The 129999-nt window shown below is 40.2% G+C and overlaps 2 protein-coding genes and 1 non-coding gene across 10 annotated transcripts in view; 2 read left to right on the forward strand and 1 right to left on the reverse strand.

The window, feature by feature from the left end:
* The window catches only part of esf1 (ESF1, nucleolar pre-rRNA processing protein, homolog (S. cerevisiae)), a 69579-nt gene extending 68716 nt beyond the window's left edge, over positions 1 to 863 (forward strand). For 4 of the 5 annotated variants that reach the window (XM_059648325.1, XM_059648324.1, XM_059648326.1 and 1 more), the window contains exon 14: positions 286 to 862. In XM_059648325.1, coding sequence (XP_059504308.1) covers positions 286 to 588 — 303 coding nt within the window. In that variant the 3' untranslated portion in view covers positions 589 to 862. Of the gene's footprint in view, positions 1 to 285 lie in introns of all 5 variants that reach the window. The other variant, XM_048536972.2, reaches the window with a different exon arrangement.
* Positions 864 to 12809: 11946 nt separating this feature from the next.
* Positions 12810 to 114194, forward strand: tasp1 (taspase, threonine aspartase, 1). 4 transcript variants are annotated; one of them, XM_048536686.2, is made up of 14 exons: positions 12810 to 13121; positions 21546 to 21613; positions 21826 to 21894; positions 27781 to 27901; positions 30211 to 30267; positions 36515 to 36599; positions 51385 to 51464; positions 53947 to 54053; positions 75218 to 75337; positions 76832 to 76910; positions 79561 to 79671; positions 94692 to 94802; positions 98855 to 98928; positions 112836 to 114194. In XM_048536686.2, the coding sequence occupies exons 1-14, from the start codon at positions 12986 to 12988 to the stop codon at positions 112926 to 112928; spliced, it is 1311 nt and encodes a 436-aa protein (XP_048392643.1). In that variant the 5' UTR covers positions 12810 to 12985; the 3' UTR covers positions 112929 to 114194. The 4 variants fall into 4 exon arrangements, 3 of the variants coding, with proteins under 3 accessions (XP_048392643.1, XP_048392644.1, XP_048392646.1); XR_007248151.2 differs by lacking the exon at positions 112836 to 114194 and having other exon boundaries at positions 76832 to 76897; XM_048536687.2 differs by lacking the exon at positions 30211 to 30267.
* A 6825-nt stretch (positions 114195 to 121019) lies between these two features.
* On the reverse strand, positions 121020 to 121123 carry LOC125455243 (U6 spliceosomal RNA). The gene has a single exon (XR_007248190.1). It is a non-coding gene; the product is annotated as a U6 spliceosomal RNA (small nuclear RNA).
* Between the last annotated feature and the right edge of the window lie 8876 nt (positions 121124 to 129999).

A 129999-nucleotide genomic window follows, 5' to 3' on the forward strand; every position in this document is an offset into this window, starting at 1 on the left:
TAAAAGCTCAAAAGGACATGAACAACTTTTTCCACAGAGCCAGCACAGACACAATGAACTGTGATTCTGTAAAAGAAAAATGAAAAGAGGGAAATATGCTTTACATTAAATGCCTTCTCATTTTGGAGACAATTGAAGTTCTGAATATCACAGTTCTGTTACTATGGAAATTACTGGCAAGATTCAGACATGGCCTAAATTTTAAATCATTGAACATGCTGTAAAACTGGACAGCTACAATAAAGACGCAAGATATTATATTTGAGATTTTTTGTTTTGTTACAGGTGGATGTTGCTGACCCAAGGTTTAAAGCCATATATACTTCGCACCTCTTCAACCTAGACCCTTCAGATCCCAGTTTTAAGAAGACTAATGCCACACAGCTGATCCTGGAAGAAAAGTCAAGGCGAAGGCAAGAGCAGCAGAAGCAAGTAGCATTGATCAGAAGGAAGGAAAGTGATGTGATTGGAGAAGTCACAACAACAGTCATCAAGAAGCCCATAGATCCTACACTTTCTTTGCTTGTAAAATCAGTAAAAGCAAAAACTGAACAGTTTCAAGCTCGAAAGAAACAAAAAACTGTGTAAAAGAATCTGTATACAAAAAAAACTGATCTTTGCAAATATACTTATGGATTTTGATCAATAACAATGTACATAAAAATCACTGAAAATAAGTTTACTAGATTGTTAACATCGTTTTAAATACTTGTCTCGAGTTCAGTGTACCTACAGGAATAACGTCATTGATGTCAACGAAAATTAAGCTTTTTTTATTCACCAGTAGTTGTGTTGAATAAATTCTTCTGACTACAGCTGAAATTCAAAGCTTTAAAGAGTTGTGTATACCAGCTTCCTTTTATTATTCATGCTCGCACGTGCTTTGGTTGGTGCTTTCTATAAGGAAAAGCTTCCATGTGAAAGCTAATCGGAAAGAGAAATTGAAGTTCAAACATCAGAAGTTAAACTCACCAAAACTTTTAACTTTACAGTTGGTAAAATAGGAACATAAGTTTTCTTCTGCCTTATCTTTTCATTTGTTATGTTCAGATTTGCAAAACTAATCTGGAAAGTTTAAACTTTTCATTGTCCAAAATTTAATTCAGAAACCATGGAAGCTTAAATTTAAAGAACCAAATTTTTGAACAACAAATATAATATTTTATTGAAATCTTAATCTGTTTTTGGATATATTTAAAGGAACTGCATTCTTTCATTACATGATGTGCTAATGACACAGGGATAACAGGCCAAACTAAATCAGACTTGCTAACACTGGATTTGTAACACTGTAATTAAAGCATTCGATAGCCCTCAAAATTGCTCACTTATTTCTGAGCACACTTTTCACTAACTGATCTTGCACACCAAGTTTGTAACTTGAATCGAAATTAACAATTTATCATCAAGAATGTAACTTTAGTAGAATACAGATGAACTACAAGGCAATCTAACGAATATCTATGATCTAAGCCTCATTTTTGAATACAAATCCCCACTCTTCTGCACAGTTAGACACAATTATGGGATAAATTAGAAAGAAAATATAACAATTACTGAAAACTGTTTCAACAATGAGTACTGGGTCTTTATGGAATTCTTTCAATGATTGGTTGTATTATGGTCACATAAGATTGTATCTTGCTTGAATACAAAAGTCACCAGTTAATGCAAACAGGTTCTAGCAGGCTCGATGGAATATTCACTTTTTTAAAAATTGGGATTCCTTTCTAAGAACATTCAACAATTCCTTAACTGAATATAAAAACTAGGAGTAAAATTTAAATATAGCATCTAGTCTAATAGCTTCCAAGCACATAGCTTTCTGCCCAAAAACCCAGTTAAAATCAGTTCAATCTATGGTTTCTCTTTTTCAACATTCTGACGGCAAGCCAGCAGCAGCCTTCCCGTGATGAACCAATCAGCTGCCAGTCCTTGAGCATAATACATCATGGTGCCAAACATCTACAGTATTTTTAGAGCAATAATTAACCTGCAACATCCTTCCATTAGCAAGCATCAATTTGTTTGCTGTCTCCTGTCCAAAAGAAGCTGCTGCTCAAAGTTCATTTCTCAACTTCAGCTCTCAGTTTCAACCCAAAAGTGAAAAAAGTGAGAGACGATCTTAATGACTTATACAAAATGCAGCAGACCCATCCTTATCCCATACCAAGGTTGGGATATAGTGCTCTGCAATGAGTGTGGGTAGGCAACTTTAAGGGTGAATAACTTCCTGTTGCATCAGTGGGAAATCTCACCAGATCAAGCACTGAATAGGTACTTAAAAATACTGACTGGCAAGCCTCCCATTCAAAGGAGGAGCTTTGCCAATGAAATTTCATCCTGCCTGAGGCTGTAGCTTTTGAGATTGTTACTGGAGGCCTTGGCTGTAAAGGATTAAAAAGGCAAACGGGGAATTATCTTTAAAAAAAAAGGAGAGGATTTCAGGGGTTTGGAAACAAAGATAGGGACTGGCTTTAAGCTGCCAGCACACTGCTCCACTTCCCTACAGCTGACTACCTGAGATTTGGGTACAGCCTGACTATTTGCCAACTTGATAGGCAGGCCACCCTGGAAACCAACCACTTTTCTCACCTGCCAAGAAGACAGATAATAGGAATAGTGGAGAGTTGAGACTCTTAAGTGGTTGTTACTTGATCAAATGGGCCTTAATTGGTGGGGGTTGAAAAGGATGTCTATGGACCTTGTCATCCAGAACGTATTTGCTGTAGTGGCAAGGGGATTGGTGTCTCTCTGGAGCCAAATGCCCAATCATTTCCTTTCTCACCACCTTCAGGGAAGTCAAAATCATGTCCATAATTCCAATCACTCATCAATGTACAGTGGTTAGTTGTGCACCGGATTTGAAAATTAAATATTTTAAATCCCTCCTTCTGCCAACCATAAACTGTAACCTCCTCCAAATATGCACACCCATACTTATTTATTCAATTCTCTGATTCTTACCCTTCAGGATTGTCTCTCAATTTTCCTCAGGCAAATCCTTCAACTGCCTTATTCCTCCTGTTTATAACTCACATTGTAAATTCCTTCAACTCTTAACATGCTCGTTATGAATAGCCATCTCATAATCATCTTTCTGTCCAAACTTTCAATCATCCTTTCTTGTCTCTCCCGCTGTGGCTCCTTGTCAATTTCGCACTCTAATTTTCAGTTGAGAACGTGCTCAGAGTGTTTGGCTTTTCCATAGACAATGGTTTTAAAAGAAAGTTGGATGTCTTTCCAGATTTTTAAGTTTGGGAATCAGTTCAGTTACAAAACATCTGGTAAATGTATTTCATAATTTGTGGTCCTCTGCGTACCATTTATAATGAAAAAAAAACAGAATATCTGGTGAGATGCTTCCAGGAAAGTTCCCTTCAAAGCATTTTTTTGTCAACCTACTGCATGCTTTTCCCTAACATGTACATTGCCATATCATTGCTTCAGCTGCTGTGGTCAACATTGGTTTTATTTCTCATTGCTCCTGGACAAGTCGCCTTTGAAAGATGATTGTCTACGAAGAGTTTAGTTTTTCTCCCCCTAACCTTTTTCCTGATGTCACCAATGACTTGACAAGCTTTCTTAAGCCGACAAAGGACTGGATTTTCCCTTTGATTTGTGGTTGCGAGACAAAATAAAATGATTCAGTGATGGCTACTGTTTGAAAACAACTGCTTAAAAATAGGGTTTGAATTGCAATATGAAAACCCGTTTCTTTACTAACAGCTGATGGTAGGCTATATCACCACAAACAAATGGGGATCATGTGAACACAGCTAATCCCCTCTCTTCATTCCTATTTTCATCCTGAACCCATCCCACAATGTTCCACTAATACTTGCCAAGATTTTGCAGTTCAGAGTGAAGAATCAATGTTTGCCATTCTTCTCACTGACAGTTGCTGGCAATGTTTTAACATGCCTTAGAGTACAGACTTGTTTTCCGCTGGGTCTAAGCCAGTGCAGTGCCCTCTATTCTGAGAATGAAGATTCTTTGCAGACACAGAATTCAAAGCTGGACATAAAGCAGGAGGTATAGAAACATAGAAGACAGGAGCAGCAGTAGGCCATTTGACCTTTCAAGCCAGTTCTGCTATTTAAGATAATCATGGATCATCGAGATCGATACCCTAATCACACCCTCCTTGTATACCCCTTCATCCCTTTAAAAGAAGAGTTATACCTAACTCCTTGAAAACATAATGTTTTGACCTCAACCACTTTCAGTGGCAGTGAATTCCATAGGTTAACCACACCAACTGAACAAACTTCTCCTCATCTCAGTCCAAAATGGTTTACTCTTTTCCTTCAACTATGACTTCTATTTCTGGGCTCTCCCACCACAGAGAATATTCTTCTTGCATCAGACCTGACCAGTCCTGTTAGAATTTTATAATTTTCTATGAGATAACCCCTCAATCTGAACTCCTGTGAATAGAATCCTAACCAACTCAACCTTTCCTTATACATCAGGCCTGCCATCCCAAGACAAACTTGGTAAACTTTTGCTGTACTCCCTCTAAAACAAGAACATCCTTCCCCAGACAAAGAGACCAAAACTGCATACAATATTCCAGGTGTAGCCTCACCAAAGCCCTCTATAATTGCAGCAAGTTCCTATACTTGAATCCTCTTGCTTTGAAGGCCGACATAGTTAGCTTTCTTTACTGCTTGCTGCACTTATGAGCTTACTTGCAGCAAATCAGATTGAAATCAAGTACAGAAAATGAAGAAAATATAGAATTAAAAACATTAATAACAGAGATGAATAAAGTAAAACAAACTTTTCTAAAATTTCTACTCCCTAATATTTTAAAGGAATGGTGTATCACACTTCTAAAATTAAATTTCTGTCCCAGTGATTTTGTTGATCTATAGTCCTGTTAAAAATTCACTGTTTTCAGAATGTATCAGCCCCAATACTGATGTCTTCAGTGAAGTTTGGATGGGTCAATATCTCAACTTCATACCACTACATTGATTTCAGTGCCAAGTGTCACACGAATGACTCCTACAGTACACATTTATGGAGTAGTGAAATACTCATGGCAATAATTCTGGATTTCCACCTTAAAAGAAAATGTGTGGAAACCAGAAGTTGCTGTTCAATTTACTCCATCACAACTGTGAATGCTTTTATTTGTTTCTAAATATGTACTTCATTATATTTGTATTCTAGAACAGCTCAAATTAGACACTGCACAAAGTGCAATGCTGTAGAACTTGCAGAGAAACATGCCATTCTTAAGTACCTCAATAAAACTGCAATTACATATGATATTTACAATATGTATTTCATGTCAAAGAAAACCTCAGGGGTTTTTACACAATTTCCAGCTGCTTGGTATACAATGGCAGGTGGGCCTTATCTCGTCGCCTTCATTTAATCAGTTTACAAAATGTGGGTTATTAATGAAGTGAAGTAACACTGAGTCAGACTGTTTCAGGAAGCTATGTCAAGAACCACACCTCAACATTGAATTATTTTGCCTATGTATCAATTTTAAATATTTACGAGCTTACCAAACCTTTTAAATGACCTCTGCACTCAATACATTCCCAATCAGAATCCTTCCAACCTTATATTTTGAAGTGATAATATTATAATTCCTGTACAGAACAATAACCTTTAAAAAGGGATCCTCACAAGGTCCATTGGAAGAAAAGGTCTTGTCAAGGTGTCACTTAAAATATTTATTGTAGTCAGTCCAAAAAACCCACCATAATTCAATATTAATTAATAGGTCAAAGACATTTCAAACAAACGGGAAAGTTTCACTTTATATAGTCTGTCATGTCTTAACTGGGAAGAGTGTGATGACTATCATACTCCACTGTCCCATAAGCTGTCACAAAATGTATGAAAATGTATAAAATTTAAATGACACTGCCAAAATTCAATTTGCCTGACTGTGCTACCAAGGACAATGCAAAACACAGCATGTTTGATCATTAACAATAAAAAGTAATTCTATTTATTAAAACAAGAATGTGAAAAAAAGATTTCTAATTTAAGTAACTTAAACTGTGCCCCATCATTCACAAAACACAAACACACTCTAACACAATTAAGACAGACAAAACCCAAGATGATACAATGTGATAATAAAATGTGAGGCTGGATGAACACAGCAGGCCAAGCAGCATCTCAGGAGCACAAAAGCTGACGTTTCGGGCCTAGACCCTTCATCAGAGAGGGGGATGGGGAGAGGGAACTGGAATAAATAGGGAGAGAGGGGGAGGCGGACCGAAGATGGAGAGTAAAGAAGATAGGTGGAGAGAGTATAGGTGGGGAGGTAGGGAGGGGATATGTCAGTCCAGGGAAGACGGACAGGTCAAGGAGGTGGGATGAGGTTAGTAGGTAGATGGGGGTGCGGCTTGGGGTGGGAGGAAGGGATGGGTGAGAGGAAGAACCGGTTAGGGAGGCAGAGACAGGTTGGACTGGTTTTGGGATGCAGTGGGTGGGGGGGAAGAGCTGGGCTGGTTGTGTGGTGCAGTGGGGGGAGGGGACGAACTGGGCTGGTTTAGGGATGCAGTAGGGGAAGGGGAGATTTTGAAACTGGTGAAGTCCACATTGACAACATTAGGCTGCAGGGTTCCCAGGCGGAATATGAGTTGCTGTTCCTGCAACCTTCGGGTGGCATCATTGCGGCAGTGCAGGAGGCCCATGATGGACATGTCATCTAGAGAATGGGAGGGGGAGTGGAAATGGTTTGCGACTGGGAGGTGCAGTTGTTTGTTGCGAACTGAGCAGAGGTGTTCTGCAAAGCGGTCTCCAAGCCTCCGCTTGGTTTCCCAAATGTAGAGGAAGCCGCACCGGGTACAATGGATGCAGTATACCACATTGGCAGATGTGCAGGTGAAACTCTGCTTAATGTGGAATGTCATCTTGGGGCCTGGGATAGGGGTGAGGGAGGAGGTGTGGGGGCAAGTGTAGCATTTCCTGCGGTTGCAGGGGAAGGTGCCGGGTGTGGTGGGGTTGGAGGGCAGTGTGGAGCGAACAAGGGAGTCACGGAGAGAGTGGTCCCTCCGGAAAGCAGACAGGGGTGGGGATGGAAAAATGTCTTGGGTGGTGGGGTCGGATTGTAAATGGCGAAAGTGTCGGAGGATGATGCCTTGTATCCGAAGGTTGGTAGGGTGGTGTGTGAGAACGAGGGGGATCCTCTTAGGGCGGTTGTGGCGGGGGCAGGGTGTGGGAGATATGTTGCGGGAAATACGGGAGACGTGGTCAAGGGCGTTCTCAATCACTGTGGGGGGAAAGTTGCGGTCCTCAAAGAACTTGGACATCTGGGATGTGCGGGAGTGGAATGTCTTATCGTGGGAGCAGATGCGGCGGAGGCGGAGGAATTGGGAATAGGGGATGGAATTTTTGCAAGAGGGTGGGTGCGAGGAGGTGTATTCTAGGTAGCTGTGGGAGTCGGTGGGCTTGAAATGGACATCAGTTACAAGCTGGTTGCCTGAGATGGAGACTGAGAGGTCCAGGAAGGTGAGGGATGTGCTGGAGATGGCCCAGGTGAACTGAAGGTTGGGGTGGAAGGTGTTGCTGAAGTGGATGAACTGTTCGAGCTCGTCTGGGGAGCAAGAGGCGGCGCCGATACAGTCATCAATGTACCGGAGGAAGAGGTGGGGTTTGGGGCCTGTGTAGGTGCGGAAGAGGGACTGTTCCACGTAATTCCATCCCCTATTCCCAATTCCTCTGCCTCCGCCGCATCTGCTCCCACGATAAGACATTCCACTCCCGCACATCCCAGATGTCCAAGTTCTTTAAGGACCGCAACTTACCCCCACTGTGATCGAGAACGCCCTTGACCGCGTCTCCCGTATTTCCCGCAACACATCCCTCACACCCCGCCCCCGCCACAACCGCCCTAAGAGGATCCCCCTCGTTCTCACACACCACCCTACCAACCTCCGGATACAACGCATCATCCTCCGACACTTTCGCCATTTACAATCCGACCCCACCACCCAAGACATTTTTCCATCCCCACCCCTGTCTGCTTTCCGGAGGGACCACTCTCTCCGTGACTCCCTTGTTCGCTCCACACTGCCCTCCAACCCCACCACACCCGGCACCTTCCCCTGCAACCGCAGGAAATGCTACACTTGCCCCCACACCTCCTCCCTCACCCCTATCCCAGGCCCCAAGATGACATTCCACATTAAGCAGAGGTTCACCTGCACATCTGCCAATGTGGTATACTGCATCCACTGTACCCGGTGCGGCTTCCTCTACATTGGGGAAACCAAGCGGAGGCTTGGAGACCGCTTTGCAGAACACCTCCGCTCAGTTCGCAACAAAAAACTGCACCTCCCAGTCGCAAACCATTTCCACTCCCTCTCCCATTCTTTAGATGACATGTCCATCATGGGCCTCCTGCACTGCCACAATGATGCCACCTGAAGGTTGCAGGAACAGCAACTCATATTCCGCCTGGGAACCCTGCAGCCTAATGGTATCAATGTGGACTTCACCAGTTTCAAAATCTCCCCTTCCCCTACTGCATCCCTAAACCAGCCCAGTTCGTCCCCTCCCCCCACTGCACCACACAACCAGCCCAGCTCTTCCCCCCCCACCCACTGCATCCCAAAACCAGTCCAACCTGTCTCTGCCTCCCTAACCGGTTCTTCCTCTCACCCATCCCTTCCTCCCACCCCAAGCCGCACCCCCATCTACCTACTAACCTCATCCCACCTCCTTGTCCTGTCCGTCTTCCCTGGACTGACCTATCTCCTCCCTACCTCCCCACCTATACTCTCTCCACTTATCTTCTTTACTCTCCATCTTCGGTCCGCCTCCCCCTCTCTCCCTATTTATTCCAGTTCCCTCTCCCCATCCCCCTCTCTGATGAAGGGTCTAGGCCCGAAACGTCAGCTTTTGTGCTCCTGAGATGCTGCTTGGCCTGCTGTGTTCATCCAGCCTCACATTTTATTATCTTGGAATTCTCCAGCATCTGCAGTTCCCATTATCTATGATACAATGTGAGGCTGGATGAACACAGCAGGCCAAGCAGCATCTCAGGAGCACAAAAGCTGACGTTTCGGGCCTAGACCCTTCATCAGAGAGGGGGATGGGGTGAGGGAACTGGAATAAATAGGGAGAGAGGGGGAGGCGGACCGACGATGTAGAGAAAAGAGGATAGGTGGAGAGGGTATAGGTGGGGAGGTAGGGAGGGGATAGGTCAGTCCAGGGAAGACAGACAGGTCAAGGACGTGGGATGAGGTTAGTAGGTAGATGGGGGTGCGGCTTGGGGTGGGAGGAAGGGATGGGTGAGAGGAAGAACAAGTTAGGGAGGCAGAGACAGGTTGGACTGGTTTTGGGATGCAGTGGGTGGAGGGGAAGAGCTGGGCTGGGTGTGTGGTGCAGTCGGGGGAGGGGACGAACTGGGCTGGTTTAGGGATGCGGTGGGGGAAGGGGAGATTTTGAAACTGGTGAAGTCCACATTGATACCATTGGGCTGCAGGGTTCCCAGGTGGAATATGAGTTGCTGTTCCTTCGGGTGGCATCATTGTGGCACTGCAGGAGGCCCATGATGGACATGTCATCTAAAGAATGGGAGGGGGAGTGGAAATGGTTTGCGACTGGGAGGTGCAGTTGTTTGTTGCGAACTGAGCGGAGGTGTTCTGCAAAGCGGTCCCCAAGCCTCCACTTGGTTTCCCCAATGTAGAGGAAGCCACACCGGGTACAGTGGATGCAGTATACCACATTGGCAGATGTGCAGGTGAACCTCTGCTTAATGTGGAATGTCATCTTGGGGCCTGGGATAGGGGTGAGGGCAAGTGTAGCATTTCCTGCGGTTGCAGGGGAAGGTGCCGGGTGTGGTGGGGTTGGAGGGCAGTGTGGAGCGAACAAGGGAGTCACGGAGAGAGTGGTCTCTCTGGAAAGCAGACAGGGGTGGGGATGGAAAAATGTCTTGGGTGGTGGGGTCGGATTGTAGATGGCGGAAGTGTCGGAGCATGATGCATTGTATCCGGAGGTTGGTGGGATGGACAAACCCAGACAAAACCCTTATGGTTTAATGCATGTACTGTGGGTGGAAAAAGAATATAGACAGGCTAAACAAAATTCCAAAGATCAAATGTCCAGACCACAAGGTGGAGAGTTCTTTTCCTCTCACTGTCCTTTTATTTTTAGCAGTAATGAATCACTGTTGTTTGTATGGCAATGGTCATCCTTCAAATCAATGGCTGACCAGATGAATTGTTATCTTTTTGTACAAAAACTTTTAAGCTTTCTGGAGTTTTCTGTTTTTATACCCACATGAGAAAGGGAGATATGCAGTCTGTATACTCTGGATTGTTCTCCCTCTTTGTTGCACTTGGCATTTGCAACTTTTTAAAAACTGCAGCTCAACCAGAGAGCTGTTACCAGGTAGAAATTTATTAACGAGAAAGTGCAATTCATTTGCAAATATCCCTCATTTTGTTCCCAAAAATCAACACTGTATAGCATGGCTAAACAAGATGCAACAGATTGTTCAAGTGGCAAGCAACTTTTCTAACACTCCATTTCAAAGTGTGTGACTTCCATTTCAGTTTATTGTTCAAAAATAAAGTACGTGATCTTTTGCAAGTCAGTGAAACAAAGATATGCCTCATGTTGTTAGAAGCATTCACATAGCTTTCTCACAAATATGGGATCACATGTAGGTGAGGTGCTGGAAGACTGGAGGTTGGTTAACGGTGTGCCACTATTTAATAATGGCGATGGCATTGTGGTATTATCGCTCAACTGTTAATCCAGAGACGCAGATAACATTCTGGGGACCCAGGTTTGAATCCCACCATGGCAGATGGTGGAATTTGAATTCAATAAATGTCTGGAATTAAGAATCTAATGATGACCGTGAATCCTTTAGGGAAGGAGACTGCCATCTTTACCTGGTCTTGCCTATATGTGACTCCACATCCACAGCAATGTGGTTGAATCTTAACTGCCTTCTGCGCAATAAAGCATGGGCAATAAATGCTGCCTAGCCAATGAGCCCCTCATCCCGTGAATGAATAAAGAAAAAGCATAATGGTGGTAAGGACAAGCCAGGGAACTATAGACAGTGAGCCTCACATCAGTGATAACAAAGTGTGGAGCTGGATGAACACAGCAGGCCAAGCAGCATCTCAGGAACACAAAAGCTGACGTTTCGGGCCTAGACCCTTCATCAGAGAGCATCAGTGTTGGGCAAGTTGATGGAGGAAATCCTGAGGAACAGGATTTGCATGTATTTGGAAAGGCAGGACTGAATAGGGGTAGACAACATGGCTTTGTGCATGGGATATCATATCTCACTAACTTGACTGAGTTTTTTTGAAGAACTAATGAAGAGGATTGATTAGGGAAGAGCAGTGGACATGATCTACATGGACTTCAGTAAGGCGTTAAACATGGTAGACTGGTTAGCAAGGTTAGATCACATGGCTTATAGGGAGAACGAGCTATTTGGCTACAGAACTGGCTAAAAAGTAAAAGACAAAGGATAGTGGTAGAGGGTTGCTTTTCAGACTAAAGGCCTGTGACCAGCAGTGTGCCTCAAGAATTGATGCTGGATCCACTGCTTTTTGTCATTTATATAAATGATTCCAATCTGAACATAGGAAATATGCTTAGTAAGTTTGCAGATGGCAGTAAAATTGGAGGTGTAGTGGACACCAAAGAAGATAACCTCATAGTACAACAGGATCTTGATCAGATAGGCCAATGGGCCAAGGAGTGGCAGATGGAGTTTAATTTATGTAAATGCAAAGTGCATTTTGGAAAGGCAAATCAGGACAGGACTTATATGCTTAATGGTAATGTTCTGGAAGGCGGGGGTGGTGTCGCTGAACAAAATGATCTTGGAATGGAGGTTCATAGCTCATTGAAAGTTTAGTAACTTGTAAACAGGATAGTGAAGAAAGTGTTTAGTATGCTTGCCTTTATTGGTCAGTGCATTGAGTACCAGAGTTGGGAGGTCATGTTGCAGCTGTACCGACCATTGGTTTGGCCATTTTTGGAGTACTGTGCGCAATTCTGGTCTCCCTCCTATCGGAAGGATGTTGTGAATCTAGAAAGGGTTCAGAAAAGGTTTACACGGATGTTGCTAGGGTTAGAGTTTGAGTATAGGGAGAGGCTGAACAGGCTGGGACTTTTTTCCCTGAAGTGTCAGAGACAGAAGTGTTACCTTACATATGTTCATAAAATAATGAGGAAAATGGATGGGGTGAATAAGCAAAGTCTTTTCCCTGTGGTGGGGGAGGAAAAACTAGAGGGCATAGAGTGAAGGTGAGAGGGGGCAAGATATAAAAGGGGCCCAAGGGGCAACTTTTTCCCCTTAGACAGTGGTGTATATATGGAGTGAGCTGACAGAGGAAGTGGTGGAGGTTGGTATACAACTTTTAAAAAGTATCTGTGTATCTGAATAGTAAGGGTTTAGAGGGATATGGGCCAAATACGACTAGATTTACTTAGGATTACTGGTCGACATGGGCGAGTTGGGACGTAGGGTCTGTTTCCAAGCCATCTCTATAACAATGTAATCTATCTTTATAGCTCAGCTTTAATTTTGTAGGGTTGCTTATTTCTTGTCCAACCATGCCAGGCCATCATTAACGGTACAGATACCCACACCCTTACATCGCCAGGTCCAGCTTGAACTCTACTCCTATCTCACCTGTCCATATTGTGCGGCCAGCAGGCGGGAACAGGTGGACGCGGAAGTGAGTGGGAAGGGGAGGGGGCGGGGAGGCACTACTTACGGCCGTTGGTCGCGCGCGATGGGCGGGCTGAGTGGAACGTGCGGTCGTTAATCGCCACCCGCCGGGTAACGGCGAAGGTTGAGATTGCAAAGTGCGCGTGCGCCGATCCACACTTACGGTCCAATTGGGGCCTGCGAAGCGGCGGCCTCCGTCTGAACGGGGAGGGGATCCGTGCTGCTCTGTCTCTCCCTCTCTACCCTACACACTGATCCGATGGAAGGGGGCAATCGCCATGGCGCCCGGCTGTGACCATGGAGGCTGCAGGGAGTCTGGGACCCGGGGAGCCACAGCCTCCCGGCACTGCTGAAGGAGCGGCGCCGATGAACAGGAGCGGGGGGGAAACGGGCTCCGAGGCGAAGAGTGTGGGATTTGTGCTTGTGCATGCAGGTGAGCAGTGGCCCTCCTTCCCGTCGCAAACGACTGGGCATCCTCATGTCCAACCTCGAACGGTATGGATGACCTCTGTGGGCTAGGAATTATCAAGTAAACGTTGCAGTAAGACACGCCTCCAATTGCGGCCAATCTGCGGTGTTTAACGATCGCAAAAGATCGATTTCTGATGCCGGACATTGTTGACAAGAGTTTTCTATTTGTTTGTAAATATGAGTCGACCTTGCGTGGCGTTGCTCCTGGATAAAGGCGGGCAGCCTGAATGAAGTCTTCCCAACACTAACAATGATCCTCTGCCGTTCACTTTCTCTTTAGTTTGTCCTTGAGTTTTCTTCTGCACTCTCAGTTGTCCTAACTCCACTGCCTTTAAATTTTCCTATCTTATCCTTATTGACCCGTCTAAGTCTTTCTTTAACATTTCTTTCTCAGTCTGTTTGTCTGCTGTTAATTATCAATAGTGGTATATTTTGGACATTTCTGAAGTTTTGAGGTTTATTTTTGGCAGCAGTCCTTTTCAAAATATTGAATCTTTTCACAATAATTTAAGTGTGTTCAGTCACATCCCTGATGACATCATAAGGTTTAAGTTGAACTTCACATCACATTCAAGGATTGCAAAAAGATGACATAATATGTACTTTGAAAAAATTATTGCCACTTGCTAAGGATGTGGAATGCAGTGTTAGTCCAGGAACCTCATTTGTAAGAATGCCTGAATGTTTACACTATCATTAAATTGGCACTAGATAGTGAACCAGAAATTAGTGGATTAATATTACAACTCTTGCCATTAGGAGGAAGAATGTTTTCTATTCTATTTCAGTTCATTTTTAAAAATATTTTGTGTAATTAATTACTGGACAAAGTATGTTGTCGGCTTTGGAGTGAGGAATGGAAATATTTCTCAAATCAGACCTTATTTTATAAATCAGGCTAGGGTATAAAAATACTTATTTTGGGATATATTTATTTGTGTTGAGTTTAAAAAAAATCATGAATGGTTTTGGCATAGAGTATATCTCAGTGGCTTCAACTTGGTCTGTTTCTAAAGGAAGAGTGACCCAGATAATAAAAGAAAAAGGTGATTTGCAACGTATTTTTTAATGACCATTTGACTATTACAACCAATCCAGTATGCTTAAAGCAGTCACTTGTAATGCAAGTGAGTCTGCTTTCCTTGAACTAGGAACTGAGGATGGGATTATTTTTGGTGTGTGACGTTAAATAGAACAGAATAAATAACAATGTATAGATGAACTCTCTGGGATTGCAAAGTACATGGCCCATGTAGCAACAGATCATTTTGTGGAGTGTCCTTCAATGACTGGTGTGCTCCGGTCTCTCGACTAAACAGGGGTATTTGTCATGTGTGCGCAAAAAATCTAATGATTAGTACCTGTGTGGTAAATGTGTTCTCTCGACGTTGACTTTGTTTGTCATTTGTTTAGATTGGACAAAATTGCCTACAAAATCTTTGCTTTCCAGCAGGACCTAGAGCTAACCTTGAAGCATTTTGTTCACTATCAAGAACCCTTACTTTCAAGTGCACGGTCTTAGTTGCTGCCCCTCTGGCTACTTTGAAGCCCTTAATTGTTACTTGATCAGCTCTGAACTTAATTCCTCTCATGTTGTTTTTGCTAGCTTGATTGCCTATCCTCTTTGCTGAGTGCACATTTAGAAATTGCTTCTCTGTGTAGTCTTATTGACCTCTCAACTTTCCTCCTAAGCTCTTTGCTGCCTGCATTGACAATCTGCCTGCCAACAACATTAAAAGCTTTGTGGCTGCCTTGAAATTTTCACTCCAGCATAGTTGCATCCTTGCACCATGTTTGGCTCAGCTGCAGAGGGGAGGGGTAAAAAGTGTGCCAGGGCAATAGTTATAGGGGACTGAATTGTAAGGGGAATAGACAGATGCTTCTGTAGCCACAAACAAGACTCCAGGATGGTATAACAAGGTGTAGAACTGGACGAACACAGCAGGCCAAGCAGCATCAGAGGAGCAGGAAGGCTGACGTTTCAGGCCTAGACCCTTCTTCAGATCTCGGCCTGAAACGTCAGCCTTCCTGCTCCTCTGCTGCTTGGCCTTCTGTGTTCATCCAGCTCTACACCTTGTTATCTCAGATTCTCTAGCCTCTGCAGTTCCTACTATCTCCAGGATGGTATTTTGCCTTCGTGTTCGTAGGATCAAGGATGTCTCGTAGTGGGTACGGGACATTCTGGAGGTGGAGGTTGAATGGCTAGTGGTCGTGGTACGCGTCAGTACAAGCGACATAGGTAAGAAAAAGATGAGGTCCTAAAAGCAGAATACAGGGAGCTAGGAAGAAAGTTTAAAAAATTGGACCACAAAGGTAGTGATCTACCAGTGCCATGTGCTAGTCTGAATAGAAATGACATGATATATCGGCTGAATACATGGCTGAAGAGATGGTGCTGGGGGAGTGTTTCACATTCCTGGGGCATTGGGATCAGTGCTGGGGGAGGTGGGACCTGTAAAAATTGAACAGGTTACACCTGGGCAGGACTGGGATTGATGCCCTAGGTGGAAGCGTTAGCTAGAGCGGTTGAGGATGGTTGAAACTAATATGCCACGGGAGTGGGAAGCTATGTAAGGAGTTAGAGAAGGATGGAGCATGGACAGAAACAAAAGGTAGAAAAGAGAATAAGAAAAGTGATAGGCAGAGAAACCATGGACAAAATTCAAACACAGTATTGAGGAAAATAAGAGCGAGACAAACTGTTTTAAAAAGATAGGCTTCAAGGCTTCGTGCCTTAATGTGCGGAGCGTTTGCAGTAAAGTGGATGAACTAATTGCGCAGAATAGATGTAACTGGGTACAATATACTTGGGATTATGGAAACGTGACTGCACGGTGACCATGGATGGGAACTGAATGTCCCATGGTATACAGTATTTAGGAAGGACAGGCAGAAAGGAAAAGGTGATGGAATGGCATCGCTGATTAAAGAGGGAATTAAGACAATGGTGAGATAAGATATTGGCTTTGACAATGTGGAGCCTGTATGGGTAGAGTTGAGAAATACCAAGGAGCAAAGTACATTATTGGGTGCCATATGTAGACCCCCACCCCCCCAACTGCAGTGGTGATGTTGGGAGTGGGATTAACTAGGAAATTAGAGATGCGTGTGATCTTGGGTAATATTAATCTGCACATAGATTTGGTAAATCAAATTAACCACAGTACGGTGAAGGGGGAATTCCTGAAGTGTATACAGGATGGCTTTCTTGACCAACGTGTGGAGGAACCAACTAAAGAGCAAGCTATCTTAGTCTGGGTACTGTGTAATGAGAAGTGAATCATTGCCAGTGTTTTTAATGCAAAAACCACTTGGCGATCAGCCACCACAACATGATGATTGAACTTTTTATCAAGGGAGAGTTGAGGTAGTTGATTTGGAGATCAGGATATCGAATCTTAATAAAGGAAACTATGAAGATGTGAGGTGTGAGTTGGTCTTAATTGGGGAGAGTTACTTTAAAGGTATGACAGTGGATAGGCAATAGCAAACATTCAAGGAACGTGTAGGGGAACTGCAGCAACTGTTTGTTCCTGTCTGGCACTAAAGCAAAATGGGTAAGAGGGCCAATCTGTGGTGAACAAAGGAAATTAGAGATTGGATCCAATCCACTGAAGAAACATAAAGATTGGCCAAGAAAAACAATACTTCAGAGGATTGGAGATAATGAAATGTGAGGCTGGATGAACACAGCAGGCCCAGCAGCATCTCAGGAGCACAAAAGCTGACGTTTCGGGCCTAGACCCTTCATCAGAGAGGGGGATGGGGTGAGCGTTCTGGAATAAATAGGGAGAGAGGGGGAGGCGGACCGAAGATGGAGAGAAAAGAAGATAGGTGGAGAGGAGAGTATAGGTGGGGAGGTAGGGAGGGGATAGGTCAGTCCAGGGAAGACGGACAGATCAAGGAGGTGGGATGAGGTTAGTAGGTAGGAGATGGGGGTGCGGCTTGGGGTGGGAGGAAGGGATGGGTGAGAGGAAGAACAGATTAGGGAGGCAGAGACAGGTTGGACTGGTTTTGGGATGCAGTGGGTGGAGGGGAAGAGCTGGGCTGGTTGTGTGGTGCAGTGGGGGAAGGGGAGATTTTGAAGCTGGTGAAGTCCACATTGATACCATTGGGCTGCAGGGTTCCCAAGCGGAATATGAGTTGCTGTTCCTGCAACCTTCAGGTGGCATCATTGTGGCACTGCAGGAGGCACCAGCCCAGCTCTTCCCCTCCACCCACGGCATCCCAAAACCAGTCCAACCTGTCTCTGCCTCCCTAACCTGTTCTTCCTCCCACCCCAAGCCGCAACTCCATCTCCTACCTACTAACCTCATCCCACCTCCTTGACCTGTCCGTCTTCCCTGGACTGACCTATCCCCTCCCTACCTCCCCACCTATACTCTCCTCTCCACCTATCTTCTTTTCTCTCCATCTTCGGTGCGCCTCCCACCTCTCTCCCTATTTATTTCAGAACCCTCACCCCATCCCCCTCTCTGATGAAGGGTCTAGGCCCGAAACGTCAGCTTTTGTGCTCCTGAGATGCTGCTTGGCCTGCTGTGTTCATCCAGCCTCACATTTCATTATCTTGGATTCTCCAGCATCTGCAGTTCCCATTATCACTTCTGAGGATTGGGATCAGTTTAGAATTCAGCAAAGAAGGACCAAAGGATTCATTAACAAGGGGAAAATACAGCGTGAAAGTAAGCTTGTAGAACATAAAGACTGTCACTGAGTGTCCATAGGTATGTGAAGAGAAAGAGATTGTTGAAGGCAAGTATAGGTCCCCTACAGACAGAATATGGGGCAAAGAAATGGCTGTGCAACTGAATGTATACTTTGATTCTGTCTTCACAAAAGAGGACACAAATCAGATCTCAGAAAGGTTGGAGAATGCAGGATTTAGTGAGAAGGAAGAATTGAGGGAGATCAATATCAGTAGAAAAATGGTGCTGGGAAAAATGATGGGATTGAAGATGGATAAATCCCCAGGGCTTGATAATCTACATCCCAGAGTACTTAAGGAGGTGGCTGTAGAAATAGCAAATGCATTGATGGTCTTCCAAGACCATTTGCCAAGATTCTATAAACTCTGGAATGGTCCCTGAAAATTGGAGGATAGATCATGCCACTCCAATATTCAAAAAGGCAGGTGGAAAGAAAACGGAATTATAGACCATTAACCATAACATCGGTAGTGGGGGAAAAGTCTCAAATCCATTATCAAGGACTTCATAGCAGAGCATTTAGAAAGCAGTGGATTCTATGAAGCTGTCACTAGTGGATTAGACAAGGGGGAGCCAGTCAATGTGGTATATTTGGACTTCTAGAAAGCATTTGACAAGTCCCACATAGGAGATTATTGCACAAGATTAAAGCGCGTGGGATTGGGGGAAATGTATTGAGATGGATAGAAAACTGGCTGGCAGAAAGGAAACAAAGAGTAGGAATTAGTGGGTCCTTCAAATTGGCGGGCAGTAACTAGTGATCGGTGATGGAACCGCATCTAATCACAATATATAATAATGATTTGAATGAGGGAACAAAGTATAATGACTCCAGGTTTGCAGATGATACCAAGTTGGGTGGGAGCGTGAACTGTGACAAGGAAGCAGAGTTCCTTCAGCATGATCTCGACAGGTTGGGTGAGTGGGCGCATCAATGGCAGATGCAGTATAATATGCATAAATGGGAGATTATTCACTTTGGAAGCAAAAACAAGAAGGCAGATTACTACCTGAATGACTGACTGAAAATTGGGAGGGGGAAGTGTGTAGTGGGACCTGGGTGTCCTTGTGCACCAGTCACTGAAGGTAAACATGCAGGAGTAGCAGGTGGTAAAGATGGCAAATAGCATGTTGCCTTCATTGCGAGGGGTTTTAAGTACAGGAGCAGGGATATGTTGCAGTTATAAAGGGCTTTGGTGAGGCCACACCCAGAATATTGTGTGCAGTTTTGGTCTCCTTTACTGAAGAAGTCCTTTTCTTGCTCTGGCACTGCAGTGAAGTTTATCAGGCTGATTCTGGGGATGGCGGGACTGATGTATGAGGAGAGATTGAGTAGGCTAGGATTGTTTTTGCTGGAGTTCAGATGAATCTGGGTGGGATCTGATAGAGACATAAAATTCTAACAGGACTGGACGGGATAGATGCAGGGAGGACATTCCTGAAGGTGCGTGTGCCCAGGACCAGGACACACTCACTCTGAGGATTCGAGGTAGACTATTTAGGATGGAGATGAGGAGACATATCTTCACCCAAAAAGTAGTGAGCCTGTGGAATTCGTTACCGCAGCGAGTAGTTGATGCCATGACATTGAACATATTCAAGAGGCAGCTAGATATAGCACTAAGGGTGAATGGGATCGAAAGTTATGGGCAGAAAGTGGGATTAGGCAGTTGGTTTGGACGATCAGCCATGATTGTGATGAATGGTGGAGCAGACTCGAAGGATTGAATGGCCTGCTCCTGCTGTTATCTTCCATGTTTCTGTGCCAGTTATCTCTTAAAAATTGCCTAACTATTGTCTCAAATAAATACAAGATTAATTGACTGCACCTTATCATTATTTGCGAATGTTTCCATATTTAAGGGACTGTACAAGTGCAGGTATTGGGGTGACATAATGGCATCCTGGTTAACACAGTTGCCTCTCGGTGACAGTGACTGTCTGTGGAGTTTGCACATTCTCTCCATGCCTGCGTAGATTTCCACTGGGTGCTGTGGCTTCCTCTGTCAGTCCAAAATAAAATATAAAATATCCAACAATAAAGTGCCTCTAAATAGGCTTTTAAAATCTGATAGGGGTGGTAGTGATACAAGGCAGGGGGTGAAATGAGATGATGCAGTTGGCTACATTACTAGTGTGTGCATCAAATTTAATGTTAACAGCATTGGATCTGATCTCTATTTCAGCTGAGGTAGTTCTGATATTTGTGTTCTGTCCCTACCTGCAGTAAAAATCATGGCACTTTGCAGCGGTTCAATGAACGATCATCAAGGACATGCCTTCAGGCACCATTCAAAAAGACGTCAAATACATCACATCTACTGAAAACAAGCTAGGTTAATCTTCAGTTGGCTCATGTTGCATTAGCAACAAATCCAGTTAAAAATGTTCTGGAATAACTGTATAAGCGGCTTGAGATTTATTTGATTTTGTTTGTGCCCTGTTATCATTCGTAACAACCTCTCCAACTTCATGTAATTCATTCTGATCTAGTAATAAGTATCCCAGAAGTTACACACAAAGATGGGTTACAGCTTACAATATTAAATTAGAATATCAGATCATTGGTTTATTCAAACCTGTAATATGCATCACTACGTCATTTGTATCCTTTCCCTGAATGTGGCACTGTATGAATGGGTATAAAATATTAAATAGCATATCCCAATATATGTACAAAAACCGAAATATCCGAAATAACAGCAGATGCTGTAAATCGGGCATAAAAACAGAAGTTGTTGGATTTAATAATTTTAAGTTTAATAATTTTTCACAAGTTTGAATAAGTGTGAAGTTGTGTGCTACCATTTGTTTCAATGCAGCCTGCTAGTTCATGGCTGCTAGACCACCTCCAGTTTGAGATTTGACCTAATAATGTTAGCTAGAGCATGTGCTGTTGCATTTAAACTTATATGATGTGTTTGGTGGGGTGGATGAAGGAAATCTATATGTTTTTATTGATGTTTGAGTAATTTGGTCAAAAAGCTAGAGACCAAACTTTACCAAACATAGCTGCAAGCCTACACTTGAAAATGCATTTGATATTTTAGAAATAATCTTAATTCCATTTTAATGTTATTAATCATTACCATGCTAAATTTTCATACGAAAGCTTTCAAAAGTTCACAGCCTACTAATCATGATTGCCTCAAGCAGCCCTCTATCTTAGGGTCCTTTTGTGCCACGAGACGTCACTGCTGTACTTGTGCGCTAATAGTAAGTTCTTTCAAACAAAATCATTCTGAAACCTTTCTCTGTACTTTGTACAAGTGAACCAGTAGTGTGAGGGGAGAAGGCAGCATCACACCCTATCCAACTTCTGATCTCCCCTTTTAATGCATATATACTTCACTTCCAGTTATTGTCTTTTATTGTAGGAATTCCAGGTGCTTTTAAGATCTTTGTAGCACTGTAGTGTCATGCTGCTTCTTACCTTCGTTCCAATCGGCTAATGAAGCACAAACTGCTTCCTGAGCTTGGAATTATTTGATTTTCAGCAAGCAGTACGCCCCACTCACTGGACATTTGGGAAGCTTGCTAAATTTTTGTCTTCAAAGAGCTGCCCAACAATCTATGGATGGATCTACAAAGGGGCTTATGTGATTAGCGAAAACTGCATTATTCAGTTGTGATAATTTTATTATATTATCAATTAATTATTTCACATTTGATTGTTTTAGGGGCAGGCTATCATTCTGAGTCGAAAGCCAAGGAGTATAAACAAGTGTGTAAGAAAGCCTGCCAAAAGGTAGGATATATCTACTATTGGTTGTCTCATGCTGCAATCTTAACATGTTGAGTGTTTGGCTTGGCATTGTGTATGTGTATAAGTCATTTGAAACATTTTCAAATAAGTCATGATATTTAGAAACTAATTTGTTTCCAAAATAATTTTTTTTTGTCAGTTTGAGTTAATTGTGTGATTAAGGCATTTTGACCAGAAGCCTACTTGTCTTTCAGGCAATAGAGAAGCTTCAAGCTGGAGTTCTAGCTGTTGATGTAGTTACAGCAGCTCTTATTGAGCTTGAGGTAAGGATCTGAGCAGCAAAGTGTTTCAGAACATTCTTGAGTAGGAGTCCAGAATTCTTTTTTGCATCCGGAATAAGGTGGGTGATCTTGCAGCATGGGTTAGTACCTGGGACTTCGATGTTGTGGCCATTTCAGAGACTTGGATAGAGCAGGGACAGGAATGGTTGTTGCAGGTTCCAGGATTTAGATGATTCAGTAAGAACAGAGAAGATGGTAAAAGGGGGGGAGGTGTGGCATTGTTGGACAAGGACAGTATTACAGTTGCAGAAAGGATGTTTGGGGACTTGTCAACTGAGGTAGTATAGGCTGAGGTTAGAAACAGGAAAGGAGAGGTCACCCTGTTGGGAGTTTTCTATAGGCCTCCGAATAGTTCCAGAGATATAGAAGAAAGGATAGCAAAGTGATGAAGGGTCTAGGCCCAAAACGTCAGCTTTTGTGCTCCTGAGATGCTGCTGGGCCTGCTGTGTTCATCCAGCCTCACATTTTATTATCTTAAAAGGATAGCAAAGATGATTCTCGATAGGAGTGAGAGAGACAGGGTAGTTGTCATGGGGGACTTCAACTTTCCAAATATTGACTGGGAACACTATAGTTCAAGTACTATAGATGGGTCAGCTTTTGTCCAGTGTGTGCAGGAGGGCTACCTGACACAGTATGTAGATAGGCCACCAAGGGGCGAAGCCGCATTAGATTTGGTACTGGGTCATGACCCTGGCCAGGTGTTAGATTTGGAAGTAGGTGAGCACTTTGGTGATAGCGATCACAATACTGTTATGTTTACTTTAGTGATGGAAAGGGATAGGTGTATACCACTGGGCAAGAGTTATAGCTGGGGGAAAGGCAATTACGATGAGATTAGGCAAGATTTAGGGAGCATAGGATGGGGAAGGAAACTGCAGGGGATGGGCACATTAGAAATGTGGAGCTTATTCAAGGAAAAGCTCCTGTGTGTCCTAGATAGGTATGTACCTGTCAGGCATGGAGGAAGCTGTAGAGCACGGGAGCCATGGTTTACGAAGGAGGTGGAATCTCTGGTCAAGAGGAAGAAGAAGACTTCTATTAGGATGAGATGTGAAGGCTCAGTTAGGGCACTTGAGGGCTATGAGGTAGCCAGGAAAGACCTGAAGAGAGAGCTCAGGAGAGCCAGGAGGAGACATGAGAAGTTGTTGGCGGATAGGATCAGGGTAAACCCTAAGGCTTTCTATAGGTATTTAAGGAATAAAAGAATGACAAAAGTAAGATTAGGCCCAATCAAGGATAGTAGTGGTAAGTTGTGTGTGGAGTCAGATGAGATAGGGGAAGCGCTAAATGAATATTTTTCAACAGTATTCACTCTCAAACGACCATGTTGTCGAGGAGAATACTGAGATACAGGCTACTAAACTAGGTGGGATTGAGGTTCACAAGGAAGAGGTATTAGAAATCCTACAGAGGGTGAAGATAGATAATTCCCCTGGGCCGGATGGGATTTATCCTCGGATCCTCTGGGAAGTCAGGGAGGAGATTTCTGAGCCTTTTGGCATTGATCTTTAACTCATCATTGTCTACAGGAATAGTGGCAGATGACTGGAGGATAGCAAATGTGGTTCCCCTATTCAAGAAAGAGAGTAGAGACAACCCTGGTAATTATAGACCAGTGAGCCTTACCTCAGTTGTTGGTAAAGTGTTGGAAAAGGTTATAAGGGATAGGATTTATAATCATCTAGAAAAGAATAAATTGATTAGGGATAGTCAGCACGGTTTTGTGAAGGGAAGGTCGTGCCTCACAAACCTTATTGAGTACTTTGAGAAGGTGACCAAACAGGTAGATGAGAGTAAACCGGTTGATGATGTGTATATGGATTTCAGCAAGGCGTTCGATAAGGTTCCCCACAGTAGGCTATTATACAAAATGCGGAGGAATGGAATTGTGGGAGATATAGCAGTTTGGATCGGAAATTGGCTTTCTGAAAGAAGACAGAGGGTGGTAGTTGATGGGAAATGTTCATCCTGGAGACCAGTTACTAGTGGTGTACCCAAGGGTCGGTGTTGGGTCCACTGCTGTTTGTCATTTTTATAAATGACCTGGATGAGGGCGTAGAAGGATGGGTTAGTAAATTTGCAGACGACACTAAGGTCGGTGGAGTTGTGAATAGTGACGAAGGATGCTGTAGGTTGCAGAGAGACATAGATAAGCTGCAGAGCTGGGCTGAGAGGTGGCAAATGGAGTTTAATGCAGACAAGTGTGAGGTGATGCACTTTGGTAGGAGTAACCGGAAGGCAAAGTACTGGGCTAATGGTAAGATTCTTAGCAGTGTAGATGTGCAGAGAGATCTCGGTGTCCATGTACACAGATCGTTGAAAGATGCCACCCAGGTTGACAGGGCTGTTAAGCAGGCATACAGTGTTTTAGCTTTTATTAATAGAAGGATCGAGTTCCGGAACCAAGAGGTTATGGTGAAGCTGTACAAAACTCTGGTGCGGCCGCACTTGGAGTATTGCGTACAGTTCTGGTCACTGCGTTATAAGAAGGATGTGGAAGCTTTGGAAAGGATGCAGAGGAGATTTACTAGGATGTTGCCTGGTATGGAGGGAAGGCCTTACGAGGAAAGGCTGAGGGACTTGAGGTTGTTTTCATTAGAGAGAAGAAGGTTGAGAGGTGACTTAATTGAAACATATAAAATAATCAGAGGGTTAGATAGGGTGATAGGGTGAGCCTTTTTCCTAGGATGGTGACGGCGAGCACGAGGGGGCATAGCTTCAAATTGAGGGGTGAAAGGTATAGGACACATGTCAGAGGTAGTTTCTTTACTCAGTGTAGTAAGGGAATGGAATGCTTTGCCTGCAACCGTAGTAGATTCGCCAACTTTAGGTACATTTAAGTCGTCATTGGACAAGCGTATGGACGTGCATGGAATAGTGTAGGTTAGATGGGCTTGAGATCGGTATGACAGGTCGGCACAACATCGAGGGCCGAAGGGCCTGTTCTGCGCTGTAATGTTCTATGTTCTGTGTTCTGTGTTGTTCCTCTGTAGATAGAAATGCTAGGAGACAAGGTAGACTGGTCATGACCCTTTATGATTACTTTCATTTTAACTTATGGAACATTTGCTATATTTTTGCCCCTTTCTAAAAATTATGATGCTGTTTTTCAGGCTTTGCAGTCACGATTACCTAATCTAGGCAGTCAACAATTTAAGTAATTTTCTGATAATTAAGTTTTAAGATGTGGATATTTTGTGTTTTTAATTAGATAAAGAAAGTTATACAATTGTGACAATTGGGAATAGTTAACTGATACCAGAGGACAGAGGTTGCCAGTGCAGAATCTTGCAGTCCCGTTAAAGTTATGGAGGAAACATCCTCCTCTTTTGTCGAGGTGTGAGGGAACTCTTGCTGCAGCCTCCTCCTCTTCTTGGGTCATTCTTCGATCTGTTTCGTGAATTTTGCTGCCTGGGGTTTGCCTAATGAGAGCTGGTGTCAGCAGGGTCTGTTTGATTTAAAAAAAACTCGCAAGAAGAAGATTCCCTTCACCCACTCTGCCTCTAGCTTTACACTGTCCTTGGACCCTGTATGGATCCTACAGTGCAAATTTGTCCAAGATTAAGCACAGAATCTGGCTCCTGTCTTTGTAGGCCCCAGCACTGAATTGGCCAAGTGCCTGCAGGCTTCTCCCAGTGCCACATATCCCGAGTACTCCTCTCTCAGCTTGGCTCTCGATATCATATTCCTAGGGGCAGGCTTTGTCAATCATTTGTCTGAACCTTTGGCCACCTGCTGTAGGACAGCCACTCATGATGTCAGATGAGCATTATTTCCTTTTCCACCTTTATCTGAGGGTTATTTACCGTTCTTTCTAAGAACAGATACTACTAATTTAAACAAATAATTCACTGGCGGGTGTGCATTTGGTGCCAGATGAATTGTTCATGCTAGTTCAATGGGCATTGTGACCCCTGTGTTTTCATAATTTTTCCCTTTGTTTTCATACGCTAGAACTTTGGTAAGTTAAGTACTGCTGTAGCAGCTGTTAGGTGAAAACTCATGCTATACAGTAAATAGTGTGAAAATTCAGATTTTGAGGATCCCCATCATTCAACAGTGCTATTTGCTGAGATAACTAATCTAGAATGCTTGTATTCCATCAGGTTTAAATTAAAATGAAAAAGACTGAGAATACCATTAGTACATTTGCATTAGGAAATGTTCAGGTGATGTTCTTTTAATTCTTCAGAAGAATTAAAAGTACACCTGAAACAAAACCCTGTCTTTTTTATCTCTGACATTGTTGAAACCCATTGTTGTTAGTTTCTGTTTCTTTTCTAGTTTATCAGTGTTAACACGTTTTTCTTTTCAATTCTGTTTAGTTCTAGTTCCTTGAAATTGAGATTCAAAATATGGCGAAAAAGGGATACAAAATAGAATTGGCCATTTGGAATTCATGATCAAACAATAACATCGTGCTGAGACTGATGTAATGAAAATTTTCACTGTCTTCTGGCAAAGAAATTTGGTTTTGTGGTTTTGGTCATGGCCCCCAGCAAGAAACTGCCCCAAAATCAGTGCCAATTTGCAATCTCACTTGGAAAGCACACAATGACTTTTTCGGACATGGGAAAAATGAGAGACTGGTGCTATTTTGTATTTGCACCAGTACAGAGGAAACTATCTAACTGTGCTACACCCTACCTGAATTCCTTGATCTTGACATTTGGCCTTTAAACTGGAACATGGATTTTTAATATCTTTCCTTAATGAGCACAATTCCAGACCAAATATGAAGTGTTGCCAAATTGAAATCTTTTTGTCTATAGTTTATAATTTAAGAAAAAAGCCATCAAAGTCTGTACTTAAGGTTTTATAATGACATTAATCTTCTGTTTTATTAGTACTGCATTGATTTTCTTTCAGACATTACTTTTTCTTCTGCGTGACCTACTGCAATACAGGGTGTCATCAAATATTTATGCTTGCTGTCTTTGAAGTTTTTACCTGCATTCACTGCAAACAATAGCTTTCATTGAGAAGCTTGCATCTCTGCTGAATTAAAATGAAAAAGAAATCACTCTTAGCATCTTGCTCATCCTAGGGACAATAACATCTTTCGTTTAGCTAAGTTCCTTTTTTTTGAAGAAGTCTGTTATAAACACAATGAAATGTATTTTTTAAGTTGGAGAGGATAGATGTTAAGTCCGGTAGGCATTACAAATAACTTGATCCCACGTGGTGTTATCTGGCAGTGAGCAGATGAACATCTAAGTAAAGCTTTATCCCCCATTTCATTGAGTGTTATCTGTAGGTCTCTTTGGTACGGCAGTGATGGAGTTGGGTCTGTCGGTTCTGAAGCTTTTTCTCTCCCACTCCAACACTTAAATACTATACGAAGGAAGCAGATAATTGCTGTGCTTGACAATGATTTTGAAAAATTGAGTATGGATTATTACCTATTTTGGAATCTGGTTAATCCTACAACCTCTTCCATAGTCTGAATAAAAGTACAAACCCCTCTGTGGCAGAATATTTGCAATAAGAGCTCGAAATGACAGAAGTTCAAAATGTATAGCAATGTAAACAAAAAACTCCAAGCCATTGTTAAATCTAAACTTCAAAAAGAAATAACACTCAAAAGCAGTTAGAAAGTATTGGCCTTCTTTGTTTGGACAGTAGTCCTACTTACCTTGCAGGTGATTGCGTACTAAGAATGTTGGAAAATAATACTAAGTGGATGACAAGTACTGATACTGTCCTGAACATGTGATATGAAGCAATCTCCATTCCTTAAACTTGCATTCAAGCCATCTGAATTTCGGGCCTCGATGTAAAGACTAGGAAAAGAAATGCACATTTTATTTCCTATGTAAGTTACAAAGGAGGAATGTAATTTAAATTCAAAATTTTCCATTTTAGGACTCTCCTTTCACCAATGCAGGCATGGGATCCAATCTCAATCTATCAGGGGATATAGAATGTGACGCCAGTACAATGGATGGAAAGTCCTTGAATTTTGGGGCTGTTGGAGCACTCAGGGGTATGTACTTCTTGACTACAAGTGATGTTGAATAATTTTAGTCAACTAGGTCAAGGATTTGAAGTGAAATAATTCTCTTCATGTTAGCACTGACGACTGGGAAGTTTTATTATTGAGGAAATATAATTGAAGCCAGTAGCATTCATAGATTTGGTCGTCTTTTAAAAGCGAAGGGAAGTCTGGTAAAGGTTATTACTTTAATCTCTCTTGATTATCATAGAATGATACAGCACAGAAAGCAACCATTTGACCCACTTAGTGTTCTGTTATTTTCAAGAGCCGCAGGGAAATCTTTTGCCATCAAGTAATTCATCTAAGCTCTCTGAAAGTCACCACTGAATCTGCTTTCATTACCTGCTCTGATTGTCGGTCGTTGTAAATAACAATGCTAATCATCCTGATATCTTTTGTCCAACATTTACTGACCCATTTGTCGCTGAACTTTCTTCCTGTCTTGTCTGTCAAAACCTCATATGATTTTAAACATCTCTAACAAATCTCTACCCAGCATCCCCTTCTCTAAGGAGAACGACCCTGGCTCCTCTATCTCCAAAGAACTGATGTCCCTTATTCCTGCTACCTCCTCTAAGGCATTGACATTCATCTTAAAGCATGGTATATGAATAGCTGTACTCAAGGTGAGGCCAAACTAATGCTGTATAAAAGTTTTTTTTTTACATAGGTTTCTTGCTTTGTACTCCATGTTTCCGTTGATAAAGATACGACTCCCAACACTTGTGTTTTAGTGGCCTTTTCCATCCATTTTATCTTTAAAGATTTGTGTATATCCACCACATGTCCCTCTTCTTGTTTCCCTTACTATAGTATAGGAGTTGGGATGTTATGTTGAGATAGTGCAAGACATTGGTGAGATCTCTTCTGGAGTACTGTGCCTGGTTCTCATCTCCCTGTTATACGAAGGATATTATTAAACTGGAGAGGGTTCAAAAGAAATTTGCCAGGATGTTGTTAGGAATGGAGGGTTTGAGTTATAATGATACAGGCTTGGACATTTTTCATTGGAGTTTAGCAAGTTGACGGGTGACTTTATAGAGGCTTATGAAATCATGAGGGTCATAGATAAGGTGAATGACAAGTGTCTCTTTCCCTAGGGTGGAGGATTTCAAAACTAGGGGGTGTATTTTTCAGGTGAGAGGAGAAAGATTTAAAGGCATGAGGGGCAACTTTTTTTAAAGAGAGTTGTACATGTCTGGAATGAACTTCCAGAGGACATGGTGGAAATAGGGTACACTTTCAGCACTTAAAAAGCATTTAGATAAGTACATGAATAAGAAATGTTTAGAGGGATATGGGCCAAATGCAAGCAGTGGGACTAGTTTAGTTTGGGATTATGGTTGGCATGGACTGGTTGGATAGCAGGGTCTGTTTCTGTGCTGTATGACTGTCTGAGTCTACAACTTGCATCGATCAGTTTATGTTGCCTTGCCTTGTATTCCAACCAAAATCCAATTTCATTCAGTAGTCCCAATTTCCAATTAATTTTTCCCAGATTGTGTTTTTAAAGAGTTTATCTTTTTCCTTTTAAGTTGACAAGAATACCATGTGATTAGGCTACGGATTTAGGGTCACTCCACAAATGGTCTACCATAAATATATGTATTCAGGTTTAATTTATCCTATGCATATTATGATTAGACCCATTATCCAGAGTGAATGTAATAATTACTTTCAGTATTTCTTAATGTGGTATCTTCTAGACTACATTTTTCTTCTCACCCAAGTACTGCACTGGAGCAGTAGGTGCTACTTAGCAACTAGATCTGTTCCTTTAAAGTTATTTATTTTGCACAGGGCCTTTTCTTGAACCTCCCGTTTTCAGGGCAGAGCAGGGCTTTTGGTTTTGGCAGATTTTTGGTGAACTCGCGATTTTAATAGTTCTACTAATGCCAATCCATTGTCTTTTCCTTTCCTATTTGCTTGCTACCATTGCTCAAATTCCCCTATTCCCATATTGGATGGATTTTTAACAAATCTACAAGTGTGAGTATGGTGTCCACTCTTTGATACACCTTGCTAGGTAATATATAGTGCCATATCAATCAACTTTTTTTTGTGTGGGGCCATGACCACAGACTGCTTTCTCCTATCTCTCACCACTTCACATCTCAGCATGTTGCCAACCTCACTTTTGCACCGAGGAACTCTTGCAAGTCATTGATGACTGCACTTTCAGACAACCAGCTGCCAACCCTTTGATCTTGAATTTGTCATCCTTCAGCTGTCAATGTAAGTGAGGTAAGTTGTGGTATTTAAGTACTTAACTCAAAGCCAGCGGTCTTATTTTGCAGTAGAGAGCAGCGGGAGCTGGGTGGACGTGAGGTCGGAACAGAGAGGCTGTTGGGAAGGTAAGTGACCCAGGTTCTACACGGTAGGGCCACCCTCCCGCCCTCCTCCTCTAACCTAATTAAGAGTCCACAGACTCGCAGCAAAAACAAAGGGTTGAGGGAGGTGCCTGGTGAGTAAAATGTGAGTCTCTGGCTCAGGAGTCTTCGGCAAAAAGGCTCAGTGAGGAGATTACGCCACTGTTGAAGAGGTGAAGGCATGACTGCCAAGCTGATTCAGTGTGCTGCGTGCATGATGTGGAGGTCAGGGACACTGATGGTGCTTGTGGCTCCTATAGCTGTGGAAAGTGTGTACACATTCAACTTCTGAAGGAGGTTGTTGCAGCACTGAAGAAAGAACTACATGACCTCAGGCTCATCCAAGAAAATGAGAATTTTCTGGACAGGACCTTCAGTGAGGTCATTACACCAAGGATACCAGAAGAGAGAAGGTGGATGCCGTTGACGAAGGAAGACATGAATGAAGTACAAGAGACCCCAGGGAAGTATTTCTCATAAACAGGTTGACTCTCTTGGAAACTGTCGAGATAGACGACATTGCCAGCCCGAGAGGCGGACAGGTCTGCGAGTCAAAAATTGGCGTTGAGGCAGAGCCGAGAAGTCAGACATCGTGCAGAGCTGTGGTAATAGGGGACTATATAGTGGGAGGGACTGAAAGGGCCTTCTGCGGCAACAGGCGGGATTTGAGGATGGCGTGTTGCCTTCCTGATACCAGGATCTGGGACGTCACCGAAAGAGTGCAGGGAATCCTCAAGGGCAAAGCTGAAGAGCCAGAGGTGGTGGTGCATGTCGGCACTAATGATGTCGGGAAGAAGAAGAGGGGCATTCTACAGCGGGACTTCAGAGAACTCAGAAGAAGGCTGAAAAGCAGGACCTCCAGGGTGGTTATCTACGGTTTGCTTCCAGTTCCTCGGGCTGGAGAGGGCAGGAACAGGGAGACACAAGCAATCTCCCAGATGGGGGCAGCATGGCGGCTCAGTGGTTAGTACTGCACTCTCCCAGTGCCAGGGACCCAGGTTCGATTCCCGCCTCAGGCGACTGTGTGGAGTTTGCACATTCTCCCTGTGTCTGCGTGGGTTTACTCTGGGTGCTCCGGTTTCCTCCCACAGTCCAAAGATGTGCACGTTAGGTGGATTGGCCATGCTAAATTGCCCGTAGTGTTCAGCGGTGTGTGGGTTATAGGGGGACAGGTCTGGGTGGGATGCTTCAAGGGGCAGTGTGGACCTGTTGGGCCGAAGGGCCTGTTTCCACACTGGAGGGAATCTAATCTAATCATGTAATAGTGGCTGAAGGATCTAGGATGATCTGAAGGGAACTTATATTAGGCAGGAAATGATGTTGGATAGACTATTAGGTCTGAAGGTTGATAAGTCCCCGGGACCTGATAGTCTGCATCCCAGGGTACTTACGGAGGTGGCTCTAGAAATCATGGATGCATCGGTAATCATTTTCCAATGTTCAGTAGATTCAGGATCAGTTCCTACGGATTGGAGGGTGGCTAGTGTTGTCCCATTTTTCAAGAAAGGAGGGAGAGAGAAAACAGGGAATTATAGACTGGTTACCCTGATGTCACTTATAAAAGATGAAATTACGACTCATTTGGATAGCAGTAACAGGATAGGTCAGAGTCAGCATGGATTTACGAAAGGGATATCGTGTTTGACTAATCTTCTGGAATTTCTTGAGGATGTACCTATGAAGATGGACAAGGGCGAACCAGTGGATGTAGTGTACCTGGACTTCCAGAAAGCGTTTGCTAAAGTCCCACATAGGAGATTGGTGAGCAAAATTAGGGCACATGGTATTGGGGGCACAATACTGACTTGGATTGAAAATTGGCTGGCTGACAGGAAGCAAAGAGTAGTAATAAACGGGTCCCTTTCGGAATGGCAGGTGGTGACCAGTGGGGTACCACAAAGTTCGGTGCTGTGACTGCAGCTGTTTACAATATATATTAATGATATAGACAAAGGCATTAAAAATAATATTAGCAATTTTGCTGATGACACAAAGCTGGGTGGCAGTGTGAAATGTGAAGAGGATGTTACGAGAATACAGGGTGACTTGGACAGGCTAGGTGAGTGGACGGATGCATGGCAGATGCAGTTTAATGTGGATAATGTGTGGTTATCCACTTTGGTGGCAAGAACAGGAAGGCAGATTACTACCTAAATGGAGTCAAGTTAGGTAAAGGGGAAGTACAACGAGATCTAGGTGTTCTTGTACATCAGTCAATGAAAGCAAGTATGCACGTACAGCAGGCAGTGAAGAGAGCTAATGGCATGCTGGCCTTCATAACAAGAGGAATTGAGTATCGGAGCAAAGAGGTCTTTCTGCAGCTGTGCAGGGCCCTGGTGAGACCGCACCTGGAGTATTGTGTGCAGTTTTGGTCCCCAAATTTGAGGAAGGACATTCTTGCTATTGAGGGAATGCAGCGTAGGTTCACGAGGTCAATTCCTGGAATGGCGGGACTGATGTTGAAAGATTGGAGCGACTGGGCTTGTATACATTTGAGTTTAGAAGGATGAGAGGGGATCTGATTGAGACATATAAGATTGTGAAGGGATTGGACACTGTGGAGGCAGGAAGCATGTTTCCCTTGCTGGGTGAGTCCAGAACCAGAGGACACATATGAAAATTAGTGGTAGGCCATTTAGAACAGAGTTGAGGAAAAAACTTCTTCACCCAGAGAATGGTGGATTTATGGAATGCTGTTCCCCAGAAGGCAGTGGAGGCCAACTCTCTGGATACTTTCAAGAAAGAGATGGATAGAGTTCTTAATGATAGTGGAATCAAGGGTTATGGGAACAAGGCAGGAACAGGATACGGATTGTGGATGATCAGCCAAGATCATAATGAATGGTGGTGCTGGCTCGACGGGCCGAATGGCCTACTCCTGCACCTATTGTCTATTGCCTAATGTGTTCAACCACTCCCTCGCCTTCAGCTTTTATCCCCTCAATTGCATGTAAAACATTTACTTTATCCCTGGTGTAGCTCCAACTTTGCACCAGTCAAGTTTAAGAGGCCTGGACTTGAGCAAATGCGATGTACAATTCGTTCAGCAGTTAAAACAACTGGCAAAATGCATCAAGCACTGAGGCGTCGCTCCTGTACCTAAACCAAGCAGTACACAAAGGTCATTTTGGAGAGCAATGACATTCTTACTATTTATGCAAAAGAGATATAAAGAACTATTGGTGCTGGAAATCAGAAATTGCTGGAAAATTTCAAAGTCTGGCAGCATTTGTGGAGAGAAAGCAGAGTTAATTATTCAGATCTAGTGACCTTTCTTCAGAACTTTATACCTCACCTTGCCTTAAAACATTTTCTGGAACCTCATGATTTCAATGTCATTAAGATTGAGACCCTTCAGTCATTTGTACTTCATTATCGACCCACCTCCTTCCTTTCCTTTGACTATTGTTGACCGTAGACCTCTCATTCTAGAGTTCTCTGCCTAGGCTCCTGCAGCCTCACCACCTGCTTCCCTCCAAGATTTTCCTGGAAATTAGTCTACTTGTTCATTCTTTTTGATTTCACATTCTTTACCTCAGCATCCTTTTTTTTGTATCATTCCTTCTCTGTGAAACAGCTTGATTTTTAATCCTGTATTAAAAGTACTGTAAATGCAGATTGCTGCTGTTGGGTATTAGTACATGATCATCCTGTCATTGCAAACTGTGAAGGATGCAATGTACTCGGTACACCCATCCAACAGGGATGAAATTTGAGGTCATGGGGGTTGTGTAGTACCAGAGTGCAGCGGAGAATCACATAGATGTATTTGATCAAGGGTTTTTAAGGAATAATTTGTGTCATTTTAATATCTTATTCTGTTTGTAACGTTAGCTTTACTGATGTAAAATTGTTTTTTAGGTTGGGTTTTTCATGGATGTTGAATACTGAATTGATTTGATTTAAGCAGCCTGCAGTTCGTAAAAAGATGATGCTTTGGTCACCTATTCAGTCTGATTGAGGAAGAACTGTTGTGACAAGATGAAATAATAAACAACTTCACAAAAACTGGGACAAATTATGGAAAAGAGGTTGTATTAGTGAGGAGTTGTGACTTAAATCGAGAATGAACTTTTACACCCACTCCAAAAAATGGCGGTCATTGCCATTATGAAACATCTGACAAAACTCTCAGAACAGCACAAGTCAAAAATACTTTTAAACTTACATGACACTCTGTTCAAGTTTTGTTTTTAAATTGACCTGTTTGTGTGTTACTAAATCAGGAGTACATGGCTGATAGCTGTGTCATTATTTTCTACCACAAATGACTAAGTTATGAGTCAGTCATGCTGGCCATGTATGTAAATGTTAGAAAAATAAAATGACACAGCTGGTAACCATGTGTTTTCCTCATTATTGGAGTTAGAAGACTAATTTTTGCAATATGATATTTATGGTGTTACAACACTGAGCAGGACCTTGCTCCAAGCATTTTTTGAAAATGTATATGTGGCAAAGACAAATTTTGAAATTAATAATCATGTATTGAAGTTGTACACTGCCGAATTTCTGAAACTGGTTCATACCAGTTGAGCATTGAGTCGCTACCTCACTAACTTGCTAAACCTACTGCATTAGTATCATCTCATCTAAAGATTATTATGCGTAGAAATGGAGTAATATTTTGTAAAGTCTCTTACGCAAACCTCTTTCCACATATCTTTACACATTCCCCTCTTATTTAGTTGAATTCTAAACCCTAAATTACCGTTTTTAAAAGGTTCACACTGTATTTTTGAGCCTGTCATTTTTTTTGCATTATGTTGCCAGTTATCGACCCACTGATTTTAATGCCCTGTTGGTAAATCAAATGTTGCAGTTCCTTACATCTCTCCCTTTAATGTGAAGCTGTATTTTCCACTTGAATCCTGTATATGTCAAGTTTGCATGTTCTCCCCACAAATGCATGGGTCTCCTCTGGGTGCTCCAGTTTCCTTCAGCAATCCAACAATGTGCAGGTTAGTTAGATTGGCTGTGCTAAATTGCCCACATAGTGTCCATGTAATTTGCTGGTTAGGTGGATTAGCTAAGGGAAATACAAGGTTACAGGGGTGGGTCTGGTTGGGATGCTCTTCAGCTTGAAGTGAACTTGATGGGCCGAATAGCCACCTTCTATATTGTAGGGGTTCTATCATTCTAAGAACTTTATATGGCCCAAATGCTCCATATCCATTCATAATAGTAATCATTATTTAAATACAAAATTCTGGTTTTAATAAATTTTTTGAATAACTCAAAAATTGATGTAAGATGCGGCCATAGAGCATGTGCTGTATTGAATAAATTTGTGCAAGGTCAGCAGGGTAGGTTGGCAGAATCAATAAACATCACATTGAGGCAGTCATAGTTTGAGATTAAGTTCACTGTTAAAAGGCATCTGATCTTCACTCCTTTGAACATTGACATCTTGACCCTTCAATGAGATTACAATATAGAATTGTACTTCTTACATTTTTACTGTAAAGAATATTTACCATTTTATGACGGTGTAGAGGATAATTGTAAATCTCATGGTCAAGGCAGCAGATCCTATCTATAGGCTATTGCTGCTTCTTGAGCAAGTGTTGCAGAAAGGAGTTCAGTTCAGGTCTTTTCGGTTTGGAATTGTGGACAAATGATTTCATTCCTTCGGTTTGTCATCTCCTGAAAAATGTAACTAAGACTTACTTTTAAACCAAATAGTTTTGAGGGCCCTAGAGCTCTGCTGTATTTTGTCCATAGTAGTACATTTTTCTGTTCTTGTCTGAAAACTTGTGGCATGTTTTGTGTGTTACCTTCTGCATAATCTTGGTATGTCCTTCTGTAAATACCTGTAGTGAGAAAGAAAACATCCATTATTCTGAGGCTTTTTGAATATGTGCAAGAACAAAAGCAGCAATTAAATGAGAATTAATCCTAAAAGATTTACGAATGTCTAGTTGCATGCAGTACGAATAAAGGAATTGCTATTATCGTTAATGCTGGATTGGTTGGTTTGTATCTTAAAGGAGGTTCATGAAGTTGGGATGGGACGGGCCAAGGAAGCCAAAGGGGAGGCAGACTTGCACTTATATAGCAGCTTTTACAAACTCAGGATGTCACAAAGCACATGGAACCCAGTGGACTACATTTGCCATGTAATGAAGTGCATCAAGAGGGGGAGGGGAAAATTGGACTAGAATTTATTAAAGACTCTGTTCAGCATTTAGTAAGGTGAAGTATATTAAATGGTATCTAATTTTATTTATAGGGATCAAGAATCCAATCTTAGTTGCAAATAAACTGTTAAGTGAAGCACAGAAGGGGAAGCTCTCTGCTGGCAGAATTCCTCCCTGGTAAACTTTTTTTTCTTGTTATTGTGTTTTGGGTTTACATTGCGTCATAGTTTCTCAACTTGTGCATAACCACAACATTTGATGTATTTATAACTAGCATATTTATAAAATGAGCATTTATCCTCTGTTATTTTTGCAATTCAGGCATGTACAACTATGTGAATAGAATTTTGTTTTGTTTCCAATTCTAACAAAGAAGCATCTTATTTTGGCACTGATGCATTTGGGGAAGAAAATTACCTACCCTAAATTGCAGTCAATAAAGAAACAACTGCTTTTCAGTGTCTCTGTTCTTTCTAATTTCCATCTATTCTCAAGTAATAGGTGAACAAGGTGACAAATGTGCTTAGCCAAAAGATATGAAGCTCCTTCAAGATATCCTGAGCAAATGATAGGAATGGAAGCTGATTTTTATTTCTATATCCATGCTATCCCATGACTTAAAATTAGTGGTTACTTAACTTAGCACAACATGCTTATTGATGTTGTGCACTTTTCTATGTTATAAACAAATTCCTACATGCTTTGTGGGGGATCACTAAACAAAGGTTAACACTGAGACATCAATGAAACGACTTGAAATACTTCTGAATCTTTGATCAGCAGGTGTGGGTAACCAGGCAGGTGAAGTGCTGCAAAAATTAAGATTTTTGATACAAATGTGTAGATCCCAGTGGAAAATAAACTCGTGTCACTAGAGCTGACAAAGTACAACATCAAACCTTTCTCCTTGCTTTTGTACAGTTTTGCTCTAGCCTTTCCTTGCCCAGGGCTCTTATTTATTGTTTTTCTGACACCCATTCCACTCACTCTCCCTTAGTACTCTTTCCCTGATCTTTTTCTTTGATTTTTTTTTTCCTGAGGCTACTTAACAACTTCTGTACCCACACTTCTACTGGGTGAGGTTACGTGGGTGATGGAGAAGAGATGATTTACTGTTATCTTTCATGCTGTAATTACTGCTGTCCAGCACATATCGTTGAGATCATTTTCAATAAAGGCAGAATACTGCAAATACTGGAAACTTGAAACAACCACAATGTTGGAAAAACTTGGGTCTGGCAGCATCTTGTGAAGAGAAAGGAGAAAACAGTTAACATTTTGAGTCCAGTGTTCCCCATCAGAACTGGGGAGTCATACCAATCTCTTAACTATTCACTGTTCTTTCTCATTTCAGTCTGTTCTGAAGTATATAAGAGCCTAAAATCATTGATGCGTACAAACTAAGTATAAACCTGTGAGGCTAACTTTGCAAATTGATTAATTGTGGGAAGTGATTCTGAAAGATAGGATTTATATGCATTTGGAGAGGCAAGAAATGATTATGGAAATTTAGTGTGATTTTGTTTGAGGAACATGGTGTCTCACAAACGTGATTGAACTTTTTTTGAGGAAATCACCAAGAAGCTTGAGGGCAGAGCAGCAAACATTGTTCATATGGACTTTAGGAAAATCCTTGATAGGTTCCACTGGATAGATTAATTAGTAAAGTTTAAATCACATGGGATTCAGGGTGAGCTTGCCAGTTGGATACAAAGTTGGTTAAATAGGAACAGTGATGGCAGAGGGTTGCTTTTTAGACTGGAGGCCTGTCACCAGGAATGTCCCAGCACTGAGTGCACTTTTATTTGTCATTTACATAAATGACTTAGATGAGAGTATAGAAGGGATGGTTAATAAGTTTGTGGATGACACCAAGATTGGAGATATGTTGGTCAGTGAAGAAGGTTATCTACGTGTACAAAGAGATTTTGATCAATTGGGTCAATGGACTGAAGAGTGTCAAATAGAGTTTAGTTTGGAGAAATGCAAGGTATTTCATTTCGGTAAAACAAGTGGGCAGGACTTGTGCAATCAAAAGTAGGGCCTCGGATAATGTTGTAGAACAGACATCTAGGAGTTCTGGTACGTAATTCTTTGAAGTTTGCGTCAGAGAAAGGGTGATTAAGAAGGCTTTTATTGCTCAGACCTTTTGAGTGTAGGAGTTGAGATGTTGGTGGGCCTCTTCTGGAATACTTTGTGCAGTTCTGATCTCCCTGTTACAGGAAGGATTTTATTAAGCTGGACAGAGTTCAGAAGAGATTTACCAGGATTTTGCCCAGAGTGGAGGGTTTGAGTTACAAAGCAGAGGTTGAATAGGCCAGGACATGTTTCATTGGTGGGTAGGAGGCTGAGAGATAACCTTACAGAGGTTTATAAAATCATTACAGGTATAGATAAGGTGAATGGCAGGTCTTTTCCCTATGCTGAGGGATTTCAAAACTAAGGGGTACATTTTTAAGGTGAGAAGAGAAAGATTTAAAGATATGAGGGGCAAATGAGTAGGAAAGGTTTGAAGGAACATGAGCTATGTGCAGGCAATGGTGCCGGTTTAGTTTGGCATGGGCACGTTGGACCGAAGTCTGTTGACTGAAGTTGGTCCGTTTCTCTGCTGTATGACTCTGACTGTATATGAGCTGAGATGTAGCCTGAGTTCTGAATAAGAATCACACCGATCTCAAAGTTAACTGTTTTTCTGTCTTCACAGATGCTGCTAGACTGGAGTTTCTCCAACATTCTGTGTTTGTTTTTGATCATTTCGGTTGTGTTATGGATTACTAGTGAACCGGCTCACTTCAGATGGACTAGTGAATAATTTCTAGGACTGCCGGTTGACATATTTAAGCATTCTCAAATTAATATGAGGAGTGCTGGTGAAGGTGAAGTTGAAGTATTTTTTTAAGAATTTTGGTATTGTTCAATCTTGGCCAACAATATGGAATGCTTCTCACAACTTACAGAATATTGCAAAACTGTACAATTCGAGATAACTGCCAATAGTGATTGGATTAAAGACAATGCAGATTATTTTGTGGAAAATCCAATTGTGGGGCAATAAAATTCTCAACAGTGGCAGTTATTTTGAACAAATGAACTTATAATGAAGTGGAGACACCTAATAGATATAATTTTAATTTGCAGAAGTTTGGAAATTTGAATTGAAAAGCTTGAAATGAAATTTTTGCTACAGCCAATGACTGGGAATGGAAATGTGCTATGTGTCTGAGCATTGATAAACTGTTTTCTTTTGGAACCTTAGGGCGGCACGGTGGCTCAGTGGTTAGCACTGCAGCCTCACAGCACCAGGGACCTGGGTTCGAATCCAACCTCTGGCAACTGTCTGTGTCGAGTTTGCACATTCTCCCCATGTCTACGTGGGTTTCCTCCGGGTGCTCCGGTTTCCTCCCACAGTCCAAAGATGTGCAGGCTAGGTGGATTGGCCATGCTAAATTGCCCGTAACGTTCGGGAGTGTGTGGGTTATAGAGGGACAGGTCTGGGTAGGATGCGTCAAGGGGTGGTGTGGACTTGTTGGGCTGAAGGGCCTGTTTCCACACTGTAGGGAATCTATTCTCAAAGAAAACCTAAAACCTCCAGGGAAGACAAAACAACTAGAACTCCCAAATTGCTGAGTTACATTATTGGTCTTAGCAACCTTCAGAGTTGGAGTTTTGCAAGGTACATCATCGATCTTGCTGTTGTGCTTTTCAGACCCTCTTTGTGCATGTTCTGCTAAGCATAGCATGCAGAAGACATGTGTGATATTAGAACATAGAACATTACAGCGCAGTACAGGCCCTCCGCCCTCGATGTTGTGCCGACCTGTCATGCCAATCTGAAGCCCATCTAACCTACACTATTCCATGTACGCCCATATGCTCATCCAGTGGCGACTTAAATGTACCTAAATTTGGCGAATCTACAACCGTTGCAGGCAAAGCATTCCATTCCCTTACTACTCTCTGAGTAAAGAAACTACCTCTGACATCTGTCCTATATCTTTCACCCCTCAATTTAAAGCTATGCCCCCTCGAGCTCGCCGTCACCATCCTAGGAAAAAGGCTCTCCCTATCCACCCTATCTAACCCTCTGATTATTTTATATGTTTCAATTAAGTCACCTCTCCACCTTCTTCTCTCTAATGAAAACAGCCTCAAGTCCCTCAGCCTTTCCTCGTAAGTCCTTCTTACTAGGGAAGCTGTTCGGTGTGGATCAAATAATGCCTTCCCAACAGGAGCTATATCCCACTTTTTTGATTGCTGTTCTTAAATCCAGTACTGTGTATTTTTTTTTAACTTCAGCAGCAGTCGTTGTTGTTAGAAATGGCCACAAGTGCCGAAAGACCCCCAACCACGCCACCCCCACCATCTCACCTCCACCCCTCAAAAATAGTCATCACCACTTTTGACCTGTTTAGCAGCAGGGAGTAGAATATTCCTAAAATCTTGGAATATGATCTCCGTCAGCAACCCCAGAAAGTTAAAACATAGGATCAAGTGAGGATTGCTCAATTCTGCATCTCGTACATGCCAGTTTCCACTCAGTGTAGTATGTTAACTGTGTTCAGGTTTGTAGCCAGATGACCACACTCCACGCTTCCTCAACACAATTAAGTTTCCAGCTCTTCTGAGTTACTGCATTTAGGCCACCAAAGCCACAATGGTCTCCCTAAATTCAAATCAAATTATTCTGCTTATTATATGGGTCTAGAAACCCCTCAAGGCAGGAACTAGTAGGGTTTCTTATAAAAACAAAAGGTTTAGTGATTCCTGCTGCTGCTGCTTCAAATGTCAGCAGAACTCTCCTTGGCAAAAAGAAAAGTTGTGGATATCACCAGACTATGGAGTTTGCATTGAGCAATGACTTGTGTGTCCCCATACCCAGAACTTGATGATGCTTCTACTGAATTTTTTCAATGCTGTGAATTTGGTACTCATAGAACTCCCATAACCCGAAGTCCCTGCAAATGAGACTTAGACATGTCAAAGAAAGACTACCACAACCTTTTGTAAAGCAGTTACCTGTCTGAATTGGAAAAATGACACTTCGTGATTCTCGATGTTTTCACATTGAAAACTTTTTATTCCATCAAGTTAATGGAGTTGCAAGCCAAAAGTCATGTATTGCATGATAGTCATAAACAAAGGGATGACTTTTTCTTAAACAAGAACATGGTGCAAAGCAGTCTGACAGCAGTTCAACGTGAGAAGTTAAATCATTCAATCAAGTGAAAATGTGACTGATGAGAATAAACAGTTCAGTTGTCAGTGCTTCAAGGTTAAAATTGTCTGTGAATTTTGCATAGCGCTGAATTTTAAGATCAGATATCACCAGGGAACAGCCTCTACACTTCTGAAAATCACCTCAAAACATTTCCCAATTATACTTAAGCTTTTGGAATGCATAACGTAAGCCAACAGTTTTGTTGGTCTTAGGATTTATTCGCAAGCCCATCTGAAGTGACCCTGTTCACTGGTAATCTGAACCAGAACTGAATGCTTATCATGATATTAAAATGCGCTAGGCTGCATTATACACAGTACAGAGTATAGCATTAATGTCAAACTATTCCCTCCAGATGGTGAGGGTAAACTACTAGTTTAACAGGCTCAGGTAAATGAACAAAGAAAAAGATCAGAGAGTGTGGTAAGTGAGAGCCAGTGGATTGGATTCAGTGCAACATAAAAAATTGATATGGATTTCTACTAAACTTGAGACTGCATGCAAATTTTTGTATTGCTAAGATAAAATTAATTCCTTTAACTAAAGAGTGAATATGAATTGTAATTTGGTGATTTCACATGGATTTATATGTTAACATTTAATCTTTCACTTGTGTGATCATGATGAGTAGTTTAATTACAATTTATTTTGCATGATTTCAACATTATTGGTGCCTTTGGAATTGCCATTATTGGAATTAAATTTTAAAGGTAATGAATATGAGCATGGGCATTAGAAATAGTTGATAAATCCACAGACTATTACCCATTTTTTTGTGAATCTATCTAATAAAGTTTGTGTTGTAGCAATCTTTTTCTATCATAATTCAATCCGTAAGGACTCCTCTGGAACCATTCTCCAAAGCCACATCCCTTCCCACTTTATGTATTTTCTGTCATTTTTCCCTATCAGTCTTGTCATTCCTGGTGAACGTCTTGTTTTATCCCTTTGTAAAACCCTGTTTTACCTTGTTAAGCAAATGCCTCTTGACCTTCCAAAAATTAATGTTAAAGGGACATTAAGCTTGTTTATTTACCTGCAGTGTATCATTCATGATGTCTGGTACGAATTGAGTACTTACGCCTAATAGTCAATGTTTCTGGTTACATATATGCCTTTCAAGGTTATTTCAAATGGTGCTTCCTTTGGGACAGTGTTGGCAATAGGCTGTAATATTGTTGGGCCACTTCTGTCTCTCTACTTCGAGACTTCAAGGCTTTGTTAAAACAGGAATAACTTTGTAGGACAGCTCCATTAGATCTAAAAGCAAACTAAAGAGATATCATGTCTTCTGTCGAGTTGTTGACAGTAATTGTGGTCTTAATTTTGCTTACTTGCTGCCACATCAGTGATGTGTTATGAATTGCTAATCGTGCTGTGATATTTCATTTTCATCTCTGCCAGTGCTGGCATCTCATGTGGTACAGTGGGATCTTTTTGCAGTAAGTTATTAGTTTGAACTTTGATGACAATTAAATACTCTGTATTTAGTAAAACATTGGCGTTGCTCTTCAAGTTCAAACTGAAGTTTACATTGAGATCCTGTGCTCTTACCTTTTACTCTATAATTAGTGTTAGCTACAACTATTCTCATGAAAGAAATCAGATTATGTAGAATAACCTGTAACTTTTTGATTTACAGCATCATAATCTGAATAAATGTTTGTGGCATTTGAGTGCAGCTTGATTCTTTAGATATAATCCTACAATAAGATGTCATGACGTAACTTTGCTGTCTGCTTTCCATCCTTGGCTGAGTGCACTAAAATCAGTGTTATGGTTTTATTGCACTTGAGTTAAATGTACGCTTATTGTGAAATTCATTTGACATCACAGTTTAGAATATTGCTGTGGAATTGGTAAACTTTTTTTCGTTCCCTCTTCATGAATCAGAACCGAAAAATGTTCAATTTTGGATATTCGTGATTAAATCTTGGTTAAGTGTGCTGTCCAGATAGATTGTGCATGTTTCTGTTGTTTTCTCTTTCTCACCTCCAGTGGAGAGGGTAACACCAGAAGAATGGTGGCAAATTTTGAGTGTTGAGATTCACAAAATATTACAAGCAGCTTTAGATAGATAGTGCCATAAGGAAAATTCATGAATTACTTGATTGTGTTGTGGTGTGTCCCTGAAACACAAAAAGACCAGAGTTGAGACCTTTGGGTCCCAGACTGCAGAAGGATCTTTGAAGAATTAACGATGGCACAGGACAAGTTCTTTAAGATGCTACCTGGTACACAGAAGTAAATCAAATCAAATCAAACAGCAGGAAGAACCTTTACACAGTTATGTACTTTGCCTAGTTTTATTTAAAAATCAAATTGGGGTACATAAATGGTACATTATGACTATGGGAGCAGAATGGGTGCATGATATTGGATATTCATCAACATCAATCAGGGTTAATGATCTGTTTTCTTTGTCAAATTTTCTGTGTAATGTATTAAAGTTCTCTTTGTTCATGGATGTAGTCTGCATTTGTGGCATTTAGTCTTTTTTAGTTGGAGGGAGGAGTAAAATGTAACGAAACCTTCTTTACTCAATTGAATGAGCTGACTGTCATGTTTCACATGTCACATTGGTCTGTTTTACTCTGTTCACAGATACTGATAGATCTATACTTTATATTATGTTTTTTTTAATCTGTGGTAGCATTGCATGTGGTTTGTCATGGATGGACTAAATCAAAAAGTAATATCTTGCAGATGCTAGAAATCTGAACATTCTTGGTGAGAACGGGTTAAATGTTTTGTGCTGGATCCTTTCTCAGAATTTGAAAGGTTGAGTCACTTTTTTGCCCCTCTGTCCCAATGAATGTTTCTTTATTTCCAATTACAGAATGTTTAATGGTTTAGTAAAGGGAGCTTCTGATAAATATTCATTCCATTCGTGGAAAATTTCTTTTGAATTATGCGAGAGTTTTGCACCTTACTGTGCAAACTATGACTGCTAGAGCAGATTACCTTTTGAAAAAGTGTTATAAGCCAATTTTAAACCCAATGGTGCTGCCACTGTTGATTCATTTACTCTCTTCTAATGAGAGGAAAAGAAGTAGTCGATTGTGCTGTTTTTCTATTGGGGAATTCTTTATCGTTATGCAAATAAATTTTAGTAAAAATTTGAAGTTCAGTATCTTTTTTTCTTCCTGGTGTTGTGCCCAACTAGATCCTTATCTGATTTGATCTACTAATTCAAACCTTGCCTCACAGGAGAAAGGGATTTTGATAAAAAAAATTTTATTGGTGATCATTAATAGCTGAAAGAAGTACCATGAGTAATTTAACGATGGGGAAGAAGAAATTGACTAAAGTTATAAGAACACTTATGTAAACTAATCCAAATGTTAGGAGAAAGCTACTTATTGTGTAGTGGTAGTGACTTACCTCTGGGCCAGGATACCTAAGTCAAGTCCCACCTGCTTCAGGGGTGTGTTTTATAACATCTCTGAATGGGTTAATTAGAAAATGTCTGCAAAGGGTCATTTGGCAGTGTGGTATTATCTCTACCTCTGAACCAGAAGGCCCAGGTTCAAATCCCACTTGGACCAGAGGTGTGTCATAGCATCCCTGGACAATTTAATGTTCAAAAATGTTGGGAGGAAGGTGCTTGTGGCACAGGGTAATATCTCTGCCTCTGAGCCAGAAGATCTGGGTTCATGTTCCACCCACTCCAGAGGAGTGTATTAAGATCTCTGAATGGGTAGATATAGAAAATATTTTTTTAAAAATATAGCAGCAGCTGGTTGTTTTGTGGTAAATTCACTGGTTTGGTAATCTAGAATCCCAGGCTAATGATCTGTGGACCTGGGTTCAAGGATCTGGAATTTTAAAAGAAGCCAGCTAATGGTGACCATGTTACAGTTGTCATTATTGTTACAGCCCAACTGGTTCACTAATGGAAGGAAATTTAGAGAAGAAAATCTGCCACCCTAACCGGGTCTGCCTCCATATGACTAGATCCATAGCAATGGGGTTGACTGTCCTTTTTGTTTTGGGGGGAAAAAAAACAATTGGTGTACCTCCTGAGCCAGGAGACCTGGGTTCAAGTCCCACTTACTCCAGAGGTGTGTAATAAACATTGTTGAAAAGGTTGATTAGATAAGACAAAGAATGTTGAGAGAGCAAAAGAAGAATGTTGAGACGATTTGGTGACAATGCACAGCCCTGATAGATGTTACATGTAAATAAACAATAATTAAAAGCATTGGTGATTTTGGACAGGACAACCATTCAGTCATGCATGTAAGCACATCTGGATATTTAAGAAAAAGGTTGTTGGGAGGAAGGTTCTTGTGCTATAATGGTAGTGTCCCTACTGCTGAGCCAGGAGACCTGGATTGTTGTCCCACCTGATCCAGAGCTGTGTAATGATATGTCTGAATAGGTTGATTAGAAAGTATTAAAAATCTTGGGAGGTTCAAGCTTTTGGAGTGCAATGGTAGTGTTCTCCCTCTGAGCCAGGATGACTGGGTTCAAATCCTGCCCATTCCAGAGGGTCCAGACCGCTCCAGAGTTATGTCATAACATCTCTAAATTGATTGATTTTTAGTGAATAAAGAGCTTGGGAGATGATAATTCGAGCTGATCAACTGTCATTCCAATCCCTTATTACTGGGGCCTTCCTTTGAAAATTAACCTTCCCTTTTATTTTGCATGCCTAAGGCTTAATTGTTTGAAGAGGCAGTTTCAGCTTGCATGTGGTTGCTTTTCCATTACATATTACTCACAAAAGACCACTTACTATTTTATGCTTTACGTGTGATGTGTTGCATCAAATAACATGGCAAGCAAATATTTTGTGTTTTCATTGTAATCTAGCTGTTTGTGAATTAATATTGTAGCTCTCTTTTGTTTTAAAATTGAGAACAGATTTTAATGGAGGGCAAATTCACAATAGCTCTTGGAAGCAGGAATTCTGTAAGCCAGCTGATGTCTGTGCTGGACAATTACATATTTGGTACATCTTGATTCTGTCAGAAAGTGTTCAGGCTATATATGATTTGAATTAATTTGAGTTAAACACGCATTTTAGGAGATGAACTTCTAAATAACAATGAGCTTCTAAAGAACGTGATGTCCAGAAACAAGCTATTTTTGTCAGTCATGATCTCACAGAAAATATTTAAAATATAAGCTATCACTGGAATAGTATGTTGGTTATTTTGGTGCAAATCTCAAACATTGAAGGAAGTGGTGACAGGAAATAAATTGGTGTTTTCAAGAGAAGAGTGGGTTTGCTGTGTTGGATGTGGTTCACTAGTTATCCCTTGTTAGTTTCATGTTCAGTTTTGACATCAGCTCTGGAAACCAAATATTTTTCCAATATACCATAACTATTTTTGCTATGAATGACACACTAAACATTTGCGTGTCTTTCATCAAGTTGACTTTGACTTTCTAATCGGAATACTTGGGCTGCAAAGATTTCTCTAGCTGAGGAGAGACTTATATTTCTGTTTTCTGTCCCCAGGGATACCTCCTGGAATCATGGGAAACAGAAATTAAGCATAGTCAAATAAAAAAATCCATTACCAGCTCACTTGGCTGGAAAGATAATGGGAACTGCAGATGCTGGAGATTCCAAGATAATAAAATGTGAGGCTGGATGAACACAGCAGGCCAAGCAGCATCTCAGGAGCACAAAAGCTGACGTTTCGGGCCTAGACCCTTCCAGCTTTTGTGCTCCTGAGATGCTGCTTGGCCTGCTGTGTTCATCCAGCCTCTCATTTTATTATCTTGGCTGGAAAGATGTTAAGGTTATCCATAAATCGCAAAACCTCTTCTAATATTGTTCATTAATCTGCACTGGCTGGTTAGTTTCTGTAAAACCCACTTTACTGGAATGAGCAGAGGCATAGTTCCCAGTGCTCAATTAATTATAGCAATCCTTAGGCCGACTGTCATGTGCAAACCTAAGTTGATACTGGACAAAATAGGTGGAAGCTTTTCTGACTATGAAGTTCTTCTTCAACACCATAACTTTCTATGCAAGAAAAATTAAGAGACTGTTTTCCTCTCAGAATTTTTTTATAGCGTTCCTTTTTAAATGCTGTATCTTCAGCTGTTGAGAATTTTTTTGTTTTTGTTTTTGCAGCTTGTTAAGTTACCACTGTTACTGGCTATATCATTGGCTTAAGTGGAAGTGACCTAGAAGTGCTAGTCTTGATCTCATCAGCAGGAGAAGCCTGGGCAATTTTGGTATCTGATCCATTTTTTTTCCAGTTTTGATTTGATTGAATTGTCAAAGATCAGTGGATAATTCACTGATTTCACAGTAGACTTTTATTTCTCCTCTGAAGAGAGAGACAGATTTTGGCCTTCAAAAAGTTCGAAATTACAGAACACTTTCTTGAACATTGTCTTCTTTCTTTAAAAAAACTACAAATGTGAAAGAGAAGTGTGCTCCATAATTGTAGTGGGACTAAAAGAGCTAAATTGAGAACTGGCTACTTTTAAAGTAAGTTTATATTTTATTGACTACAGAAAACAAAGGCATGGCCTAATTGAGATGCAAAATGATTAAAGGATTTGATAGGATAATAAAAGATACATTTTCTCTGATGAGTCAGTCCTGAACAAGAGTTCATAAACCTTAAAATTGCAGTTAGATTGTCAGGGGTGATATCAGAAGTCACTTATGAAATAGGTCCTAGAAATTGGAACTCTGCTTATTCCTACCCAAAAAAAATACTGAGAGTAAGTTGATTGAAAACTTTAAAACTGAGGATGAAAGATTTGTGTGGTAAGCGTACTAAGAGGTCTGAAACCAAGGTGAGCAAAGGTGAAGTTGGGATATGTATCAGCTGCAATTTTATTGGATGCCAGAATAGGCCCAAGGGGTTGAATGCTGCACTTCCGGTGAGTTGGAATAGATAATTGCAGACCTGTTAGCCTAATATCAGTGAGAAGTAAAACAATGACATTTTCCCCATGAATAGAGCAGCAATTTTATCTGAATAGCTTGATGCAGTAATTATTAGAAGGGGAAGAAGTTGCTTTTTAATAAGATCATTTCCTTTGTTTAGCATTTAGTTAAGCTCGTAACAGTTTTTTTCAATATTTTTAATTTTTTTTTTCCCTAGGTCCTGAAACAACTTCTATCGTAGCCTTCCATCAGTTACATCATCTCTGCAGCTGTAGACTCAAATTTATGTGTGCATGCTTTTTTGAAATGCTTAGTTCCTTGTACTTTGATCGCAACCTGTCAAACCAGTAGTTCTACTGCCTTCACATTTTTAGATCAGACTCCTGCAAACTTATGATTACCTTTGTACACAATGCTTTTCATGAAATATCAGTTACAAGATTTGGATCTATGTCTTACTCTTTCCCTTTCGCTACCAGTGAAATTCCTTAATTCTTCTGTCTTTCTACTAAGTGCCTTGATAACTTTGACACTGATGTTAATCATTTCTCCAATGGCTTAATCTATTTTCTGAATTTTTCGTTTGTAAAGTACTCCTGGATGTATGTTGTTGACACTGTAGAACTACATGTTGATTGTACACATGCTGATGAGCAGTTTGATACTCTCTCCAATCATTTAATAAACTTGCAGCTAGTTGAAGGAAGAGTTTAAAGTCATTCTGTGCTCCATGTTACATATATTCACCAAGTGTGGCATTTCAAATAAACCCAACAGTAGTGGTAATAAGTGTCTGTTTGTACACTACTTTGAAAAAAGCAGTCAACAAATGATCAGTCGTTTATCAATTTGGTTTATTGGTTTTGTTACAAAGGAGACTTGTCAAATTCAAATAACATAGATAACAAAGTGTGGAGCTGGATGAACAGAGCAGGCCAAGCAGCATCTTAGGAGCACAAAAGCTGACGTTTCGGGCCGAGACCCTTCATCAGAAAAGGGGGGTGGGGAGAGGGTTCTGAAATAAATAGGGAGAGAGGGGGAGGTGGACCGAAGATGGATAGAGGAGAAGATAGGTGGAGAGGAAAGTATAGGTAGGGAGGGGATAGGTCAGTCCAGGGAGGACCGGTCAAGGGGGCAGGATGAGGTTAGCAGGTAGGAAATGGAGGTGTGGCTTGAGGCGGGAGGAGGCGATAGGTGAGAGGAAGAATGGGTTAGGAAGGCAGGGATGAGCTGGGCTGGTTTTGGGATGTGGTGGGGGGAGGGGAGATTTTGAAGCTTGTGGAATCCACATTGATACCATTGGGCTGCAGGGTTCCCAAGCGGAATATGAGTTGCTGTTCCTGCAACCTTCGGGTGGCATCATTATGGCACTGCAGGAGGCCCAGGATGGACATGTCATCTAAGGAATGGGAGGGGGACTTAAAATGGTTCGCGACTGGGAGGTGCAGTTGTTTATTGCAAACCGAGCGTAGGTGTTCTGCAAAGCAGTCCCCAAGACTTCGCTTGGTTTCTCCAATGTATAAGAAGCCACAACGGGTACAGCGGATGCAGTGTACCACTCTGGCGGATGTATGGGTGAACATTGGCTTGATGTGGAAAGTCATCTTGGGGCCTGGGTTGGGGGTGTGGGAGGAGGTGTGGGGGCAGGTGTAGCACTTCCTGCGGTTGCAGGGGCAAGTGCCGGGTGTGGTGGGGTTGGAGGGGAGTGTGGAGTGGACAAGGGAGTCCCGGAGAGATTGGTCTCTCTGGAAGGCAGACAAGGGTGGGAGTGGAAAAAAGTGCTACACCTGCCCCCTCACCCCCATCCCAGGCTCCAAGATGGCCTTCCACATCAAGCAGATGTTCACCTGCACATCCGCCAGTGTAGTACACTACATCCGCTGCATCCGTTATGGCTTCTTCTACATTGGGGAAACCAAGCGAAGGCTTGGGGACCGCTTTGCAGAACACCTACGCTCGGTTCGCAGTAAACAACTGCACCTCCCCAGTCGCGAACTATTTTAACTCCCCTTCCCATTCCGTAGACAACATGCCCATCCTGGGCATCCTGCAGAGCCATGATGCCACCCGAAGGTTGCGGAACAACAACTCCTATTCCGCTTGGGAACCCTGCAGTCCAATGGTATCAACGTGGATTTCACAAGCTTCAAAATCTCCCTCCCCCACCGTATCCCAAAACCAGCTCAGCTCGTCCCCGCCTGCCTAACCTGTTCTTCCTCTCGCCTATCTCCTCCTCCCACCTCAAGCCACACCTCCATTTCCTACCGACTAACCTCATGCCGCCCCCTTGACCTGTCCGTCCTCCCCAAACTGACCTATCCCCTCTTTAATTCCCCACCAATACTCCTCTATCCATCTTCGGTCCACCTCCCCCTCTCTCCCTATTTATTTCAGAACTTGCTCCTCATCCCCCATTTCTGATGAACGGTCTAGGCCTGAAACGTCAGCTTTTGTGTTCCTAAGATGCTGCTTGGCCTGCTGTGTTCATCCAGCTCCACAGTTTGTTACCTCCGGATTCTCCAGCATCTGCAGTTGCCATTATCTCTGATTGAAATTCAAATGACATGTTTGTTGTTAATACGTTCCATACATTGTGATGCCCACTGTCTTTGGAAGGCCTCAAGCATAACAGTGAACACTGTGTGCTCACTCTCCAGGGACACTTGGTCAAGGCCATAATCACAAAAGAAAGGCCTGCAGTCCTCCCTCTACTGCCCATTGCCTGGACCTGTTTATTGATATTTACTGACACAAGTTGTTTTCCAATGAGTGTCACTAATTTGTGTACGCTTACCCAGAAATAATACTACTTTTTGATTACAAATTTAGTACATATGTATTATTTTGTTGGAGCTAACAATGTTCTCCCTTTGCTTTAGTTTTTTAGTTGGAGAAGGGGCTTACAAATGGGCAGTGGATCATGGAATTGTACCGTATCCTCCTGACATGATGGCAACAAGTAAGGATTTTTCAGTTTGCTTTCGAATTCTTTTTCCAACAGTCAGAATTGTTTGAGGGGGAGAAAGAATAAAATTTTTCATTCAAATAGAAAATGCATTTAATTTACTATACAATCTTGTCTAATTTTTGGATGTTGATATTGTGGGATTGTAAAGCAAGAGTTTTGCGATGAGAGCTTTCAACATTTAATCCATTACTTTTTATTGCTGTTGTATCGTTCAGTCATTCACAACATCTGGAAGAGTGTGATATTTAGTTTAATTGTTTAATCCTTTACAATAAAAGGTAGCAAAATGATACCTAACCTGTACAATGCAGTTCATGGGGCAAATGTCTATCAAAAGAGCACAACAGAATGCAGAAATAATCATAAGGATTTAATTGGAGGGTAGAAGACCAACACACGAATTCAGTAAATTGCCTTTCTGATGTTGGTCTAAAGGACCGCGCTTGGGAGAATGCAGAACATTCCGAGAAGGGCTTGTAATAGCCAGAAGTTGCACTCAATGTGAGAACTGGTGGCATGGGAACAAAAAAGATCGAGGACCTGCTGTCAGAATTTCAGGAGTGAGGGCAAAAGCTTAAATAATCTTTTAAGATTATTTCAGAGATAGTAGGAATTGCAGATGCTGGAGAATCAAAGATAACACCAGTGTGAAGCTGGATGAACACAACAGGCCAAGCAGCATCAGAGGAGCAGGAAGGCTGACGTTTCGGGCCTAGACCCTTCTCCAGAATGCCCCATTTCTGAAGAAGGGTCTAGGCCCGAAACATCAGCCTTCCTGCTCCTCTGATGCTTGGCCTGCTGTGTTCATTCAGCTCTACACCATGTTACCTACAAGATTGTTCCTGTTTCTGCACAAGACCGAGTACTCAGGTTGTAGGGTAAAACAGGTTTAATGCATAGCGCAGGAGGAAGGGCTTCAGATTTCTTGGATATTGGACTCAGTTCTGAAGCTGAAGGGATCTGTTATATTGCATATGAATAAAGCTGGGCTCAAAGCTTTGTGACTTGTACTGAAGGGAGGTTTGAGGCAAATTATCGGGGGAATGGAAATGTTTGGAGAGGAGAAAGATGATACATGGCAGACTGGGAAAGGCAGTTGGTACTAGAGTAAATAGCTTGAAAATAGCAATCTAAGATGGATTTGAAATGTTTGCCCATAAATGTGCAGAAATAGTAAGTAGGTTAGTGAGCTGTCAGCACAAAGGACTATGAGCAAGTGGCAGTAATGGAGATCTGATTTAACAAAATAGAATGTTGTGAACTTAATTTTCATGGTTGTAAGTTACTGAGGAAAGGTGGGTAGATTTTGTTTTTTAAAATTTGACAGTAGATTTAGCAATATTGTTTGAAAAGGTGTGATAGCACAGGTGAAGGTTAATGTAGTTAAGGACCAAAGAAAAATTCTGTTCGATTACAATTAAGGAACCATTATTCTTTAGTTTACGCACTATAGCCACCTGGGAAGGAGATGCTTGTAAAATTTGCACACAACCTGTGCATGTATTCCATGTTTTTGCCTGGAGACAATGAATTAGAACAGAATTGTAAAACTTGCAGCAGAAGATAGAGGTGACTTAAAGCATAGTGCTTATGCCAATCCTCCGATCGTGCTTTTTATACATTGATTCTCTTCCTGAACCTGTTATCCTCTGATATCATTGATCTTGTTTTTTCAACAAGCTTGTTTGGGGTCTCTTTCAAAATTTTAATAAACAAGTTTAGCTTAATGACCTTGCATTTCAAGATTTATTTAGTTGTGTGGGGTTTTGAGTAGAATATTAATATGTCTTCTAACGGGACAATGAAAATGTGGACCAAAAATCAAAGGACATGAATTTGTGTACAGGTAGCTTAAAATGGCTGGTAACGAACTTGCAGTTTCTTTCACACCCCATTAGATTTATTTGTAAAAGAACATCAGTCTGAGTGTCAAGCAGGTTCTTCATTTTTAAAAATTTTAGAAACGATGTAATGACACTTGGACAAACAACGTGCACATGCACCCTCTCTTCTCTCTACCATCACCCCTCTCCACCGTCCCCCCGGGGGAAAAAAAAAGCTTTCCGTCTTAGCCAGATAGGTATCAAGATCAAGAATCCTGCCTTCAGTATGAAGTGAGATCCCATTTTTCCTTTTTGCCTTTCTTTTGGATAGCTTGCAACCAAGCAGGCACTAGGGATCTGTTGAGTGTTTTCTGCTTTGTGTCACTCAGTTTTGCATCAGAAGCTGAGTTTACTAGCCAAGCCATGTGTGAGAAATGCTGCTAAATCTTTGTGACCTCCTGGCAGACCCATTTAGAATTGTTGATGCTTTTCTTTGTCTAAGTTCATTATTATTAAAATCTGAACCAAGTACAAAACACTACTTCCATTTAATGGATATTATTGGCTTTTGTGAGTAATAGTTATTCACATATTACATCTAGAGCACAAAAGTTTAATATAAATAGTGTCTTATTTTTAATCCTATTTAGAGTTCAGCTTATCTGCATTTAGGAAAAACAGACGAAAGCTGGAGCTTGCAGAGAAGGTGGAAACAGAAATGATTCAGACAAAGAAGAGAAGAGAAGTGTCTGAAAACGTTAGTGCTTCTTTTTTAACCATAAGATTAAGAACAGAAAAGTCTTTAAGTAGTCCTCAATCACATCATGTATAATTGGAGTGGCTCTTCTCTTTTTGTCCCTTTTTTCAGTATATTAGTTCAAAAGTGACCGCGTTAGATGGCAAGGACAGGGTTCCATTCCAAGCTCGTGTAATGCTACCAGGATTTTCTGGATGCAGCATTTCCCACCCTTAAGTTACTTAAGGGCCTCAACTGGTGTGTGAGCAGATTGGCTGCCCTAAGTTTCATCCACCTCACATAAAATTTGAGACAGTTCAGAAGCTGGCAGGTCTGCAAACCGCCAGCAACGGATGGCAAAATTCGGTCTGGTTTGAGCCAGCTGTTTGAGGGATGCACAATTGGCTTCGATGGTTTTCCCTCTTTTGCTCATGAGGCATGCATAACTTGTACAAAAACAAAGTGCTGGAAAAGATTTCTGTTTTTGTTTCAGATGTCTAGCATCTGCAGTTCATTGTTTTATTTATGTATGCAGAACTGGGACTCTGAATAACATTTCCCATAGCGCAATAACTGAGTAGAAGCATTGGAACATGTTGGTGAGTGGCAGTGGGCACAAACTCTCTATCCATCAATAAATTGTCCACTCAGTTTGGGTGCAGTGCATTTGGAAGCCAAAGGTAAACAAACAATTTGTAAATAAAATTGGAAACTGTTTCCAGATTCACTTTCATCTATTGTTTGAAATAATTATTTTGAAAGATGTAATCTTGGACTGCATATTGATCAGTAATTTTAACTCAGTTAGCAACAATGGATAATGATATATGTCTTGGAAAATGCCCATTTTTTTTGTTTGTGCGTGCAACTCAGTACTACATTGAAGAGTCTACAATATTACACTTTGTCCTGCCATTCTGTCCTGATTTTAAAAAAAAATTGTTGTGATGGTTCAAATTCATATCATCCATAAATTTGTCTACGGTAATAGATTTGATCAGTTGGATTATTCAGCCAATCATATCAACAACAAGTAACCAGCACAAAACAAAATAGTGAATTGTTCAGTTATTTTGTAAAGTTTGCCATCATGAACTGGCCATGACACAAAACAACTAAGATGACGACTCAAAAAAAAGTCTTCAAATTTGTGTGATGGCCCCATACCTTTTGGAACGCTCTTCTTGAAACATAATGGCTCAAATGTTCTGGTCAATGACAGAACCTGGTTTCTAATGTTGACCTGATCAAAGGAAATTTGACCATTTGCTTTCCTGCATTGTATTTTCTTATCAGTCAGTTTATCACATGATTTCTTCGGGATGGGGGAGGTTTGGCGGTGATTGGAGACCAGCCAAGAGAATCTGTGCAGAATCCATGTACCTGTTTATGACATTGGCTACTGTGTTACAGTAAGACACAGTTCATGTGTTCCAAACCGCAATGTGTTAGTTAGAGCGTGAATCACTGGGTTTGAGATAAGTGGGCAAAGGGTATGGTGCCGGCTAGGTAGGTGGATAAGTTGGTGAGGTTGGGTTTGCAGTGTAAGGTCAGAGAGTCAGGAAGAATGGAAGGTGTGGTTCTAGAGGGCTTACAGTGGATTCAGTTGTATTGTTGAGAAGTTAAAATAGATTAACATTTGTTCTAATATTGTCTAGATAAGTAAGTCTAAACCCTTTTCCAGAACATTCCAGACACCGTTTTATTGCCCATAAGAAGTTTAAATTTCCTGAGAAATTCTTATGTCAAAATTTGGAGGGGATCTGGTGGGTAACTTTGTGGGGTACTTCTGGTCTCTGACTCTGGAGACTGGAAGATCTGGGCTAATATTTATAACCTCAATTTGTAGAAAGCTCTCAAAAGTAGATAGAAACTTAGCTATGAATTCTGGTTTTTACTTAGGAAACTTCTGAAACATGTGTGCTGCACTTAAGCCTAATTTTTTAAGAAGCTGTTATAGATTATCATATGGGTTTTGTCCCAGTGCTTTTGCTTAATGCCCGTGTGAGAGATTCAGTTTTTAATACTTTATGGATTGACTGCCCTTCTTATGCACTGGAGCCTACCTTTTATAAGTGTATAAGGAAACATCATGTGGCAAAGAGCTAATATTTATCATTGACCATGCTATGCCATGTTGTAACCAGAATAACAAAAATGATGGAAATAGCAACAGTGAATACATTTTTCAAGATAATAAAATGGTCAAGCTTTAGGATTGAAGTCTTGGGCAAAACTCCACCCCACTGCTAATACGTACATTGCAACATGAGTCAAGTTTGAATGTCAATTCCAGAAATGGAAGGAAATATAAAATGTTGGAAGAAGTCTGCAGTATATGTTCCGGACAAAAAGAATTCGAGACCTGTTGGTCTATCAGTTCAAAGACACGTTGAAGGACGTTTTGGATTGTTTTTTAATGAGTATGTCAGCAGCCAATCAGAATTTACTGATTATATAAACCATGTATGTTTTGAACCTCTCAGAACAAAGCACTATTGATAATCTGGCCATTTAGGGGTATATTGCATGCATCTGCAAACTTGTGCTTTGATGTTTGCTAGAAACTGAACCTATTCCAGTCTGATAGTCATGGTTTGGAATCTACCCATTACCCTTCAAAGGGCCCATAATTTGATTAGGAGCTAGAACCAAGCTCTTTACCCTGGCTAGCTACAGATCAAAGCACCTGCTGGAACTTGCAGACAGCTAGGCTTTGGCATCCATTTTGAACTTTAATAAGGAAACGGACGCCATCCTCGTCCTAGTTACTTCTGAAATACATAAACAGTGTGTGTAGCTTAATTTGGTTTACATTTTCAAATTTCAGAATCATACCAGCATGAGATTTAATTGTATCTGCCTTTGCTGAGTTTACAGTTCTGTTTAGTTCATACACTGTCATAGTTCTGGTCGATGCCAAATATAACCATTCTTTTGGGGTGTCTGCTGCCTTTGTGGCCAATAAGGATCATTTGTGGCTGATACAAAAAATTGCATTTTGAAAATAATTCTGGCTTGTGCCATCTCAATAAACCTCCAGCATCTGTACCTGAAGAATTTATTCCATCATTTAGGAATCCAAGATTTGGACATTTCACTGCTTTTTGAACATACTTTGTCTTTTTATAAAAGCACTTGAATTTTTTTGATCGCCAGTAGGTAATTTCGTTCCTGTTAGCTTCTGAGCTTTAGCACTCAGAACCCTTTTTATTCTGTGAGAACAACAGTAGTAAAAATGCACTGAAATAAATTCCAACATCTGCAAAACAGGGATTGGATGGATCAGCTGGAGCTGCTGCTTATAATTGATGTCCGGTGGCCTCTGCTGCCAGACATACGTGTACAGTTGCTGGCTCAGGCTTCGTTGTGTTACTTTAGCTGCTCTGTAACAAATGGCACTCGGGTATACAACTTCACCCATGCAGTGACATGACCAACATCCCTCACTGCTTTCAGAATTAGGAGTTGAAGCAGTTGGGACTGCCGAACAATCCATACTTCACTTGCTCTCAACTCCTGCGAGAATTTGTTGTGTATGGAACTCATGATTATGACCTTCTTGAAATTTTCAAAATGTCTGTTAATGCATAAAAGCCATGCTGATCTCCCACGGTAGGCGAATCACTGCTGCATGTTACTGTTTGCACGATGGAGATTGAGGAAGAGGTAGATGTCTCTAACTTAATCCATGAGACCTTCCAGACAGTGAATTGGGCAGTTTTATGTGGAAATAACTAAAGTCATGCATATCACAGCAATTCGGTAGATAAGTTAGTTCTTTCACATCTATGCATGTGAATATATCTCCACACATTTTCTTGTCTGTATTTTCGCATACGTTTTTATGGTATTGATTGAAAATAGATAAAAATTGCGGTAATCTTGAACTAATTTGGTTCTTTTGTTCGTGCGTTTTTGTTACCAAAATCACTACGTGAATCACTATTTAATTTCCAAACTTTTATTTGGGAACTTCCTCATGAGTTATAATTCTTTCAGTAAGTCTCTGTTTCAGCCTTGGAATCTAGAAACTACCATGATTTCTAAATTTAAGTTTTAAAATTATAAATTTTGTTTCACCACACTGGCTCTTTCCTCTTCTTTACTACATTTGGTGTCTGTAATTATGGGGCATAGTATGTGGCATAACCATATTTTTTCTGGAAGATGGCCTAACTTGAGACATTTTACATTTGATAAATCAATTCTAGGTGTGACTGTCTATCATATGGTTTTCTAATGAAGAGGGATGGCATTTGCCTTCAGACTATATCAGGAAGTTCTGATTAAAATTTTTGTTTAGGGTTTTTATAAAACCCAGATGATGCTTAGACAAGTGCATGCAGTGGTTTTATTATGCTGGCTTGAGTCTTTTGTGCTAATATTGATGGGTGCACAAGCTTGCATGTCTTTGAGGCAGCTTTCCAAAACGATCATTATTGTTATAATAGAACACAATCCTTATACTTAAAACAAAACCTAAATAAAAGCAAGAGTCGGCCATTCAGTGAGATAAAAGCTGATCTACTTTAATAATGTTCATTGTACCATCCCATATCCCTTGATGTTTTTAATTTGCAAAAATATCGATCTCCATCTTGAATATATTTAACAGTTGAGTTTTCACAGCCCTGTTTCACATGTTCACTGTCCTCTGAGTGAAGCAGTTTCTGTATATTTGGGCGCTGCATGGATTGTAAGTCTGCTTGTAAGAGACTCTTATCACCTTTCATTCTTCCAAACTCCAGAAAATATAGATCCTATATTTAATCTTATGCTCAAAGGATAATCCCTCCATTCCAAGAATTAGTTTGAACCTTTGTTGCCCTTTATGGCAAGCATATCTTTTTTTGAATAAGGAAACCAAAACTCCTCTCAGTATTCAAGATGTGGCCCTAATGGGACCCTATTTAACTGCAGAAAGACATCTTTACTCCTATATTTCAGTTCTCTTGGAATAAAGGGCAATATGCTATTTGTGGTCATACCTGCAGGTTATCTTTCAGAGGCTCATGAATAAGGACAACCAAATCCCTTTGATATTTAACATATCCCAGCCCCTCCTTTCAGAAGTACACCATATTTCTGCTTTCAGAAGCATGATATTCCAACTGTTCTACCCACTCGCTTAGGCTGAAATATGGTGCTATTATAGTTAAGGTTAAATACCTTTTTGTACCTGTCAACATCCAATATCATCAACCTTACTCCAAATAGTATGCCGTCAGTTTCTGCCAACAGTAAGATAGTGAGCAGACCCCATTTAAAAAAAACGCTGTGATGTTGGCTGGCTTTTTAAATAGCTTACCATTGCTGCTTATCTAATTTTATGATTTTAAGAATAACCTGGTTTTATTTCCTAAATAGATATATGCTCACAGTTGCATTTGTGGTTTGATGTTTTGTTGATATGAGATCAGCAGCAAATGAAACACCAAAATTTCCAGTCACAATTTGTTGAAATTTGAAGTTTCAATCGTTTTAAAGCCAGTCCAAGTAATTCTCTTCCTTATTCTAGTAATTAAAGTCTCAAGTTAATTTTAGAAGCTTCATAGAATTAGACAGTACAGAAGGGTGCCCTTCAGCCTATCTGATGTACCATCTCTTTGAAAGTGCACTTCAAAAGTCCCTCCTCCATAAGTTTTTGGCTAAAAGTCACAGTTGAAAGAGTTGCACAACAGAAGCTCCATTTTAAGAAACTGTTGTGACATGCTTGAGATGTTCTGAAGTGCTGTTTTCCTTTCTCTAATGTTATGTCATGGCTGCTGAGGCATGAACTCCTATCGTCATATGCTGCGTTCACAAGTTGCCACTCTGATCTGCACTTTGACGGTTCTGGGAAAGACTACTGGTTGGCAATGTTAACAGCAACTGTTTGCCGTACTATAGTTGATACTTGTAGTTTATTTTGTTTTTCCTGAAAGCTGACTTCTGTTGTGCAAAGTCCAACTTAATTTTCTTTGCTGAATCCTCCTGATCCAGGAACCAGAGTATAAACTCTGAATTTTCTGATGTCTAGATAGGTGACAATGAATAATCTGAGCATTTGTTAATTTATAAAAAAAAATGCAAGCTAGAATATAGACCGTGACTTCATGGAATAAGTAAAACAACTATTTTGTATGGAAAAGCTTTTAGTTTTGTCTGCTGTCCTAACTTAGGGATGTACGACATGGGAACACAATTCAGTCCAACCTGTCTGTGCCAACCAGATGTCCTAAATAAATCTAGTCTCATTCCCAGCATTTGGACCATATCATTCTAGGTCATCCAATTTATATACTTATCCAGATGCCTTTTTAAATTTCATAATTGTACCAGCCTCTTCCTCCACCTCTGGCAGCTTATTCCATATGTGCACCACCTTCTGCATGGAAAAGTTGCCCCTTAGGTCCCGTTTAAATTTTTCCCCTCTCACCTTAAATCTACGCTCTCTCGTTTTGGATTCTTTCTCTCTTCCCCCCCACCCCCCCCCAAAAAAAAAGGCAAAAACCTTGTCTACTTACCCTATCCATGCCCCTCATGATTTTGTATACCCCTATAAGGTCATCCTTCAGCCTCTGATGCTCCAGGGAACATAGCCCCACCCTATTCAACCTCTGCCTATAGCTCAAACCCTCCAACCCCAGCAACATCCTTATAAATCTTTTCTGGACCCTTTCAAGTTTCACATCATCCTTCCTATAGCAGGGAGACAAGAATTGCACACAGTGTTCCAAAAGTGGCTTTTCCAATGTCCTGTACGGCTGCAGCATGACCTCCTAACTCCTATACTCAATGCACTCACAATTAAATTTATTTGAAAACACAAGCTTTCGGAGCCTCATTCCTTCCCCAGGTGTTAGTGAGAGAGTAGTATCAGATAGAGAATTTATAAGAAGATGATCAAAGGATCACACAACTGATGAGGATGTATTAGACAACCTAAGAATCTGTTAAATCTTTTAATCAATTAGAAGGATTTAATTGATTAATATATATGTGTAAATGCCAAATTTCCTTCAAAGTCACTGTTCTGAGACAACTAAAGGTTTTCAGTATAAAGAAGAGGAGACATTTCAGCTTTGACAGTGCTTGTTAGGTGTGAGGCCTTGTTTAGAATCTGTTTGTGTTTTGGTTGGGAGTGAGACTGGTTTTATTTCTAAAGTAGGAACTTGTAAAACACCACATTGTCTATAAATTGTGTGTGCAGTTGCACTGCATTGATGCATGGGTCTGTGTTTGGACAAGGAAGGGGGGAGGGGGTGTGTGTGTGTGTGTGTTTAAATATACGTATTAATAGATTAGAACCTTCTGACTGAAGATTTGAAAAATTCTTAGGCTTGTTTAGTACATCCTCATCAGTGGTGTGACCGTTTAATCTTTTCCTGATAAATTCTATGTCTGATACTACCTCTCCATCTAACACCTGAAGAAGGAGTGAGGCTTTGAAAGCTTGTGTTTTCAAATAAACCTGTTGGACTATAACCTGGTGTCGTGTGACTTCTGACCTTTTCCACCCCAGCCCAAAACTGGCACCTCTACCTCCTGATCAATAAAAGCAAGCATGCCAAATGCCTCCTTCACTATCCTATCCATCTGCAACTCCACTTTCAAGGAACTATGAACCTGTACTTCAAGGTCTCATTGCTCAGCAAAACTCCCCAGTACCTTACCTCTAAGTGTATAAGTCCTGTCCTGATTTGCCTTTCCAAAATGCAGCACCTCACATTTACATAAATTAAACTCCATCTATCACTCCTCAGCCCATTGGCCCATCTGATCAAGATCCCATTGTACTGAGGTAACCTTCTTTTCTGTCCACTACGCTTACAATTTTGGTGTCATCTGCAGACTTACTAGGCATACCTCATATGTTCACATCCAAATTCTTTATATAAATGACAAAGCAGTGGACCCAGCACTGATCTTTGTGGCACCCTGCTGGTCACAGACCTCCTGTCTGAAAAGCAACTCTCCACCACCATCTCTGCCTTCTACCTTTAAGCCAGCTCTCTATCCAAATAGCTAATTCTCCTTGTATTCCATGTGATCTAACCTTGCTAACCAGTTTACCATGAGGAACCTTGTTGAGCACCTTACAGGAGTCCATATGGATCATGTCCACCGCTCTGCCCTCATCAGTCATCTTCATTACTTCTTCAAAAAACCCAATCAAGTTAGTGAGACATGACTTCCCATGCACAAAGCCACGTTGACTATCCCTAATCAAGCGCATGTAAACCCTGTCCCTCAGGGTTCCTTTCAACAACTGACCCACCAGTGATGTCAGGCTCACAGGTCTATAGCTGCCTGGCTTTTCCTCAACACCTTTCTTAAATTGTGGCACCATGTTAGCGAGTCTTCTGGCACCTCACCTGTGGCTATCGATGATACGAATATCTCAGCAAAAGGCTCAGCACACACGTCCCTAGCTCCCCACAGAGTTCTAGGGTACACCTGATCAGATTCTGTGGGTTTACCCATCTTTATGTTTTTTTAAGCCATCCAACACCACCACCTCTGTAATATGGACACTTTTCAAGATGTTGCTATTTATTTCCCATGTTCTCTATCTTCCATATTCTTCTCCACAGTTATCACTGATGCAAAATACTCATTTAGTAACTTGCCCCATCTCCTGCTGTTCCATACATAGGTGGGCACGCTGATCTTTAGGGAGACCTATTATCTCCCTAGTTACCCTTTTGTCCTTTAAGGTATTTGTAGAAAACTTTGAATTCTCTTCCCTTTTTGCCAAAGCTGTCTCATGCCCCCTTTTCACCTTCCTGATTTCCTATTAAGTATACTCCTACTGCTTTTATACTCTTCGAAGGATTCACTCAGTCTCTGCTGTCTGTACTTGACACATGCTTCCTTGTTTTTCTTGACCAATACCTCAATTTCTCTAGTCATCCAGCATTTCCTAAGCCTACCAACTTTCCCCTTCATCCTAACAGGAACACATTGTATTCTGACTATCTCATTTTTGAAGGCTTCCCATTATCCATTCATCCCATTACCTGCAAATATCTGCCCCCAATCAGCTTTTGAATGTTCTCGCCTAATACTGTCAAAATTGGCTTTGCTCCAATTTAGAATTTTAACTTTTAGATCCAGTCTATCCTTTTCCATCACTATTTTGAAACTAATAGAATGATGATCAGTGGCCCCAAAGTTTTCCCCCCCTGACACCTCAGTCACCTACCCTGCCTTATTTCCGAAGAATAGATCAAATTTTGCACCTTCTCTAGCAGGTACATCCGCGTACCGAATCAGAAAATTTTAACGTACACACTTAATGAATTACTCTCAATCCAAGCCCTTAACACTCTGACAGTCCTAGTTTGGAAAGTTAAAATCCCCTACCATAACCACCTTTATTATTCATAGAGATAACTGAAATCTCCGTACAAATTTGTTTCTCAATTTCCTGCTGACTATTGGGTCTATAGTACACTTCCAATAAAGTGATCATCCCTTTCTTATTTCTCAGTTCCACCGAAATAACTTGCCTGGACATTTTCCCAGGAATGTCCTCCCTAAGTGCAACTATAATGTTATCCCTAATGAAAAATGTTACTCCCCCTCCTCTCCTGTCTAACTTTCTATCCCATTCCTGAGTGACATCTCTGTAATCACTATGTTGTCCCAGTCCCATGTTCCCAACCATGCCTAGATCAGCTGCCTCACCTGTTAGTCCTCTTGTATTGAAAGAAATGCAGTTTAATTTACCAGCCCTACCTTTGTTCTCTGCTTTGTTCCTGCCTGCCCTGACTGTTGACTTGCTCCTTTTCCCACCTACACCAGTCTCAGAATGATCTTTTTCCTCACTGTCTCCCCCTTCCAATTCAGGTGCAGTCTGTCTTTATATAGATCACTTTACCCCACAAGAGATTCCAATGATCCAGAAATATGAATCCTTCTCCCCTGCAACAGCTCCTCAGCCACAGATTCATCTGCTCTATCCTCCTATTCCTACTGTCTCTCACTTGTGGCACCAGAGGTAATCTAGATATTACCATCCTCAGGGTCCTCCTTTTTAAATTCCTGCCTAACTTCCTACATTCTCTCCTCAGAATCTCATCCTTGTCTCTTCCTTATCGTTAGTTCCAGTCTGTACAGTGACCTGCTCGTCCCTCTCCCCTTTGAGAAAATGCTGCACCCTTTCCAAGATACCCTTGATCCTGGCACCAGGAAGGCACTACACCATTCTGATGTCTTTCTGTTGGCCACAGAAACATCTGTCTGTGCTTCTAACTGGTGAGTCTCTTATCAGAATCAATCATTTGGAACCCGATGTACCCCTCGTTACATTAGAGGCAGTCTCCGAACTAGAAACCTGGCTCTCACTGCTTGTCATTCTCTTGGGAGTCCATCACCTCCTATATTGTCCAAAACAGCATACCTGTTTGAGATGGGAATAGCCACAGGAGACTCCTGCACAACCGGCCTCCCTCTCCTACCTTTCCTGAAGTAACCTATATACTTGACTGTATCTTTGGTTTCTATTCCTTCCTGCAACTGCCATCCATCACACACCCTAGCTCCTGTAAATTCCTTATTGCTTCTAACTGCAGCTCCAAATGATTCATGCATCCTGACAGGATTTGCAACCAAACACGCTTCATACAGACATAATCATCAGTAACATGGAAACTCTCCCTCCTCTCCCACATCTGACATCTTACGAAAGGTCATTTTTGCACCTCAATAATCTACAGATCCATAAAATAGCACAGCCTTACTTCTTAAAAACATTGTTCCAGGCTAACTGTTTTGAGTGAGCAATCCTGAAGTCCCCTGGAACCAATGGCTGCAAAGTTTCTGATATCTGACTGTAATCCACATGGAAAGATTTAGAGAATGAACAGACAATTGGTAGATTTTGCTGCCCACCCCCAATCTTAAACTATGTATTTTCCTTTAAGATCTGTTAGTCTTCTGTTTATTAACTATTATGTTAATATTTGAAGTTGTTTTATACATCATTTTCACTATGTCATTTATTCCTCAAACCTTTATTCTTCATCTCTAATTCTTTCTTGAGAAAGTGGCATGTAGGGCTGCTGCGTTGAAACTTTGCAGTGCATGTGGTGAAGATTGTCTGTTACTGGCCTGATGTAGACAGTCCACTGGAAATTGAGCCCCACTATTCCATAAGCTGTCATAAACACACAAATGATCAGTTGAATCAGCCAAGATCATTAATTTGCCTAACTTTTGACTGTTATCTAGGAAAAGTGAAACTGTCATCTGGGCTTTATCAACAAACCAGAAAATCAGACTTATTCATGATAAACAAAGTTTAACAAGAGGTAAAACGAATTATTAACTACTACTGCACAAACTTAAACTGTGTCTCCTGCAAACCCCAAATGTGCAGATATTCATTCACAAACAAGACAGACAGTTCTGTCAATTTGTAATGCGTAGAAAACTTAAGCCAAAGATTACATTTTGTGGATCAAGTGTCCAAACCACAATGATAGAATGAGATAGTAGGAACTGCAGATGCTGGAGAATGAGATAACAAGGAGTAGAGCTAGATGAACACAGCAGACCAAGCAGCACTAGAGGAGCAGGAAGGCTGACATTTCGGGCCTAGACCCTCCTTTTAAACCTTTATAAACCTTTTTGATTTTGGTGGTAATGTCACATTGACTGCAAGACGTAGAAGATCCTCAATTTGATGATTGGCCAGTCTTTGCTTGAGCTTTAAGTTCTTTTCATAGTCTTTTTTTCGCTTGGTGACCAAGTGAGACATCTGTCTTTGCTTGTAGGCTTTCTGAAAGTCTCTGTTCAAATGTCATCCCAAGTCTATGACAAACTACTCTGTAAAAATCCAAAAGATAGTTGCTAGGCAGCTTTTCAACAATAGGCTCTGGTGTCAACTTGTCTCGATTAAAGTATCACATCCAGCTTGTCCAAAAGTTGCATGCCCCGGTGTAATTAATAAATAAGACCACATAGTTCCACTTTTACCTTTTGAGTTGCACAGAAGATCGTGGAGCATTCTCTGCAACATAGCATTGTCCAAAATACCATTTTTCCCAGTTATTCTGAAAAAAAACCTGATACGCAGTCTTCACAACTCCCGCAACCCTGGTAGATAGTGGGTTCCATCCCAACAAAAGAATGTCATTACATGTCCAAGTCGTATTGGTAGCTGGTTTAGGGAAAGGGACTTGTGCTACTAGTGTTTGTATATATTCATTATATTTGTTGTTTTGGGTAGTGAAGGCTGTTGTTCGACAAGTAAGATACTGTGTGGTACTCTGAAAAATATAAACATGGAACAGGAGTGGGCCATTAGCCCCTTGAGCCAACTCTGCCATTTTATAAGGTCATGGCTTATAAATTCATATTCTGGCCTACTCCCAATAATCTATCACTACCCACTTTCAGACCATGAACCTATCTACCTTAAAAAGACTCCTGCTTCTACCATTTCAGGAAGAGAGATCCAAAGACCATTGACCTCTGTGAAAAAAGTTAGTCTTATCTTTGTTTTAAATGGACAGCCCCTTATTTTAAACAGTGACTCCCTAGTTTTAGATCACCAACGAGAGGAATGGCCTTTACACATGTAACCTGTTAAGACCCCTCACAGTCTTATGTTTCAACCAAGTCACCTCCTGCTCTTCTAAACCCCAACGAATACAAGCCTAGCCTGGCTGTCTTTTCCTCAAAAGGAACTGAGGAACTGCCCGTTTCAGGTATTAGTCTAGTAATCCTTCTTTGAACTGGTTTCAGCATGTTTTATTCCTTCCCTAAATAAGGTGTTAAAGGCAAAACATACAGCAGCCATGTTGGAGGGAGTAGATATTTCGGGTCCTAACCAGGTAGACTGTTCTAGAAAGAATAAGTAACTGAGTAATGTAATCATATTTTACCTAATATAAATTCTATTGGATTTTTCATAACCATTGTATGATGCCGCTGTTTATGGCTAATTAAACACTAGAAGTGTAGTTGCTGTTGTCATGTTGAAAGTGGGGCAGCTAAATTGTGCACTGCAAACTCTGATAAAGCTGTGTGACATTGTGGTTTGATTTGAGAGATTAAATATTAGCCAGGGACAGGGATACTTCCCCTTCTCCTCAACATAATCTTTTACCTGAGCAAGCAGAAGGCCATCTGCTTAGCATCTTATTGAAAAGATAATACCTCTCAACAGTGTGGTGCTTACTTAGTATGCAGTAGGGTGCCAGCTTTTTTTTGAGCTCAAGTCTTTAACAGTGAATTTAACATACAATAGTAGGGGTTAATAAAGAGTGCAAGGCTTATGATAAGGCTTATGATGAGCCTGATTGAATTGTCAAAGTCTATTTGCTGTGGAACAGCATTAGAGAAGGATTTCTAGGACTTTGACCCAACGAGAGTGAAGCATGGTGATTTTTTCCAATCCAGAATGGTGAATGGCTTGGAAGGGAACTTGCAAGTGGTGTCATTCCTATATCTCCTCCCCTTTTAGATGGACGTGGTCATGGGTTTGAAAGGTAGCGCCTAAGGAACGTTGATGAATGTTTGCAGTGCACTCTCTATGGGTCACACTGCTGCCATTGAGTGCTGGTGGTAGAGAGTATGAGCATTACAGTTTTTTTTAATATCCTGATCAAAAATTTTAAAGAAGGGTACTGTTAACTGGTTAAGGTTGTATAATTTCTAAAATGGCAGTACATTCTGTGTTGGGCCTAGTAAAGATACACAGTTGGTAACTGAATCTGCCTTGATTGACTTTTATGAAGATAAACTTGTGAACTGTCAGTTTTGGTGTTTTGGATTTGTTTACAGTGGCATTGTAGTTTACTTGCTTTGACTTGACTGCATTGGCATAATTTTGTGTTTCTTGAAGAATCTCTAAGATGTGTATTTGGTTTGAGGTTCTTGCATGGGCTTAATAGAATGGGAAGAGGAGAAAATTGGATGACTTTTTTTCACATAACTGGACTTTATTGCTGATCGTTGTCTAATATAGCTAGCTTCATCAAACGACCCAAGAACTTTTGTGAACAATGTTATGATGATGTATCCTTGGCCACTGGTTCTTCATTTTGGAAGCTCACTTGATGTAGAGGACGATAATGCACGCTTTGGATAAAGATATTTTGGATTTTTAAAGAGACGTTTTCCACGAATCTTCGTCGTACCATTTGATTATTGCATTTAATTCAAAATCCTATCTAGTTGCTTTGCTTTGTTACCTAATAGAAATTGAAGGTAGAAAATATTTTCCGGTGTACGCATAGATGATCTGGTATTATTTGACACGTGTCCTGCTGCTATTTCTCTTCTTAAATGCTATATACCTTACAATGGCTCAATAAAGTAGGAGTTTGGGGAAATGGCAGGGAATGAGTGATTTTTATTGGGTTGCTGAATCCAATTGCCAAAGCAACGTGGATCTCTGCTCCCTGTTTGGAATCCTGAATACTTACTTGTTCTCTCTTCACACAAGGAAGTAGCTTAAAAATAAGAATGTGTACATTTTTAATTATCCTGTAACTGTATTTAAGTTGAATCTCTGCTGAATGTAGTGAATTTTCCTTCTGAACTTTTTATTTGTTAATTTTCTTAGTAAGGAGAAAAGTTCTGTTCACTTCGCCAAAATTATTTTTTAAAATTCATTAATGGGCATAAGATGGGCAATAAATGCTGGCCCTGTTTGCCCTTGAGAAGATGGTGGCGAGCTGCTTTCTTGAATTGTCAAAGTCTATTTCCTGTGGAACCCTCATGCCATAAGAGAAGGATTTCTAGGACTTTGACCCAACGAGAGTGAAGCATGGTGATATATTTCCAATCCAGAATGGTGAATGGTTTGCAAGGGAACTTGCAAGTGGTGCCATTCCTATATCTCCTCCCCTTTTAGATGGATGTGGTCATGGGTTTGAAAGGTAGCACCTAAGGAACCTTGATAAATGTTTGCAGTGCACTCTGTATGGGTCACACTGCTGCCATTGAGTGCTGGTGGTAGAGAGTGTGAGTATTTGTGTATGTGGTTACCGTAAGGTGGGCTACCTTCTGGATGATATTGCACCCCTTGTAGGTTGGAAATGCACCCATTCAGGAACAGGAATGCATTACATCACCCCCTTAACTTGTGCATTGTAAATGGTGGACAGGCTTTGGGAGTCAGAAGGTGAGTTATTTGTTGCAGCATACCTAACCTCTGATCTGCACTTGTTTCTATGGCTATTTCAGTACTGTTTCTGGTCAGTGGTAACTACTGAGGTTTGATAATGTGGGATACAAAGGTAATGGCATCTAGTATTAAGAGGTGATGGTTGCATTCTCTCTTGTTGGAGGTGGTCGTTGTCTGGCATTTGTAATGCACAAATGTTACTATCCAGGTTTAGGCTGACAAGTGATAAATGCCCAGGTCTTGTTGCTTTTGGACACTATCTGCATCAATTTCTAAGAACTTGTGAACAGTGCGGAACATTGTGCAAAGTTCACATGCTCAGTGAACACTTCTGATGTTATCGAATGGAAGGTCATTAAAGCAGCTGAAGATGGATGGACTGAGGACACCACCCTGAGGAACACATTCAGAGATGTTCTGAAGCTGAGATGAGTGACTTCCAACAACCATTACTAATTTCCTTTGTGTTAGGAATAACTCCAGTCAGTGGAAGTTTTTTTCCCATCATTCCCATGAATTGATTGGATTCTTCATTAAGTAGGAGACAATTTCTGCGAGAAATTAACGTTATGTAATTTAAAACTAAGGCACTGCACATCATAATAACAACGATGCTGGCATTATACAGTGCTTTAGTAGCAGTTAACAAATATGTGTTTCCCCTCATTTATTATTTAGCATGTGCAGTGGTTTCACAGGTTAGCAGCTGCCTGCTGTTGTAACAGCTCATTGCTGGCAAAATATAAACATGATGCATATGTTCTATTTGCCATCCTCTTGATATGCTCGTTAAATGGTGAGATAAAGTAATTGATCCATCCTTTAAATGTAGCGCTGTTTACGATTACCCAGTAGTCAGGATTGGGTGCTGCCATTGTTATTCTTCTACTAGCCAGTAGGTGGGGATATTTGAGTGGCACATTTAATACAGTTATCTGACATACTGCTCTTCCAGCAATTTCCTCAAACACCTTTTGTGCTAATTTTACACAGTCAGGCAAAAATAAATTATGGCTTGGCTTTGAGTGAGGTTTTAAAACACTGTGTGTTGCAGTAATATAGTTCACCAAATTGTTGTGACACCGTATTTCATGTTAAGGCTTTCTCCCAGTTTATTGGGCTCTTCTTTGCTGTTTGTCATTTAATCTTGTCAACTTAACATCTTAGTATTTGGAATATTGTACATTTATTTATTAATCAGCATCAATGTGTACAGGAAGCACTTGCTTTGTGCTCGGCTTTAATAGGTAAAAAGATGCAAGCCAACTAGAGTTTTCCCTTCAAATTTGTGGGAAGGCTATTCTAACAAAAATGTTTTAACAATTAAATGTTGGTCAAGATTCATTCCACACCGGTAGAAGAAATATTAGTGAGTGTATTGTTCAAGAATGAAATTGCATTACCACTTATTAACCAGTTGGAGACTTAAAGGAAAATGGTTAATGGTTTGCAGTTCACTTAGAAATATTTAACAGTATGGTCATCAAAATATTTAATTTGTAAATCCATGATCAAATGTGCAATAAATAAATTGTCTCATTCATTATTGTGGGAACACAAGAGAAACAAGTCATTTAACTCCACAGGTCTATTACACATTTAGTTTTTAAAAAAAATACCTTCATAGGTTTGGGTGTCATTGGATCGACCATCATTTATTGCCTGTCCTTAGTTTCCCTTGAAAAGGTGGTGATGAACTGCTGCAATCCATTTGGTGTGAGTAGACCCACAGCGTTGTTAGGGAGGAAGTTTCAGAATTTTTGACCTAGTGACACAGAAGGAATGGTGATGTCTTTCAAAGCCAGGATGGTGAATGGCTTTGAGGGGAACTTGTTCCCCTGTATCTGCTGTCCTTGTCTTTCTAAACAATTGTGATCATGGATTTGGAAGGTGCTGTTTAAAGAGTCTTGGTGAATTTCTACAGTATATCTTGTAGGTGATGCACAGTGGTTCTACTATGTGTCACTGGTGGAAGGTTTGATGTTTGTGGATGGGATGCCAGTCAAGCAGGCTGCTTTGTCCTGGATGGTGTCAAGCTTCATGAGCCTTGTTGTAGCTGCAGTTATCAAAGGCAAGTGGGGAGTATTTCATTACACTCCTGACATGTACTTCGTAGATGCTGGACAGGCTTTGGGGAGCCAGGAGGTGAGTTATTTGTAGCAGGATTCCTAGCCTGTGACTTGCTGTTGTTGCCATAGCACTTCTGTAGCTAGTCCAATTGCATATCAGATCAGCAGCAATCTTCAGGGGTTTGGGAGTAGAGGATTCAGTGGTGGCAATGCCACAATGTCCAGGGTGATGGTGAGCTTTCCTCTTGTTGGAGGTGAGCATTACCTGGCACGTGACTGGTGCAATTGTTAGTTGCTGCTTGTCAGCTTGAATATCTGAGGTGGTGAGGAACAACAATCTTTGTAATAGTCTTGATCTTTTCCTTCAAATTTTTCAATGGGCCTAACCTCAAGCTTTTGAAGTGAGTTCCAGATTTATTCTCCTCTTTTTGTGGAGAATTTTTTCCTGATGTCATTCCTTAATGGCTGAGATAAAACTAAGATTACACCCATTTGTTCAGGATTCCTGACAGGAAATAATTTCTCGATGTACCCTATCAAATCCTTTCTATTTCTCTGTAAAGTTTGCATTAGATCTACCACTCTGCCTCACACCCCAATATTTTCTTTAATTGGGAATAATAGCCTGGTCTACACGTCAACTCTTTAGCTTCAGTAACACTCCAGTGAATTTGTACTGCATCTCCCCAGCAACCAGTCCTTTGAGGTGTGGACCACAGAACTATACACTCTTATAAATGGAAACTAGATCTCTCTATAACTATAGAATAATTTCCCGTTTTGTTTACAAGTTCCCTTGAAGCAAAGGCAGTAAGGGGAGTTCTTCGTGTAGCTTAATTTATTACTGCTCATTTAATTTTACGACTTGAGTTCGAAACACTCCAGTGATTTTGCTGAGAAATTTTGTTGTACTATTTTCACTGCTCTGTGCACGGAAGGCACAACGCAGTGCATGTTTCTAAACTCTAGTATTGCTGAATCAACCACTTCTACCATAATATTTGAAATCAAATATTTTATTGACTTAAAATGAATGAGGAAAGATAAGCATTACAAAAGTTAGGAATTGCACGACATCAGAGAATTGAAGATACATCCATGCTTTTTGGGAGTTTTAAAATAGGTTGCTTAATAAAAAGCGCCAACTTTGACTACAAAATATTAGTGAACAGAAAATTGAATATACTTCTGGATAGCTACAGATTTGCGTTTAAAACACACTAGTTATGGAGGAACATGAAATCAAGAGAAATATTCCACGAACCCCAGTGAAAACGTCTCTTTCTGAGCAGTTCTATCCCTGTTCTTGAACCACAGAAATTTATTCGCCTCACTCAAAACAACAGATTTGATGTCAGCTGAATTCTGTAAATTCTTCTAGTTCTGGAGATGCTCGGCTCGATTGTCACATGTCTTTACAGAAAAATAAATTGCGCTCCCACTCCAATCCAGTGAATTTACATCGGTGCTTAGTGCAGCACTCCCTTCGTTCTGCTGCAGTTAAGAGAAGGCGCCATCTTTTGCAACTTCTTCGTCCAGTTCAAGTGGATGATGCATATCCGTTTTCTCCTGAGCCTCCAATATGACACACCTTCACTGAATTTGATTTGTGCCTTGTGATCTCAAGCAGTTATTGAAGGGTTTGTGTGCCAAAACTCTGTGCATATCATTTATAATTTGAATGTCTAAGATAGCAGTAGATGTATTATTTGGTTCTATGCAAGCAACCTTTCTTTGTAAAGAAGTTACAAGGTCATTAGTGAAAGAGAGAGACCATTTCTAGGAAGGTGCATGATTCAAGCAATTTCCTAGCAGGGCACCTGTGATTTTAGTGGATGGACTATTTATACTGCTGAGTTTGACAGGGAAAAACAAATCAGTGCCACTAGGTTTAGTTTCCCCTTCAATTCAGAAAGGAGGACGGCTTCCTCATGGCAAGAGAAATGTTTTCAGATCGGGGAACAAGCGATCATAGAAGAAGTGGTTTTAGTTTGTGAGGCTTCCAAGTTGTGAGAATGTGTACAAAGGTCCTCATTACTGAAAAGGGCTTTAGGCCAATAGAATTTGGGAGAAAAATGTTCTTACCAGTAGATTCTTGAAGAAATCATCAACTTATCTCAGCAGTCCAAGGAGAAGGCTAACATCAGTCAACCTAAGTAAGAATTTGAAAGTTTTGAGGTAGCAGTGATAGTTTTCTAGAGCTTGAGTATCTGTAAACCAGTAGTACAGGAAAACAGATTGAAACCTTAGCTTGTTGTTAATAAAATGATCTAATATGTCTGATTTTATAGACTTTTTTTATTTTGCAAGTGTAACCAACTGGTGCTCTTTTGTAATGGAATATTTGCAATCTAGTGTGTAAATATCCAGTGATTAATCATCATGGTAATCTGCAAAAACGAAACTGATGATCTATCAAACAAGGTTTCACTCTGCAAAGTGATTTATCTGGTATTACCATCAGCTAGGATCATCAACACCCGGACTCTGACTGGCATTCTGTCTAATTTTCTTCCTGGCAGCACTGGCCTCTGAGGCCCTTGTGTGGCAGCACTTCTGGAATTTGATGCCAGGTCCGTACATAGTGTGCTGACACTGTTTGCTGTGCACAAAACATTGGGAGGATATAACGGAAGTGTTTTCTCCTCAAGGCCTTGATCCAAGCATGGACAAAAGAGCTGAATGCCAGAGGGGAGCCGAGAGAAATTACCTTTGATTTCAGTTTTTTGGCTGAGTATGGCTTTGGCAAGCTGTAGTAAAACTGAAGTCAAGAGTTTTGCAGATGGTGGGGTAAGGTGGAGAGAAATTCCCCACTGACCAACATTGCACCTAGCACAAAGCAAGATAATTAGGGTTGTTAAAGGCCAATCATCTGAGCTAAAGGACATTACTGCAGGCGTTCCTCAGGATAGTATCTTCAGCTATTTCGTCACTGGCCTTAATGTATCATAAAATCAAAAGTGAGAAGATTTGCTGCTGATTCAACAGTGTTCAGCACCGTTGGCAACACTTTAGATACTGGAGCAGTCCTTGTCCATATGGAGCAAGAACTAGATAATATTCAACCTAAGTTAATAAGTGGTAAGGAACATTTTTGCCACACTGATAATCTGCCTATTTGTCCTTGAAATTCAATTACACTGCCATTGCTGAACCCCACCACTGTCAACATACTGGGATTACTATGGACCAGAAACTGAACTGGGCCAGCTGTGACAATGCTGTGGCTACAAGAGCAGGTCAACAGCTAGCAATCCTGCACTCAGTATCTTGTCTCCTGGTCTCCCCAAAGCCTATTCACCTTCAACAAGGCAGATGCCAAGACTGTGATGGAATACTCTGCTTATTTGGGTGAATGCAGCTGCAACAATACAAGATGCTTGACACCATTCAAGGCAAAGCAATGCACTTAATTGGTGGATACTGTGTCAATGCACAATGGCAGCAGTGTACCCCATCTTCAAGATGCACTACAGCAATTTAACAAGGCTCCTCTGACAGCAACCTTTAAAACTGTAACTGCCACTATCTAGATGGAGAGGGCATGAAGATACCACCTGCGCGTTCCCATCAAGGCCATATACCATCCTGACTTGGAACTATATTGGGCAATTGGGGATGGACAATAAATGCTAGCTTTGCTGGTGATTGTCCAAATCCCATGAATGAATATCTAAAATGCTTTGTTTAGTACTTGTCTAAATAAAATTACCATATTGGTTTCCTGGCTGACATCTGATCTTCACTTAACAGTGCTAAAATAACTTATATGGTGATTTAGCACATTTACTTTTTGTTGTATGACTTCCATGCTGGCCTGTAGCACTACACTGGCAAAGTTCAGAAGCAACCCCTGCAAATCTTTAGGATGCTTAAGGATGTTTCTGAAAGACTTAAATGTGTGGAGTTTTTTTTTGGAATTTATGATATGTTGTGTCTTCTCAAGATTCTGGATGTTTACTTATTCGGGTCTTTGTTTCTGTTTTTAGACTAATGACACAGCTTCACTAGATACTGTTGGGGCAGTAGTTGTGGATCATGAAGGAAATGTTGCTGCTGCTGTTTCCAGTGGTGGGTTGGCAATGAAGCATCCTGGGAGAGTTGGTCAAGTAAATACACTTTTTTCTGAATAAGATATTTGTGTTAAAGTGCTAAATATCTTGTTCCCCTGGTTTCTGTCAGGAAATAAAACCTAACAAAGCATTCTCACTATTGGTATTCAGTAGCAAAACAAGTAGGTATCATGGATATAAATCATATTGTTGAAATATTTTGTGTTGAGAAACTTAGATTTGAAATTGTTATTTTAGGATATTAATTCTTACCTGGGTGCTTATTAACTCGTTTATATATTTAATCAGCTATTTTATTATTATTACTAAGTAATGATGAGACTTCAATATGATGTTTTCGATTTGAGATGGTGGTGTTTGGCAATGCTGCTAGACTAGTAATCCAGAACCTCAGGCTGATGTTTTGAGGACATGAGTTTGAATCCCACCATGCAGACAAGTTGTCTCTAATCCACTCTCAAACCTTACTTCAATCTAATCAAATTTTTGCACTTCTAAGCAACAATGGTTATGTATGTCTAACCTTCAGTTAATGCCTTTTCTGAAAATCAGTAAGCACCCACTTGAGGTGCCAGTTTCTGCCCAGGGCTTACGCCAAACAGGCCAACATGATTTTAGCTGCTGCCAGGTAGTGACTGCAAGTCATCTCTTAGCTATGTAAATAACAGGGCAAGGATGTTAATCATTTTTAATAATGATCATGGATACCTTTTAAAATGATGACAGATGCATAACTGACTTTAGTCAATAGCTGCTGTTAGAATTTCTAAACTTTCGAAACCTTTTCAAGCTATGAAACTGCTTGTGTAATTGTGCAAGTCAAGTTATATTGAGAAGCTATAAAGCAGAACAAGGTACTGTCTATTATCTTGCAAATAAAGATATCCATTTAAACTGCTCCTCTGCGGTTTGTCCTCCTGTGTTCATCCAGCTGTACACCTTGTTATCTCAGATTCTCCAGCATTGGCAGTTCCTACTATCTCTAGAGAAAGGAGTTGTAGGTTCTTGCTGATTTGAGCAATTTGAGTTGACTAGACAAAGAATGGGTATTCACAGAATCACTGGTCTGGTTTTTTTTCTGGTATGTCATTGCCCACATAGCAATGCCATGAATGAAGCATACTGGTTCACGGGAGGCTTGTCTTCCTCTTGAAAACTGTTCTCTTGCTATTTTGGGTGAAAAAATTCCAGACCATAAGTGTTGCATGTGTAAAATGAATTGCAAGAGCCTGCTCCGTTTGAGAGGAATAAAAAGCCTGTAGACAATATACTATAGAGCAAATGTAGTAAAATAATAAGAATACACTGGAACATGAGATCATTGTATGAGTAGTATTCTGAAAATAAGAATTTACAAAGTAGTTTTGAATACACTGTAATGTAATAGAAAAAAAAATTAGTTTTCACGGTTTCTTTTTCTGTTGAAATTCAATGAGAAGTTGTCATCTCTCTCTCTCTCTCTCTCTCTCTCTCTCTCTCTCTCTCTCTCTCTCTCTCTCTTCCCCCTCTCTCGCTTGAATTTGCTTACAGGCAGCTGTGTATGGCTGTGGGTGCTGGGCAGAGAATACAAGTGGTCCTAATGTGTATTCTACAGCTGTGAGTACATCAGGTATTTGCTATATATGCGGACATTTCCCTTTTTTAACTGTGTTTATTCGTGCATGCACCTAGAGAAAGTTAAGAAAGTGAAAGAACACAAGTGTTTTATTTTTAAACTGTTTTTACCCATTATCGACATCAGTACTCATCGTGAAAATACTCCCAAAGTTGGGAGTTAAACTTGTGCAGGAGTTGTTGGAAAAGGTAACTAAAGAAGTGGAGCAAGCTAGGTTTTAAACAGAATTTCCAAAGAGGAGAGAGTATGAGTGTGTTATTGAGTAATTATAAGTTCGCTGAAAGCTTTACAAATAATGGAATAAGTAGGAAAATGCATACTTCAGACATTTGAAATCAAAGTGACTGAGGATTAGCACAGAAGAAGTTCCAAATGAATTTTAAAATGAGAGCAAAACCTTTGTGAATCATCATTTAGAAGACTGACAACATTAAGAATGATAATTGCACTGAACTTGGTATATTTCAGGGATTCAGCAGCAGATAACCTTAGACGGAGTCATAGATGGGTGTTGTTGAGGTGGAAATAAGCGGTTTGCTTGATTGCATTAGGTAACCAATCTAAAGCTCACCTTGGGGTCAAAATGTCACTTAAATGGTTGAACAGGTGCCAACATGAAAGACATGGGAAGAAGAATTTTAGCATGGGTGAGCAGTTGAATTGGGCACAGGTAAAGGGTTCAATGAAGAAAGAAGCTCCAAGCTGATTCAGAGTCTGGCTCTAAACTGCCAGTTTCTGGGTTTTACTGAAGTGAATAAGTGGACAGCCAATCTGGTCCCAGAAGCAAGTTGGCATTTTAAATGCGATGACGAGGGTGAAAGCCTTTGATTTAATGTGATTTGTTGATTTAACTGTGACTGGTCCGTTTTCCTGGACCTTAGGAAAATATACAAGCCTTGGGGAGTAAGCAAGTGTTGTCACAGCATGTGGTGGGCCAGGAGTAGCAGAAGAATTTCCTTCCAGCCTCTCAAGCTCCAGCGCCATTAGACATTTAAACTAAAAATCTACAAGTGTGGAAAACCTGATTTCCATATTCCTTTTGACACTGAATAAGCTTCCACCACCCTTTCAGGCAATGCATTCCAAGGAGGTATTTGCTACTTTTTATAAATTAGGAAAAAATTTCATCTTGCTGTTACAGAGATAGCAGGAACTGCCGATGCTGGAGAGTCTGAGATAGCAAGGTGTAGAGCTGGATAAACGTGGCAGGCCAAGCAGCAGAGGAGCAGGAAAGCTGACATTTCGTGTCTGGACCCTTCAGAAATGTGGGAGGGTAAGGGATTCTGAAATAAATAGGGAGAAAGGGGGAGGCGGATAGAAGATGGATAAAGGAGAAGATGGGTGGAGAAGAGACAGACACGTCAAGGGGGCGGGATGAGGCCACCTCAAGCCCCACCCCTATCTCCAACCTACAAACCTCATCCTGCCCCCTTGACTTGTCCATCCTCCCTGGACCGACCTATCCCCTCCCTAACTCCCCACCTACACTCACCTTTACTGGCTCCAACCCCGCCTCCTTGACGTGTCTGTGTCTTCTCCACCTATCTTCTCCTTTATCCATCTTCTATCCGCCTCCCCCTTTCTCCCTATTTATTTCAGAATCCCTTACCCTCCCCCACTTCTGAAGAAGGGTCCAGACACGAAATGTCAGCTTTCCTGCTCCTCTGCTGCGTGGCCTGCCATGTTCATCCAGCTCTTCATCTTGTTATCTAATCTTGCCTTTGGTTCTTTTGCTGATTACTGTGATACTTAGTATAAGAGCACATGGTTAGATCACATGCTGTTCCACCATACTGCTATTAATGCATTTTTCAACATCCTGGAATGATTTTAGAAATCTAGCATATGCTGTTTGACTGCTTTTATTTTTAAGATGGTAGTTAGTGTACAAACACAGGTATTTGCTATATTATGTGTTGAACAGAGTGGTTTCCATTTAAAAATATCTTGCGTCAAATTGCTGTAAAAGATAACCAAGGCACTTGCCTTTTTTAAAAAAGACAAATGTCGTAACTTTAAAGTCGTCTTCATATGGCAGACAGAACAGAACTGAATTTTATTCTTCAGTCCATAACAGGAGGTTCTTTCATGTTTCAAAATTGAAAACGTGTGTAGTCCTAATGCAAGATATGTATGTGTGCGTTTACATGCACCTGTTTCCAATTTACTAACATGAAAGACATACCCATTGAAAGATCTGTATAAGAAAAAAACAATTTTCCTGTGACACACAATGAATGTTTAAGCTTGCATTTGGTGGTTTTTTCCCCAGATTTTTCACCCCAACATCTTCTCATTGTTTTAAGACCAGTGAATATGTACTGTCATGCTTAAGCAGTATATTTATCTTCTGTTGTGGCTCTGGTACAAGATTGATTTTTAGATTTTTGAAGAAGGAATCTGTTGTGGTCAGAATAGAGTTCTTACAGAAGGCTAAACTAGTAAACACTTGAGTGGCATTCTTGTTTTAAAAAAAAAATCCTTTGGTTCAAATAAACTTCTCTTCCCCCAGAAGAACTGTTTGCTTCGTATCTCTTTGCTTCATATTAGATAGTATTGAAGAATTAATGTCATTGCTTATGTGTTTCTCCTCCACTTGTGACCTGTCATCAAAATTGCAATTTTAAACATTTCCACCTCCTAGGTTGTGGAGAGCACCTTGTGCGAACTATGTTGGCTCGGGAATGTTCGGTGGCTCTACAAGCAGAAGATGCCCACCAGGCATTGCTGGAAACTATGCAAAAAAAGTTTATTCGTAAGTTTCCACTTTTGTTTTCCCCTTGCAACTCAATACAGATCTCTTTCCCACCACCCCTTTCTATTTTCCAATATTGCTCTATTCCAGCCTTCTGTCCACCTCCCCAAACCAATCACCCACTATTGCAAAGTGTATCCTGATTGTAGTCTTCCTTGCGTTTTTATGTAGATGCCTCATTAACGTTTCACTTTTATATGCTATACACCTGGCTGTAAAACACCGCTTTCAGTTAACTTTTGTTTTTGTGATCTTAAGGCAGTGCTTTTACAGAATTGGGAATTTGAATCTCAAATCCTTCTGTTCCGCATCTCCTGGCCTTCTGTTATTTGAACTGCAATATGAAACATACTGCATCATGTTTACTGACCTGGAATTCTATCTGCTATATTTTTACCTGATTCAGTATCATACCAATATTCCCGTTGAATGTTCTTTTAAATTCTATTCATTTTAAATTCTGTGCACCAATGATTTAGATTTCAGAGTAAAGGGATTGATTTAAACTGCAAACAGGAGTTTCCGTGCCATTGAGTTAAAAATAGAAAATGATGGAAAGATTCGGCAGGTTAGACAGCACCTGTGGAGAGAAACCATTAATGGTTCTCCTCATCAACCTTGCAGCTCTCATGTAACTGATCATCTTTAAGGAAAATTTGACAAAGCTTCTCTGTAAGCCTTTGAAAGAAATATCACTTGGGCCAATCTTCAAAATAACATTTTCTTTTTTCATAGAGTGGACCAAAACCTATTGTCAATTCTATTTTGGGAGCAGAACTAAACAAAGCAGTTGATTTATTGAAGTTAATAGTTTGAATTGGCTGAATAAGAGAGTGATGGAAAAGCATAGCAAAGGGCAAATTGGCCTTGCATTTTACGTTAAAACCTGCCCAGAAAGTTGGAGCTAACTCTGCTCTAGGAAAAATGTGCAACAATTTCTGTAAGCTATTGATTCAAAGCATTACGCATGCTTTTGTTAAGTATTTCTGTCTTGGGTTGAAGCACTCAGGATGATGTACATTTCAGTGCTGTATCTGCCCATGATGGCCTTAAGGTTTACGTGGCCCCTTTTAAACTGTTTTGCACAAATGTGTTGGCACTCACTGGATGAAATAATAGAGAACTTGTGATTATGTACTCATAGATACTGATTGCTACTTATTGCAAAAAAAAAGTTTTGTTTGCAGGTTCCCTTCTAGAGTTCCTTCTTGTTTCTGACCTGGCATGGTTCATAGCTACTGTTATTCATATTTCAGTTGTCTTGTGGTTACTTGGATTTGACTGTTCACATCTCCAAGCCAAGAAATAAAATTGAAGGAATATTCAACAGAGTAAGGGAGAACCACCTGGAACAGAAATAATTTATAACGGTAACTTCAAAGGGATGAGAAATTAATTCTTTGGAACAGTAATTGGAAAACTATGAAGCTTTTGGCTCATTTAATAAATACAGGAAGCTGAAAATTGAGAACAAAATAGTAGCAGAGTCTTTCACTGTGAATATTTCCCAGCTCAGATCGATCTGTTTTCAAGAATGTCATAAATATTGGATGCATACAAATAATGTACTGATGACAAAGATTAGTTGGTTTTAAATTGAACATTAGTGAAGATGTTTTAATTTTAAATTTGGCAGAAATTTCTTCAGATCAGAAAAGAGCTAACTATCTCTGACTTCAATAAGGATTTTTTTAATGACTCGTGGGATTGAGCATTGCTGCCTGGAGTAGCATTTATTGTCTGTTGCTAGTTGCTCTTGGGAAGGTGTCATTGATTTTCAGGCAAGTTTCATAGACCAATTAAATTTAACTATGATAGCAAAGAAAATATTTGAAATGATTTTGAGGGATTTAATAGTAAATTTCTGGTGATGGTTAACTACATAAATTCCACAGGGAAGAACATACCTGGGAACATTAGAATTGGGATTAAGTCATTCAACCCACAAGCCATTCAATTAGATCATGGCTAATTACCTACCTCACCACATTTTTCGCACTATCCCCATATCCATGTCTTGAACATGCTTCTTTATTTACCTTCCAAAACCTTTTGGAGTAAAGAATTCCAAAGATTCATCACCCTTTGAATGACAAAATTCCTCTTCATCTCAGTCTTAAGTGGATACTCCTTATTCTGACACTAAGCCCCGTAGTTTAAGATTCACTGCTGGAACGTCCTATCTTCATACATCCTGTTATGCCTTCTAAGAGGTTCCAATGAGATCACCTCTCATTCTCCATAACTCCAGAGATTATAAGTTGAGTGTCCTCAATTTCTTCTCTTAAGAAAATCTCACCATGCTAGGTATTAGCCCAGTAAACCTCTGTTGCACTCCCTTCAAGATAAGTATGTCCTTCTTTAGGTAACGAGGCCAAAACCCTGTTTCTAGGTGCATTCTTACAAAGGATGTATGCAATTGCAGAAAGACATTTTTAATCTTTTACTTAAGTCCCCTTGCACAGAAGGTCATTGTGTCATTTACCTTCCGTAGTTTGCTGCACCTGCGTGCTTGTGTGTCTCATGAACAAAGGTACCAATGTTCATTAAGACATTGTCACTTCTCAACATCTCTGTTTAAAAAATACTGTATCCGCCTCCTTTTTGGGTTTAAAAAACAAACTTCACACTTCTTTTGCATTACATTCCATTGGTTATGTTCTTGTCTGCTTGTGTAGCCTGTCCAAGTCTCTCTCAAGCTTTCTTACGGTCTCTGAGCATTCCCACCTGGCTTTGCGTCATCAACGAATTTGGAAGGCTTAGTTTGTTTCCACATCCAAATCACGTTTAGATTGTCAACAGCTGTGGCTCAGGTACTGGCCCTTATGGCACCCTGCCAGGAATTGCCTATTTATTCCTCCTGTTTTCTGTCTGTTAACTAGCTCTTAATTCTTGCCAGGATTGTGAAAACAACAGGGTTGTTGTGGTGGATGATATTTAACTTCCCTTGTATTGACTGGGAATTGTGTAATACAAAAGGCTTGGATGGGGTAGATTTTATTCTGTGTGTCCAGAATGGTTTTTTTGAAATAATATGTGAATAGCCCTACATGAATAGGAAAGAGGCCATACTAGATCCTGTATTAGGGAATGAGCCAGCAGGTATTCAGAGTGTAATGGGGAAGCATTTTGGGAACAGTGACTACAATTCTGTAAATTTTGAGTTACTTTGGATTAAGATGAGTAGTTGTCAGTTGAAAGCACTAAGTTGCGGAAGGTGAACTATCACAATATTAGACAGGGATGGCAGAATGTGGATGGTGGGGTTTGGTGGGGGTGGGGGCACGTCTGACATGTGGGAATCTTTTAAAGGCCATTTGACTAGAGTTAAAGGCCAGCATGTTCCTGTGACTGAGAGTTGTTGATCAGTCAGGTTGAGAACCCTGGAGGGTGGGTTTTCCTCTCCACTAACTGTTTAGCCTGCCTCCATCCATTTAATCACTGCAGGGCAGGCTTTTTAAAAGTCAGCCCATTCAACACCAACATCCTTTTTGTAGTCACCATCAGCCCCATCACCTGTTCCTGTTGCCTCTTCCTGTTTCCTTCATGGTGTTGTATCAAATTACTATGTTTTCTCAAAGTCCTACATTTTAAAATAAAGCTTAGTTAACACTTGCTCTTGTCCATTTGTTTTTGTTTCCATTTTGGTTAATCATTAGCTATGGATTTTTTTTTCCTCCTCATCACGTGGCTTTAATTAAATTTTGTGCAGTGGTATCCAGAGCATCCAAATCATTTACCCAACCTCCAACCAGAATCGGAGGTTTGTTAATTAATGTTAAAAATTGCTTGTGGGGAATAAAGTAAAATTGGAACTTATTGGCATGTTTGCGTTACTTTAGCTTAAAGAAAATTCCTTTATAATTGGCATCCTTCAAGATAAAACCCTTCTAGGTGCTGAAAAATTGCTTAGAATGCTAGCTCTCTCAATGTAGTCTACCTTTTCTGTACTGACTGATTTTACTGTGGGATACAGTACTGAGCAGTAAAGTTTAAATTATGTTTACAGGAATATGTTTTGATATAATGGCAAAGCATCAGTACTTATTGCCACTGCCTATTTTGAAATACCAAACCCAATAAAATTTGCCTCAGAAGTAGTTCAAATGTCCTACATTTTGTAACTGCCTTTCAGTGCACAGACTTTGTTTCATAGTCAAGATCTGAAGGCTCATATGCCAGCAAAACATTTCGTTAAATGCAGATGCATTTTTTGTTGTTGCTGTTCATAAGTGCTTTGAGATCAAAGCTGCACAGTCACTTCTTTACTGTCTTCCAGCAAAGGGATGCCATCCAACAAATGAACAGGCTGTCAGCAAACCTGAAAGAATAGCTTGGCAGGACAATGGATGTAGCCAGCAGGCAAGAAAGCAGCTTGGTTACATTTGCCCTGCGAGCAACTGATTGTAGCTCTCGCCTTCAGCAGCCAGCATCCTGTTTACAATTTAGATCTGAATCCTTGCGGGAGCTGTGGGCCTCTGGCCAAATTGGGAATGCCTGGCATTGACATTCTGAGCTCTTTAAGCAGCAGGTGACAGACAAACTGATGGCAGATGTTTATCACTTGTATAGTTTTAAAGCAGCATGCAACAGCATTGGGCTAAATTTGGGTGAGGGAGGGTGTGGGGAGTAAATATTTTTCTTGGGCAAATTTAAGCTTTTGTTGTTGGGGAAAATATTTTGGAAATTGGGTAAAAAACAAAACATACTTTCCAAATCCTGTTTAGTTGCGTATTTCATTATATATGTACTTTGTTTTCAAAACACTCTTCTTTAAATATTTCCTAAATTTACTAAATATGATAAATAAATTTGCTAAATTTCATAAATATGATATGAACCTCCTAAAAGTAAACTGCTGCTGTAGAGGCACACTAACCTTTTATATTGCGTAAGCATGATGTTTAAGAGAATTTGATGCTTTCTTTCTGAAAGAGTAGATTAAATAATTTGATCTTGAATATAGTTAGAATAAAGGTAACTAAAGTAGGTAATTGGTTACTTCTGATTTAAGGTGCAGTTTTCTTTAGGTGAATTCCTAAATTTGCCTTTTATCTTTCTACCTTAGCCTTTTACCATCCCTTTTTCATATCCTCTCTGCCAAATGGCCAGCAATTACCGTCTGAAACATGGGAACTTTTTGCAACCTATACCATTTGTCTTGTATTGAATGTAAGAACGTTTCAGGATCAAAATCAAAGAGCACAAGTTTGGAACAAAATGAAGACTGATTTGTAGAATGCACAATTTTTAAAGATCAGTTTTATTTTTACTGGTGGTCTGGAAAGATCAAAAATTAATCACAGATTTGTGTCTGCTATGTAGTTCTGCTTAGTTTGTGTGCTTGACTTGGACAGCTGTGTTTTACAGCTAAGATGGATGAATGCCATTGTGAATTTGCTTGGGGCTAGTTATCAATGCTGTGTAAAATCAGACCTGTGTTGAGGCAACTCAGAATCCTGAAGCAAAATTAAGGACATTGTGAAAACATATGGAGAGGGAAAGAGTAGGTTTTGTTGAAACCATTCTAAGTGCATTGAAAAAACTGGAGTGTTGCATGGTTTTCAGTGATTCAGAGTAGGGGAGTCCGAAGACTTATCATGTGGGTGTAGATGCTAAGTTTACTGTATCACAAGATGCACAAATGAGGGGCGTTGTTTAATTCAGTACCTAGAGCATTTGGAGATTGCTTCAGAACCTCGTCCATAGTTGTTTTGTGTTCAGGCGTCCCTGGAATACACGCTGTCCACAGGTGTACTTAAGGCCTTCTGTGACTATTGAGCACTATAGTCTGGATACATAATCCCCAAGACAGAGTCGAATTTAATTTAATTTGAGTTTTTTAAAAATTAATTTCATTGCAGTGTCCCTTTTAAAGGACTGGCTCCTGTTTAGTTTAATTTGGTTTAATTGGTTTCATTAAAATAGTATAAATAGAGGCTACTGAGATACCCTGGGTGTAGGTTGGAAATGAACAAATTTAATGATGCATTCTGTAAAATAAACCTAGTATTGAGAAAAGAGTTGGCGTTGATTTTCATACTTCATCAGGCTCGAGAACAAGTGGCAGCAGAAGTATGATAACGCTTTACAGGTTAACCAAACTGGTATCCACCACTGTTCCCACTTCCACTGGCTTAGACAAAAAAAACCCAGTGTGAAATTAAGGTTTTTCCCTTGTCAGCAGCAGTCCCATTGGTACAACTTTTCAAGCTTTACCCTTCTGTGTACATTTCTGCAGATGTTGTTGGCTTTGTTGTGTCTGTAATTGGGACAGTCATGAACAATGACCTTAAAAGGCAAATTTGGTGTGAATTACGAAGATATGTTGAGCCATTAGTAAAGACAAGCAAACAACTGCTTTCTTTGTTCAGCCACAGTTTTATAAGAAGGTTGCATTGCTGCTTGTCCAGCATCTGCAGTTCTTTTCATTTTTGTTTTGTCATATTGCTTGCTCAACATCTTACAGAAGATGAACCAATATTTCTTTCAGTTAACATTTGTATGCAATTTGTCAAGAATGCAAACTGTTGAGCTTAACGTACAGCCTTCTTCACTTTGGTTCTGGAGGTGATAACTTCCTTAACTTTAATGCATATGGATGCTTCCCAGTGACGTTAGTTACATCAGTCATCTGTTTGTTGTATTCAGGCATGTATGGTTGTTCTGTTCAGACATTCATTAGTTTACTTCAGTTTCATGTGAATCCTGAAAAGTCACCATCAACTTTGTCTGAACAGTAGGATTCCTGGAAGTGCGGATTGCTGTTGATATCACCTATAGAACTATACAGTTTCCATCTTAATGCTTAGTTAATCAGGAACAGGTAGGGATTTAATTGCCAAAATTTAGACACCATGAAGGATTCTAGCCATTTTACATGTCCCTGGAGAGTAACTTTGATGCATTCCTTCCAGGATAACTACACTGCTCATCCACCAGAACGTGACAGATTTGCTGCCGTTTTCAGAATATGAGAATTGCTGAAAGTCAGTTCAATGAGACTTTCAGGTGCTATCTGAATCATTGTACAACAGACCATCTGAACTTGAGGGTCTTATTTCTGGGCTCTGGGCAGATAGAGGAGAGCTCTGCACTATTATCCAACATGCAATTCCTGAGTTGTAACAGTTTTCTGGATGTTGCATAATATGGCCGTTACAAACAGGTTGGACCTCTGTTACTGAAAAGCCTGAAGGAGGACTGAGCTCTCAAGGCCAACAAAACCATGTGGGTGCCTGACCATCCAGTCCTCCCATTTTATAGAAGATATTAGGAAAAACCATGCCTTAATTTGTAACATTACTGAAAGGTAAGAAAAGGGAGGCAACAAAGTGCAAATTGTAATTTGAAGTGTCCTAGATTTTGCTTTTAGAAGGACAGCGTTTAAGAGCTCTTTAATGTCCAATTCTCCAGTTATTGATACAACAGCTGCTCTTGGTGTATTAGCTTTGCAGCAGTAAATTTGAATTATGGAGAGCCGACATGAGCAATTTTCCACTCACTCGAAGGATGTGGGAAAGTAGTGAAGTGGAAAATAATAATCTTTGCATGTGTACTTTTTCTGGAGGTTTGTCTTCCTGGGTGTTAGCCAAGTAAGGCAGTGGCAAGTGGATTTGTGTACATTATCATGACCTTAACTTGCAACCTTTAATTTGTTTCCCGTCACCCCTCATGGTTTCTGAGTTCATTTTGTCCATGAAGCCTACTTCTGCTAAGTCACTGACCACAATTCTTCCTACCTGCTTGTTATGTTTTAATAGCATATGTTTTAGCTTTAATTTGAGCTTTACACAAATCTATGCCTATCTCATCTAAACTTCTGTTGTTGTCTGCCTTTAATCTGATTTCTGTCCCCCTTCAATGCCTCAAAGGCTGTTAACAAAGTTCAAAATGAAGTCCATTCTGACTGTGACAAAAGCAAACTTATTTTCTTTCTTAACTTGCCTGCAACCTTCTTATATAGACCAATTGGTTTAAAAAGGCATTTAGCAAGCTTGTCTTCTTCACTCCATCCTTTGAAAAGTCATTTGAGGTTGTACAAGACAATGGTGAGGCCCCTTCTGGAGTACTGTTCCCAGTTCTGGTCACCCTGTTGTAGGAAGGATATTATCAAGCTGGAGAGGGTTCAGAAGAGATTTACCAAGATGTTGCTGGATATGGAAGGTTTGAGTTATAAAGAAAGGCGAGATAAGGATGGGACTTTTTTCACTGGGGTGTAGGAGGTTGAGAGGCGACTTTATAGAAATTTTATAAAATCATGATAGAGTTAATAGTATGGCTGATTTCAAGACTAGGGGGGACATTTTTAAGCTGAGACGAAGGAGACTTTTTAAAAAAAGACAAGGGGGGCCAATTTTTTTCAAACAGAGGGTTGTTTGCATGTGGAATGAACTTTCTGAGGAAATGGTGGATGTGAGCACAGTTACAATGTTTAAAAGACACTTAAACAAGCACATGAAAAGGAAAGGTTTGGAGGGTTATGGACCAGGAGCCAACGGGGGAACTAGTTTAATTTCGGATTATGTTTAACGTGATCTGGTTGGACCAAACTGAATGTTTCTGTGCTGTATGACTCTATGACCATGCCATTCTCCTCAAATATCACTCCACTGTCATCCTTTTAGATGGGACTGCTTTCCTTTGATTGCATTCTTATCCATCTAGTCATAGCCAGAAAATAATTTGAAATGGCTTCTTCCTGCTTCCTATTCCTGTGCTGTTGCCTTTAATGTCTCCAATGTTCATTGACCCTTCTTATTTTTCATCTGCATGCTGCCCCTTGACAACCACATCTGAAAACATTTAAGTTCCACACGTATGCTGAAAACACTTAGTGTATCTCATCATTGCATCTTTTAACTTCACATTCCTATACTGGCATATTCTTCCTAGCTACCATTGGTTCTGAGGAAGGTTTACTGGACCCAAAACGTTAACTGATTTTTCTCCACAGATGCTACCAGACCTGCTGAGCTTTATCAGCAATTTCTGTTTTTGTTTCTGATTTCCAGCATCTGCAGTTCTTTTCATTTTTGTTTTGTCATATTGCTTGCTCAACATCTTACAGAAGATGAACCAATATTTCTTTCAGTTAACATTTGGAAAGACTAAAGTCATTGTTTGGTTCTCTTGCTTAATACTTTGTTTCTAACTGTTACCTCCATTCCTCTCCCCAGAAACTGGTTGAGAATGATGCATACTTTTCATGACTGTGAAATCATGTTTGACCCCAAGATAATCTTGCAGCTGTGTGTCCATGCCACCAGGTCATCTAATTTTACCTCCCACCACCTACTCAGTTTTACCCTGCCACAGCTCATCTCCTGTAAACCTCATTCTTGTTTTTGCAAACACTCTCCATTCTCATTCACACCTTCCAGCCTTCCACATTCTCTTTTTAACCTTACTAAACGTGGCTCCCAAAATAATTCACTCACCTCAGCAGTCCCTACTTACACCATGTTCCACTCACCTATCATCTTCCTTTCACCAATATTGGCTCCCAGTTAAGCAAGGCCTAAACGTAAATTTCTCATCCGTGTTTTCACATCTCTCCATGGCCTTGCCCTTTCCTAAATCTTTAATCTGCTACAACTGTTGAGATATCTGAGCTTTGCTTGCTTTCGCTTCTTGTACTACGCAGATAATTAATGATTCCATGATTGACCATGCCTTCAGCTGTTAACACTCTAAGCTCTTGAATTCTATTTCTCAAAACAGTCCTTCAAGTAGTGCAAATCAGGATAACCACTCACACACCCATTTTGAAGGTGGGGGGCCTATTACGGGACCTGTAGAAACCAGAAGTCAGAATGGAGTGACTTTTGAATTGATGAGTGGCATGTGTGACCTTTTGTAATGTAAAATTTGTGTTGATATAGGTACATGCAGTGGTATCATTTCATGCTAGAGTTTGGATTTTGAACGAGTGACATAGGAATAGAGTCATATAGCATAGAAGCAGGTCCTTTGGTCCACCATGTCTATGCCAGCCAGAAAACACCAAACAATACTAATTCAATTTTCCTGTACTTGGTTTATTGCCTACTATGCATTTTAAGTCCTCGGCCAGATACTCCTTAATTGTTAGATGAGTACCTGTCTCCACCATTTTTTCAGGCAGCACGTTCTATAGTTCTGCCACTCTCTAGGTTTCAGTCAGTTATGTAGGAGGGCATTTAGTGATCAACTTGTCGGTATTTTGAGATATTAGTTTAAACCTTTACGAAAGAGAGCCCCTGTGTTGATGATGGGAATTAATGTGCATTGAGAGCTGTGCAACTGGACAGAGAGTTGGAGAGCATTAGTTTGTTTTAAATTTAGAAAATCAGGAGTTTTATTTGTTTTTTTAGGGGAAAAAGGGTTATTTAAAGTTGAGAAAGACTAATCTCAGTTGTATGAATGCTCAAGGAAGAGGTTACCAATCTCTCAAGACTAGGAGTTAAAGGAAACAGTTAACTTAAACCTATAGATGTAACAAGGAAGTGAACCCTGCCTCTGCTGTTTGAAGATTATAAAGTGATAGTGTTGGGATAGATGGGATTATATTTTTACTGCCTTTTTGAATTTTTTCAAATTGTTGTATGTCAGTAATTTAGATTATTCTATTTTATCTTCTGTGCAGTAATTTTTTTCTTGTTTTTGAAACCAAGCCTACATCATTGGACACTTTATGTTGCCTGGAAAGACCACCTCATTAAATAAAAGCCAAGGATATGATCTACCAAACCTAATTTGAGTCTGGGATCTGAGTTGTCCACTAATAACATCAGCTAGGTTTATAATTGTTTGTTTCATTTCCTGTTGCGTTTGAAGATAGTGAGGCATCATTAATGTAAAGGAGATTGGAGATCTTCATTCATGGGATGACAGGAAAAGCTAGAGAGCATGGGTGAGGGAGAGGTGTGGTTTGGGATGGCAGAGCAATTTTCCCTGGGCCACTGTACCACTCTTGGGCAGCTCTGCACTCTTACCTTCTCTACTAGGGTGCCGACCCTTGAGGACTGACATTGATCTTCAATTCCTGAAGACTCAATCTACAGGACAGTAGTGTGTGCAGCTTCAGACAAGAACCTTCAGGAGCATTTTATTTTTCATTTTCTCTTCACTGGATCTAAAAATATTCAAGGTGCTTGAAAGAGGCTGTGTTCGGCTGATGATAAAGCATCATCCAATCGGACAATGAGTCACTTTGCTTTCCAAATTGCATAGGACAGTAATGTGTCACAAGGTTGGATGTATTGGCAGAAATATGGGGGGCAAGGCATGTGATGAGATCTTCCAGGAATGTATTGATCACAATTGACAACCCTATTTTTTTGTCTTCCAAGGTACTCCTTGAAACCTTCAATCCTCCAACATGTTTTTCTGTCTTTTTGTGCAGCTGTGTCAAATTTTGCAGATTTACTTCGGCAATTGCTAATATTTGGGATTTTTTTTTGAGGAAGTTATCTAAAAGATTGAAGAGGGCAGAGCAGTAAATGACATTTACTTGGACTTCAGTAAAGCCTCTGAGGCTCCACTTGGTAGACTAATTAGTAAAGTTAGGTCACATGGGATTTGGGGTGAGCTTGCCAGTTGGATACGTAATTGGTTTAACAACAGGAGACAGAATAGTGCTGGAGGATTGCTTTTTGGACTGGAGATCTGTCACCAGCAGTGTTCCATAGGGATCAGTTTTGGGTTCTCTCTTGTCATTTATATAAATGATTTGGATGAGAACATAGAGCGGATGGTTAGTAAGTTTGTGGGCATAATAGGCAGTGACTGAGGTTTTCTAGGATTATGAAGGGATCTTGATCAAATGGGTCAATGGACTGAAAAAATGGCAGCTGGAATTCGATCTGGCTTAATGTGAGGTATTGCATTTTGGTACAACAAGCAAGGGTAGGCCTTATACAGTTCATGCAGGGCCTTAAGTACTGTTGTAGAACAGAGGGAACTAGGCATTCAGGTCCATAATTCTTTGAAGTTTGCATTACATAGAGACAGAGTGCTTAAAAAGGCATATGGCATGCTTGCTGTCATTGCTCACTCCTTTTGGGTATAGGAGTTGGGACGTCACGTTGAGATTGTACAGGATATTGGTGAGGTCTGTTCTAGAATAGTGTCCAATTTTGGTAGCAGTTATATGGAGAATATTATTAAGCTGGAAGAGGGTTCAGAAGAGATTTGCCAGGATGCTGCTGGATATCGAATGTTTCAGTTATAAAGAAAGGCTGGATAGGCTGGTTCTAATTTACTGGAGCTTAGGAGGTTGAGAGGCGACCTGAGAGAAGTTATAAAACAAAACTGAAGGGTTTAGCTGGAGAAAATGTGTCTTTTCAATAGGATGGGGGTTTTTAAGACTGGGAACACATTTTTAAGATGACAGGACAGATATTTTTAAAAAAGACATGAGGGGCAAATTTTTTACACAGATGATGTTTTGTATGTGAAATGAACTTCCAGGGGAAGTGGTGGATGTGGGCACAATTTCATTGTTTGAAAGACATTTGGATGGGTACATGAATAGGAAAGGTTTGGAGGGATATGGGCCAGGAGTAGGCGGGTGGGACTAGTTATGTTCAGCACGAACGAGTTGGACTATATGGCTATCATTTGGATTTCTCTGTGAATTTGTTTTGTCTACTTCATCTGCTTTAAAATCATATTTCAGAATGCAATTTACTTTTAATCTATACTTAAACTTGGATTTAATTTTTAGCTTTTGTTTTTAACAAATACATTGAAAGAATAAAAAATTTCCAGAGCTCTAAACAAAGAATAAGGACTGAAATTGATTGGATAGTTCTAGCAAAGGGCTTGCATAGCCTGATGGCTTAAATGGCCTCCTGTAGTGTTTTATGATTATATGACGCTTTTTTTCAGCCATTTTTTAATTAATCAGCAGAATAGCCTTTTGATTTCTCTTTGAGCTCCAATGCGATTTTCTCATTGGAGAGGACTCTCGGTTTTCAACGGTTGATCGACTTGATCACAGGAGACACCATTTCCACAAAGTTTCCCACCCACCTTCCTGGATGAGAAACCCTGAAATTGTTGCACATTGTGGGTGGTGGAATAAATTGTACCTAGTACTTGGATTTGAACCTATAACCACTGTGATTTGAATTGTGATCTTCAGTAAGTTACCAAGTAATTTTAAAGCTATTTAAGAAATTCTGTGGACAACAGCCCAACCATGGCTTCAGATGTCTATAAAGCAGTGGCTGTGGTAATGTAGCTTGATAAGAAAATGAGAAAGTTGAATTAAAGAAAATCAAATATGAATGAAATAAAAGTAAGAAAGATGTAGTTTCATCAGTGGCAGAGTACCCCTTTCGTCAAGTTGTTAATGATTTTAGTTTTAAATACAGTGACTGTGATATTTTTGGAGGTGGATGACATTTAATTGGCCAGAATTGTTGAGGTAAAGGGACCTGGCTAGGAAAACTAACTATTCTGATGATTCAGTAGAATGCAAAGTTGAAATGACAAGTGTACTGAAACACCCTAGGCTAATAACTGTTATTAATTCAGCTCACTCACAATGTCAATCTCCATAATCCCTTTTCAGCCAATTACTTGTAACCACCCATTCTATTTAAAGCTTAAATGTTTTTACACATCAGTTTAATTAATAAAAGCGAAGAATGATCATTAACCATTCTTTCTTTTCAAAATACTGACTTAAAAAGTAGCAGTTTTGAGTTTCATATGTTGATATGTTTAAAGTTTTTCTTTTTGGAATTAGGTAAGTACCCAGCATTGTTCAGCAATGTTGGTGAATTTGTTATAGCATTTAAGTGTACAATTCAGACTTCTTTTGCTGTTGAAAAGTGAGATGTTGAATATTTGTACTGTGATGTACTAAAGGAACAGGAGTATGCCATCAGCCACTAGAGCCTACTGTATCATACTTTAGGTCATGGGAGATCATTGACTTCAATACCACTTTCCTGCATATTCTCTCTATCCCATGTCATCATTGTCCTCCAGAAATCTATTGGTTTTTGTCTTGTATCCTGCTAGTCTATTTTTGCTGAAGTAATAGTTTTGTTAAAAAAAAATCCATTGAAAGTTGCTAAGTAATTGCACATAAGTCTTGCCCATCACTCTTACCATCTACCTCATCAATGCAACCCTGGAAGGCAGTGTGTGGAAGCAACCCTGGATCACTGCCCCTTTGTATCAGAGATAATGGGAACTGCAGATGGTGGAGAAACCGAGATAACAAAGTGTGGAGCTGGATGAACACAGCAGGCCAAGCAGCATCTTAGGAGCACAAAAGCTGACATTTTGGGCCTAGACCCTTCATCAGAAAAGGGGGATGGGGAGAGGGTTCTGAAATAAATAGGGAGAGAGGGGGGAGGCGGAGCGAAGATGGATAGAGGAGAAGATAGGTGGAGAGGAGAAAGACAAGTTAAAAAGGTGGGGATGGAGCCTGTAGAGGTGAGTGTTGGTGGGGAGGTAGGGAGGGGATAGGTTAGTCTGCGGTGGATGGACAGGTCAAAGAGATGGGATGAGGTTAGAGGTAGGAAATGGAGGTGCAGCTTGAGGTGGGAGGAGGGGATAGGTGAGAGGAAGAACAGGTTAGGGAGGTATGGACGAGCTGGGCTGGTTTTGGGTTGCAATGGGTAGGGAGGCGAGATTTTGAAGCTTGTGAAATCCACATTGATACCATCGGACTGCAGGGTTCCCAAGCGGAATATGAGTTGCTCTTCCTGCAACCAAAGATTGCATACTTTAACGTTGTTCTTTTCCTGGATCTTTATTTCAGTGGGAAACTGTATCCAACTTTACACCAAAAAGGTAATGCTTAAGCTAACATGCTGTAGTTTTAATTCCGCTTTCCTTCAAGCCTAACCTGGGCAGTGTACAGCATATTAGCTTCATTGTGCAAAATAGCTGAGTGTGAACGATCTCAAATGTTAAGCAATTAATGTTGAGTTGAAAATGGAAGACTGATGAAATGTCAAGTTTGAATCATCTGCAGGTTTCTGTTAATTAAAGTGTTTTCTTTGGTTCATTTGTAGGTTCACCATTCCTTGCCCATGAAGACTCTGTCTTAGGAGGAGTCATTGTTCTTCGCTGCTGCAAATGCTCATTAGAATCTGAATCAGCAATAAACACTCAACCTCTCCTAGGTAAGCAAAACAACTGGAATCTCCCTTCCTTAGTCTCTGCTGCATTGGCAGGTCCATTTTTCTTTGAATCAGACACCATGCACGTATGACTGTTCTTTATCAGAGCAAACCAAATGGCATCCCTTCTCTGGGCTACCTGACAACTTAGAGGTCAGAATGATGCAACAATCTGTCAAATGAAGTGTTGATTTTTGTAATTACACTGATCAGAGAAGACCACAGCACGTGGGTTTTTCAGGCTGCAGAAACCATGGGAATGGAGAAAAAACCTGTGAGGACAGCATCTCAAGGTTGTATGAATCAGAGTGGCCAAAGCAGTCAGCAATGAGAATGTGACTTAACCTGGATTCAGTACAACAAGAGGATTCTTGTCTTTGGAAGGTCATGGCAAATTGGCAGTATAGCACCTTACATGACCATGCTGCCTTGCTTAGTGCTGTACTAAGTAGCTCTCCTAAGGACAACACATGTTGCAATGTCACTCAGTCTTCTGCATGCTGGTACCTCTTATCCATGGACTCCACGTATGTTTCTTTGCCTGCAGAAAGGCAGCAAATGTCATCAAAGACCCTTTCCAACCTGGTTATACTCTCTTCCAATGTCTTGCATCAGGCAAAAGATTGTACACATGTACCAACAGGTTCAAGAGCAGCTTCTTCCCTGCTGTTATTAGACTGCTGAATGGACCTCTCTCTCTAATTTCAAATCTAATGTTGATCTTGCTTTTGTGTGCAGCTGGAACCTTGTATGCTTCACTCTGTCTAAATACCATATAACCTGTATGTCCTATATGTTATGATCTGCCTTTCGTGCGGAAAAAAACCTGTCACTGTTCTTAGGAAAATTTGACAACAATAAATCAAATGAAAAGAAATCAGACCTCATATCCCCAGGTATTGCTGCCAGGTGCTCCCTAAGACTTCACAGTCATTCTCCAAAAATGACCACCTCTACATTCTAGCCATTATGAAGGTATTTTGTCCTTGCAGGAAAAGAGCACGCCTGACTTAAAAGAGTCAGAGACTTGAGGGTGGGGATGGGGTATTCTCTCCTGTGACTGGTCATGCTAGCTATTGGCATGTAATGTCCATGTCCTCCGTAGGGAAGGAGGTCTTGCTCCTGGAAGCTGTGGATGGCAGAAATCACCCGCCTAAGGGAATGAACCTCCTGCGGCTGTTGTGAGAATTGAGCCTTGACCTGTAGACCCTGTTTTGACCTGCCTTCCTCCTTTTTAGCTGGATATCACTGTCCATTCCATTTGCCCCATGATGGGATATATGACTAGTGAAAAGGCAGTTGATGCTGCTAGAGTTGACCCTGCACAACTGGACTGATTTTCTGTGCATACATGGAATGTGCGTGTCACTGGTAAACTCACCATTTTTTTTGCCCACCCCTAATTACCTTAAAAGCAGTTAAGATTAAATTGTATTCTGTAAGCCTGAAGTTACAAGTTGGCCAGTCAACGTGAGAGTTGCGGATTTACTTCTGTAAGGGATATTAGTAAAGCAATTGGGTTTTGTTTACAGCATTTGATAGTTTCAGTAATGTTCATCATTTAAACTTACTTTTAATTCCAGGTTGTTATGACATTGCCACTACATTACTGCTCCCTCTAGTGTTGTCTGGCTTCTTTTCATGACCCTCAGCATTGGGTGGAAGACAGCTGGATAAGTTGCTGCAGGTGCGCTGAAGACTTGCATCAGTGTTCTGTGGGTGAATAAAGTGCAATCCATTTTAAAACAATCACCTGTCAAGTAGTGGAAGAGTTTTCAGAAGAAGTACTTTGATCAGCCAGCTCTTGATGGCCATGGCTGGATCCCTTCAGCATAACTGATAAAGTCCTTCCTAGCTCATCAGTTTCCCCGAAGAAACTCTTCCTGATACGCACTCACCTTGGTGACCTTGGCTTCTTAATGATCTCAACATCTACTAGGTTACTCAGCAGATTCAACAAGGGTGCCAGCTGCCCTTCAATCCAGTCCTGAGGAAAGTCCAAAGAGGTCTAGATCAAACCAGGATCCCAACTTGAGACTGTTTTCTAAAACTTCTACTGTTTAGTCCCATACCAGTCTCTGGCAGCTATATTTGGACACTTGAGAAAGAAGATTGAGAGTATGGTCAAGAAATGACCTTGCTGATGCCCCAGTGAGGGTCGTTTATTGTTAGGATTTCTCCTGTTGGATATTTTGCGTGAAAGCACCAGAAGGACCTTCTGAAAACTGGATGTCCCTGTAAAGTTTAATGTAGTATAATTTTCTGTCTTGATGCCATATTTTAGATGATTCTGTCCAAAAGATTAAAATAAAATTGTAATAATCTTTTATTCTCAAATTTGTCTTCTGAATCACTTGCACTTAATTAGCAGCTCTTAAGATTTTAATTTTTTTCCAATATTTTTTGAGCTTAATATGTTAAGCCTTTTAATTGTGACACCAAAAGCTAGCAGAAGCTCGCAGCAAAGGTACAATCTAAATATAATAAAACATCTTCAGGTACTTCATAGAAGCATGATTAAACAAAATGACACAAAGCCACGTAAGATGTCAGATGATCAAGACTTCAGTTCAAGTGAACAGTTTTAAGAAGGGCCTTTAAAGGGTTAAAGCAAATTGGAGACTAGAGAGATTCTGGAGGTTGGGGCTTGGGCCAGTGAAGGTACCATTAGTGAAGCAATTGGAATTGGGAATGCACAAATGGCCAGAGTTAGAGGTTGTGGGATTGGACACGACCCCAGAAATAATAAGTAAAGTCTTTGCAGGATTTGAAAATGCATGAGGGTTTTAAAATAAACATGTTTCTTGACCAGGAGTCGTCCCACGCATAGGTGTGATAGGGAAATGGAAATTGGTGCCATCCAAGATACGTGTCACTGTTTTGAATGATCTTAAGTTTACAGAAGGTAGAATTTAGGACCAGTATTGGAATAGTCAAATTTAAGTCTGACACCGGCATTTATCAAGAGCTGGGATGTGATGGATAAAGTTGCTGCTGTGTTGGAGGTGGAAATAAGTAGTCATTATGATGCAGTGAACACAAGTCCAAAAGTTCATCTCTGGATCAAAAATGCCAAGCTTGTGAACAGTCAGGTTTACTCTCGGACAGTTGGCAGGGAGAAGAATGGAGTCAGGACTAAGTGAACAGAGTTTGCAGCAGTGATTGAAAACTGTGACTTCAATCATAAGTCAGTGTTTCAATGGTGGAAATTTACAATCCTCTAGTACTGGATGTCTGATAAGCAACTTAATCATTTAGCAACAGTGGAGGAGTCGAGAGGTGGTGGTGAGATAGAGCTGGGTGTCATCTGTTTATGTGAGTAAACTAATGCTGTGCGAGATGCAAAAATATGCACCATGTAAAGATAAATATATTGACAGAACTTTGTATTTGTAAAGCACCTCAAATATGGTAAAACATCCCAAGTCATTTTTCAAGAATGGTATCAAACAAAATTTGACCCTCGGGCATCAAAGGAGATATTAAGGCATTTAAATAAAAACAAAATCAAAAACAAATAAGGTTCGAGGAGCATCATAAAAGAGAAAGTTGTAAGCTTTGGAGACAAAACTTAGAAGTTTGGGCTCAGGCAAAGGTATGGTTGTCACTGGTGGAGCCATTAAAACTGAACATGCACAAGATGCCAGAATTGCTCAATATTCTTAATACCACAACCTTAAGTGAAAAATTATTTTCTGAAAATTTGTATGCTGTCTTTTATTTTCAAATAGTGAATACAAAATAGAGCGTTAAACCAAATTAGAAATTTGGAAAAAATGACAAATAGTTTTAACTGTATGGAAATTCTTCTTTTTCATGACATGTGATTTTTGTGATTAGCCTCACTATCATAAAACATTGAAATTGGGATTGGAAAAAACTTCAGACAGGTTTCTTTTACAACCACGTTGTCTTTGTGAAATTATGACCACTGTTCTAAAATAGTCCCTCTTCAGGTTTGTCACCATTACCAGCTATACTTTTGTCACTGAGTGGCTCATTTCTTTTACTGTATTTAATTTTGATAAACATTATTTTTAAAATTCTTTCCACAGTTGAGTTTTTATGGAGTCATACCACTGAGAGTATGTGTGTTGGGTATATGTCAACTCAAGATGGCAAAGCAAAGGTAAGTCCAAGTCCAACCTTCGTGATTCTAAGCTGTAATACTTTTTAGCAAATGTTATCTCTTTTAAAATTTTACAGAGCTGTCCCTGTTTTGAGTAATTATGCATTTTACAAGTGCTATATATTTTTGAGCGATCACACAGCTGTGAGGAGAATATTTTTTCCAATTAACTTAGAGATAATGTGCTGTCTAACTTAAACAATGCATGTGGGTTTTGCTGAAATGTATATCTTGTGGTAGCTTTGAAGTGTAGACCATACCCTGAAGATTATTTTCTAATGCTAAATCATAAATCGTTCAGATCCCCAAAGTTCCTTTTGACAACAGTACTTGTTTGAGGTTTTCAAAGAAGATTTCTAACCTCGACATTTCATTCTTTCACGCACTTCAAAGCAACAAAGTGAAGACTTTTGTTTTTGAACCTCAAAGCATACAGAGTATATTTCAAAAAGTTAGAGTCTTATTTATATTAGAACATCACAGTTCACACAGAATAAAACTGTTGTTCAGTAACAGAGGTGACACTGGGACATTAAAGGCATGGTAAGTTGGCTGCTTGCTGAGCAACTTCTCTTCCATTCTTTGACATCTGGTGTACATTGTTTCCATATTGCCCACAAATTCTGCAGCTGGTATTGTTGAAGGCCTGACAGACGCAGCTGCTCTTCTCACTTCAATTTTAAATTACGCTTTTGACCTTCCTTTACGAGACTAATCCTTTTTCACCACCCCCACTTTGAATCCGTGGCCACAAATATTTTTCAGTGCAAATACTCAGGACAGAGACAGGGAACGAGAATGGGGAGGAATAGTTGACAAGCTTGATCAAAAAACAATGTCAGGAAAGCTGGCATATTAGTATTTGCCATTTTAAATTGGGTTTAACAAATATTGCCTTATTTGGGTAAACTATTGTAAACTGCAGTATAACATGTTAATGTTTTGAGAAGAATGCTTCTGTTTTTGTTTTCACCCCTCTATTAACTCTCCCAACTATTTCTAGAATATCAGCTTTGTCTGGTTAACCCAAAGGTAAACCATTCTGTATATAAAAGCTGGAATAAATAAAAGGTTTTTATCCCAACCCCTTTAATGACTGAGAAATTATTTAATGATGGCAATAGTCTGACACTGTTTATTCTTGGGGTTTTTTTGTGGGGCTGTACAGTGAGTGTTTTACACTGCCTTTTGAGATAATTTGAGATTTTAATTTTGATTGTTGTTGCTTCAACTAGAATTTGAAAACTACAGCATTGATACAACAGATACACTGCTGCTTGTTTTTCAGTACAAACAGAAAGACTTTTTAGTTACATTTGTCAATCAAATATTACTGGACTAAGAAATACTTAATTTTTGTTACTTTTTGAACAACTTATTTCTATCAAAAACAAAGCTTCCAATCATAATTTGCTTGATGTAAAAGCAATTAATGGATGTAATTTGCAATGGTACCACAAATATCATATGTAAACCCTTACCCAAAAGAAGAAAGGTAAAGTTAAGCATCTCACTTAAAAGGTTCTTGTTTGTTTTAAATCATGCATTTCACATAAAGTAGATAAGTTCTTCAGAAAAGTAGATTTCACAGTTCATTTTCTCTTGAAAATTTTGGATAAACCATGTGATTGTACATACTGTACAAGCCCTGAAAACCAAAGATGTGAATGGGACCACATACCTGTTCATGAACGCTACTTAGAAATTGTCCTGTGAGCATTGATGTGTGCAAATGGCAGTCGAACGTGCAACTTGAAGCACTGTCAAATCTTCGTAAAGGTTTGGAACATCTTTTTTCATTGAATTAGTTTTTATGGTTCATGGTAGATTATGTAATCATGATTCCAGGTTTCAAATAAGTAGTTATAACACTGCAATGGTCCTGTATGAATTGAGTCATTCCTAACCTGATCAACGTTAAAATGATGCTGACCTCGAATTTTGAGGAATCTGCAAAGGCAGGGTTATCAACTACCAGACTAAAACAGAGTTCAGATTTTCAGTACTGTGAAATGGGTACCTCAATGTTTAGCTTTTATGAACATCCTCCGTTGCTGCTGTCCTAATGAAGGAAATACATCATTACATGGAAAAAGCAGTATTTTGGATGTTCACTTTATTCTGACTTTTTTGCCCTGGTAAAGAAGTTGTTGTGCACATAGCTTGGAGGAAGACCAGTGGGGAAGTAGTTTCAGCCAGGGCTGCCTTTTTGTTCATGGACTGCAAGATTTCACCAAGAGCAGATGAAACTTCTGTCAACATAGATAAGTGGAAGTGCCCAATCCTATAATTGGTAGGTATTTTCTTGGTTCATGGGGAGCCAATTCAGATGATTTCAGATTGCACCACCAGGGTTTGACATAAGGAAGGCATTAGCTATGCAGCTGCTGCAATCATGATACTGTTTTAATAGTTTTAAGAAATTAGAGGCACTTGAATTTTCTTGCCAGGCCCAGGAACAGACATTTTGTATGAATCCTTACAGGCAAGCCAAAGCTGATTTTCAAGTAACAGGACCTTGCATTTTATTACAGATTTGATCATTGCAAGATTTTTTTCCATTTTTAAAAATATTATGCAGTTCTGGGAATGCTAGTATGTTACCCAAGTTGCTATTTTTCAAGTGTGGATCTAGGAAATTAGTGTTGATTTGCATCTGGCTGCAACTTCATTCTTCCCAGAAGTGGTTAGGTGGAAAAACATTTTGTACCACTGGGAATCATGGGATAAACATAATCCATGGTATTATGTTATGATGTTCTCAAGTATTCTGCACTGCCCTGAGTGAATTTGTTTTAATCGGTTATCAGAACAATTTTCGGATTTCCATTTCAGTCGAAACAAATTGCTTAGTGAGGTCTCAAAGAGCCGTGTATGTGATAGAGTGGTGATGTTCATGTTGCTTGACTTACAGGAACAGGAGTCTGTTCTTCCATTCAGTGAGAATATGGCTGATCAATAACCTAACTCAACTTATCACCTTTTGCCCCATATCAGATATATTTTTGTTAACCAAAGCATTTGTCAATCTCACCCAAAAGAAACAATCAATCCAGTGTCAATTGGTGGTTGCAGAAAGAAGTTGTGAAAATATGAGGCATGTTAGTCAGCTGGCAGATGACACCAAAATTAGAGATGTAGTGGGCAGCAAAGAAAGTTACCTCAGAGTACAGTGGGACCTTGATAAGATGGACCAATAGGCTGAGGAGTGGCAGATGGAGTTTAATTTAGATCAGTGTGAGGTGCTGCATTTTGGAAAGGCAATTCAAGACAGCCTTATAAACTTCATGGTTAAGGTCCTGGGGAATGTTGCTGAACAAAGAAACCTCGGAGTACAGGTTCTTAGTTCCTTGAAAGTGGAGACCCAGACGGACAGGCTAGTGAAGAAGGTGTTTGGTATGCCTGTCTTTACTGGTCAGTGCATTGAGTATAGGAGTTGGTAGGTCATGTTGCGGCTGTACAGGATATTGGTTAGGCCGCTTTTGGAATACTGTGTGCAGTTCTGGTCTCTCTGCTATGTTGTGAAGCTAGATAATGTTCAGAGAAAATATGTAAGGATGTTGCCAGGGTTGGAGAGTTTGAACGATCGGGAGAGACTGAATAGACTGGGGCTATTTTCCCTAGAGTGTCAGAGATGGAGGGCTGACCTTATAAACCTCTAATGTTTATAAAGTCATGAGGCATGGACAGGATGAATAGCCAAGGGTGTTTCCCCAGAGTGAGGTCTCCAAAACCAGAGGGTGTAGGTTTAAAGTGAGAGAGGAAAGATGTAAAAGGGATCTGAGGGGCAACTTTTTCACGCAGAGGGTGGTGTGCACGTGGAATGAGTGGCCAGAGGAAGTGGTTGAGGTTGGTACAATTACAAGATTTAAAGGGCATCTGGATGGGTATATGAACAGGAATGTTTAGAGGGATTTTAGCCAAATGCTGGCAAATTGGACTAAATTAGTTTAGGATACCTGGTCAGCGTGGACGAGTTGGACTGAAAAGTCTCTTTTTGTGCTGTCCATCTCTGACTCTACCATTCCATAAATGCTTTCATAATTTCACTCCTGAAGGTCTGGCTCAAATATTTAAACTCTCTCTCCTAGTTGTATTCCTAATCAGCAGAAAACCATTTCTCTAGAGATAATGGGAACTGCAGATGCTAGAGAATCCGAGACAACAAAGTGTGGAGCTAGATGAACACAGCAGGCAAAGCAGCATCTTAGGAGCATCTGCTGTACCCGTTGTGGCCTCCTCTACAGTGGGGAAACGAAGCGGAGGCTTGGGGACTGCTTTGCAGAACACCTATGCTTAGTTTGTAATAAACAACTGCACCTCGCAGTCAAAAACCATTTCAACTCCCTCTCACATTCCTTAGACAACATGTCCATCCTGGGCCTCCTGCGGTGCCACAATGAAGCCACCCAAAGGTTGCAGGAACAGCAACTCATATTCTGCTTGGGAACCCTGCAGTCCAATGGTATCAATGTGGACTTCACAAGCTTCAAAATCTCCCCTCCCCCCACTGCGTCCCAAAACCAGCCCAGCTCGTTCTCGCCTGCCTAACCTGTTCTTCCTCTCACCTATCCCCTCCTCCCACTTCAAGCTGCATCCCCATTTCCTACCTACTAACCTCATCCCACCCCCTTGACCTGTCCATCTACCGCAGACTGACCTATCCCCTCCCTACCTCCCAACCTACACTCACCTCTACAGGCTCCATCCCCGCCTTTTTAACTTGCCTTTCTCCTCTCCACCTATCTTCTCCTCTATCCATCTTCGGTGCACCTCCCCCCTCTCCCTATTTCAGAAACCCCTCCCCATCCTCCTTTTCTGATGAAGGGTCTAGGCCCGAAACGTCAGCTTTCCTGCTCCTGAGATGCTGCTCAGCCTGCTGTGTTCATCCAGCTTCGCACTTTGTTATCTCTATTTACCTTATCCCCTTTATACCTTAAATTTTGGTGCAACACCACTTAGCCTCCTAAAATCCAGGCATTACAACTCTAGTTTGTGCAATCTCTCGTGATGATTTAATTATTGTAGTCAAGATTTTTTTTTTCTTTAAATCTATGCTCATTCTGTCTGAGACCATTAATCAAATCTGACTTGTGATGCCCAGAATTGCTTGTATTACTAGATGGTGATTTTTTTTCTCTCTAATAACCCGTATCTTGGAATGATGTTTGTGTCAGTTTTTCCTTTGAAGTATGCCAGTTCACAGATTTCATAGAATTACCGAAATTAACAGAACAGTAGGTGACCATTACATTGAGTGTATTGTACAAACTGGGAGAAGTAGTAGGCTGTTTAGCCCTTTCAGTCTGCACCACCATTCAATATGATTAGGACTAATGCGCTATCTCAGTACTAAATTCCTGCTTTCTCACCATACCCCTTGTTGCCTCTAAAATCTAAACAATTATCTATTTCTTTTCTTTGAAGATACCTTCATAATCTGCCGATATCCTGAGACTGTGTCCCCCTAAACTATTCTAATACATACATCTCAAAACTTCAGTAGGTTTGTTAAGCATAATTTTGCCTATCATAAACCCATGGTGGATCTGCCCAATCCCATTAACGCTGTCCAAATTCTGTTATTCAGTCTTTTATAACAGCCAAACAGGAGTGTGAAACGTCTAACTGTTCTCTGTTTTCTCTCTCTTTTCAAATAGTGAGGTTACATTTGCTACCCTCCAATCTCATACTCCGTAGGAACTGTGTCAGAGTCTACAGAATTTTGAAAGATAACCACCAATACATCTAAGATTTCCAGGACTACTGCTTTACTCTGATGTAGGTTTTGCAACGTTTAGTCAGGCTGTTGTGATTTGTCAGTCTTAAACCCTATTAATTTCCCTAGCACAGTTTTCTTCCAAATACTAACGCTACTTCAATTCTGCCTTCTCACTGGACTGTTGACTCCCTAACAGTTCTGGCAAGTTATTTCTTCGTTTGTGATGGCAGAGCCAAAATATGTATTCAATTCCTCTATTTCTTCGGTTCTCCATTCTGATTTGCCCAGCTTTTGATTGTAAAGGACACACCAATCTTTTTATGTTCATATACTTGTAGAAGTTTTTAATAAGGTCATTTTCTATGTTCCCTGAAATTTTATTTGTACTATTTTGTACTTGATCCAACCTAGTCTGAACCCTAAAATGCACCCAGTCCTCAGGCTTACTACTGTTTCTCGTATTTTTTGCCTACTTTGGATCCAGTCTCTATACTGTCAATACATATTAGCCTCGAATCATATTCCTATGCATGTCGAAGCTGACCAGAAAAGAACTAACCAACCAAATTCAACCCATTTTTCACCTGTTGGACATACCCAGAAACTATATAAGGTGGCAAACTAAGTACATTTTAAATGAGTTGGGTTGTTTCTTCATCTTGTACAGCCCTGTTTGATTTATTTTGCTAACATATCAGCGTTTTATTTGGACTGGCATTCTGGTTGAACCATCTTGCTTACTGATGTTTTAAGTAATGTTGTGTGGCAGTGTTACTGGCCTGTATTTTCACTGAGTCAGGATGACTAGGTGAGAAGGTCCCTTTAGTGGTATTTTTAACTCCAATTTTCTAGTATTCACATCTCCTGTTCATTATGCACTTTTGTATGGAATCTCAGACTTACTCCAAGCTTGAAACTTAACAAAACAAACAGTAAAGAAAACAGTTATACCTTAATTCTCAATTTTTTGACTTTTTCTTGGTGCTGGTTGACTGAGCTCGGACTTTTTTCATTGGAGAAAAGGAGGAGGAGAGGGGACCTAATTGAGGTATACAAGATAATGAGAGGCATAGATAGAGTTGATAGCCAGAGACTATTTTCCAGGGCCGAAATGGCTAACACGAGGGGTCATAGTTTTAAGCTGGTTGGAGGAAAGTATAGAGGGGATGTCAGAGGCGGGTTCTTTACACAGAGTTGTGAGAACATGGAATGAGTTGCCAGCAGCAGTTGTGGAAGCAAGGTCATTGGGGACATTTAAGAGACTGCTGGACATGCATATGGTCACAGAAATTTGAGGGTGCATACGTGAGGATCACTGATCGGCACAACATCGTGGGCTGAAGGGCCTGTTCTGTGCTGTACTGTTCTATGTTCTATGTATTGTTTACATGGCTCATCCAGTTAAATTTCTGGGCAGTGCTAACTCCAGGATGCTAACAGTGAGGGATTCAGTAGTGCTAAGACCATTAAATGTCAAGGATTGATAGTTGGATTCTCAGTTGATGAAGATAGAAATATCCAGGCAAGAATGCCACAAATGTTATTTGCCACTTAACAGTACAAGTCTCGATGTTGTTCAGGTCGTGCTATGTATGAATTCAGCTGCTTCCTTATCTGGGGAGTCATGAACGATGCTGAACGTTGTGCAGGCATCAACAAATAACTCCACTTCTGACCTTATGATGGAAGTAAGATCGTTGGACTAGCTGAAGATGCTTGGGCCCAGGACACAACCCTGAGGAACACCACTAACAGTATCCATGGACTGTGATGTTTGGCCTGCAGCAATCACAATCAACTTCCTTGTAGCCGTGTTGTGCCCAGTAAAGGAATGTAGTATTTGTAACTTTAAATGTACACTTCACTGGGACTGTTTTCTTTTTAATGTAGACATACAAATATATGAAACAGAAGCAGAAGTAGATAGTTTAGCTTCTCAAGCCTGCTGCATTATTCAGTAAGATTAAAATCTATATCACAGGTCAGGTGACTTCTGAACTCTTTATGCAGGTGCCAAAGTATTGATTGTTCGTTTGTGGAATGCTTCCCTTGAATTGAATGGATGTACTTGACAAAACCATTTGCAGCATTCTCACCACTTGTTGCTTTGTGGACTTGCTTGAAATTCAATCTTTGAAACCCTAAGCTCTTTCTCCAAGCTTGAAGCTCAACTAAGAGCTGCAGCAGAATCAGTTAATTCATGAGTAAGTGTGGAAGGTCACTGTCCATTTTCCCTAATGTGTAGCATTGGCTTCAAACTACAAATCAATCTGGGTAGGTATAGAAGTAATAATCATATGACCATGTGATGGAAACTGTCCTCTGATTAATCGGTTTTGTCCCAAGCACCAGGGAGAAACAGTCTGACTTCAAACAACACAGCAAAAAAAAGCAAAGAAAGCAACATCTGTGCCTTAAAACTGGAGGCTGTAGACTACAGAATTGCACAGTAACCAAGCCTCTTCCTTTTAGAGTTCAGCAATCCAGCAGTACAGCAAAGCATCTTTTAGTAATAAAAGCACAAGCAACCAACTTCGTGAGCTGCATCAAATCCAGCTCTTCAAGGGAATCTTGCAATAACTTTGATATATGACTTTGATTATTGAATTCACCTCGCAATACATTGATAGAAAATAAGGCATTTGTCACCACATCCACAGAGAAGTTGAGCTAATCACGTGACTTGTGAACCATCCTGTAACTTGTCAATGTGCACTTCCTTTTTGAACTGTGATTCCCTCAGGTGTATGTGTATGAAATGCAGCATTTAGATTTTTGAAGTGTTCGTGGGAATACATAATCATCTTTATTTAAGCCCACTCAAAAACAAGCTGGTTATCCAATATTAACCATATATTCTGGGGTTAAGGAACACTTGCATCTTACTTTTCAAAAACTGAGATTATGGGCAGTAAAGGAAAGGAGCAAGACATTTATCAGCTCCCCCTCATTCTGTAAGAGATAGGCATGATTATTACCAAACATGATATCAAGTGAAGTTACATTCGTTGTTTTGCGTTCCCCGATGGGAAAAGCTCAGGAGAAATAGGTTGTGTTTGTTCCCAAAATTAAATGTTTGTGAAAGATCAAATTGAAACTAATAACACTAAATATATATGAAACCAATTTACCAGTGTCTAACTTCTGTTATTTGTAAAACTGGCTACTGAAGTATTGGACCTGTACAAAAGCAGAATTTTGCCTCTCCCCTCATTTTAAAATTATTTTATGTTTTCTATATATTATTTTCCAGTCAGCTGCTCAAGGTCTCTGTTGTGTTTCTCACTAAGTAATGGCCTAACAAACGAATTTTAATGAGTTTTCATTTGTGTATGCTGACTTGCCTTTAATGTTGACTTTTGGAAGTTTCTTCTTGCCAACATCTGTTGTCTTGATCAGTGATGATGAAAGCAGCTTTTTGTGCCATGTGGAAATGGCTGGTGATATTATTGCCAATATTGGAAAATAATAGCATTTTAACCTGATGTAAGAACAAAGCAAAAATGCCCTGATCTCTACAGGTGCTGATTCTGCCCTTGATAGAGTCTTCTAATTTTCTCCTTTCTGTTCTTTTACTAATGGGAGCAATGTGGGAATTAAATAATAAAATATAGAATGAAAACTCTTTGAAGAAGAATGTGTTGAGTCCACTATTTATTTTCCCAGTACATTTCCAACACTGCAGTTATCTAATTTTTATATTAAAATTATCATTCAATTTGTAAATCATGTTTTAAATGAATGCTAAATCAGAGAACTGCACTTTGCAGTAATGTTGATTAGTTGGATAAAGTACATTCTCTGGAATCGAGAGATTTAATGAATATATGCTATTTGTATATTTTTGTCCCATCAGTTTGCTTTAAAAGAACCTAAGTTTATGTGTGTTACACCAAAGAGCATCTCCCAATTTGGCTGTTAACATCAGGTTCCACATAAATTTGATTTTTAAAATTTCTCAAGCCCCCTAGTTCTTTTCATATACAGTATTTTCTTGATCCTTCTGTAAAATAATATCTTCTCTAAGTCCATTTCTCTGAGCATGTTTTCAGTGTCTTCATCCCTATCATCTTCAGCTGGTTCATCAGTGACCCCTCTGTTACAAGGTCTGAAGTGGGAGTGTTTGCTGCTGATTGCACAGTTATAATGATTAGGACCAGATGGACCTAATTGACTGAGGTGTTTGATTGGGCTTGTTAATCTGGGCCAATCAGGAAAGCCCTGGTTAACCAATATAACCAGGAAATTAGCATCTCCTCTGTTGAGGACTGACTCCAAGCTGGTAGGTCATAGTTAGTGTAATACATACTTTTAAATACATAGGGAGAATTTGTGGCAGGATACTGACCTGAATTGAAATAACTGTACAATGTTCAGCACTATTGGTGATCACTTGGGTACTGAAGCAATCTGTGCCCAAATGCGCTAAGACCTAAAAAATATTCAGGTTTGAGCTGACAAGTATCAAATAACATTGCACCGTGTTATCTCTGTGGTACTAGAAATTTCTGAAGAAGGATCTCGGCCTGAAACGACAGCCTTCCTGCTTCTCTGATGCGACTTGGCCTGCTGTGTTCATCCAGCTCTACACCTTGTTATCTCAGATTCTCCAGCATCTGCCGTTCCTACTATGTCTGAAACATTAGTGCCACAAATGCCAGGCAATAACCATTTCCAATAAGAGAGCCTACCTATTGTCCCATGGCATTTGATGGACTTACCATCACTGAATTCCCCATCATGGGGATTACTACTGATCAGAAACTGACTGGCCATATGAATACTGTGGCTAGAAGTGAAGGTCCGTAACTTGTACTCCTGCAACGAATAATCTCTTGTCTCTCAATGCCTGTCTGCAAGGCACAAGATCAAGAGTGTGATGAAATACTTCTCATTTGCCTGGATAACTGCACTCATGAAACTTGCCACCATCCAGGACAAAGCAGCCTGCTTGATTGGCACAACAACCACAAGCATTCACTCCATCTACCACCACACTCTGTCGCTGCAGTATGTACCATCTATAAAAAGTATTACATAAATTCAGCCAGCTTCAGACACGATATTCCAAACCCATAGCCACTACCATGTAGAATTACATAGGTGGCAGGTCCACGGGAACACTAACACCTACAAGTTGTCTTACCTCAACCCCCCTAAAAATCCACTCACCACCCTAACTTGGAAATATGTTGCTTCAAGGTTGGTGGGTCAAAGATTCTGAAACAGTCTCCCAGTGCTCTTTGGGAGGGTATGTACAGCAAAGGGACTGTTGTGGTTCAAGAAGGCAGCTCACTTTTTAAAGAACAACAAAGAATGGAGAATAATTATTGTCCCAACCAGTGACACCCACATCCCATGAATGAATTTTAAAAAGTTAACTCTTCCACCTGGCTTAATCTGCAGCCTACAGACATAACATGATATGGAACTGGAAGTACACAGTTGACCAGGCAGCAGCAGGCAAGTAGACTTTTCAGGTCAGGGCCCTTCTGTAAAATAATATCTTCTCTAAGCCCATTTCTCTGAGGGTCCTGACCCAAAATGTCAACTTTCCTGCTCCTCTGATGCTGCCTGGCCTGCTCTGTTCCTCCAGCTCCACACTTTGTTATCTCTGATTCCAGCATCGGCAGCTCTTGCTATCTCTTAATTTTCAGATTGTTATCTCCATAAGTTACCCAGGAGATTTTCTAGCTAAAGCTTATAAAAAAAATGCCTGTTTGAGTATTTTGTTACCCACCAGTTTGAAGCAAAATGGCAAATCTGTAAGATCTTCCGGTTGACACCTTGTTTTTCTGAACAATTGTCAGATTTATTAGCTGTTAACCTAATAGTAACACTTTTGTTTTTGGTCTGCCTGCAAGAAGTTAACATTTTTAAGTGATAAGTCAGGTATCTGCTAGCTGTTATGTCATCAATCCTCAGTTGGTTGTGCTTCAGCTTGTCTACGGCTTGTCATTATTTTTGTTCAGTTTCCCACCACAAAAACCTTTTAAAGTAAACTGGTGGGGAGAAATATTTGCCGTTTTACAGGATCCATTTAGTACAATGTGGGTGTGAGTTTTGCCTTCAGTTAGTTTATTAATTAAATCATACCATGGTGGCCGTATAGGTTCCTGAATGTACATTATATAATGTTCATTCATTTTTTTAAATCATTCCCTTTGAATGTACTGCCAATCCACATGTACTTTTAAACATAAATCAGTATTTTATGCACTTCTGTTTGCAATCTGCTGACCAAATGCAAGAATGAACTCCAAGTGTAGAAGGGTATAATTTTTTTGGCTCTTGACATTACCTCGGGTCAGATCAAGTACTAATCTGGTCAAACCATTCTCTCCATCCATGGACACAGATGTGGTACATTTTCTTGTGCTTAATATAAGGCTGTTATTTGTCCCATATGTTTATTTCAGAACTGCAAAGTTACCTCCCTTTGTTATATTATTATATGTACAACAGTTTAACAATTTTTTGATCTTCAAAGCAAGTCCTTTCAGTATTACTGTCAACTGATTAAAACCTTTTCATTGCAATAAATTGATCCAGCTGAGTGTAATAAATCCACTGCTAGATTGCTGTTAGACATACTCGTGTCCCAGAATCCTAGGAAGCCTTTACAGTGCCCCCCTGTAGAAGTCTCCAGTGGGAAGAGGATATGCATATACAGAACGGGTGAGATTAGAGAATCTGGTCCATTTAAGCACACCCATCCACATGTTTAGTCATCGATTCCATTTACCCAAGCCTTGCATAATTTTCCAGCAGAGGCACAAGAAAGAACACAAACTAGCTGAAGGAGAATCATTAATGCTGCACAGAGATTCTGTACCCAGCTATCCTGTGACATAAGCACATTAACAGGAAATGTGCTGTCTCAGAAAAACTTGCCTAACCATCTTCAGCGGTACTATGTGCTTTAGTAAGCAGTAACAGGGGGCAATGGTTCTAAAAGTAAATACTGTACTTCCAAGGATCTAATCAAGTTTCTTTGCTTGGGTACTTTAAATGCAACTCTTCGCATTATCACATCTCAAGTATCCTATCCAACAGGATAGAATCTAACTCTCATTTTAAAAGCTTAATTATACCTTATTTATAGTTGTGCTTGTCTAATAACAATAGCCAGTGCCCTGACTGATAGTTAGAACTGGCAATGATGGGTCAGAGAGAACACAGTGTGGAGCTGGAGGAGCACAGCAAGCCAGGCAGCATCATAGGAACAGGAAAGTTAACGTTTTGGGCCGGGATCCATCTTCAGAATTGTTATCAATACCCTTAGTTAAGACTCTCTCAGGATTATTAGAGCCCTTGATAAGTTAGATACGGAAAGGCTGTTTCACCTTGTGAGAGAGCCTAATGCCACAGGGCATCATATCAGAATAAGGGGTTACCTACTCATGACAATGCCTGTAGTGTCCACATCTGGTAAATTATTGAAGAAAAATATTTTTCTGCTCATCATTGACATTATTCCTTGTGGGACTTTGTTGTGATGCAGGAGAATCTGGTACTGACAGTATCAGAAAAGCGCTCTGCAAAAGTCTTGAATGATGCTATGTAAATACTAGTATTTATTTTGGCCCATACAACAAGAACGGCCTACACTAGAGGCAAAAACAATACCAAACCTCTGAACTGAAGATCCATTGAATAATATAAACTGAGAATCTGTGAGCTATCCCTGTTATGTAACATCAAAGGGTTCAATCGGATAGTTTGTGGATTTAATTTATGTTGAATTTCATTATGCAGTGATTTGTTAAACAGTAAGAAGAATAATAGTTCTCCTTTAGCCCTGGTGATAATGGAGTTTTATTTTTGGTGGAAGAGGAAAAGGAGAAAAGATTAAATAGTTTCTTAGTATTGCTGCCAAGAGTATGTGCAGTCGCCTAACCAGTTTGTGATTGTTGTCTTTAATTACTCACTTTTCATCAGCATCTCTCAATTCATTACTCCAACCAGAATATTAAGGATGCTGAAATTCTGAGGAAGTGCATACCAACTGTAGTTGTAGAATTTATTGCAAGTACAAATGATTTTGAAGACTCTTAAATCAATAGCATTGTAGTTTTTTTTTAATCCTAAGAGTGTAATTGAGGCAATGTTTGATTGCACTTTGTTGCCAAACAACCCCGTTGTTCATTTAAAATCCTAAAATGGCTAATGTGTTCATTTGCAGACACACATTTCAAGGCTTCCACCAGGAGCTGTGGCTGGGCAATCATTAGCAATAGAAGGGGGTGTTTGCCGGCTTCGCAGTCCTATGACCTGAGCACGCATGATGACTTAATGGCACCACACTGCAGTCTCAGATGGACTATCCAGCTATAGTGTATTTTGTATATTTTAATTATGTAAATGATATTTGAGAGTTTTATCTTTTTTGATACAGTAATTGCACTTTGTACTTTACGTATCCTGATTGTGCTGATAAGTGCTGCTTTATTCTGACCATATCATCTCTGCTTAAATTGAAGATGAAAAGAAATGCCTGATACAGAGTGTCGCTAACATACTAATGTGAAAGAGCCCTTCTCTGCAGTTTACTTGAATTTCACTTAAAACATTGCATTCCACATTTGCCACCTGAAAGATTCCGATATATCTCTCCACTGTATTTAGTAGTTATTATGGTGTCTAACTTTGATAATATTGGTTTCACTTCATAACGTAACTATTTATTTAGTCATTAATCACATGTACCTACCTTGGGGCAGTTAGTCAATCTGAGGTTTATTTGCAAAGAAAGCATTTACAAGGGGAATTATAACAGATGTGATTGTAAGACAGATCTTTAAATGCTAAATTTAATGTAAACTGTTGACTGTGTACTATTGGTACTATCATGCAGGACATGATCCTGAACTCAGCAGTTTTGGTTGAAAAATAGTGGCATGTAATGTAGGTGGAAAATTATATACTAAAGATTTAAATAGTAAAACTACACATTTAACAGGACTCTGTGCAATGGGTGTAGGTCCTCAATGTTCTTTATTTTTGTTTTAAATTGCATACAATTAACTGTCATTGGTATACACTGAAATCAAATTGACTGCATCATGATATCCTGTCCGAGTATGTCTTCCATGTTTGTTTAGTTAGATCGTTCAAAGGCTGGTGTGTACAGACACTTGTTTCTGCTGCTTTTGCATATGGACATCTTTTGAATGGAACCACCTGATGTGCTGGATCTGTGTAGTGCACAATGCCACTTCATCTCTCAGAATCCATCCTGTGTACTTTAGCAGATGCTGCTGTGCTCTACAGTTGAGCTTCTTCATAACAGATCGACAAATTATGTCTCCTTTTCAGAACTGTTTTTCTGTTATTTTGAACGATCCTGCTGTAAGCAGTAGAAAAGCTGAGAACCATTTTTAATGAGTTAAGAGTTTAGCCTGTTGAGGTTTGACTGTACTTGTGTATTAAACCTAAGGTAGCCGTTATTTGTGTATTCAGGACAATCGTGGTGGCGAGTGAGTTAAAATGTATAATGCTAAATAAATTATACATCTTTGGAAAATTAAATTACAATATTTAATCAGTGTGAAACATTTCTCAAGTTATTTTAAATGTATTAAATGGCAGTATTACTATTTTCTATTTTTTCCATTCTCTCAAACAGATTCTTAAAAATGTCATAACCTTATCATTGCATCTGATCACTCCCTGAATTTCAGGTTTCTAAGTTGCAAGATTTATTTCAAAGCGGCATTTGAAACAGTATCAAACTTTAATAACAAAGATTGGCAACTTAAAAACTGTTTTGAAGAGCATGCCTATATTAAATGGTGATAGAAAACCACAAAGGGCTAAAGGTCTTGAATACCTTCTGAGCTCTCAGAAGCCTGATGAGTACCAACTTTTTCTTTAGTCAATGAATTTTTAGAACTGCTGAAGGTTGATTTACAGCTATGAAAATGTTGATTGTGATAGGCAGGAGTAATGACTTTGATTTTCAGTGAACATGGGCAAAAGATATCGTCTGTAAATTTGGATATTTTACAGTTGGATTTACATATATTTTAAATTGTGATTGCAACAAATGGAAAGTAAGCTCAAGCTAGAAGTTAAGAGAACTGATGTTACATTACACTAATTCCACGACATATTGTAAGTAAACTCCGGGCTAAATGTAGACCTTGCAAAGATGATTTTAGTTGACGACAGTAAAGTCCTGGTGTCCCTGGGAATATGTTCCCAGAGAATTTTATAAGCAGCAAATTTGCAAACTATGCACTTGATTTATATTGGGAATCAAGGTTGGGTTCTAGCCAGAGTTAGGCTTTAGCCAACTAAAATTGAGAACAACAGCACACGGCAAACTGAAATTTAAACCATTTTCAGGTCATGAAATAGTGCAAACAAACTAAAAAATAGGAAATGTGTGACATTGACCCTTAAAAGAAGGTAAAGTTGGTAGACCGCAAATTACTGCAGCCCACAACCTCATGGACCCACATGCAGATGAGTTGTCAACCCACACACAGAACACAGTCTGCAAACCTGAAAATATGGTATCATATGTCATTAATGCATCCTTAAATAAGATATTTTTCACGGTGTTTTACATTTTTATGGCAGTTGTTTCACGTTTTTTCTCTCATGGGCCTTCTTATAAGTAGATATTGATGCCATAATTCTGCAGGTTCAGCAAGCATCTAGTAGAGGTGCTGGTAATTCTTGTTCTGATCTGCCGTTGTGATTTTTTTTGTGACTTTTCCCAACAAATGAATTCTAGACACCATCTTGCCTTTATGGTATCCAATAAATTTGTCTCCAAGAAGAGTTGTGCTGAGAAGCAGTAAATTAACATCTGGAGAGGTATTGAAGGAATGAGATTTGGAAGGTTTCCATGAAAACATATAATGAATTCTCAGAAGGAAAAACCAGTAGATCTTGTGAATGACACAAATGTTTACCTCAAAATGTGCTACAGAATGACGAATATGATTGATTCCAAATATCACTGCCTTTGTAATTTAACCGAGAGGCACAGACATTTCACTAGTTCTGAATTAAATTTGTTATAGGACCCCATGCTCTACGTGCGGCCAAGTCAGAGCACCTAGAAGCTTTTTATATTAATCTTTTTCGTCGAGACATTCCAATGGTGGCAGATATGCTGTGTGATATCTGATCGAATACTTATTTTAAAAAGAAAGTTTCATGAAGAAACTAAGTTGACAACCGTTTGTAACTTTTTTGACTTCTGTTTTTGTTTTAAACTTTCTTACGGTGTTCGAAGCTTGGGTGCATCTCGTGAACAAAAATTGGCTGGCCATGAATCTGCAAAATAATTGTTCTTATTTGACAACTTAATTTCTGCACATAATCTATTCTGGCAGGTGTGAGTGAATCTTCTTGTACTGGTTTTAAACATTAAAGGTAGAATTATGGATGACATTTCATGGCCTTTTTTTTCCCCTCTTGAGACAGCCACTTAATTTACAACATTAGCCCTCTTGTTTTTGGAAGGAAAAAAATTCAGAATTACAAGTTGTAAATGTCCGTAGTACTTGAGGGTTACTGCTTCAATGTTAGCAGACTTGGCAAACCAATGGAGAGAAGGATGTCCGAAGATGTGTGGAGCTGACAGGTGGCAGACGCAGTGAAACATGAGGTTTTTTTTCAGGTGAAGTGAAATACCCCTTGAGTGCTGAGATTAACTAAGTGTAACAGAGACATGACTTTAAATACATAGGTTAATTGGATAGCAGCTGAAAATGAGTGTAATTGTCATAGTGAGATTAATGGTGCCTGTACAGTGAGGTACAGGCAGCATACCAATTTAGTGTTGTATGCAGCTAGCACTCACCACCTGTTGGCTAGACGAACAGGTGTAACTTCAAAGTGCCATTTAAAGCTGTGCACCTCTTTAAGAAGAGGTGTGTTGTGGCTCCAGTAAGTGTTGCCAATCATGCAAGAAGTGACCCTGAACTCAGGGAAACAGTGAAGAATAGCAAAACATGAAAGGAGACTGGCTCCAGAAGTTTAAGACTCAGCATAAGCAGCCTTGGTGAAGGAAGTGGGGAAGAGGAGACATGTCCTATGCTTTCAGTGGACTCTCATGCACTCAAAGTGCAATAAGAATAGACAACCATGGAAATCAATGCCAAGGATCAATCCTCAAGGACCTGGAGTCAGAACTGTGAAGGTCAATGACTTCACTAGAGCAATTGAGGTCAATAAATGCATCTTCAAATTCCATCTACTATACCACTGACCTCCAGAGTGTGCTCAAATCTCCCAAAGTCTACCTACTGGGATCAGGACCCTGACCTAAAACCTCCCAAACCATTGCTGTAACCTTCATTGCTGTGTCTCAGTTTAAAAATCAACTACTTAACCATCACACCATATCATACAAACCCATTGCACCACATTAACGCCACGGGACAAGGTAACACAAAGTGGGTGCTAATTGGAAGGAGTGGTGTTTTCTATTAAAGATGGGATTGAAGCAAATCAAACGATGACAGCCTCAACCCTAAACCTCCTCACATCTCCTTCCCCACAAGCCCTTCCGTGCACTTCTGATTTCCAATAATCAAATAATGTAAGCACCATAAACTATCCTTTCTGCATTTTACAGATACCTAACAGGTGCAACTTGCCCAGGCTTAGGAGGGATACCAAGGAGAGGTGAAGATGCAGTACTGTCACTAGCTTTCATATGTCCACAAACCGCTCAGATACTGTCACTGCTGCTAAGAGAATAGATCACTTGCATCCAGTGAGACACTAGGCAAGGATTATATAGGTGCAAGCTTGCTGCATGCTGAAATCCAATTTAGGACAATGATGTTAACTATGACAGGACAGCATTCTGGAGGACCACTGCATTCTGAAGAGTTTTGAGAGCATAGATAACAAAAGGTAATTTTATTGCTAGAGTAACAGAAAGCTTTGATGTTCTGAAATTTAACACAAAAAGGAAAATGTCTTGTTCACAGAGATTAGAAAATCATTTCATAACATGTTTTCTTAAATGCACATTGATGACTAAATATAAAATTCGGGGATAATCTAATTGCTAAATGGAAAATGTACATTTTTGTAATTGATTTTTGTAAACTGGCTGCCACAGTGGAATATCTAAATGATTTGTAGAAGGGAGACTATTTTGATTTCCTCTACCTATGTTAATTAAAAAGTGTTGCATCAAAGGGTTGCAAAAAATGTTTTATTAGCTTGAAGCAGCTTTTTCTATGGTCTGTTGAGGTGTGATTTCTGTATTTCCTCAGTCATTCCTAAGAAAAGTCACACTGAATGCTGAGGAGTAAGAGTCAAGGATATAGCATTTTCCACTGAATCATCTTTAAATTTATTCCCCCTGCAAAAAGCAACAAATTCAATTTGTTCAGTGGTGTGTTTGCCAGTGTCATGGGAGATAATGACAGGTCCTCTTCCTGAGCAGAGGAAAGAAGACAACTGCCCATAACATTTCTTTCTTTCTGACACGTTCTTGGCTGTGTTTTGGAAATTTCTGTTGATCCTTTTAATTGTTTCACTGGCAGCTGAGGTAGTTCAAGTACATTCCAATCATTGCAATCCATTCAGTAAAGTGTCTTATTATTTCCCCTTATTCAAACTGCTTGAGTACTCAATGCTTTATAAATCTTGCAGCACAGGAGGAGGCCATTTGGCCAGTCTTCTCTGTGCGAGCTCCTTGAGCTTTGCAAATAATTCCCACATGACCAACAATATCTTCGTGATCCTGTCTAATAATATCCTGGCCCTTTTCATTTCAACTGCCCACAGTATCCTATCTCCTTGAACAGCAATTGGGTAGGAACTTGCCTTTAACACCATCACTTAATCTTGCATTCAGGTATTGCAGAGGAAAGCCTGTAAATTTAGGACTTTAAAGCATAGACTCTTTCCTGGGGATGATAACAGAGGTACCCCTGTTAGTGCCTTATATGGTCCAGTGACTGCCAACTATAGACTTAAATACTAAAACAGAGCTGTGGTTGCTGGACATCTGAAACCAAGACAGAGTGCTGGAGAAACACAGCAAGTCTGGTAGCATCTGTAGAGAGAAGCCAGAGTTAATAGTTTGAGTCCATGATCCTTTATCAGACTTAAATATGTTGGTTTCACAACTGGAATTCCTATTTGGTAATACTAGACTTTGGAACTAAACTTAATATTCGTCACAATTATGTTTGGTTGAAGTTGAAACTTTGAAAGTAATTGCACAGAACTTCAGTTCAGCTGGGAGCTGACGGAAAATGCATTCAGCCTAATGTATCTGTGTTAAAGCAAGTTCCCTGTTGTCGTTTAATTTTATAATTGGTTTTGGAATGGGAGGGTTCTGCTGTGCTAAGGGTGCTGAACAAGAAATCAAACTTTTGACTACATCAGTCTCATTGTTTGTACTGAGTTTGGAACAAAATTCATGTTTTTTTTGAAAAGGATTGAAAAGGCAGCTACATTTGAAGTTTGGTCACAGAATTTTGACTGTCCTGTGCTAATACCTTAGGTCATTATATGAGATCAGACCTGAGACATTTTTTGTTAAGAAATGCATTTGGAAAGCCATCAAGTAGATTAACATTAAAGATTAATAGTGCAAATCTTATTAAATAAACCAAACACAACAGAAAAATGCACTATTCAAGCTCTACTGCCACGCACGCATCTATGTGAGTCTCTAATAATAGACTGTAGCAAGCACTGTGTAAAATCAGCATTGCATTGAAGATCACTGGGGAAGCTGGCTGATCCAATACTTAGCCTTTTGTTGTTTGAGCAGTTACCTGTAAAATCATTGAAAGATTTCCATTTCAAGATTAGAAGGACAGGCATTGTATACCTGCATCATGTAATAATTATACATTTATTTACCATACTTGTAAGTGCTAAATGTAACAAACAATTGGTGCCCAAGAACCTCTGAGTAGATATTGAAGTTTTCAAGGACTGCACTCTGGTATCTAATCTACCAGTAGCCCACTGTAGGGAATTTTATTCTCTGTAGTTAGTGCACACAGTTTTGCATTCTCCTCTGTTTAATTCTGTAGTAGGTTCATCCTGGATTAACATTTGTCACATAAACTGGGCATCAAAGCTTCCTGTTTGCCACCAAACGAACATCAAACCTTTTTTTAAAACATTGAGTGAAGATCAAAGGTAATGCACAAACTGACGAATGGCTAAAGCCAAGAGTTTGAAGTGGCTCTTCCATAAATCACGAGAAGCAGCTTTCAAGTTGGCTCAAACATCAGCAGGATACCTGACCACATCAAAACATACAGACCTTCAGTGTGATGGCCTTGTGACCCCTTAAGAGTATCGTCCCCATTCAGCCACAAACATAACCTTTTCACATAAATGCAAGTAGTTTGACCAATAAAGTGAAACCTCTTTGGAACGGAAATGACCCAAATACCGTGATCTACATTTCATCTTTACCATTAGGATGTTGACTACAGGGCATGCAATACATTCAGTTGTTACATTGGCTCAATGCATAAATGAGAATTTTCTTTAGCCAGGGAGTGGTGAGCCTAAGGAATTCTTTGCCAAAGAAAACAGTTGAGGCCAAAACTTTGATTGTTTTCAAGAAGGCAATAGATAGAGTTCTTAGGGCTAAAGGGATCAAAGGGTATGGGGCAAAAGTCGAAACAAGTTACTCAGTTGGATGCTCAGCTAAGACCATATTGATGGCAGAGCAGGCTGAATGGCCCACTCCTATGTTCTATGTTTCTGTGGCAGTTTGTGCAGCAATCCTTTATGTGGCATTTGTAGTCACATATTGTGATCAGGAAAATTGGGCAGAGAAATAAAAACACAAATGTTATTTCTGAAGGGTGAGAATAATACCCAATGCAAATGTTTCAGTGAGGAAACAGTCAAGGGTTTGATTTTCTCAAAGTTCTATCTGTTATCACAAAGCAAACTCCATTTTGCAGCATTTGAATTATGGATGTTCCTTGTCCATACATCCATCAAACAAATGCCTGTTTAAAAGTAGGCACAATTTTTTAAAAAAGTCGTTCAAATTAAACCATTCCTCCAATAATATGTGAACACCTCCGGTCAGAAGGGCACAAGCATTTCATGCAACAAGACATGTCAGGAGCAGGGGAGTGGGTCAGAACTGAATGTCGCTATGTTGTTTGTACTAATTAATTTTTTAAAAGAACCTTCAGGCTGCCATGGGTCTCATCATAAATGAGGCCAGAGATGTGCTTAACATGGTTGTGGCATATTAGGCAACAAACAGCTGGCTTGGTAATACCCTGAATATTATCTCAAAGGACTTTACTATGCCTTTTTGGCATCATATTTGCGAAGGCCTTTACCATATTTGCCTCTACCAGAAATCTTCACCCAGGAAAAAAAAACCAGCAATGGTCAAAATATGCAACATTTCACAAATGTGCATGTCATCCTTGCATGGGGCCATGCTAATCTTCTCTCTATCATTCCAATTTTAGTATATTCTTTGTTTATACAATATACTGGAGCATCTGCCTCCTCAATCAGAAATAAAAGTTCCACTACTTTTATTCAGCATTTAAGGAGATCATTTCTCCAGTGATACTGTTTAATTAGATGCCTCCAAATAATGAATTCTGGGTTCAGAGTCACCATCACACTGTCACAAATGGAAAATGTGTACTAAGTACAGCAAGATGATGCTGGAGACTGCCAATAAATGTGCATGGTTAAGTGCAGAACAATATTTAATCTGGCACGCCCTTACCTCTTGGACCTTCTTGACACAGCACCATCATAGCCAAGACAACAGAGTTAAATTATGCTTAGTTTTAAACTAAGGTTGCTGTAAGATTTACTCTGGGTATCTGATCTCTATGTCAACGGAGCTATTAGGTCAGAAGGTAAATGACTCCGGTTTATAGTCCAACAGGTTGATTTGAAATCATAAGCTTTCGGGGCGCTGATCCCCCAGTCCGACACAGACACCTCCACATCAGGACTGTCATTAGGCATTGTACCACCCCAGCACAGGCACATGTTGGAATGTAGCTCCAGTGAGAGGATTCAAGCCAATATCTTAAAATGTTTTGTCAATCTGATTCACTGTTCAGACCATTTGTATTGTCTGTTGTGTATTGTCTATCAATTTTTTTTTCCAAATCATTTCCTGCTCTTTTCACTTAAGCATTATAAACAGTACCAACTTGCAGTTATACCGCAGCTTTAACTTACCAAAACATTCTGAGGTGCTCCACATTGGTCTTTTCAAACTAAATCTGATACTGAGCCACACAAGAGATGAAAACAAAGATTGAAACATTTTGAGGAGTGGCATAGAAATGCTTGGGAAGGATTTTAAGTTTAGAGCTAAGGTAGCTGAAATTATCAATGGCTGAGATTTAAAATTAGGGATGCATAAAGCTACTTTACATCTGTAATTTAAATATTTTTATTTCTATGACCAAATAAAATGTTGTTCTTGGAAGCATATATTCTCCACATTCAGCTACTCCTTTGTCATTTTGTTGCTTCTGTTAATGTTGCAAACCTTTGATTGTAGTTCTTGTTCAGACACTGCTTACGTAGTTTGTATTTAAGATTATAGGAATTTCTGTTTGACTTGTGTATCCGTCCTCTGTCAGTCTGTAGTTTCCCACTATTTCAAAATAGCCAAAATCAGTAACAAATTACCTCCTCTGTGATTCATTCTCCCTCCTTGCCCTTGATCTCCCAATAACCTTTGGCAAAATTGAACTAGGAAAGCTCCTTGTCCCCCAGATGCCACCAATTAAAAATGAACAATTTTGTTTCAAATCACTTCATCGCATTGCCTCTTTGTACTTCTGAACTTTGTTGTGCACCTCACTCTCTCATTGGCCCATTGTCCTATTAGCTGGCTAAGCCTGAAATTTTGGAATTCCCATCCAGTGTAAATCAGTTTGCTCCCATCCTCCGTTATCCCCTCTGATAGAGTGACACAGTACAGAAATAGACCCTTCGGTCTAATCAGTCCTTCCAAACAAATTAGCCCCACCTGCCTGCTGTTGGCCCATTTCATAGAGCTATACAGCATGGAAACACAACCTTCGGTCCAACTCGTCCATGCCGGTCAGATATCCTACATAAATCTAGTCCTGTTTGCTAGCATTTGATCCATCTCCCTTTTAATCCTCCCTATTCATGTACCCATCCAAATGCCTTTTAAATGTTGTAATTGTACCAGCCTCCACCACTTCATCTGGCAGCTCATTCCATACATGCACCACCCTCTGTGTGAAAATGCTGCCCTTGAGATCCCTTTTACATCTTTCCCCTCTCACCTTAAACCTATGCCTCTCTACTTTTGTACTCCTCCACCTCGGGTAGGGTGGGGGGACTTTGGCTATTCACCCCCCTCATGATTTTATAAACCTCTGTAAGGTCACCCCTCCACTTCCGACACTCTAGGGAAAATAGCCCCAGCCTATTCAGCCTCTCTCTATAGTTCAAACCCTCCAAGCCTGGCAACATCCTTGTAAATCTTTTCTGAACCCTTCCTACTTTCACAACATTTTTCCTGTGGGAGGGAGACCAGAATTGCATACAATGCTCCAGCAGTGGCCGAACCACTGTCCTGTACAGCTGCAACATGACCTCCCAACTCCTATACTCCCTCCAGATCTTTCCTATTCATGTATCTATTCAAATGTCTTTTAAGTGTTGTACCCGCATCCACCTTTTCCTCAGGAAGTTCATTCCAGATGCAAACCACCCTCTCTGTAAAATAAATTACCTCTGGTTTCTTTTAAACTTCCCTAATCTTAAAAATGTGCCCCTACTCTTGAAATCCCCAGTCGTAGAGAAAAGACAGCTACCATTAATTCTATAGATACCTTTCATTATTACATAAACTTCTATCATGTTGCCTCTCAACCTTTTAACACTCCAGTGAAAGAAGTCCCAGCCTATCCAGCCTTTAACCAACATTCTTTTATTTCTCACAGTGGGTTTTCCCATCATTTGTTACTGATTGCACCTTTGAAACAACTTAGAGTGTTTTTCAATACTAAGAGCACAATGTAAATGCAAGTTATTGTTGACTAACATTATGATCTCAAACCTGTTTCTTTCTGTGCTTGTGGACTGAACCGTAGGATCACAAATCCATACACTGATGCAATTGTGTGGCCATTTCAGGGAAGGAATGATTAACTGACTGGGTCTTTTTCTTTAAAAATTGATGTTGAGCAGTAAACTAATAGAAGCCTTTAAAATTCTGGAAGGATTTGGTCGAGTGTATACTGATGGAATATATCCACTTGTGAGAAATGATATAACTTGAGCCATTCGATGCAAAATAGTCATAGAATCCCTACAGTGTGAAAGCAGGCCATGCAGCTCATTGTCCTTCCAAAAAGCATCCCACCCATACACACACCCCTATCTTATCTGTGTAACCCTGCATTTCCCACAACTAATTAAACACCTAGACACTATGGGCAAAGCATGGCCAGGGCCACCTATCCCGTATGTCTTTGGACTGTGGGAGGAAACCTATGCAGACACAGGGAGAATGTGCAAACTCTACACAGACAATCACCTGGGGATGGCATTGAACCCGGGTCCCTGTCATTGTGAGGCAGGAGCAGTGATCACCGTGTCTTCAAGAAGTTGTTAAGAAATTCAATAGAGAATTTGAAAGAAATCTGTTCACCCAAAAACTGGTGAGCATGTGAAACAGGGAATAGTTGAGGCAAATAATACAGATGCTTTAAAAGAGAAAATATAAAATGCGTAGGAGGTAAAAGGAAATTGAGGGTTTACGATAGTAAAGGTAGATGAGAAAAGTTGGAAGGACTTACAGGTGTGGTGTAAACAGCTGTATGGACTGGTTTGGTGGAATATACTGTTCCTGTATATCCTATGGAATGGGATAGGTCTGTTGTCTATCCAATAAAGATATTGTGTTTTATTAACTTTAACAAGGGACACTGCAAGCCCCTTTTGAGAGTTCCTTAAACATTGTCAAAATGTTAGCAAAGCCAGAAAGTTTTACATTTATACAGCTTTTCACAGCCTCAAGACATCTCAAGAGCACTTTATGGCCGGTGAAGTAGTTACAGCCTCCCGGGGAATGTCCTAGTGGTATTATTGCTCGACTATTAATCCAGAGATAAAGAACTGCGGATGCTGGAAACCTGAAATAAAAACAGAAATTGTTCAAGTTCTGAAGAAGGGTTACTGAATTTGAAATGTTAACTCTGTTTCTCACTCCACAGCTGCTGCTAGACCTGCTAGGTTTCTCCAGCAATTTCTGTTTTTGTTATTAATTCCAAAGACCCAGGTAATGTTCTGGTGACCCAGGTTTGAATGGCAGAGGGTGGAATGTGATTTCAATAAAAATCAATCTGGAGTTAAGAGTTAATGATGACCATGACATCATTGCTGATTATTGGCTAAACCCATCTAATTTATTCATGTCCTCTAGGGAAGGAAACTGTTATCGGATCTATCCTACATGTGACTCCAGATCCAAAGCAATGTAGTTGACTCTTAACTACTCTCTGGGAAATCAGGGAAGAACAATAAAAGCTGGCCCAATGACACCCACGTCGCATGGATAAGTAAAAAATTACACAAAGCAAGTTCCTATAATCAGTGACATGATATTCACTTTTGGTGATGTTGATTAAATGATAAACATTGGATGGGGCCACCTGGGAGACTTCCCTTGCTCTTGGTTGACAGAGCCATGGCACCTTTTACATATACTCAAGTAGGCAGATGATACCTCAGTTTAATGACATATTTTCAACACAGCAGCACTGGAGGGTCAGCCTAGATTTTTACATTCAAGCATGGAATGGGACCCTCATGACTCAGAGGTTAGTGTGCTACTGACTGATCTGAGTTCTGTATGGAATATTGAGACACGAGACAACTCCCTTTGATGTCCCTGTGGCACCTTAGCGAGCTTTTTACTATACATTGTCATATTCGGCTTGTCCGGTGAACCCATGATTATTTCCCAATGCGAATCACCTTCACATCATCGAAAGACAAAATATTCAGGATGGAAACAGTTTGGAGGGGGAAAAGAGCCTTAAAGCTACAATAGCAAGACAATTCCAAACTGGCTTCCAGTCTTGTGTGGATATGTTGAAATCCGGCAAACTCATGTACATTTGTCACTATTGCTCAAAGGATAAAACGCAAATGTGTATGCATTAACCATCTCAATATTTACTTAGATGTAAGGCAACATTCAATCCCAAATCTCACAATACGTACCCATGTTTCATTATTTGACCTGTTTTAAAAGTTAAATATAAGTAAAATTCTCCACCCCATCAGCACACAGACCTGTTTCACATTTGTTTTTGACAAAAAAAATTAACAGAAATCATATAATGTTTATCCCAGTGGGTAGACAGTACGTTTGGATTTTTCCTGACCAAGCTTCAGTTTTTTTTGAGAATTCTAGCTGCTCATCTACAAAGTCAGAAGTCTCATGACACCAGGTTAGAGTCCAACAGGTTTATTTAAAATCACAAGCTCTCGGAGCAGCGCTTCAAATGGATGTGATTTTAAATAAACTTGTTGGACCCTCACCTGGTATCATGAGACTTCCAACTTTGTCCACCCCAGGCCAACACTGGCATCTTCACTTCTACAGAAAATTATGAAAAAAACATACTGGACTGAGAGGGACATGGTAAACATGGGGTTTATATCAAATAACTTCACAGGTCTAAATCTTTGTGGCAGGAAACTGTCGAGATATTTTTAATCAACATGTTCAGACCTGGAACAGGTGGGACTTGATCTAATGCATCTGGCCCAGAGGTGGGAACACTATCACTGCACTCAGGAAAATAACTATTCTCTCTAGAATACACCCAAACATTTGAGAAGGGACAACTGAATAAAGGAACAAATGAACACAAGAAGCTGTTAATTCCAAAACTTTTGGTCTGAAATAAGTTTATATCTTGAAACTTGATTGAAACATTTACATTTTCAGATCAAAGAAACATGCCTGAACTAAAATTTGTGATTATGATTTTTGCCATCTATTTTAAGCTGGTTACCTTTTAAAAGCAAATCATTCTCAAATAGGAAAGTTTACAAGGTACAAAATCTTTCTAGTTGATCGTGTGCAGTGATTTTAGATCTCCAAACAACTTTGACATGCAGAGCATTGGGCCTCAGGAAATCTGAGCCTCATGATGTTACGAAGAAAGGAAACATTTGGATGACCTTATGAAATTTCAGCCTCCAGCTCTGATGTGGAGCAAGAAACTGCGCTAACTTTCTGAACGAGTCACCCCTGCTGAGAAAAACCTAAAAAAATCCCAGCAATGTCACAGCAAAAAAGGAAATAATGCATTTATTGTTGGAATCCAGCAAAGATGCTGGAGTTGCCAGTAAGGTTGTGTGCTTTATATTTACCAGGTTCTCTGGAGCCACCTAATTAACATTGACAGTTAACTAAATATCTTTGGAATTACGACGAGCCATTTCCTGAAGTATGCACCACTACCCTTGAGCTGTTGAGGGCAGCCAACTTAATAAATTACTATCAGCTTTGGGCCCCTCACACAAATACATCACCAAAGTTCAAATCTCTTTTGGGAGCAATGACATTACATTGAAGTAAGACTTTAATGAGGGAACACATGCGGTTTAACTGTGGAAGAAATTCCACTCCCACACGTAAGAACTGACTTGAGGCTTTGTTGTTGAGATAAACTAGTGTCGGAAATGTTAAGTCTTGCTGAATTTGTTACTAAACATAACTGCACATTGAAATAAATTACATTCAATTAATAAGCACCAATTATTCAGCCCAAGAAGATTGTATTGTTGTGAGGGACAAATCCCTCGTTATCAGTATTATGATTCTACAGGAGATTGCTAAATTAAATTATGATCTGGTTAGGGACCAGTCATTCCTTTTTGTTTAAAAGTAGACTAAGCTGTAATCCCAGGTACTTATGAAGAGAATAACACCACAGGATTCCAGAGATTCCAATCTTTCTCTCTTATTTCAATATATATTTGACATGTATATGTATAGAACCATATTTTAACTCTCAGACCTAATATGAGGCAAATAAAAGTTAACACAGACTGTGGTTGATTTCTCCAAAGACCTCATCAAATAGCAGATGCTGTCAAGGTAGATCCCATGAATTCCTCAGTAACCCAATCAGATGTGAGACACTGGGGAGGGGGGGGGGGTCACCAAATTTCCTTCAAACTTTTACTTCCATCAAGTGGTATTCAAATCCTCATTTTTGAAGACATAGCCTGATGTACACTGCCTTAATGACTGTCCACAGTTCAATTTCTTTCCCTGAGACTTCCACTGGATTTGCAAGGCTCCACTCTGGCACCGACAATTCTAGCTTTTTGTTCTGCAGACAGCTAGCTTCACTAAGCTGGCTTGGTGTTCCTCCTGTGTTCCTCCTAGCTGCAATATTTCTTACCTGCACCAAGCAAAAACCAGTTGTAGGCTTCCTTCACTCTGAATTACCAAATAGCTCCTGGGAATGCAGCTCAATACAGCTATTCAGAACCAACCATAGCTCTTTAGGTGAATTGAGATTCTGTATCTGATTGCACCTCTCCCTCTGACAAAGCCAGTGATTTTCTAGTGCCTTGCCACTCTGCACTTGCCAAAACCTGTCTACCTGGAGACTGCTAACAACAGATTGTTTCCTGCGCACTGTCTCTTTGCCCATTGAGTGAACAACAGCCAAAGATAGCAACTTCTGCTTTAACTGCTTCTGATCAATTTTCCTGCTCTTGTGCACTTGGTATACCCTGAATAATTTTCCACACTGTTTGGTAGATGCCAGTGTTGTATCTGGACTGGAACAGCTTGGTTAGGCGCACATGTAATTCTGGAGCATGGCTTCACTCTTATCATTGTTAGGACCTCTCCAATATCTTGTGCCTTCAGCCGTTTCTTGTTGAGTGAATCAAATTGCCGAAAGACTGGCATCAGAGAAGCTGGAGACTTCAAGAAGAGGCTGAGATGATTAAACATTCACCCAGCATTGCAAATGCTTCGGCCTTGCATTTTGCATTGTTGTACAGGGATGTCCCCCATCACTGAACATGTGGATATTTGTGAAATCACCTCCTCCAATTAGCTATTTAATTGTTTGTCATCATTCATAGCTGGAGACAGCAGGACTGCAGAGTTTAAATCTGATCTGTTGGTTCTGTGATCTCTTAGCTCTGTTTGAAATCTGTCCTGTTAGACTGTGGTTATGGCACACAGCACAGAGAAGGGTTATCCTTATACGAAGGCATGATTTCAACTTCACAAGCTCTGTGCAATGATCACTCCCACCATACTGTCAAAAACACATGACTGGTAGAATAGTGAGGATGAGGTCAATTATGTCTTTCCATCCCATTCGTTCTCTCTCTACCTGCCATGGACCCAATGAAGCAGCGATGTCCCTTAGGACCTATCTAGCTCTGTCAGTAATGATGCTGCTGAACCAGTCCTGCTGATAAACAGTGAAGCCCCCACTCTCTGTGCCCTTGCCACCCTCAGCACCTCTTCCAAATAGTATTTGACAAGGAGAAGTAATGATTCATCAGCTGAGGGGGCTGGCAGGATGGTAAGTGCTAGCCAGCAGGATGTTTCTTTGCCCATGTTTAGCCTGATACCATGACACATCATAGGGTCAATGTTCATTCCTCCCAGAACAACTCCCTTCCAATATTATACCATTTGGATGCTGATGGGATAGGACATACCCAGCCATAGTGATGGTAGTGCCTGGCATATTTCCTGTCAGATATAATTCCATGAGTATGACTATGTCAGTCTGTTGCTGGACGTAATCAATGGTAGTGCCCTCCCAGTTTTGGTGTAAGCTCTCTGATGTTTGCAGGGAGGATTTTGCCACTATTGTTTACAGTACTTAGGACAATGGTGTGTGGTCCATCCAGTTTTATTCCTCTTCTTAGACTTTTTAGCTGTTTGATACAATCTAGACACTTGCTGGGCCATTTCAGAGGACATTTAGGTGTCAAACATAATGCTTTGGGTCTGGAGTCATATGCAGTCCAGGTCAGGTGAGGACAGCAGATGGCCATGGGAGGGCATGTGAAAGCAAAGAAAACATTCTGCTTTCTTTACGGTATTTTTATTTTCTGTACCAATGTCTTTAGTTAGATAGAACAGCGTCTGCCTTCTCCCTAAAGGCAGATTCTAACAAATTGTTCCAGCTGCCCCATCTCTTCTAAAACAATAATAATTCTCCGAAAGTTTGCCAGTTATGCGTGTTTGCCAGTGATGCCACGACTTTGACTTTACATACCCGATATTCTTCCAAGTAGAACTTAATTTCCATTAGAATGCTATTCCTGAATTCCCTTATAGTCATAAT

Source organism: Stegostoma tigrinum, chromosome 9, assembly GCF_030684315.1.
Source record: "Stegostoma tigrinum isolate sSteTig4 chromosome 9, sSteTig4.hap1, whole genome shotgun sequence".
NCBI lineage: Eukaryota > Metazoa > Chordata > Chondrichthyes > Orectolobiformes > Stegostomatidae > Stegostoma > Stegostoma tigrinum.

Coding starts and splice junctions, on each gene's coding strand:
- tasp1 (XM_048536686.2), top strand. CDS start 12,986: ATGGAGGCTGCAGGGAGTCTGGGACCCGGGGAGCCACAGCCTCCCGGC. Junction 54,054..75,217: donor GAAGAGAAGTGTCTGAAAAC/GTTAGTGCTTCT, acceptor TTCTGTTTTTAG/ACTAATGACACAGCTTCACT. Junction 75,338..76,831: donor ATCCTGGGAGAGTTGGTCAA/GTAAATACACTT, acceptor ATTTGCTTACAG/GCAGCTGTGTATGGCTGTGG.